This window comes from Rattus norvegicus, assembly GCF_036323735.1.
Source record: "Rattus norvegicus strain BN/NHsdMcwi chromosome Y unlocalized genomic scaffold, GRCr8 chrY_unlocalized_8, whole genome shotgun sequence".
In the NCBI taxonomy this organism is placed as follows: Eukaryota; Metazoa; Chordata; class Mammalia; order Rodentia; family Muridae; genus Rattus; species Rattus norvegicus.
This window is the reverse complement of record NW_026947411.1, coordinates 16,937-161,115: the sequence shown is the minus strand read 5'-3', so window position 1 is coordinate 161,115 and position 144,179 is coordinate 16,937. Positions and strand designations below refer to the sequence as shown.

At 37.2% G+C, this 144,179-nt stretch overlaps 2 long non-coding RNA genes across 11 annotated transcripts; both read right to left on the bottom strand.

The window, feature by feature from the left end:
• Window positions 1–56,644: 56,644 nt before the first annotated feature.
• LOC134484791 (uncharacterized) lies at window positions 56,645–141,333 on the bottom strand. Of its 10 annotated transcripts, XR_010062588.1 has the most exons (9): window positions 100,040–100,303; window positions 90,647–90,734; window positions 90,292–90,356; window positions 85,651–85,710; window positions 84,731–84,896; window positions 84,523–84,617; window positions 84,138–84,268; window positions 70,569–70,652; window positions 56,647–56,892 (listed from the first exon to the last, which is right to left on the bottom strand). It is a non-coding gene; the product is annotated as an uncharacterized LOC134484791 (long non-coding RNA). The 10 variants fall into 10 exon arrangements; XR_010062594.1 differs by lacking the exons at window positions 90,647–90,734; window positions 100,040–100,303 and adding an exon at window positions 106,364–106,407 and having other exon boundaries at window positions 56,645–56,892; window positions 84,731–85,131; XR_010062591.1 differs by lacking the exons at window positions 90,647–90,734; window positions 100,040–100,303 and adding an exon at window positions 141,245–141,333 and having other exon boundaries at window positions 56,646–56,892.
• LOC134484793 (uncharacterized) lies at window positions 128,273–136,741 on the bottom strand. The gene is made up of 4 exons (XR_010062598.1): window positions 136,039–136,741; window positions 132,733–132,846; window positions 129,060–129,175; window positions 128,273–128,940 (listed from the first exon to the last, which is right to left on the bottom strand). It is a non-coding gene; the product is annotated as an uncharacterized LOC134484793 (long non-coding RNA).
• Window positions 141,334–144,179: the final 2,846 nt, after the last annotated feature.

The following is a 144,179-nucleotide window of genomic DNA, read 5'->3' as shown; positions in this document are numbered from 1 at the left end:
TTAGTAAAAGATGTGTATGAGCAGAACCTCAAGTCTCTGAAGAAACTGAAGAAGATTTCAGAAGATGGAAAGATCTCCCATGCTCATGGACTGGCAAGATTAATACAGTAAAAATGGCCATTATACCAAAAACGGTCTACAGATTCTTTCCAATCCCCATAAAAATTCCAATCCAATTCTTCATGGAGTTATACTGATCAATTCATAAATTCATCTGGAATAACAAAAAATACAGAATAGCTAACACTGTCCTCAACAATAAAAGACTTCCTTGGGAATCACTATCCCTGAACTCAAGCAGTATTACAGAGTAACAGTGATAAAGACTGTATGGCATTGAGACAGAGCCAGGCAGATAGACCAGATGAATAGAACTGGAGACCCAGAAATGAACCCACACACCCATGGTCACTTAATTTTTGAGAAAGGAGGCAAAACCATCCAATGGAAAAAAAGATTGCATTTTTAGCAAATGGTGCTCGTCCAGCTGGGAGTCAATATGTAGAATGCAAATTGATCCACACTTACTGCCCTGTAGAAAGCTTAAGTCCAATTGGATCAAGGACCATCCCATCAAACCAGATACACTCAAACTAACAGAAAAAAAGTGGGGAAGCATCTCGAACACATGGGCACTGGAGAAAATTTCCTTAACAAAACACCAAAGGTTCATGCTCTAAGATCAAGAATAGACAAATGTGATCTCATAAAACTACAATGCTTCTGTGCGGAAGAGGACACTGTTGTTAGGACAAAATGGAAACCAACAGATTGGAAAAAGACCTTTACCAATCGTACAACAGAGAGAGTGCTAATATCCAAAATATACAAAGAAATCATGAAGTTAGACTAAAGGGAGACAAAAAACCCTATTGAAAAATGCGATTCAGAGCAAAACAAAGAAATCACAGCTGAAGAATTTAGAATGGCAGTGAAAAACTTAAAGAAATCTTCACCATCTTTAGTCAAAAGGGAAATGCATATCAAAACAACCCTGAGAATCCACCTTATACCAATCAGAATTGCTAAGATGAAAACCCAGGTGATAAAAGATGCTGGTGAGGAAGTAGAGAAAGAGGAACACTCCTCCATTGTTGGTGGGATTGCAGACTGGTACAACCATTCTGCAAATCAATCTGGAGGTTCCTCAGAAAATTGGACATTGAACTATCTGAGGACTCAGCTATACCTCTCTTGGGCATATACCCAAAAGGTGTCCCAACAAATAACGAAGACACATGCTCCACTATGTTCATAGCAGCCTTATTTATAATAGACAGAAGCAAGAAAGAACCCAGATTCCTTCAACAAAGTAATGGATACAGAAAATGTGGTACATCTACACAATGGAATATTATTCAGCTATCAAAAACAATGACTCTTCTAAATTTATAGGCAAATGGATGGAACTGGAAAATACCATCCTGAGTGAGGTAACCCAATCACATAAAAACACACATGGTATGTACTCATTGGTAAGTGCTATTAGCCCAAATGGTCGAATTACCCTAGACACACAGAACACATGAATGTCAAGAAGGATGACCAAAATGTAAATGCTTCACTCTCTTTCTTTAAAAATGAGACAAGAATACCCTTCTCAGGGAATAGGGTGGCACATTATAGAACAGAGGCAAAAGGAACATCCTCTCAGAGCCTGCCTCAAATGGGGCCCACACATATACAACCACCAAACGAGATAAGATGGATGAAGCAGGAAAGAAGTGCAGGCTCACAGAAACCAGATGTAGATCTCTACTGAGAGACAAATCCGGAATATGGGAAACACTTAGGCAAATGCCAGCAGCAAACCACTGAACTGAGAAAGGGATCCCAGGTGAAGGAATCAGAGAAAGGCCTGAAGGAGCTGAAGGGGCTTGAGACCCCATATAAACAAAAGTGCCATCCAAGCAGAACTTCCAGAAACTAAGCTAGTACCCAAAGACTATACATGAACTGACCCTGGACTCCAAATTCATACGTATCAATCAATGCCTATTAGGGGCACCATTGGAAGGGGAAGTCTTTGGTCCTCCCAAGACTGAACACCCCGTGAATGGCATTTTTGGGAGAAGGGCAGTAATGTGGGGAAGGATCGGGAGAGGAACACCCCTATAGAAGAGTAGGGGGAGGGACTAGAAAAATGTTAACGGGGAAACCTGGAAAGGGAATAACATTTGAAATGCCCCAAGTTAATAGTTCCCAAGTTAATAATGATTGAAAAAAAAACACTCCTTCTGGAAGAGGAGAATGTATGATTTTCCATTCAGGATGTATGGGAGGAATTTTGGACACCTTGACAAATGTGGAAAAAACCTATAGAACATTGGAAACATTTAGTTATTTCAGGAAAGTCTTGGGTGGGTAGGAACATCTTGGGGAAAAATGGGAGATCCAAGTTCTCCCTGTCTAGATAGGGAAGGATGTTGGGAACCTGTAATGTGTGGGGAAATTACCTGTGCCAGTTTTTCAGTAGAAGAGTCAGAAGATGGTGGCCCAGGCACAGTGTGATCTTCTTTGAGACTTTCACTGCTCTCTCCACTAGTGTGTTTTGTAGATGTTGCAGGCATTCTGGCTACCAACTGGTCATAGTCACATGTTCTTCAAACCCAGTAGACATAATCTGCCTTTTTTTTTTCATCTTCCCAAGAATGGGCACTAAAGATGAGGCCACCCTTTTTCTAGTAGCAGGATGTAAAGCAGATGTTCTGGTATCCCTGGCCATTGGTTTACTCAGTGATGTGCTATCCTTGGTCAGTGGATTACTCATGCCCTCAGGAACCGTCAAAGGAAGTGGAACTGTCCATTTCTTGTACTCCGTCAGTTCCCTTCTGGGGTCTAGGGCCCTCTTATTGACTGAAGCCTTTATATGATCTTTGAGTTTCTGTGGCTTTTCTGTAACACGAGCATCAGGTTTTTTTAATCTCTGGTCTTCATAAGGTTTTGTGCATCTGAACTTGTGCCGAGTCCATCTAAGATGTCCTGGAGGTGCAAAGTCCCTCGGTTTCTGCTGTTCAAGTGTTTCCCCAGTTGGGATAGGATGTTGCAATCTGGTTGGTGGACACTGAAGGGGGTCCAGGCGGCGGTGGCTGGGAACCCTTCAAGTGCTTCCACCATTGGAGTCCTATGTTATAATCATCTTGGAGGGCACTGAAGGGGTTCACAGGCTGTGGAGGCTGGGCTATAGGCGGTGCATGGTCTGAGGGTAAAGTCCGGTATGAGGCTCGCTGGCCCCTCTCCACACGTTTGCCCATTGAGTCATTAAGGAAATTGAACAAGAAATGTCAAATGGCCTACTACCCCGTGAAGGGGCAGTGAATGTGCTTTCCAATGGTGAGTCGTGGAGAACATCATTTAAGCTGTACTCTTTGAGTATGGCTCTCTCTCCCAAGAACCATGGACACTTCCTGAACTGGAAGCAGGCCGAACTCGTGTGTCCATTGATCTCGAGAAACAAGCAAAGCTCGAGAGGGACTGTTCTCGAGTCTGCACCGGCCGTCAGGGGCTGCCTCACTTGACAGTTCTGCTTATAGTAGCGGCGCGATCATCCAAGCTTTCTGAATAAGGGGGAACCCTGTCGACTATCTTCCTTTGAGTTCACCACAGGAGGGATACGGATCACCTCATTATTCTACAGCTGCCCTGGCAAGGGGACAAGCCTGCGCATGTGGGATAAACTGATTATTACCAGACAGGACTGGATGTGGGCACCATCTTTATTTTACCGAGCCGCTCCCTACCCTGAAGGGTGGTTGAATTTTGTCAAATGATTTCTCAGCATCTAATGAAATGACCATGTGTCCTTATCTTTGAGTTTGTTTACATGTTAGATAACATTGATGGTTTTCTGTATATTAAAACATCCCTGCATTCCTGATCAAGATGGATGATTGTTTTTTAGATTCGGTTCGCAAGAATTATATTGAGTATTTTTGCGTCAATATTCATAAAGGAAATTGGTCTGAAGTTATCTTTGTTGGGTCTTTGTGTGGTTTAGGTATAAGAGTAATTGTGGCTTCATAGAAGCAATTTGGTAGCGCTCCGTTACAATTGTGTGGACTAGTTTGCACAGTATTTGTATGAAGTCTTCTATGAATGTTTAATAAAATTCTGCCCGGAATCCTTCTGGAACTGGGTTTTTGTTTTTTTTTTTTTGTTTTGTTTTTTTGTTTTTTTGTTTTTTTTTTTTTTTGCTTGGGAGACCTTTAATAACTGCTTCTATTTCTTTAGGATTCATGGGGCGTTGAGATACTTTATTTGATCCTGATTTAACGTTGCTATCTGGTATCTGTCTAGAAAATTGTCCATTTCCTCCATATTTTTCAGTTTTCTTGTATATAGACTTTTATAGTGGAATCTCCTGATTTTGGGAATTTCTTCAGATTCTTTGTTCTGGATCCATTTCATTTCTGATTTAGTCAATTTGGATACATTCTATGTGACCACGGGTTAGTCTGTCTAAGGGTTTATATATCTCAAAGAAACAGCTTCTGGTGTTGTTGATTCTTTTAAAGTCCTTTTTGTTTCTACTTGGTTCATTTCAGCTCTGAGTTTGATTATTTCCTGCCTTCTACACATCTTGGGTTTACTTTTTTCTTTTTGTTCTAGAGCTTTTAGGGGTGTAGTCAACCTGCTGATATAGGCTCTCTCCTATTTCTTCTCCCAAGCATTCAGAGCTATAAGTTTTCCTCTTAGCACTGCTTTCATTGTGTTACTTATGTTTGGGACTGTTGTATCTTCATTTTCATTCAGTTCTAAGAAGTCTTTATATTCTTTCTTTATTTCTTCCTTGACCAAGTTGTCATAAAGTAGAGCATTGTTCAATTTCCACATATACGTGAGTTTTCTGACATTATTGTTATTGTTGAAGACCAGTTTTTGTGTGTGGTGATCTGATAGAATACATGTGATTATTTCTGTCTTCCTGCATATGTTGAGGCCTGTTTAGTGACTGATTATATGGTAAATTTTGGAGAAGGTTCAATGAGGTTCTGAAAATAATGTATATCCTTTTATTTTTAGGATGGAATGTTCTATAAATATCTGATAAATAAATTTGGTTCATAACTTCTGTTAATTTCTCTACATCTCTGTCCAATTTCTGTTTTCATGATCTCTCCAGTTATAAGAGTGGAGTGTTGAAATCTCCTACTGTTATCTATCATGAGAAGTCCAATGTATGCTTTGTACTTCAGTAAGGTTTCTTTTATGAATGCAGGTCACCTTTCATTTGGAGTATAGATACATACGGTTGAGAGTTCATCTTGGTGGATTTTTCCTTTGATGACTATGATGTCATAATCCTCCTTTTCCTCCTTAGAAAGCCATGTCCTTCCTTATCTTTTTCTTAAAGACTTTCAGTTGAAAGTCAATTTTAATTGATATTATAATCTAACTTCAGTTTGCTTATTCAGGCAATTTTCTTGAAATTTGTTTTCCAGTCATGTACTCTGAGGTAGTATCCGTCTTTGTCTCTGAGGTGTGTTTCCTGTCTACAGCAAAATGCTCGCTACTCTTTATGTATCCATTCTGTGAGTCTGTGTGTTTTCATTGGCGAATTGAGTTCATTGATGTTGAGAGATAGTTATTTTCCTAGTCAGAGGTAGAATTATGTTTCTTTGTCTCTCTTTTCATTTCATTGCAAGGAAATTATATTCTTGTTTTTGGTATGATGTATTTTCTCTCCTTGTGTTGGAGTTTTCCATGTATTTTCTTTTGTAGGCCTAGATTTGCTGAAAGAGATTTCATAAATTTGGTTTTGTCATGGAATATCTAGGTTTCTCTGTCTATGATCCTTGAAAGTTTTACTGGATACAGTAACCTGGTCTGGCAATTGTGCTCTCTTAGGGTCTATTTGAAATCCGTCCAGCATATTCTCACTTTCATTGTCACTAGTGAGAAGTCTGGTGTAAATCTTATAGATCTGACTATATATTTCACTTGGACCTATTTCCCTTACTGCTTTTAATATTCTTTCTTTGCTTTGCACATTTGGAGTTTTGACTATTATGTGATATGAGTAATTTCTCTTCTGCTCCAATATATTTGGAGTTCTGTGGGCTTCTTGTTTGTTTATGGGCATCACTTTCTTTAGGTTAGGGAACTTTTCTTTTTTAATTTGGTTGAATATATTTACTGGCCCTTCAAGTTGGGAGTCTTCTCTTTCTTCTATACCTATTAACCTCAGGTTTGAACTTTCATTTTATCCTAGATATCCTGTATGTTTTGGGCCAGGAACATTTGTTTTCCATTATCTTCATCAGTTGTGTGGATGATTTCTATGGAATCACCTGTCCATGAAATTCTCTTTTCTATATCTTGCATTCTTCTGGTGATTCTTGTATCTACGGTCCTTTGTCTCCTCCTTTGTTTTCCTATCTCCATCTTTGTCAACTTTTTACTTTCTCTATTATTTCTATATCTATTTTCAAGTCATCTTCCTGTTTGGTGATGTTTCCTGTAATTCTTTCATGGATTTTTTTTTTCCTCTTGAAGGGCTTCTACTTGTTCACTTGTGTTCTCCTGCATTTTTCTAAGGGGATTCTTTAGGTTCCCCACAAAGTCCTCCATCATTGTCAACAAATGTGACTGTAAATCTAAGTCTTGCTTTTCTGGTGTGTTTAAATATCCAGTATTTTCTTAGGTGGGATAACTGGGCTCTGCTGATGCCAAGTAGTATTGGTTTTTGTTAGTTAGGTTTCTTCGCCTGCCCCTAGTTATTGGGTTGTCTTTGGTGTTTACTTGCCTTACTGCTTCTGTGAGTGACTTGACCCTGCTGTAGCCCTCTGTGTCAGCACTGTGGTAGAACTCTTTTCTTGTTTTCTTTCAGCCTTTCCTGCGAACAGGTGTTCTGTTCCCATATGTGTAGGCACTCCTGGAGACCTTCTTCCAGCTCTAGGAACAGGCAGGAATCAAATGATCATGACCCTGACTGTTCCTGTATGTACTTACCCTCCATGGGCAAAGTTGGCACTGTGCAAAACCCTCTTGGGTCTTTATGGTGGGAAGCTGGGTATTCTCCTCTGACTTCTCAGGATTATCCACACTCCTGAGGGTCCAGCTCTCTCCACTAAGGGATTTGCGTACAGGGAACTGTTTGGCCATTCAGTGCAGGCCTTGGTACAGACCCGAATCGTGGGTACCGGTGGCTGACTGTTCCTGTATCCCAGTGTCCAGAAGTACTGCTCAATTTCTCCTTGCATCAGGGATGTGGGCTGAGGTTTGTTTTAATTTAATATTGAGAAATATTTACAGTACATCAAAAAAGGTGTGAAATGCATCACAATAGAATCCTCTGCATTCCAGCAATTTTTATACAAGACCAGAGTTTACTGAGAGGTCTGTACAACAGACCTCCTGCTTTATAATTGTCAGAGCTTTAAGTCTGTCTCGTTCTCTACACTTAGATTTTTATAACTTTTGCATGAATGGGTGCAGATCTAATCTAATAGATGTAATAAGCTAGTATACCTGACTAAGTCTCCAGCCCCCATGAGGGACTATGAATTGTTTTGCTTTTTTGTTGTTGTTGTTTGGAGAACTGTGTTTTTCAGTATCCCCAATAGAAAATTAATCTAGTGATGAATTAGTGAATAGAAACGAAAATTATGAATGATTATGAGGAATTCCCCAAAACAGAGTGAACACAAAGTTAAATCTGAAATGTGTGTGGGTAGACATGCACACATGCTCATGACCCATGTAGCTGACAAGCATTCAACACCAGACCAACTTGAGTGATTTGGGAAATTAACTTATTTCACACACAAGCAAACTCATTGGGAATACATTGTTTTCTCAGTCGCGTCTTTAAGTGACCAAATGGTGAAACAGTATGTAAACAAATACTGTTACCCTGCTTTGTTGTTTATACTAACATTTTAATTCATGTACAATCTTCATGTGCTCTTTCTCTATTGTGTTTCTCTGTGTCTGTGTTTCTGCATGAATATATAGGAACACATGTGTATGTGGCATACATGTGAGTGTTTGTGCATGTGTGTGTGTATATGTGTGTGCGTGTGTGTGTGTGTTTTATGGAATTTGTAAACATAGGTAACATGTGTATTTATAATTTGGAAATACTGAAACTCACATTTGATTTGTTGATCAACCATGCGACTGATCTACTCACATATCTCTGAAATTCCATTATATCAAGTGAATAGAGAGAGAACTTAATAGGCTTGTGGTATCTCCAATTCTACCCTTGTCAGGAAAAAAATATTTTTTGGCAACAAAACCCAAACTTCAACAAACACATATACACCCTACAAAACAGGAAAGGTTATGTCATTTAAAGGGAAAAGATATCAGACTGGGAGAAAAATGAGTAAGCCACATCTCCAATACTTGAGAGACATGAGATTGAACTTCAGAAGATATAACGGGAAGGGACAGGCAGAATCCCTAAGAAGCCAAAATAAGCTAAACACTGGAGCTTCTCATTACATGACAGCTCATGGGTTGGTAAGGATGGTAGACCATACTCAGTCTCCATATAAGACTACAATTTGAACAAGGTGAAAAGCCTACAAAGTGCTAACAGCTACTTTACAAGTTACAGTGTGAAAAACAGAATGTAACTGTAGAAAGAAGAGAAGGATGATATCTGAAAACAGACCAGGCTGTGCTGGAATTGAACAGCTTTCCATGTAAGTAACCAAGCAACACAGCAGCTGCCCTATGCAAAAGTGAGCAAAGAGGAATGAACAGTATAGATACTATGTGTATATAAATACAGGCAATTTGGTAGATTTTTAAGATGTTGAGATAAAAGAATAGGAAGAAATTTCTATCAAGCTCGGCACAATGTCTTGCTCTTAGAATACTCACATTTAAGAGACTGAGGGAGAGGAATAAGGAATTTCAGGTTACCCTGGAATACATATCAAGACAACACCTCTTTTTTTCTCTTTTTTTAAATTCAAATCACTAGTGTGATTGATAGAATATCATGAACAATTTTAAGAAAACAGAAATGTAATGTCTATGCAGTGATACTCTCACTAAGAAAACATGTTCTATAAAGAGACAGGTATTATTAAGTTACAGATAACAGCTGCATTATTGAAGGATGTAGCATGAAGGGTTATGATCCTGTTTGGTTGATCCTTCTTCTCTTTCATGGCTCAGCATCTCTGACCACGTCATTATTGTGCAGACATCTAGATGTTCCCTGGCTTTAAATTTATGTATGTAAACCAGTAATCATTTATATATCTAATGATTTTTTGATTTTACTTTATCTTCAAAAACGATGAGTCTTTAGGAAATGATACATTTATTGTGTGGGTTTGAATATACATAATTGCAATCAGAGAATAATCTGGGCTCCACACACACACACACACACACACACACACACACACACACAGGATGGTTGGAGATACTATACCTGTGGCATCAGGAAAGCATAGAGATGAGTGTTTTGATCAGGTTTTCTGTATAATATTGATGACAGGTTAATGATAAGACTGGGTAAAAAATTGAAATACAGTCAAGGTTTTTTTTCCTTCCTTTGATTGATAGCTTGTACAGCATGTGAAACTGAACTTAAACGCAAGGTAAATCTTGAGCCTGAGCTTCATTAGTGGCAGGACTCCATGTTTCCACCTTCTCTTGTAAATATATGGACACTTGGCTCAATGCTTAGCACACTTTAAAAAAATCCCCTGGTGTTAAGAGAGAAAGTATTAGATATGGAATTATGTGAGAAAAGATCTTTTCTAAGCTTTGATTTTTGTTACTGCAGAAGAAGACTTTGACTCTGATGTAGATGAGGCTCTAAAATACTAAAAAAATAGTATCTCTCATCTGCAAGAATCCTACTGATTTCTTACTGCTCTGTGTTTCCGGAGATGAGGGTCAATTGTGTCAATTGCTCTTTGTGGCAGGAAAAGGTATTGTCTTTCAAATGCTTTGCAAATGCCAAGTTCTCTGAGGTCCCTGGAGAATGTTTCCTCCTGTTCACCCTTATCCTGCTCTCATTGTCTTTGCTATCTGCACCAGTCCATCTCAACGCAACCCATGCACTTCTTTCTGCTCAACTTATGTAACCTGGAAATTGGCTACATGGGCTCTGTCATACCCAAGATATGGAGAGACTTGTCAGTGTGATCTGAGGGCTCTCTTAGGAGGGATGTACCACACAGATGTTTTTCTCCACACTTTTTAGTATAACTGAGTGCTGTCTATTGGCAGTCATGGCCTTTGGCTATGGTATTGGCAAGATTAACTATGCAATCCAAATGAGTCATGGGGTATGTGTCCATTTATCAATTATTTCATGGGAAATAGGTTCCATTGTAGGGTTTGGACAAAATTACTTGAGGCCCAAATATAACCACACATCAAGAGTTGATAAACTCTTGGTCTATACAGCAGTGACATCCATGCTGAACCTCATCATCTATAGCATAAGGAACCAAGAAATCAAGGAAGCACTAGGAAGAAATCTGGGTTTGAAGAAAATTGTGATAATAATTATGTGCATAGTCTGTGAAAGAAAGAAAACAAAACACTGTGATCTTTCTGGCTGTTTTGAAAGAAACTTTAAGAAACATAACTTTGTTTTAGAGTGTTCTCTATATTCACCACCATTCTTAATTGTAAAAATATTAATGTTTGCTTGCTATTAAATAACTTTAGTAGATTAGTCCAGTACTTAAAGATTTTGATATGGGCAGAGTTTAAACCACATGCTAATGTCTCAGGGGCCTTGAAAGTCCTCTGTATCCTTTCTTACATATTCGGAAATCTTCCAAGAAAATACTTCAGCACATTATGTTTCAATTCCAAACTCTTCAGTACATGTAAATTCAGTGCATTTGACTGGAACTGCTAAGTAGTTCTCAGGTCAGTAAATTGTTAGTCTCTGCTTTTTGTACTATTAGGTGAGTCCACATGTCAGATTTGGGCACGCAGGGCCTATATTTTGGAACAGGAGTAATCTTTCCTCCCTTTTATGATTTCTAAGAGGGCGGTGGAAGAGAATTTCAGCCAGGTGATTCTCAAAATCAACATCCGTGTTTCAGATAAACACACACACACACACACACACACACATACACTTGCATTTATCTGCACATTATACAGAAAATTAAGTGGGTTTACAAGTGACAGAAGACTAATATAAATGGTCAGCTTGTGTCAGATAATTAGATTCTGGTTGTTATTCCCAAATAAAATAAAATAAAATAAAATAAAATAAAATAAAATAAAATTAGAATAGTGTATAATGAAAGAAAAATAGAATTCTTTTCAAGTGTGCAGAAAATATGGAAGACTTTAAAATATAAATTACAATGACACTAAATCTAGAGTGTTATTTTAGGCATGAGTCACCTATACAGAAAGACAATGATTAGATTCTCCTCAGAATCATTGTTCTCAGTCTACTTACACGCAGTAAGGACCATTAAGGCCAGAGAGTTGGAAAAAAATGACGGAGAAGCTGAAAACAAAGCCTAAAGTTTTGAAGAGACACACAGTCTTTCCATAGTCTTCAAGTACTTCTCCTATAACTTCTATTACTTTAAAAGAAAATATAAAAGAAAAATACATTAAAATATTTTAAACTACAAAAGAAAAATAATTTAAAATAATTTCATTGCTCCTTAATTGGGTGTTATTAAGATGCCAGTCATCCACCTAATGCTGAACTGAGATAAACAAAGCAGGAAACACTTTTTGGCATCTCTGCCAAGTACATAGAATCTCGACCTAAAAGAGAAAAAACACTAGGCAAATCCAAATTCAGAGACATTCTAGCAAAGTAATTATTTCACTTCAAAGGTGTAGTCACAGAAGATAAAAATAGTAATGAATTATCAAAGAATAGAATAAACAAAGATATGTAATGATTAAGGGTCAACTGGATTTCTGGATTTTATACGGGCATAGAACATGTACAGTAGTAGAACCATTGCTTTTATGATTTGCTCAAATCACTGTGGTACTTGTAATATGTTAATGTTTTTCAATTATCTGATTTTTGAGAATTACTCATTAGATGGATTATGGAATATAAAATTGAGGAATTAGATTACGATAAAAAAGGAGTACTGTTTCCTATCAATTACATTTGATTTTCCTGTACATTTTGACTTCAGCTTTATTTTTGGTATTTATTCATTTTTTTAATTTATATCTCAAATGTTGCCCTCCTTCCTGTCTTCCCCCACAGAGTCCTTTACCTCAACCCCCATCCCTTTCTGATTTCTTCTTCTAAAATGACAGAACAACAGTAGACATAAGGCATGATTAGTTCCTGAATAGCTGTTTTACATGTATTTGAAAATCTACAACACCGATAGTACAGACATCAGGAAATAGTTTCAAAAATGATCTTCAAAAATTAAATATTCTCAAGTTATCAGCTATAAGCTATCAGCTTGACAATACTGGAAAGATCCAAGAACATAAGTATCTTTGTCACATACATAGTTAAAAATGATCAGACAAGAAGAAAAACATATTGCAACCTTCCTAGATTCAACATAAGAGAGCCTCAACAGAGATTATGGGATAATACCTGGAAATGAACTCCTACAAAAACCAAGAACAAACTAACCACAAACTGCAATATTTATAAAAGCCAAACAAATAGGTGGAAAGTATTATTTTCAGCTCTATATGAGAATATTAATGTTTATTAATTTGTATATTAATAAAATTTTAATTTCATGACTGCAAATTTTTATTGCAAATTTTTAAATCAATAGATTTTAAGTGACTCGTGATCATTAACTTTAGTGGCTTTGATTGCATTATAGATTACTAAAGTGTTTATTTGACTGTGATTATCACTATGAATATTCACAAAAATCAAATTATGTCAATCAGGAACTGCTCTTCTGTTTTTATACTTTTTGTTCTACATATGTAAGAGTTTTACCTGCTTGTTCACGTGTGCAACTCATCCATGCCTAGTGTCCAGGAGGTTGAAGAGCGTGTGAGATTCTGTGATGCTGAAATTACAGCCACTTGTGAGCTGTCACTTGGTAGTGTATATCGGCACTGGGTTCTCTGGAAGAACAGATAATGCTATTAATCACCGAATCATACCTTCATCTTCAGCAACGCCATTTTTTTCTTAATATAGTGCCTAAACTGTCCTGTCTTCTGCATAAACCACTATTTTCTCAATTGTGATAAGTTAATATTAAACACATAGCCACCTGCTTCTTGCCATCATATATATATATATATACATATATATATACATGTATATATGCATATAATATGTATATATGTATATATATATGTATATGTATATAATATATACACACAGACACACACACAGACACATGCACAACTGCTCTTACTTTCAAGTTTACTTACTTACACACATACACAGACACATGCACAACTGCTCTTACCTTCAAGTTTACTTACTTACTTACATACACACACACACACACACACACACACACACACACTGCTTCTTACCTTCAAGTATACTTAGGTATTTTCAAAGCTATTTGTTTACTTATTCACTTTACATACTGCACACTGCCACCCTCCCGTTCACCCCTCTCACAATCCTTCCTCTAGCCCTCTCTCCTCTGAGCAGGAGGGGACCTCACAGGTATCTCCTCTGCTCGCATATCTAGTCTCTGTGATCACATCCTCTGCTACAGAGGACAGACACAGCAGTCTACATGGATAAGGGTGGTAAGGTAGATGTCATATCCAGAAAGAGGCAAAGAGCTGGGGTAAGAGATGCCCTTGAATCAATGGGTGTTTCCTTAGCTGAGACTCACAGCCTCAGTGATATCTACATGAAGAAGACATCTCCTGTAGCCAGAGATCAAACCAAATGGAATGATAGAGACACCAACTTTTGACCCAAAATTTATTCTTACCACAAGAAATAAAAAGGCAGTGCATAGAGCAGAGAGAGTGGAATGATTAACCAATGGTTAGTGCAGATTGAAAACCACCCCATGGATGAGCCCCAATCCCTGATACTATTAATTACACTCTGTTATGCTTGGAGAAAGGAGTCTAGCATGGCTTCCCTCTGAGAGGCTCCACTAAGCTGCTGACTCAGTCAGTAGCAGACATCAACTAGCCAAACTATGGGTGGAGCTTGGAACTCTGATTGAAGAACAGAATGAAAAGGATTATGGCCTCTAAGGGTATAGGCTCTCCACAGGCTTTGTCTTCATGTGGGTACCGAACAACTAGAATTGGGCTTTCCCAAACAAGTTGTCTATAGATGAGACATCTGTGTCTTTAAAATTTATTTATTTATTTTCTCACTTTACATCCCATCCTCAGGGTACACCAACACCCATTGTCGGGGGAACCCATAAAAAGAAAAAAAGCTACACATTTCATCCTATGTCCTAAGGGCTCAGGTTCAGTACAAGTTCACTCTCTGGTTGGTGGTTCAGTGTTTGGCAAACCACAAGAGTCCCTGTGAGTTGACTTTATTGGTCTTCCTGTGGAGTCCCTCATAATATCTGGGCCTCGATTCTTCACCTGTTTTTTTAAAGACTCCCCAAGCTCCAGCTAATGTTTGGTGGTGAATCTTTACACTTCTTTCTCTCAGCTGTTGGGTGGAGTCACTTAGAGGACAGTTATGCTAGGATTCTGTATGCAAGCATGATAGAGTATCTGTAATAGTGTCAGCAATCGGTGATTGCCCACGGGGTAGATATCAATCTGTGCTAACCATTGGTTGGAAGTACCTACCATGTCTGCTCTATCTATCTTTGTCTCTGAAGGTCTTGTAGGTTGTGTTCATTTTGGACTGAAGGTTTTTTGGTTGTTGTTGTTTATTTTTTTTTCTTGTCACATTACTGGTAGTCATGTGTGGCAACAGAAGTGGCATTTTAAGAATCCTTATCCCCATTGCGAATGTCAACCCAATAGACACCCTGGGGATTTGCCTTTCCCAGGTCTCTGGCACTTCCTAGAGATGCACACCCCACACTTGTGATTTCCATTCCCTTTTCCCTTCATTCACTATACCTAGTTCCTCCAAACCCACTATATCCAATTTCTCCTACACATTCCCTTCTCTACCTCCCCTCCCATTCAGTTTCCTCCTTTCCTCCATCCGCCTCAATATCTATTCTGCTGAATGCATTTTAAAGTCAATATTTAGGAAAAATACTGAGTAAGTATAGGAAGAATTTCAGTAATTATGGTCGATGTTTAGGCAAGATATGAACATATTAAATTTTATAGAGGCCACAATTACTACATATATTGATATAAGAGTCACTGTCTTTATTACTTTCAACTTGAAGGAAAACCATTTATATATTCTATTAAGTTATACAAGGGAATCTGTTAAAAGAGTTACATACATCACACAACTTTATTACTTTGAATGCTCTCTTTATTGCAAATATTTACGAAATGAAAAGTACAACGGTTTAAACTCATGTAAGTGTACTTTGTTGTAAAGTTAAAGTTTATATATACAGGTTGATGACTACAGTCATCTCAGATTCACAGGAGATAAATACACCAGGGAGTCATCTATTACCTTACCTGTCTTCTTTCCTTTATTCCTGATGAAGACTCATCTCATTTGCAGCCCCTCATGTGAGAGATGGATCAGAAAATGCTGAGTGTCTACAACCCAGTATACAACGATAGAAAAGATAAAAAACAACATCTCCAAATAGTATACACAATCGAAACTTTCTTGTAGATCTTGAAACAAAATGCAAAGAACAAACCCACATCTTAGGATATTACCACATATAGGAAACGGTAGCTGGAGGAAGCATTCTCAGGGTATTTTAAACATTTGCACCTAGGAATGAAACTGGCTCCGTAAACATGAAGATTTACTCTTTTGGCAAGAAAGTCAGTCTGTCTCCTGATAGTCATGTCATCTGTCCATCACTAGAGCAACGGCCATGCTTTATGAATGTGTACAGATAAACACATACTGGTTTCCACGTTTTTCAAAGAATTACAAGAAGAACCTGAAAAAGAATACATAATTTTCCAGAGATGAAATATGGAATTTAAATTAGTCATCATACATATGTTGTTAAATTTTTCAGCCTACTATTATTTAATAATTATGACTATTCCTGCTATGAATGAAGAGATGGTTATTTAATGTCTACCAATCCTCAAAGCCTGAAACATTGTGAAAAATTGTATTATTTCTCCCTACCTTGTGTCTTTGGTCACCAACCTTTCCATTGCTCGTCCAAATACTCTTTCTCAAATAGATCAGAGGACTACGTGAGGGTGTCAGTCTCATGAAGAAGACCAAGGAACTTTCTGTACTTGCATGTATTTGCTCTACGGAACATGTAAATAAAACTTTCAGTTTCAAGAACTAAAACATGGCCGTCCATTGGGGCCCACATGAACCATAATCTTCCTGGCATCAGTGAATATTAGCAAACTAGTAACAGCGCAGACAATAATATAATGGAATAATTCTGGGATAATAATAATAATAATAATAATAATAATGATATATAATGATGATGACAATAATAATAATAATAATAATAATAATAATAATAATAATAATAATAATAATGGAATATTCCCCTCAAGGGATCACAGACTAAGGAAAGTAAATGTAGAGACGTTTTTTTCAAGGGTTATTGTATCAATTAAAGTAATTCTCACTAGGACAGACTCCTCATACATGAAAATCACTCAACCTGTCATGTCTTCACAGAGAGTTGAGAACCAGGGTGGTCTTTTCTTAGGACAAGAGAAAGATTTGCCAACCTTCCAAAAAGAAAAGCAAACCAGACAGTCTGTGTGTAAGGATGGTTAGCTTGTGCATGACTAACACACACACACACACACACACACGCATGCACACACACACACACACACACACGCATGCACACACACACACAGGCACACACACACACATGCACACAAACACAAACAGACACACACACGCATACACAAAGATACACAGAGAGACACAGACCGATAGACAGACAGAAACACACACACAGAGACACAGACACAGAGACAGACACACATACACACATATACAGACACACATAAACACAGAGAGACACACAAAGAAACACACACATACAAACTCTCCCACACATAAAAATACACACACAGACACACACACACAGACTCACAGAGAGACACACAGACACACAATCACACATAAACACTCACACACATAAAAATACACACACACAGAAACACACAGACACAGACACACACACACACACACACACACACACACACACACCTCTGATGTATGCTTACTAGAGTGTTTAGGTGCAAAAGGATGAAGTGGCCCCAGGAACTAGTCGGTCAACACAATATTGGTCAGCCTGCAAGTGAGTTGGGGGTTGCTCCAAGGTATTCAGTGTCACAACTCTCTTAGAAGGTATTCAGGGACACGCTGTGTGCATATATTTTACTCAGGTTGAACAAGGGCTACACAAATCTTGGAGAGGGGGAAGGGGTTTTCGGGTGCATTTACATCGATAAGAGGCTTAAGGTACCAGGAAGGCATCATTTGCTTGAGCTTTTATAATCTCTGTCCCAGCATCCGTCTGTTGTTCAGGGATCTCCATATGACTTCCTCAGAAACGGACTCGACTGAATGTGACCATCCCCAATCCTGAAGTCCTACTCCCTTGATTTCAAAGGATTGAAGGTTCGGACTCTGCGTTCTCTATCAGATTACATCCTCGGGAGGTTGCCCTCTAGATGCCGTGAATAAACCAGTTCATCCATCAAGTTTCTGCACTAACCCGTATGTCCCCTAACTCTGGCCGGTTCTCTTTGCACCGCGCTATCTCTCCTTCTTCCCCTCTGACCTTCTGCTCATGTCCTCAGTCGCCCTCACTCATCCACAGAATCTGTTCCAGTTTTCCTTTCAGAGAGGTCAATGCTTTCCCCTCACCGGCCTTCACCTTTCCTGTGACCTCTCTCCATTTGTGGATTGTAGATAGAATAAGATTTATCTCACAGCTGATACTATCCATAGGTAAACGTGCGCCATGTTTGTCTCCCTAGGTCTCAGTTCACTCTCGGGGTGTTTTTTTTTTCCTAATTTCAACTATTTTCCATGATGCTTCATGATATCATGCCCTCATCACGATGATATCATGCCCCCACCTCCATGATGTCATGTCCCACTCTCATGATGTCATGTCCCACCCACATGATGTCATGCCCAACACCCATGATTTCACGCCCCCATCCCAGTGATGTCATGCCTGCGCCCCTTGCTTGAATAGTTGCATATATTCAACAGGTAACATTCTGAATGCTGCCCTTTCACCACACTCCTCCAGGCTCCACCCATTTACAGCCCCTCCTTCTATTCACTCCCCTTCTTCTCTAACAGAGTGGAGGGCCCCTCTTGGTGCAACCTCTCCCCTGGCACATCAAGTCTCTGCAGAACTAGATTCATTGTCTCCCATCAGGTACTGAAAACGCAGCCCGAGTAAGAGAACAGGATCCACAGACAGGCGACAGGTTTAGTGAACACACGTGAAGACCATTGTGCTCCTCTACTTTGTCAGTCCTTCCTTCAGCTCTTCAGTGAGAATCACTGAGCTCCTTCCGGTATTTGGCCGTGCGCCTCTGCTTCTGTGTCTGTCGGCTGCTTGGTGGAGCCTGGCTGAGGACATAACGCTACCCTCCCGTCTGCAAACACAAGAAAGGACCATTAATAATGTCAGTGTTTGTCGTTTGCCATTAGGATAAGGCTCACATCCGGGCACTTATCCTTTGGCCATTCCCTCATTTCCTTCTCTATTTCTGTCCATGTGTTTCTTATGGTGGAGGCAATTTCTGAGTCAAAATTTTGGGGGTGGCTTTGAGTCCTTATCCTTCCACCTTGGGTCCTCTCTGGCTGAAGAAAGTGAACATTTCAGTATCTGTATCCCCGCTGTTAAGAGTCTCAGCTAAAGTCACTCTCATGGACGCAGGGGTAGTCTCACCCATCCCAGATTGCAGGGAAATCACAGAGATAGCACCCACCCTGCCCAGTCTTTGATTTCAGTTTATTCTCTTGGCCCTCTGTCCCACTTGCCCGTCTCTCCCAAGAAATGATTCTCAAACCCCATTTCCCTTCCCATCCCCTTAGGCACACAGTCTTTTCCTTCCATCTGCCTCTTCTCATTAGTTTATTCCTCCTTCTGAGTGAAATTAAAGAATTTTTCTTGGCCCTTTCTTCTTCTTTATCCTCTTTGGTTCTGTAGATCTTAGTGTGTGAATTCTGTAGTTTATGCCTAACACCCCCTTTAAGTGAATATGTACATGTTACTTTGGGTCTCAGTAACCTCATTCAGGATAATACTTTCTCATTCCATCTACTTGACTGCAGCTTCTCAATGTTCTTATTTTTAATATATGTGTAGTATTCCATTGTGTAAAGGAACCACATTATCTGTAGCCATTGTTTGGTTGAGGGGCATCTGGCTTATTTCTATTTTCTGTTCATTATGAAGAAATCCACTATGAACATAATGGAGTACATGTCCTTGCGGTATGGCAGAGGTCTTTTCAGATATAAGACAAGATGTAGTATAGCCGGTTCTTTAGGAAGAATATTCCCCATTTTATCAGAATCCACTGGATAGATATGGAAAGCATTATAAGTATTTGCTCTTCCCCCAGCAAAAGTAATTTGTATCCTGATATTTATCTGCTTCCTCAAAGGAGGTTTCCCCCCGACTGGCCCTCTGTCATGGACTTAGGAGATGGCATATGAACCTTCTTCCCATTATATCCGGTCAGTAAATGCTAGAGCCTATTACTGAGAGCCAGAGGGGAAAGTGGGTACTGGAGGTTTGGCTGCGGGGTTAGGTAGAGAGGCAGAAGAGGGTAAGAGGGAAAGGCAGAGGACTGAAGAAAAAGAGGAGGAAGTAATGATGGAAAGAATCCATATGTCCTTGAGAAAGCACATGTAGCAACGTGTTTTCTGGTTGGGGAATACATTATGATAGCGTTAGATCTGCCCAATACACACGTATAGATTGTAATTATAATAACCAGATTGTGTGTTTTCTTATGGGTTCATTGGGTTCAGAAATTCCAACAAGCTTTCCTCAACAGTATTTCTGGATTAAATTTTCTGTTAATAGAGATCTCCCCTTGTAGGGTCTCTAACCATTGCTCCATAGTCCAGTAGACAAAGTTGTTCCTTCTTCGGTCATGTCTCTTGTAATTTCTATGGAATTCTGTGTCTTCAGTGACCCAGGCCCAGTGTTCCCTTTTCTCGAGGTCTTCAATGATCTCACTCAGAGGTTTCAGGTTTCTCAACTCGTTCCATCTAGTTGACTGCAGCTTCACAATGTCCTTATTTTTCACAGCTGCATAGTATACCATTTCAAATATTTCCTGATAATAGTGAACCGTAGCAAGCAGCTAAAATTTCCCAAGAGAACATTAAACATTCAGTATCTAAATCTAGATCTCCTCATCCAATGATGCTTGGGCTGATTGAATGGTGTGGCATGAGCAGTTTGTTCTTACAGACGCCAAATCCATTTCCTTCTCCAGTAGTGGCTGCCATCCCTCTGTTAGAGATTTTTACCCTGGTTATTTTCGGTGACTTATGTGATTTAGAAATTGTGATACCATCTGCATGTTAGAAAGCTAGAGATGTTTCAGGTTGACCCTGCCTCCACAGCCAATGAGGTAACATGTGCTCATTGGGCAACCATGTCACACCCAAATAGCAAGATGTCGTCTTTGACTCCACACATGACTGCAAGATTGCGTGTTGTCGTGCATGCACTTTGGCAACCATGTCATACCTGACAGTGAGATAGCAACTTTGTATCTTCACCCAAAAGTAAGATGGCCTCTTTGAATCTCTTAATCCTACCTGTCCATGAGCATGGGAGGTCTTTTTGTCTTCTGCTACCTTCCTCAGTTTCTCTCTTCAGAGACTTGGAGTTCACACCAGACATGTTTCTGATGTGCTAGGTTAGAGTTATTTTATATTTCATATATATATATATATATATATATATATATATATATATATATATATATACATATGCCCATTGTGAATGGCATTGCTTCCCTAATTTCTTCTCAGCCTCTCTGTTATTTGCATGACAGATTATTTTCATTTTATTTTTCATCCGTCCACTCGGCTGAAGGTGTTATTCATATGTAGGTCATTTCTGGTAAATCTTTGGGATCACATATGTTCACTATTATATGATGTGTGAACGGTGATACACTGAGTTCTGATTTTCCAATATCATCCCCTCGACTTCCTTTGGTTGTCTTATTGCTCTAGCTGGGAATTTAAGGACTTTTCTGAAAGGATGCTGCGAAATGAGCAGTCTGTTCTCATTCTCCAATTTAGTCGAATTGCCTTTTGTTTCCCCCCCATATTTGGTATTAACTGGTGGACTGCTTTATTTCATTTTATGTAATATTTTTGTATTTATTTTAGTATTTTATTGCATTATGTATGTGCCTGTCATCCCTGGTCTCCCTGAGACCAAAAATAGCGAAGGACGATTTATTCTGTCAAAGGCTTTTTCAGCATCTAAAGAGATAGTCTTGCATTTTTTTCTTTGTTTCTTCAATTCTGCTCCTTCACACCATTGTGTAATAGTGCATATTAAAAATTCATATTAAATATATTAATAATTAATATATTAATTTTGAAATATTAATGTAATATTTCATTTAATTTATTATATCACTATTTATTAATTTAATATTGTAACATAACATATCAATATTAATTATATTTACCATATTAATATAATTTAATGTATAATACAAAATGTTAATATTAATATAATACATTAATATTAGTTATATATTATAATATTAAGATATAACAATTTAATATGTTACTATATATATATATATATATATATATATATATATATATATATATATATATATATATTGCATGATATGCAACTACCAAAAAGTAAAATCAAAGGAGAGCTCCCACGTTAATGGAAAGTGCTGAGGGCAGAATTTTTTTTTCAGTTCAGTTTGTTAATATGGTGGATTTCTTTGATCAGTTTTCATCGATTGATCCACTCCTGCATCCTCAGGAGCAAGCCTACTAAATGTCGCTGGATGGCGGATTGAAATGTCCTTGGATTTTGTTTTCAAGCATTTTACCTAGTCTTTTTTCCACCAATGTTCGTCAGGGAATTCGTCTGAAATTCTTTCTTTGTTGAGTTGATTTGTGATTTTGGTGTCAGGGCGACAATGCTGTCATGGAATTAGTTTGGTTATTTTCCTTCTGTTTCTGTGTTTAGGCGTAGGTTGAGATATCTTTGAAAATCTGGTAGAAGTCTGTGCTCAATCAATCTGGCCCTGGGAATTTTACAGTGGGGAAACTTTTAATTACTGTTTAAAGGTTAAATTACTCTTTAAGTGTTGTAGAGCTATTCACATAGTTTATCTGACCTCAGTTTACCTGTGGTCAGTGTTATCCTTCGATACAATCATCCATTTAATTCAGAGATTCTAATTTTGCAGACAGCAGGTTTTTGACACCTAATGATTCTGTGACTTTCATCAGTGTCCATCTATGCAGCTCCCTATTCATTTCTGATTTTGTTATTTGGATGCTGTCTTACCTCCTATTACATTATTTGTTTAGGGCTTTGTATGTCTGCTTGATTTTCCCAAGGAACTAGCTCTACTTTTTGTTAATTTTTGTATTCACTTTGTTTCTGATGGATCACTCTCACCCCGAGTTTGATCATTTCTTTCTGTCCCCTACTTTAATATGTATTTGGTTATTTTTATTTTAGAGATTTAGGGTATGCTGGGAAGTTGCTAGTGTGCGGTCATTCTGATTTCTTTATGAAAGCTCCCTGTGCTGCATATGCATGTTCCCCTTAACACTGCTTTCCTTACGTCCCTTAAGTTTGGGGAAGCTGTGCCTTCATTTTCATTAAATTCTAGGAATGCTTTTTCTTTTTCTTGTCTTCTCTGAACTTGTGGTTCTTCAGTTTGGAGCTATTGAATTTCAATGAGTTTATATATATATATATATATATATATATATATATATATATATATATATATATATATATATATTTTTTTTTTTTTCCGGAGCTGGGGATCAAACCCAGGGCCTTGCACTTGCTAAGCAAGCGCTCTACCACTGAGCTAAATCCCCAACCCCTATATAATTTTTCTTATTGTTGAAGTCCAGTTTTAATCCCTGGCGATCTGAGAAGATCCAATGCTTAGCATAGTCTTTCTGTATCCGTTGTGGCTTGTTTATAGTGGGAGAACAAGGTCAGTTTAGGATAAGGTTCCATGAGGTACTGAAAAGGGAGTGTATACTTTTGTGTTCATGTGAACTATTCTGTAGATATCAGTGTGGTCAATTTAATTGAACCCCGTGTTAGGGACATCATTTATTTATTTATTTATTTATTTATTTTAGTTTCTGTTTCAATGGTCTGCCCTTAGTGAGAGTGGGACATTGATGGACCCCACTATTAATGTTGAGCTTCGATGTGATATTTAAACTTCAGCAATATTTCTCTCACCAATATTGCTGATTTTGTCTTTGTCTTATAGACATCCAGAATTGAGATGCCATTTTGGTGGATATTTCCTCTGATGCATAATAAGTGTCATTCCCAGTCTCTTTTCATTACCTTTGGTAGAAAGTCTGATTTGCTGGATTTTAGAATGGTTACACCATCTTGTTTCTTGTGTCCATTTGCTTGGAAAAACTTTTCCAAACCCTTGGTCTGAGGTTGTGTCTAGCTCGGTACCTGGATTGTGTTTCTTGGGTGCAACAGAAGGATGTTTCCTCTTTTTAAATCCATTGTGTTATCCTGTGTCCTTTTACTGTTGAGTAGAGGACATTAATGCTTAAAGGTATTAATGAGATGTTGCGGAAGCATGGTTTTTTTGCTTGCATATTTTTGGTTTTTGTGTTTTCGATTGGGATGTTTGAGAAGGTATGTGAGTATTACTTCTCTTCAGTGGGGTGCATGTTTTTTTTGTTTGTATTTTTTGTTTTTGTTTTCTGGGGAGCTATTGGAGTATGCATGTAAATGTGAGATACTTTCTGTAGTTTATGCTGTGTAATTATTAATTTCTAGTGGGAGGCAGGGATGGTTCAATTTCTGAAAATCCATCGATATAATTCACTATAAAGTGAAACTGAAAGAGAAAAACTACATGATAATCTCATTATATGCTGAAAAAGCTTGCAAAAATATTCCAATCCCCATTCATGTTAAAAGCATGAGACCAATCAGGGATACGATTCCTATGCAGAAACATAATAGAGGCAATGGACAGCAGGCCGGTACCCAACATCAATCTAAAGGGAAAGAAACATAAAGCAATTCCATTAAATCAAGGACAATGTAAGGCTGCACACTCTCCCTATTCTTTGTAGTATTTGAAATTCTATCCAGGGAAAAGCATAGTTCAAAATTGATTCTGACATGGATTATGGCCAAGGCCTGTGATGGAGGCTTTACACACAGCTTTAGAACTCCTGGGGTATGGCCCACTCTTCAGCACAGTCTCCTTGGAACTTGGTGAGTCATGAACCCCACGAGAACTTCACACAGAGTGTCACTCAGTTATTGCAATCATTCTCTCTTAATCTAAGAAGTGCATGAAAATCCTCATGGAGCTTCCCACCACTCAGAGGGCAGAGCCATTGGCATTTGCAATAACCGTGGTCCATGTCTTTTAGCAATTGCCCCTGGGGTAGATCAGTGCTTCTATCGTTGACCAAGGAAATGTAGAATTGTCACAACCCTTAAAAAGGACCACAACCCTTAAAAAGCATTTGGAAAAATAAAATTGATTGTGAAGCTGGCTAAGATCTTTTCCATACTGACTCTGTTATAAAAAACAATGTATGGAACAATTGGTAGTTCAGAAAGGCTGGGATCTTTTAAGGTCAGGGATCAAGAACAATGGCGGCACAGACTTATGGTGTGACTGTCAAAAAGGCTGGAATGTTGATGACTGATTTCTGAACCAGTTTTACCCTCTGCTTCCTGATAGGATTTAATAATGATTCCCAATCACAGATGTGCATTCTGATAATTTGAAGCAGATGACATTTTTATACAGATGTTTATATTACTGTTTTTTTAAAGATTCTTATAAGAGTATTTTTGAAGATAAATAATACAATACTTAACCATTTCTCTGTAAAATCAAATTGCTTACTAATGAAGTTATGTTGGCCTTGGGAATAATTTGTTTTCTTTAGGTTACTATGTAATATTTGTTCTAATACTGTATTGGGTATCACTTTTTCAACACTATGCAAGAGAAGAAAACTAAAACATGATCACATTTTTTGTAATACAATATTCAATAAATTAATGGTCTATAGGGAAATACTGCCCATTGGGAAACAGAGAAAACCTAGAAAATTTAACTGTATGTCACTGGAATGAACCTGGGAATAAAAATGTTATGTAGAAGAATCTCCTATACTTTATGTTCCTAAGTGATTTCTACCCATGTCAAGTCCCTGACTAACTATCTTCATTCAGAGCATGTAACCACTAATGAGGCCAAGAGAAATCTATAGATTTAGAGAGATGTAGTATGTAATGGTTTCAACTGTTTCGCAAGACACTCTTCTGGAAAAGGCACTCTTGAACCTGGTCAATGTAAGGAAATCTGTTCAGCAGGTAGGCCATAGCAAGTCTCAGTGACATCATCATTAGGCCCTCCATTAAAAATCTCTTGTATCCTGGAGAGCCCTAGTTTCTTCTGTGATGTCACAAGTGTTGTGACATCATCTGCCTCTTAGATATTCCATCAGTGCCTCTAGAGTTTACTAATTGATCTGTAATTCAGAATAAACAGCCATTTGAGAGAGAAAAAAAAGAGGATGAAGAGATCAGAGATGGGGAGAAGGAACCTGGCCTTCTGTCTTGGTATAAAAAAGAAGAAATGTGTGGTCCATGGTAAAGTTACGTGAGACCTTTGTAGGGGTTGAGTGGGTTCTCTTAAGAGACAGCCTTGACCTGAGCCTTCCACATATGGGAATCAAGAGCTGGGAAACTCTCAGAAGCATCTGGACTTCCCTGAATATTATGGTTCCTTGAACTCAGAGAGTTTCTATCATTACTTTATTTCAAAAGTGTTGGGAAGGGCACAGTTTTCTTTCTGAGAGCTCATGGCTATTATTCTTTTTGACAAGAAGAAAAAGGACCTAAGGAAGAAGGGAAGAACAAGTATTTTGTCCCTAGCTCAAAGTAAACTCCTCCATGCTATTTATATCTATTGTTTAGTTTGTGTCTGACACTGATATCGGGAAAGAGAAGTGTTTCTAGTTGAGACTTCACCATCTCAGTCTTTCCAGTATTATTTCTCTGACTACCATTCCCTGAGAGTGACCCATTAGATTTCTGTGTCAATAGCTGTGTTTAGCTGTCAGTTTTCTTTTCTTTTATATCTTATTTTTTTTAATTTTTACAAATTTATTTGTCTTTTTAAATGTTTATTTCTCTATTTACAATTATAATATTATTCCCTTTAAGAGTTTCCTCCCATTAGATCCCTAACCGGTCCTTCTCAACTTCTTCTATAACCCCCCCCCCCCTTACTGTCCCTTCAAATTCTCTTTAACTGTGAATCAAACCAAGGGAAGACCAAGGGCTTCTTCTTCCACTGGTGCCCAACAAGGCCATTCTCTGGAGTTGGAGACATAGGTCTGTTCACGTAGAGTCTTTCAATATTAGTCTCGTACCAGAAAACTTTGTTTCATTAGCATTGTTGTTCTTATGGGGTTGAAGGTTCCTTCAGCTCATGTTAGTCTTTTTCAAATTCTACCAAAATGAGGTCCATTTTCAGTTCATTGGTTTGCCACTAGCATTCACTTCTTTATTTGACATGCTGTAGTTGTGTCTCTCAAAACATATCTAAATCCGTTTTCTGGCAGAATGCACTTCTTAGCTTCATAAATCTTATCTATTACTGGTGACTGATATACACACACATACACACACACACACACACACACACACACACACGCACACACACACACTTTTGGTGCCTCCTCCAGCTATTTGGTTAGGTGGAATGTTAACATGGATTCTGCACAACTAGGTCAAGAATGTACCATTTACAAATGACAATGTTATATAGACTCTTTCCTGTACTTGAAGTTGAGGTTTCACTGTTCCTCTAGCTTTCTTCACCCTGCCATCTTCCTGTTTCTTATATTGGCCTTAAGAAAGAATCATGGTAAAATATCTAAAACCTTCAAGTCTGGCAATCAGAATACAGGAGGTAGATTTTGTAGTACAGATATCAAATGTGACTAGAGAACTGAATTGTATAGTCCATGTGGTCCTTTGCTTTATTGATGTCTGGTAATATTAGGATCAAATAAGGATTTGGGAGTTGATCATTTGACGTATGTACACAACATTTCCACTGTTTAGTCACTCTATAGTTGGGCCAAGTTTGTTATCGAATTCATTGCAAAAAAAATGGAATTGTAAAAATGAAATTTTTGAGTACACATGCAGGAAAATATATGTCTCCTGTCAATTAATGTACAATCAGAAAATGTAAAACAATATTCACTCGGTTAAAGTTCTGTGGGGAAAATACTGGCATATGGAAAACTGACGAAACCTAGGGAATTGAACTATATGTCAAAAGATTGGACCTGGGGAAATAATTAATCTCCAGAAGAATCTCCTTCACTCCTTGTTCCTAGATCTTTTCTACCCATGCCAAGCCCCTAACAAACTATCTCTATTCAGAGCATGTACCCACTAATGAAGCAGAGAGACGTCTCTAGTTTTAGAGAGATGAATATGTAAAGGTTTCTACTGTGTCACAGGAGACACTCTTGGAAATGGCACCTCCAAATCTGGTCAATGTAAGGAAATCATTTAGCAGGTAGGCTATGGCAATTCTCAGTGACATCAACATTAAGCCCTCCATGTAAAATCTCTTGTATCCTGGAGAGCCCTAACTTCTTCTGTGATGTCACAAGTGTTGTGCTGACAGCAACAGACTCTTGGATATTCCTTCAGTACCTCCAGGGTTTCATAATTGGCCTTCAATTCAGAATAAAGAACCAATTGGGAGTGTATTTGTATAAAAAAATAAAAAAAAATACTTGGCCCAGAGGAAAGCTCAGTGAGCCCTGTTTATGGGTTGACTTGGTTTGCTGAAGAGATAGCCTTTATCTGAATCTTATCATAAGGGAACCAGGAACGAGGGCTTCCCAGAAGCATCTGGACATCCCTTCTTGTTATGTTTCCTTGATGTCAGAGGGTTTATATCATTCATTTCTTTATTCCAAAATCCAGGTGTTGGAAAGGGCCCAGTTGTTCTGTGAGAGCTCATGGCTTTTAGTTTTTCCCAGAAGAGAAATGTCCTAAGGAAGAAGGGAAAGACAAGTATTGTGTCCTCAGCTCAGAGTACAGTCCTCCTTGCTTTGGATTCCTATAGTGAAGTTTGGGTCTGACACTGATAACTGGGAGAGAGAAGTGCTTCTATTTGAGATTTCATCATCTCAGTCTATCCGCTAGTATTACTCTGCTTACCATTCCCTGACAGTTACCATTTAGATTTCTGAGTCAATAGGTATGATTAGCTGGCAGTTAACTTTTCTTTTTTTCTGTCATATTTTTTATTTTTTAAGCAATTTTTATTACTTTTCCTAATTGGATATTTTTATATTTACATTTCAAATGTTATTTTTTATCCCAGGTTCCTGTCCATGAGATCCCTAAACAGTCCCACTAACCTTCTTCTATAACCCCCCTTACTGTACCTTGACATTCCCTTGAATTGGGAGGCAAACCTAGGGAGGAGCAAGGGCTTCTCCTTCCATTGGGAAGGAGACAAGACCATACTCTGCTACCTATGCAGTTGGAGCCATAGGTCTGTCTATGCCCAGTCTTTGAATATTGGTTTAGTACCAGAAATCTCTACTTAGTTGAATTGTTGTTCTTATGGGGTTGAAAGTCCATTCAGTTGTAATCCTTTCTTATCATCTTAAAAAAAGAGGTCCATTTTCAGTTCTTTGGTTTGCCACTAACATTCACTTCTGTATTTGACATGCTCTAGCTGGTTCTCTCATGAATGATCTATATCCAGTTCCTGGCAGTATGATCTTCTTAGCTTCAATCATCGTATCTAGTTTTGGTGCCTGGTATATCTATATATCTATATCTATCTATATCTATCTATCTCTATCTTTATCTCTATCTCTATCTCTATCTATCTCTATCTCTATATCTAAATCTATATCATCTATATCTATACATATGTATATATATCATCTATATCTATAACTATATCTATATCATCTATATCTATATCTATACCTATTTCTATATATATCTATACCTATATCTATATCTATATCTATCTATCTATCATATATATACTTTATATATACTTTTATACTTATATATACTTTTGGTGGCTCCTACAACTACGATTTTTGATGGAATAGTTACATGGATTGTGCCTAACTAGGTCAAGAATATATGATCCACAAATGACAATGCCAAATAGACTCCCTCCTGTTCTCATAACCTACTGAAGTTGAGGTTTCACTGGACCTCAAGCCATTCCTCTTGCTGCCCATCACCCAGAAAATAATGTTTGGCCTGAAGAAAGAATTATGGTAAAACATCCAAAATTCTCAAGTCTTTCCCTGGACAAACAGGAAGGTTGATATTAGAGAAAGGATATATAATAGAACTACAGAACCAAATTCTATAGTCCATGCTGTCCTTTGCTTAACTGATGTCTGGTAATTTATAGATAAAATAAGGATTTGGGAGTTGATCATTTGAAGTAGGTACACTATATTTCCACTCTTATATTCACTCTACAAGTGGGCCCCATTTGTTGACAAATTCATTGCAAAAATGGAATTGGAAAAATGAAATTTTTGAATACACATGCAGGAACATAAATGATGCTCCCGGTCCATGAATTTCCAGTCAGAAAATGTAGCACAATATTCACTCAATTAAAGGTATGTAGGGAAAATAGTGGCAACGAGGAAACAGATTAAACCTAGGGAATTGAAATTTATGTCAGAAGGTTGGAAATTGGAGTAAATTAAATCTTGAGTAGAATCTCCTTCCTTCCTTGTTCCTAGATCTTTTCTACCCATGACAAACCCCTGAATAACTTTCTTCATTCAGAGCATGTGATCACTAATGAAGAAGAGAGAAGTCTCCAGCTTTAGAGAGATGTAGCATGTAAAGATTTCTACTGTGTCACAGGAAACACTCCTGGAGAGGGCACCTCCAAATCTGGTCAATGTAAGGAAAGCTGTTCAGCAGATAGGCCATGGCACTTCTCAGTGACATCATCATTAGGCCCTCCATGAAAAATCTCTTGCTTCCTGGAGAACACCTGCTTCCTCTGTGACATCACAAGGTTTATCTTGACAGAAACTACCTCCCAGATATTCCTCCTATATATCTATGGTTTACTATTTGGCCTCTAATTCGGAGTAAAGAGCCATTTGGAATGGAGAACAGATAGGATGAAGAGATCAGAGATGGGGAGAAGGAATCTGGCCGTCTGTCTTGATATAAAATAAAAGAAGAAATATGTGGTTCTTGGGAAAATACCCTGGGAAGATGACTCTAGTTATGTTGTTCTCTAGGTGCACCGAGCTCTTGGAGAAGTTGCTGAACATCCTAAAGACTTTTGGGCAGATGGTAAAGTTTCTAGATACCCCTTTTTAGATTTCAATTGTCCTGAGGATTGTATGGCTGGTGGTCAATGTTTTCCAGGAAGAGTGCTAGAGCCAGATTGATTTTTAGATGCATGGGCTAATGGCATAAGGTCCAAATGATTTTTTTTGATGTGGATATTCCTTCAGACCTTTGGAAATATAAAAGGATTTTGTATTTTTGAAGTCTAATTTGCACAATAACAAATCACTGTGAGCATCTTTGGACGACATGAGATGTCCAGCATTCCCTTGCAAGGATTGGTAACTTTCCACATTTCCTTCATCATTTTTTGAAAATTCCATGGCCCTTTGGACAGATGGAGAATGTGTGGGACTCACCTGAGGAGTAGTTGTAGCTTTTGGTGTCTCTTTTGCAGAAGAAGATAGCACAAGATTTCTTTTGGCAGAAGGGGGAAGGTTGAAACTGTCTTCCTTAGAGGAGAAATTTTTCAAGACTCCATCAGAAGGAACAAACCTTAAACCACTGTTTCTAGAAACTGGATGCCTGTCGTCCATTTTGGTAGAGGGAGAATGTCGAGTATTTCTGCCCAGAGTGGACATGTGAAAGAAATCTATTTGGGTAGATGGGGATAGTTGTAAAGCATGCTGTTCAGATGCAGTAGATCCTAAGACATCCTTCTCAGATGAGGAAGGTCTTAATGTACCTTGTACATGTTTAGAAATCCTGACTGACATCAAAATGGGGTGTAGGTATTAGAGCTACCTCTGAAGGTGAGACCTCTCCTACAGCATCATGGGCATATGTGAGAGGGCTGATAGACTCATGAGCAGATAAGGATGTTTCTACATATTGTTGACTAATTGAGGAAGTTCCAAGAAAAATTTCTTTTGCTAGAGAAGAGGAAACAGACTTTCGTATAGAAGAGTCAGTTTCCCTAGCCTGCTTGATAGGCAAAACAGGTTCCAAGGCCCCTTCAGAAGGTAAGGAAAAGTGCAGAGCCATTGAAGTATTTTACAGATGTTCTGGGTCTGCTTGTGGGTATAAAGAAGGACAGGCAACCCTTTCTGCATATTTGGAAGAGTGTGTAGCATCTTCTGTAGTTGGGGAAGATGGCTAATGTTGAGGAGATAAGGAAGTTCTATAGACTCCTGTGAAGTTTGCGGAGGTCATATGTATTCTTTTGCACTAATGGAATCCAAGGAATCCCTTTCCTCAGATATCGGGGATGCTACAGAACTGGTGTTTGCGTATCATGTTCCACCACTCCTGGTTCACATATGGTTCGATCCATAACCTTCTCTACAGATGGAATATGTCCTAGAACATCTTTTGCACATGTGTCCAATCCACAAGTCAATCCTAAAGATGTGGCTGTGGGTAGAACTTCTTTTGTAGATGTTTCTTGTCTCACAGAATCTTTATGAGATAGAGTACTACTCAGAGAATACTGCTCAGTTTTGGGAAATTCTAGCATCTCTGATTTATATGTGGAAAATTTTGGAACCTCTCCGTTCAGGACAAAATGACCTAGAGTCCCCTGAGGATGTAGGAGATGTTTTATCTTCTCTGCACATTGTATAAATATGGAGCCTGCATGGCTCATTGACTGTGTGTTGTGATAAACCTGGCTCTTTTGAGTCTAATGACAAGTTACGTGGGTCCTTTTCAGTGGTAGAAGATATTTGAATAATTCTCTGTTGTATAGGGACATTTGCAGTACAAGGGGAAATGGTGAGGGTGCTAGAACATATTTTTTATGTTCGGAAGGCGTAAGAGTTCCTTGGGTGGACTCAGAATTTTCTAACACATCTTACATGGGTTTGGAATTCTCAAGAGCCCCTTCTGAAACTGGCAGTGGTCCTTGAACTAATGGTGTAAATGCAGAAAATTTTGTCTCTGCTTGGGCTGGTATGTGTGTTATGAGGTTCACTTGGGGATTTTGTCCCCCTTGGACCATAAGTGATTATTTAAGCCCATTTTTAATAGTATAGGACATTGAAGGTCCTCTTGTTTTAATAGGGAAGTTCTGAAATTCCCTTTGTCAGCAGAATCAGGTTTCAAACTCATTTTACCCGAAGTAGATTGCATAAAGCACTTTGGTGGAGATGGGAGGCATCTTTGTCTGTCTTTGTGAGTGGACTTGGCTCTGTTCCCTGCTTTGGCAGCTGGCCAAGATAGTAAAGTCTCATGTGGAGACAGGGCAGGATTTAATCCATTTGTGGAATATGAGAAATCACAGAGATTACCTTTAAGAGAACTTTTGCAGCCCTCTTTGTCTGATGGGAACTGTTGTACTCCCCTTGAACAGAAGGGTCTTTTCCAATACACTTTGGAGGAGAATTGGAAAGACTGGAGACCTATAGAATAGGGAATGAACATTTGAAACTCCTTTGGAAACTCTGTGGGACAGAGAGCTGATCACCCAGAAGAGTGGGCAATACTGAGACCACAGTGAAGGAGAGATTGCCACTTCTGACCACCGGTGCACACATTCCTAGCCCAAGAGGAAACTGCAGAGTGCCACTGGACACATGAATATAGGAGTAGTCAAGCTTCAGGAGCCCTGCAGTCCAAACTGCACTTGTATCTGAACTGGTCCTAACATTATTCTACACCCTAATCTCGTGTGGGTTGAGGAAGTCTTAGACTGTCAGAGGGACAGAAACCCCTGAGAACTCTGCTCACAGTCCTGACTCAAGAAAAAAACACCTAGCTCCATCTGGGCCTTCTGTTAATAGGGACCTAGGGGCAGTAGGGGCAGAACAATTTTGGTTACAGCCTTCATGGAAAACTGCAAGTCAGCCCAACGAGCAACTTCAGGCATGAGACAAGAGGTGAATCAAACTTTTCTGCTCGAAGTGAGCTGAGTTGTGGTCTCAGGACACACAAAGGAAGAACTGCCCTGGGACCAGGCAGTTCCAGTTTCTTGCAGGCTCCTGAACTTCTGTGGTCCTGGCCCAGAACTCCCTGATTCTAGATGCTGTGGGAAAGAGAGCTGATCACTCAGGAGTATGGGCAATACCAAGCGTACAATGAACAGAGACTGCCACTTCTGCCCACCATTGCCCACACCTCTAGCCCAAGACAAAACTGCCTAGTGCCTCTGGACACAGGAATATAGGAGGAGTAAATCTAAAGGAGCACCATGTTCCAGACTGTGCCTGGATCTGAACTGAACTGGTCAAACTGCTCCTTGTACCAAAATCCTGAGTGTGGGGGAACTAGACCTTCAGAGAAGCAGACACTCCTGGGAAACCAGAGAGGACTACACTCTTCCAAGATTCCTGACTCAAGAGGAAAACATTTTGTGCCATCAGTGTCCCCAACCTACAGTGGGACCTATGAGAAGTATGGGAATTTTCTTCTTGTTCCCGCCCACAGGGAAAGATGAAAGGGAGTGGACAGGAGCAACTACATGCCTGAGAACAGAATACTTTGTTCCTATAACTGGGTAAAACAAAACAGGAAAACAGGTCTATAGCAATCCTGACACACAAGCCTACAGGGCGGTCAACCACCGCCAGAAAGACCAAGAGAAGCTAGCTCCAGAGACAACCTGATGGCTAGTCAGGAACACAAGCAACAGAAAACAAGACTACTTAGGCACAACAGAACCCAATTCTCCCATCAAAACAAACAGTGTATATCTAAACAAAAGCAAGATCTAGATTTAAATTCACATTTTATCATGATGGGGGCGTGTGTTAAGAAGGTCATAAATAACTCCTTTAAGAATATAAAGGACAATAGAAAATACAGAAGTAAACAAGTAGAATCCCTGAAAGAGTGAACTCAAAAGTACCTTAAAGAACTACTGGAAAAACTGAAAACAGGAGAAGGAAATATACAAAACCACCCTGGAGTTAAAAATAGAAATAAAAACAATAAAGAAAGCACAAGGAAGACAACCCTGAAAATGGAAAACCTAGGAAAGAGACCAGGAGTCACAGATGCGAGAATCACCAACAGGATAAAAGAGATTGAAGACATAATCTAAGGAGCACAAGATTCCATAGAAATCATTGACACAACTGTCAAAGATAATTTAAATGGAAAAGCAGCTAGCCCAACACATCAAGGATATGCGGGGCACAATGTGTAGATCAAACCTAAGCTTAACAGGTATAGAAGAGAGTGAAGACTGTCAACATCAAGGGACAGTAATATATTCAACAAAATTATAGAAAGAAACTTCCCTAATCTAAAGAAAGAGATGCCCATAAACATACACAAAGCCGACAAAACTCCAAATAGATTGGACCAGAAAAGGAAATCATCCCATCACATAATAGTCAAAACACCAAAATCGAAAAACAAATAAAAATATTAAGAGCAGTAACGGAAGAGGTCAAGTAACATATAAAGACAGACCTATCAGAATTAAAACAGAATTCTCAACAGATACTATGAAAGCCAGAAGATCCTGGATAGGTGTCATACAGACACTAAGAGAACAAAAACGCCATCCCAGGATACTGTATCCAGCAAAACTCCTAATTAACATAGATGGAGAAACCAAAATATTCCATGACAAAACCAAATTACAGAATATCTTTCTACATATCCAGTCCTACAAAGGACCCTAACTGGCAAACCCAAAAACAAGGAGGCAAGTAAAATCATAGATAAAGCAAGAAATTAATCTTTTCACAACAAAACAAAGATAAGAGAAGCACACAATCATTTTTTAATCTCCAATCATGAAAATAACAGAAAGTGACCATCACTATTCTTTAATATCTCTCATCATCAATGGACTCAATTACCCACTAAAAATACACAGATTGACACACTGGATATGTATTGAGGACACAGCGTGTTGCACTACAGGAAACACACTTCAGAGACAAAGACAGACACTACATCGGAGGAAAAGACTGGAAAAAAACTTTCCAAGGAAATGGTCTGAAGAAACAAGCTGGAGTAGCCATTCTAATATCATATAAAATCAACTTTCAACCGAAAGTCATCCAAAAGCATAAGGAAGGACACTTCATATTTATCAAAGGAAAAATCCACCAAGATGAACTCGAAATCATAAATATCTACGCTCCAAATACAAGGTCACCTATATACAAAGAAGAAACCTTACTAAAGTCAAAGAACATATGGTACTGCAAATAATATGAGTATGAGATTTCAACACCCCATTCTCACCACTGGACAGATCACGGAAAGAGAAATTAAACAGATACATAGAGAGACTAACAGAAGGTATAAACCAAATGGACTTAACAGATATTTAGAGAACATTCTATCCAAAACAAAAGGAAATACATTCTTCTCACCACCTCATGGCACTTTCTCCAACACTGATCATATAATCAGTCAAAAAGCAGGCCTCAAAGGATACAGAAATATAGCAATAATTCCATGCACTCTACCAGACTTCCATGAGCTAAGGCTGTTCTTCAAAAACAATCGGGAAAGAACACCCACATATACATGGAAGTTGAATAATGCACTACTCAATGATAACGTGGTCAAGGAAAAATTAAAGGACGAAATTAAAGACTTCTTATAATTCAATGAAAATGAAGGTACAATACACCCAAACTCTTGGGACACAATGAAAGCTGTTCTAAGAGGAAAACTCATATCTCTGAGTTCCTGCAGAAAGAAACAGGAGAGAGGATACATCAGCAGCTTGACAGCACACCTAAAACCTCTAGATTAAAAAGAAGCAAATACATCCAGGAGGAGTAGAAGTCAGGAAATAATAAAACACAGAGCTGATATCAACCAAGTAGAAAAAAAGGGACTATACAATGAATCAACAGAACCAATACCTGGCTCTCTGAGAAAATCAACAGTATATATTAACCCATAGCCAGACTAAACAGAGGATACAGAGAGTGTCCAAAATAACAAAATCAAATATTAAAAAGGGAGACTTAACAGCAGTATCAGAGGAAATTTAAAAAAAAAATCAATCTACTACAAAAGCCTATGTTCAACAAAACTTGAAAATCTGGAGAAAAAGAACAATTTCCTAGACAAATACTAGGTACCAAAGCTAAATCAGGAAAAGATAAACCATTTGAACAACTCATAACTCCCAAAGGAATACAAGCAATCATCAAAACTCTCCCAACCAAAAAGAGTCCAGGATCAGATAGGTTTAATGCAGAAATCCATCCAAAATTCACTGAAGTTTTCATAACAATACTGTCCAAACTATTCCATAAAATTGAAAAGATGGAGTACTACCGAATTGCTTTCATGAAGCCACAATTGCTGTAATAACTAAAACACAGAAAGACCCAACAAAGAAAGAGAACTTCAGACCAATTTCTCTTACCAATATCGACACAAAAATACTCAAAGAAATTCTTGCAAACCTAATCCTACATCACTTTAAACAATAATACACTATGATTAAGTAGGATTCATCCCAGACTTGCAGGGATGCTTTAATACAGAAAACCAACAATCTAATCCAGTGCATAAAGAAACTCAAAGATGAAAACCACATGATCCTTTCATTAGATGCTGAGAAAGATTTTGAAAAAATTCCACATCCCTTGATGATAAAAGTCCTGGAAAGAACAGATATTTAAGGCCCATACCTAAATATATACAGCAAATACATAGCTAACATTAAACTAAGTGGAGAGAAATTTAAAGCAATCACACTGAAATCAGGGACTAGACAAGGCTGCCCACTCTCTCACAACTTATTCAATACAGTTCTAGACGTCTTAGCAGAGCAAGCAGACACTAAAGTAGGTCAAAGGGATATAGTTTGGAAAGGAAAAAGTCAAAATAGCACTCTTTGTAGATGATATGATAGTATACTTAGTGACCTCAAAATTTCCACAAGAGAATTACTAAGCCTGATAAACAATTTCAGCAAAGGGCCTGGGTATAAAAATAACTCTGCACAAAAGCTAAACAAGCGGAGAAAGAAACTAGGGATATGACACCCTTCAAAATAGCCTCAAATAATATAAAATATCTCAGGGTGACTTTATCCAAGCAAGTAAAAAATATAAGCATATGAGCAGAACATCATGTCTCTGAAGTAAGTGAAGGAGATTTCAGAAAATGGAAAGATCTCCAATGCTCATGGACTGGCAGGATTAATATAGTAAAAATGGCCATTATACCAAAAGCAACCTACAGATTGATTCCAATCCCCATCAAAATTTCAGTCCAATTCTTCATGGAGTTAGACAGAACAATTCATAAATTCTTCTGGAAAAAAAAAACCCAGGATAGCTAAAACTGTCCTCAACAATAAAAGGACTTCCCTGGGAATCATTATCCCTGAACTCAAGGAGTATTACAGAGCAATAGTGATAAAAAACCGTATGGCATTAAGACAGAGTCAGGCATATAAACAAGTGGAATAGAATTGAAGACCCAAAAATGAACCCATGGTCACATAACTTTTGAGAATGGAACCAAATCCATCCAATGGAAAAAAAGATAGCATTTTCTGCAAATGGTGTTGGTTCAACTGGAGGTCAGCATGTAGAAGAAGGCAAATTGATCCATACTTACTGCCCTGTAGAAACCTTTAGTCCAACTAGATCAAGGACCTCCACATCACACTCAAGCTAAGGGAAGAAAATTGGGTAAGTATCTCAAACACATGGGCACTGGAGAAAATTTCCTGAATAATACAAAAATGGCTCATGTTCTAAGATCAAGAATTGACAAATGTGATCGCATAAAATTGCAAATCTTCTGTACGGCATAGGACATTGTTGTTAGGACAAAATGGCAACCAACAGATTGGAAAAAGATCTATACCAATCCTATAACAGATAGAGAGCGTATATCCAAAATATTCAAAGAACACATGAAGTTAGCCAGCAGGGAGACAAGGAACCCTATTGAAAAATGGGGTTCAGAGCAAAACAAAGAATTCACAGGTGAAGAATATCGATTGGCAGGGAAATACCTAAAGAAATGTTCAACATCTTTAGTCATAAGGTAAATGCAAATCAAAACAACCCTGATATTTCACCTCGCACCAGTCAGAATGGCTTAGATCAAAAACTCAGCTGATAGCAAATCCTGGCGAGGATGTGGAAAAAGAGGAACACCCCCCATTTTTGGTGGGATTGGAGACTGGAACAACAATTCTGGAAATCAGTCTAGAGGTTCCTCAGAAAATTGGACATTGAATTATCTGAAGACCCAACTACACCTCTCTTTGGCATATATCCAAAGATGCCCCAACATGTATCAAAGACACGTGCTCCACTATGTTCATAGCAGCCTTATTTATAATAGGAGAAGCTGGAAAGAACCTAGATGCTCATCAACAGAAGAATGGATACAGGAAATATGGCACATGTTCACAATGGAGTGTCATTAAGAGATACCAACTAAATAACGATGGAGAAACTTTACTGGCTCTTTATCTGATGTATGGATCATATCTATAAGACACAAAATACCTTATTCATCAGAAATAAAGTAATGCAATTAAATATGCAATATGGTTGATTAAATGCTTAAAATAATGGCACAGTAATTATCAAAAATTATATGAAAATTACTAAACCCACAAATCGTTGATGAAGTACAAATACAAATGACAGTGTTTGAATAGTGTTGCTGGAACAAAGAACCCTGGTATATGTTTGTTGGATCTAAAATTCAATATAGCTACTAAAGAAATTAATATAAAACTGAAAACTGAAATTATTTGTGATTCAATAGTAACACTGAAGGAATATGTACCTTGAGGAATATGTCTATTCCAGGTATAACTCCATGACTGTATTTACCTTCTCACTGTTCAAAATATCCATGTTACAAAATTGGAAAAATAATTTATATAGGCACCAGACCTTTTTTTAACCATCAAAAGAGCAAAATTATATCATTGGCATGGATATTGATGAAACTAGATATCATTGTGCCAGTTAAAAATCCAGAAATATGAAGACAATAATATAAATTTTATGAAAATGGCCAACTGCTGTTTGTTTGACTTTGAAGCCTCTACTATAGAAGGAAAGTCAGATGTCATGTTGTAAACACGGTCACATTTTCCCCATGGCTCACATGGCCATAGAGAGGATCCTACTATTCCTGTTTTGCTAAATGGCCATGTTGTTAAACTGCCTTCCAATACTAACTGTTTTTATCCATACATTACTACTTTTATGATCTGTGGTCAGAGAAATGTATAGGTGTACTGTGCAGTAATTACTGTTGATCTGTGTAACTTATATAAGTGCTAAGACCATGAGAAGAAGAAAGCTGAGCATAAGGATGGGGAAACAGCAGAAAAGGAGAAGGCCAAATTGGGGAGTGAGAGGATCCAACCGTGACATCTAGAGATGAAACAGTTGTCGGACCAATGGACTCACTGCATCTACAGTCGTATGCACAAGTCCTGTACACAGTTAAGACAATGAATTAGGGAAGATCCCAACAGGCAGTAATCAGTGAACCAATAGATTATAAAGAAAATAAAACAGGAAAATATAAAGAACATGAAGCTGGAAAAGGAATGAATCCAGAGAGAGTAGAACCAAGTTAAGGATCGGTGTGATCAAGGTACATTGTATTCGTGTGTGAAGAATAAATAAAATTCTAAAATAAGGAAAAAGTTCTGAAAATATATTAAGGATTTTTATATCCTATGGAAGTCATTTTTTCCCAAAAATAGAATGGAGAATCCTACCTTTTTGTAAGTTGCAGAAAATTCAGTGAAAATATGTAGTTACATTAGTTCAGTGCATGCTGTCTGCATTATGGAAATATCAAACTGAGACTCATTAATCTGTACAGTTAACTTATATCACTTCTTCAAATAAAATAAAATAAAACACTGTGTAATGATCCACCAAAACCAAACTGCACAATAGAGATTGAAATGCAAACCTAAAAATGCCCAGTTCTTAACCTCAACAATTTTACTCTTTGAAACTCCAAATACTTATGAATATAAAAGTTCTAACCTGATAATCAGCATATCTTATGGTGTCTCTGTGACTTATATAGTAAGACTTTTAGAGTTGCACATTGCCATCAATTATGTCATTCACTTTTAAAATCCTAGGACAACAAGATCTAAAATTCATGGGCTTTGGTCCTGACAGCCAGGGAGTGCACTCTGTACATGATCACTTTATATTAATTAGCTAAACTCTGAAAGGCAATTTGCTGCCTCACATAATTAAATTGATTCATTGCTATGGTTATGGTAAGGGTTTCATGTGAGTATATATATATATATATATATATATATATATATATATATATATATATATTTCTCAGGACAAATTTGCTTTCTCTTGTAATGGATAGTGGGCTATTGATGAGCTTAAACCTCTTCCTTCCCAACATAGCACTTACAATAGATTATTTTTCACTCTCGATCCTAGACACAATAAAGATAGGAAAAACACTGAATATAGTATGGGCTTTGTTCTCTGTCCCAAAAGATCGTTTTTGACTTCTTCATCATATTCACCACCACAACCAACACCACCACCAACACCACCACCCCCTCCACCACCATCATCAACATCAACATCATCATCTTCATCTAATTTACATGAAATTGAATTTGGAATCTTGTTACACCAAAGGATGAAATGAGAAGTATTTTGCTTGAAGAAGAGATGTTGATTAACACTAACTCCTGTACAGTTATTTTAATGTTATAAAGACATTATCAAGGTTTCTTCAGATGATTGATTGAAATGCTAGCATGCTGTACATCAGGGTTTGAAATTCCTGTTGAGAGAGAATGATCTTTTACAGCAAGGCCTTCATTATCAAACTTTAATTTAACCAACGAAGTGAAATTGTCCCAGAAATAAAGTAGTGCCTCTCCAGAAACAGCTTTTATCCACTGATACACATCTACTTCTATTTCTTAATTGTCATGCTGATGTGGGCTTAGGATACAATATATTCTGAATTATTAATGGTATTTTAGTATTATTTGGGTTAATTGTGAAAATTTCAAAGGATCATACCTCTTCCTTGATTGTATCCCATACATTTAATTTGATCTTGAAGAGTTGCATGAAAACTGAAGTATCGAAAATGTATATCTTCCCATTGAAAATTTCTAACATCCATCATGTGAAACTCCCACTGGACTTCCGTGGATTAATATCTCTGAAAGCATTTAAAGAATTTCCTATTGCAATATTGCAACTCTACAGAAGCTTCACTCCCATAGTTGCAGTTCCAGATTGGCTGTAAACAAATAATTTTCCTTGCCTTGGAAAGGGTTTAAAATATTTTTATTAACTTTTAATATAAAATTTGTTAAGCCTTTGAGAAAAGTGGGCAGACAGGCACTAGAAAGTATGTTTTTTAAAATTCTTTTCTTAAAATTTGACTTTTTCATGCAATGTATTTGAATTATGATTTCCCTTTCCTCTATTCCCTCCTTCTTCTATTCCTCTCCAGTCATCTGTATCTACATTCTTCTGACTCTCACTAGAAAACAAACAGTCATCTAAGGGATAAAAATAAAATGAAAGTTCATGAATTTGAATAGAACAAAACAACAGATAGAAAAGAGCCAATGCAGGCTACAAGAATCTGATACAGACACAGAGACACAGACTTCCATTCTCACAATCAGGTATTTCATGGAAACAGAAAACCAGGAAAAAATATATACACAAAACATACAGAGTAAAAATTAATAGATAAATAAATAAATAAATAAATAAATAACAAAAGGAAAAAGACATTCCGAATAAAAACTCCTGTCATATTATGAGACAAGGATCCCCCAAAGATGTTGTTCAGTTCCCTTATTTCTTTATACGAATTCTACCCTTAAAATTAGTTTGGTTACCCAGTGAGATTCCCTTGGAGAAAACTAAGTTTTCATTTTCAAATGATTATCCACCGGAGATAACTTCCAGTGTAGAGATAAGTTGATATGCAGGGCTTGGCCTCTTTCAAGGGCTAATTAATAGGTAAGGAAATCTGTTAGGTGCTGTCTTCTGAGCTTGATACAGTTGTGGCACTCAGGAACTCAGAATACTTACATCTATCTGAACAGACCCTATATAATATTGTCCCTGCCTTTTCAAAGGAACTAAGCGAAGTGTTGGAGAATAGAAAATGATGTAGCCACTGGTGTCTTACCAGTTGTTAAATGTATAGCTTCATGGTCTTTTTCACAGAAGTGACTCAGGTTAAATCCAGGGGGTCATGAAAGAAAAATAAAAGATATGCATGTGCTGAGGGGATTTGGTCTAAAGAGGATATGTTGGTTGGGGAAGATAAGATATTGGGAGTGTAGTGGGCTTCCATACATGTGTTGTGCATGTATGGAATTGTCAAAGAATAACTTGCTTTCTTAAAACTTCCAAATGTAACCACTAAGATCGGTTTGGCAGATATTCTTTCAAATCAGATCTATTTGTTTTTAAAATTGGATCTCATTCTGTAGCTCAAAATGACCTAGAACACCCAGTGTTCTGTCTACTGCCTCCCATGCTCTTGTATCAGGTTTACTCTACATTGACAAAATTATAGAATATATGTTAATCTTCTGTTTATAAAGTTTAATTACATAATGCAATATTCTCTCATTTGTTTTTCATTTAACAATATATCTTGAATACATGTGCATGAGGAATTTCTTCATGGAATATCATGCATTTAATAAATGGTAGATTACTCATTTGTTTAAATAATAACCTAATTGTGGCATTCAGATTATTTTCATTTTCATTAAGTAAGGTTCGCTACAGAAAATCAGCATGGACACTGACTTTGGCACTGTACTCAGTGGTGATTATTTACAATATATTTTGTTTAAATTACAAAACACATTGTTGGAATGATCTCAATGCTGTAAAGTAATGAAATACTTGTATAAATACTGCCAAATTTCCATCTCTGAAGACTATGATAAATACATAATGCTATCAATTTTTTGTGAAAGAACCCATAGTGTACCATTCAAAATTAAATGATACATATATTTTAAAACGGTATCAGTCTCTGATTTCTGTCAGTTGTTGGATTAGGGGAAGGATTGATGAAATTGAAGTGGGGGGCAACCTCTATAGGAAGACCAGCAGTCTCAACTATTCTGGACTGTTGATATCTCCCAGACACTGAGCCAACAACCAGGCAGCATACACTATCTGCTCTGATGCCCTGACACATGTATAGCTGACGACTGCCTGGTCTGACCTAATCCTTGAGAGTTTTGAGGCCCCAGGGATTATGTGGCCTGGCAGAATCTGGGGAATATCGTCTTGGAGTCAGGGAAGGAAGAGGTGGAATGGGATGAGTAACTGTGTGAGGGGACAAGGAGATTGTACAATGGAAGGAATGTATTTAAATAAAATAATTTATAAAATAGTTTTACTCATAAATTCAAATGTTAGATTTTTTTAACATCCACATTGCAATTCAATAGTGAAGTTTAACATTTTATCCTTACTGAACTGTGTAAGCTTTAATCCTTAATTTACTCTTCATACTATTTGCGAATTGTCTTCTTTCTTATTATATTGTAGCAATTGTGTTTGCATATGTAGAATGTTTACTATTCATAATATGTGCAGAAAATACATTCATGAATCTTTTTTATTTGAGTGATCTGTTATGTGTGAATGCGTATGAATAGATTTGTGCACATGGACACAGGCACCTGGGGAGACCAGGAGATGTCAGATCCCCTGGAGCTGCTTTTACAGCTGGTTGCAAGTGGCTTCGTGGATGTTGGAAAATGAATGTGTTTGCTCTTATGAGTATAAGTGCTCTTAACCACTAAGCTAATATTACAATACTTATTCCATAATAAATTCAACCTATTTATCATTTTCTCATGTATTTCTGGTGTCTTTGTATTTGAGACATCTTGGCACATTCTAGGTGCTGAGACTACACTCAGCCATCATTTTTTCCAGTTTTCTTTCCTTTATCATCGTAAGATGTGTTTGATTAAATATGTTAATATTATACTGTAGATCTTTCAAATTTTTCTTATAGAACCTTGGATAAGTGTCTGTTTCTGTCCTCTGCACAATCGATCTCATGTGTTTTTGCTTTCATATAGAATGAAGTAAAAGCCTGTTAGTTTTCCTTTGAATAGTTAGTGTACTAAGAAAAAGTGTTTAATTTCCTATTTTAAGACCAATACAATATATTATTTATTTAAAATGTTCCTATAGTTTTGTTTTTTTTCTTTTTCTTATCATTATTGTTCTCATTAGTCTCATTATTAATATTCTGTGTAGCCTTTATGTGTGCAGGTGTTGTGGTGAATATTGAAGTCTTCAAAACATATATGTGTAGGTATCAAATTTAGGTTCTTGGTTTTTCAAGGCATGAAATTTTATCTGCTGGGACACCTCACTGGAACACACTATAAAACTTTAAGGTGACATATAGCTCCAGGCTGCTTTTATGTAAACAATATTTTCATCATTTTGCTTTTAATAAATATTTTTGGTTATTCTAATATATTTTATTTTCCATTTATACTTGGTAACCCAAGTATGCTTATTTTAATATTTAATTAATAATTTAATCATGATTATTATGCACTTGAAACCTAGCTAATATGATATAATCTTATATACAATTGAATAAATGCAATTATTTACCTAAAGCATGAAGCTTGGTACGTAATTTTGTTCATTATTCCTTTGTATTTGCATAAAGCAGAGAATATTTCATCGTTATAATCCTGATGCCAATTTTAGAAAGTATGACAGCTACCAACTACATGTGACTTTCAATCACTTAAAAGGTGTTTGGATTATACTATTAAATTATATTTCCCCAACATCAAGTAAATATTTATTTTGCTTCAATTAAAAAACGCTCTATAGCAGGAAAAAGTTTAATTTCCTTTTGTTAGTTTAAGACTAAATTTAACTTTTACATTCTCCTGAGTATCAGAAAGTAACTATTAAAGAGAAAGGTGTGCCAGGCACAGGTCTAATTTCTAGTATAGCATGTAATTACAATCACCAGTCTTGTCAGTTTCAAGTGATTGTTCACATCATGCCTGTAAAACACAATGATCAACATGACAGGATAAACATAAGGGCAGTGCAGTGGCAGAAATAGCTTGCTGATAGCCAACAGCTCTCTAATTTTGCTTAAGTCCTGTTCAATGAACATGGATGGTACTGGTAATTTAGCCACATATATAAGGCTATTGCAGCTGTGACTATGGGGGAGTATATACAGTCCCTTACTTACTTAAGCCAGTATCATACCTAACATCAATCAAAGTCATGTGTCCTTATATACAGAATTAATTACAGTCTCTGCAACAAAGATCACAGTAAAAATCCCAGCCTTTCAAAATGCAGGACAGAAATTTCAGGTGCAGTCTCAATGCATCTATCTATAAAACGTCACTTGATTCAAGGCTGAGGAACATTACAGAAGAGGGGAAAGAAGATTGTAAGAGATTAAAGTATACTATGAGATGGTGTTCCAAAGTAACACCAGAAATTACACTTATAGCATCTCACTAACATGACTGCCTAAACAACAGCTGAGGAAGAGAGGAAATGGGGAAGTATGGAAGTTTATTTTTCTTTCTCTTTCAATTCCTTCTTCTTCTTCTTCTTCTTCTTCTTCTTCTTCTTCTTCTTCTTCTTCTTCTTCTTCTTCTTCTTCTTCTTCTTCTTCCTCTTCCTCTTCCTCTTCCTCTTCCTCTTCCTCTTCCTCTTCCTCTTCCTCTTCCTCTTCTTCTTCTTCTTCTTCTTCTTCTTCTTCTTCTTCTTCTTCTTCTTCTTCTTCTTCTTCTTCTTCTTCTTCCTCTTATTCTTCCTCTTATTCTTCCTCTTATTCTTCCTCCTCTCCCTCTCTCTCTCTCTCTCTCTCTCTGTCTCTCTCTCTCTCTCTCTCCCTCTCTCTCTCTCTCTCACTCTTTCTCTCTCTCAGTGTTGGATATTTCCTGTTTACATTTCGAATGTTATTCCCTTTTCCAGGTTTCCAGTCCACAAGCCCCTTAACCCTTCCCCCTACCCTTCTATAAGGGAGTTCACCTCTCACTCACAGCCTCCCTACACCTCCCCACATTCTCCTACACTGGGGGTACAACATTGTCCGAAAAAAAATTGTTTCTCATTCCATTGTTTCTCAACAAGACCATCCTTTGCCACATGCAGTTGGAACCATGGGTCAGGCCATGTATAGTCTTGCTGTTGGAAATTTGTTCCCTGGAAGCTCTGTTTGGTTGAGATTGTTATTATTAACTTCAGTTCTTTCAATCCTTTCCCTAATTCCTCCAACTGGGGTCTGATTTGGTTCAGTGGTTTGCTGATGGCGTTTGCCTCTGTATTTGACATTTTCTGGCTGTGTCTCTCAGGAGGGATCAATATCCAGTTATCGTCAGCCTGCACTTCTTAGCTTCATACATCTTATCTAGTTTTGGTGACTGTATATGTATGGGCTACATGTGAGCCAGGCTCTGAACGGCAGGTCCTTCAATATCAGTTATAAACTTTGCCTCCTTATCCCCTCCCATGGGTATTTTGTTTCCCCTTTTAAAAAGGAGTGAAGCATCTGAATTTTAATCATCCTTCTTGAGTTTCATGTGGTCTGTGTATTGCACGATGGGTAATTCAAGCTTTTTGGATAATATCTACTTACCAATGAATGCATACCAAGTACGTTTTTCTTTGATAGAATAACCTCATGTAGGATGATATTTTCTAGTTTATTCTATTTGCCTATGAATTTCATGAAGTCATTGTTTTGATAGCTGAGTAATAATCTACTGTGTAGATGTACCACATTTTCTGTATCCATTCCTCTCTTGAAGGGCATATGGGTTCTTTCCAGCTTCTGACTATTTTAAATAAGGCTGCTATGAACATATTCGACTATATTGCACTGTTGTATGTTGGAACATCTTTTGGTTATATGGCCAAGAGAGGTATTACTGGGTACTCAGGTAATGGAATGTCCAATTTTCTGAGGAAACTTCAGATGATTTTCAAAAGGGTTGTACCAGTCTGTAATCCCACAAACAATGGAGGAGTGTTCCTCTTTCTCCACATCCTTGCCAGCATCTGCTGTCACCTCAGATTTATATCTTACTCATTCTGACTGGTGTGAGGTGGAATCTCAGATTTGTTTTGATTGAATTTCCCTGATGACTAAGAATGTTGAAAATTTATTTAGGTGTTTTTTGGCCAGTTGAAAACCTTCAGCTGAGAATGTCTTGTAACTCACTCTACCCCATTTTTAATAGGGTATTTTTGCTTTCTAGAGTCTAACTTCTTAAGTTCTTTGTATATTTTGGATATTATCCACTGTCAGATATAGGATTGGCAAAAATCTTTTCCAATCCGTTGGTTGCAGTTTTATCCTAATGACATTGTCTTTTGCCTTACAGAAGCTTTGCTGTTTTATGATCTCCTATTTGTCAATTCTTGATCTTAAAGCATAAGTCACTAGTGTTTTACTCAGGAAATGGTCTCCAATGCCCATGTGTCCAAGATTCTTCCCCACCTTTTCTTCCATTAGTTTGAGTGTATCTGGTTTTATGTGTAAGTCCTTGATTAACTTGTACTTAAGATTTGTACATGGTCATAAAATTGGGATTATTTTCATTCTTCTACATGCTGACTTCCAGTTGAACCAGCACTATTTCTGGAAAATGCTATGTTTCTTCATTTGGATGGTTTTATCTCCTTTGCCAAATATCAAACGATAGGGTGTGTGGGTTCATTACTTGGTCTTCAATTCTATTCCACTGGTCTATCCATCTGTCTCTTTACCAATACCATGCAGTTTTTTTATCACTATTGCTCTGTAATACTGCTTGAGTTCAGGGGTGATGATTCCCCCAGAAGTTCTTTTTTTGTTTAGGATCGTTTTAGCTACATGGCTTTTTTCTTATTCGGAATGAATTTGCAAATTTCTCTTTCTAGCTTTATTAAAGAAGTGAGTAGGAATTTTGATGGAGATTACATTGAATCTGTACATTGCTTTTGGCAAAATAGTCATCTTTACTAAATTAATCCTGTCAATACATGAGCAAGAAATCTCTTTCTATGTTCTGAGATCTTCCTCAATTCCTTCCTTCAGATACTTGAACTTATTGTCATAGAGATCATTCATTTGCTTGTTTCAACTAACACCAAGTTATTTTATATTATTTGGGACTATTGTGGAGTGTGTGATTTCATTATTTTTCTCAGCGTGTTTATCCATTGAGGAGTGGAAGGATACTGGTATGTTTGAGGTAATTTTATACCCTGACACTTTGCTGTAGTTATTTATCAGGTTGAGAAATTCTCTGGTGGAACTTTTGGGGTCACTTAAGTATATACAATCATATCATCTGCAAATAGTGATATTTTGATATCTTCTCTTCCAATTTGTATCTGGTTGAACCCCTTATGCTGTCTGATTTCTCTGACTATGGCATGGAGTCTTGTTTAGAATGAGTAGGGGAGAGTTGGGCAGCCTTGTCTAGTTCCTGGTTTTAGTGTGAATGCTTCAAATTTCTTTCCATTTAGTTTGATGTTAGCAACAGGTATGCTGTATATTTCTTACACTATGTTTTTTTTTTTTTGGTTCTTTTTTTCAGAGCTGGGGAAAGAACCCCGGGCCTTGCACTTCCTAGGTAAGTGCTCTACCACTGAGCTAAATCCCCAGCCCCACACTATGTTTTCATATGAGCCTTCATTTCTTGATTTTTCCAGGATTTTTATCCACAAGGATTGTTGAATTTTGTCAAATGCTTTCACACCATCTAATGAAATGTTCGTGTGCTCTTTAATTTTGAGTTTGTTCTACATGATGGATTACATTCATGGATTTTACTATATTAAACCATGCTTCCATCCCTGGGTTCAAGTCTACTTGATCATGATGGATGATTTTTTTGATGTGTTCTTAGATTCGGTTTGCAAGAATGTTATACGTATTTTTCATCAATATTCATAAGGGATATTGGTCTGAAGTTCTCTTTCTGTGCTGAGTCTTTGTGTGGATTAAGTATAAGAGTAATTGTGGATTCATGTAAGGAATGTGGTAGTTCTCTGTCTGTTTCAATTTTGTGGAAGAGTTTGGATAATATTTGTATGAGGTCTTCTAAGAAGGTCTGATAAAATTCTGCACTGAACCATCTCTACTTGGGCTCTGTTTGGTTGGGAGAATTTCAATATCTGCTTCTATTTCTTTAGGAGTTATGGGGTTCTTTAGATAGTTTATTTGTTCCTGTTTTAACTTTGCTACCTGGTATCTGTCTACGAAATTGTCCATTCCTCCAGATTTTGTAGTTTTGTTGAATATAGGTTTTTATAGTAGAATCTGATGTTTTTTTTTTTTTTACTTTCTTCAGATTCCCTTGTTATGTCTCCCTTTTCTTTTCTGATTTTTTGAATTTCGATACAGTCTCTTTTACTTCTGGTTGGTTTAGCTAAGGGTTTATCTATCTTATTGTTTTTGTCAAAGAAACAGCTCCTGGTTTTGTTGATTCTTTGTATGGTCCTTTTCATTTCTGCTTCATTGATTTCATCTCTGAGTTTTATTTCCTGATTTCTACCCCCCTTGGGTTTATTTAGTTCTTTTTGTTCTAGAGCTTTTACATGTGCTATCAAGCTCCTGATATATGCTCTCTCCTGTTTCTTTTCGCAAGAACTCAGATCTATAAGTTTTTATTTTTAGTTCTGCTTTCATTGTGTCACATATGTTTGGGAATGTTGTGTCTTCATTTTCATTAAGTTCTAAGAAGTCTTTAATTTCTATCCTTATTTCTTCCTTGACCAATTTGTCATGGAGTAAAGCATTTTTCAACTTCCATGTATACGTGAGCATTCTGACATCATTGTTATTGTTGAAGACAAGTCTTAGTGTGTGGTGATCTTATAGAATGCATGGGATTATTTCTATCTTCCTGTATCAGTTGAGGTCTGCTGAGGGACCGATTGTGTGGTCAATTTTGAAGAAGGTTCCCTGACGTTATGAGAAGAATGTATATCCTTATATTTTAGGATGGAATGTTCTATAAATATCTGTTAAATCCATTTGGTTCATAACTTCTATTATGTTCTCTACATCTCTGTTTAATTTCTGTTTCCAAGATCTCTCCAGTGATGAGGATGGGGTGTTGAAATATCCTACTATTATCATGTCAGGTGCAATGTGTGCTTTTAGCTTTAGTAAGTTTTCTTTTATGAAACCTCAGGATTTCTCGTGAGTCATTTTTATTGCACAAATCCAAATGTAAATACAACATTCTAGTTCTTGAGTTAATATTCTGGAAATTTACCTGGGAGATGAAAGGCCTCACTCTCTAACTAGAGAGCTAACTATACAAATACAGAAATTACTAATGAAAAGTAAGTTGCTTTAAAAATATTTCATATTAAAAATATAGTCATTCTCTGTGTTCGCTGTGGGAAGGCTGTTTATTTGTTTTTGTTTTTTGTTTCTTTTATTTTAATATGGACAAATATTTACACTACATTAAAATAAGTGTGAAATGCATAACAATAGAATCCTATGCATTCCAGCATTTTTTTTCTACAAGAACAGAGTCCACTGAATGGTCAAGTATGTTCAACAGCACTCTCGCTTCATAACTGTCAGAGCTTTAAGTCTACCCTATGTTCTCTACACTTAGATTTTTATAACTTTTGTATGAATGGGTCAGATCAATCTAATAGATCTAATAAAGTATTATACCTGACTATGTCCCCTGCCCCCACAAGAAAATCGTGTATTGTTTTTCTTTTTTTGTTGTTTTTGTTGTTTTGGAGAGCTGTGTTTTTTCATTAACCCAAATAGAAAATTAATCTAGTGATCAATTATTGAACAAAACGAAAATTATGTATTGTGGTGAGAAATTCCCCAAAATAGCGTGTACCCAAATGTAAATCTAAAATGTTTGTGGCTAGACATGCACACAAGCTCATGACCCATGTAGCTGACAAGCATTCCACAACTGATCAACTTAAGTGATTTGGGAAATTAACTTATTCATACAGAAGTAAACTCATGGGGAATGCTTTTTTTCTTAGCCGTGTTTATAAGTTATCAAATGGTGAAGCAGGATGTAAACAAATACTGTTATCCTTCATTGTTGCTTATACTAACATTTTACTTCATGTACAACCTCTACGTGCTTTTTTCTATTGTGTTTTCTGTGTCTCTGTCTCTGCATGAATATATAGGCATACAAGTGTGTGTGTGAGTGTGTGTATGTGTGTGTGTGTGTGTGTGTCTTATATGGTATTTATAAACATAGATAACATATTTATTTATCTAAAATTTGGAAATACTGAAGATCACATTTGATTTGTGGATTAACCATGTGCTGATCTACTCACATACCTCTGACATTTCATTATATCAAGTGAATAGAGAGAGAACCTAAGAGGCTGGTGATATCTCCTACTCTACACTTGTCAGGAAAAAGTGGTATATTTTTTGTCAAGAAAACCCAAACATCAGCAAAGACATATACACTCCACAAAACAGGAAAGGACATCTCATTTGAAGGGAAAAGTTATCAGAGTGTGAGAAAAATGAGTTTGCCACATTCCAATATTTGAGGGACATGAGACTGAACTTCAGAAGATATAATGGGAAGGGACAGGCAGAATCCCCAAGGAACCAAAGTACGCTTAGCACTGGAGTTCCTCATTACATGAGAGCTCAGATATTGGTAAGGATGGTAAACATAATGATAAGAACTTTGCAGTCCATACTCAGTCTCAATATAAGGCAACAATGTGAACAAGATGAAAAGTAGTCACCACCACAGTGCTAACAGCTACTTTAGCAGTGACATTGTGAAAAACAGAGTGTAACTATAGAGAGAAGAAAAGGTAGATATTTGAAAACAGACTAGGCTCTGCTGGAACTGAACAATTTTCCATGAAAGTAACCAAGCAATCACACCACAGGTGCCATATGCAAAAATGAGCAAAGAGGGATGAACTGTATAAATACTATGTGTACAGAAATACAGGTAGTTTGTTGGAATTCTATGATGTTGAGATTAAAGAATAGGAAGGAATTTCTATCAAGTCAGGCACCATATCCTGTTCTTAGAATACTCACATTCAAGAGACTGAGACAGAGAAATTAGGAATTTCAGGTTAGCCCGGACTACATATCAAGACAATACATCTTTTATTCTTTTTTTTCTTTATTTAAATCAAAAGTCTGGTTGATAGAATATCACGAAAAATATTAAGAAAATAGAAATTTAACGCCTATGCAGTGATACTCCTGCTAAAAAACATGTTCTATAAAGAGACGTTAATTATTAAGTTACAAATACCATCTGTCATATTGAAGGTTGTGGCACGAAGGGGTATGGTGTTGTTTGGTTGATCATTCTTCACTTCCATGTCTCACTTTACACATCTTAAAAAGCTTCTCTGATGACCTCCTTACTGTGTAGATATCAATATGTGCCTTGCCTTTAATTCTATGTATTAAAACCAGTTATCATTTATTTATCAAATGATTATTTGATTTTGAATTATCTTCAAAAATAATGGGTCTTGAGGAATTTATACCTTTATTGTGTGGGTTTGAATATTCATAATAGCAATCAGAGAATAATTGGGGCCCAACACACACACAGGGTGGTTGGAGAGACTATACCTGTGGCAATACGAAAGCATAGAAATAAGTAGGTTGATCTATTTTTCTGCATAACATTTATAACTAGTTACTGATTAGAATGGGGAAAAAGTTGAGATACAGTCAAGGTTTTCTTTTCCTTAATTTCAATGATTGCTTATAGAGCATGTGAAACTGAACTCACCCATGGGAAAATTTCTGCCTGAACAGCATTAGTGCAAAGACTACAAGTTTGCACCAGCTTTGTAAATATTTGGACACTTGACTCAATGCTTAACACACTTTGGAAAATCTCCTGGTGTTAAGAGAGAAAGTATTAGATATGAAAATCTGTGAGAATAAATCACTTCTAAGCTTTGATCTTTGTGACTACAGAGAAAGACTTTGACTCTGATGTAACTGAGTGTCTAAAAGTATTAAAAAATCAATATCTCTTATCTGCAAGAATCCTTCTAATGGCTTAATGCTCTGTCTTCCAGGAGATGAGTGTTAATTGTGTCAATTGCTCTTTGTGGCAGGAAAAGGACTTGTCTGTCAAATTCTTTTCAATCGCCAAGAAGTTTGAGGTACCTGGAGAATGCTTCCTCCTGTCAACCCTCATCCTGCTCTCATTGCCTTTGTTATCTGCACCAGTCCATCTCTACACACCCCCATGTACATTTTTCTGATAAACTTATGTATCCTGAAAATTGGTTACACTAGTTCTGTCATACCCAATATATGGAGAGCCTTGAAAGTGAGATCTGAGGAATCTCTCAGGAGGGATGTGCCACACAGACGTTTTTCTTCACACCTTTTGTATAATTGAGTGCTGCCTATTGCCAGCCATGGCCTTTGTCCACTGTATGGCCCTGCTTCATTCTGCAGCCCAAATGAGTAGTGAAGTATGTTCCCACAAGGCAATTGTTTCATGGGGAATAGGTTGCCTTGTAGGGTTGGGAAAAAACTACTTGAGATCCAAATCTAACCACCCACAAGGAGTTGAAAAATTATTGGTCATCTTCCATACCACAGTGATATCCATGCTGAACCCATCATCTTTGCTTAAAGTACGAAGAAGTCAAGACAGGACTGAAAAGAACTCTGGGTCTGAAGAAAGTTCTGATAATAAATAGGTAATAAAGGATCCCAAAGTGCTCTTTCAAAAAGGTGCAAAGTCTGTGAAAGAAAGAAAAATAATAATAACTGTGCTTTTTCTTGCTGTCTTGAAACAAACTTTAAGAAACATACCTTTTTTTAAAGTGTTCTCTTTATTCACCACCATGCTTAATTGCAAACAATTGTAAAGTATGCTTGCTACTAAATTACTTTAGTAGATTAATCCTGTACTTAAGTGGTTTCCTCTGGACAGAGTTTAAACCACATGTTAATGTCTCAGGGTCTTGAAAATTCTCTGTATCCATTCTTAGCTATTTGGAAATCTTTCAGAAATTGTTTGTACATGATCTCACCTTGTTATGATACAATTCCATATTCCTCAGTACATGTAAATTCTTTGCATTGGACTGGAACTGCTAATTAGTTCTCAGGAGAGTGAATTGTTAACCTCTGCTTTGTGTACCATTTGATCAGTCCATACTTCAGTTCTGTTCACCCAGTGTCTATTATTTTGGAACAGGAGTAGTCTTTCCTCCACTTTTTGATTTCTAAAAGGGCTGTGGAAAAGAATTTCAGCCAGGTGATTCTCAACATCAATATCATAGTTTCAGATAAACACACACACATGTACACACACACACACACACACACACAGAGGCACACACACATACACACATGCACTTACACACACACATCCACACACACACAAATATGCATTCACATACAGGAACTGAAGTGGGTTTACAAGTGACCGAATACAAATATAAAAGTCAGCTAGAGTTATGTAATTAGATTCAGGTTGCTATTCAAAAGTAAAATAAAATAATATAAAATTAGAATCTTGAGTCTTTATGAATATAATGAAACAAAAATAAAATTCCATTTAAGTGTGCTGAAAATATTGAAGACATTGACAAATTACCATGACACCAAAACTACAGTATTGTTTTAGGCATGAGTCACCCATACAGAAAGACAGTAATTATATTCTCCTCAGACTCATTGTTCTGAGTCTACTTACATGGAGTAAGGACCATTCAGGTCAAAATGTTGGTAAAAAAATGACGAGATGTTGAAAGCAATGCATAAAGTATTGAAGAGACACACAGTCTTTCCATAGGCATTAAGTAATTCTCTTTTAACTTCTATTACTTTAAAAGGAAATACAAAAGAAAATACATTAAAATATTTTAAATATGAAAGGAAAATAATTTAAAATAATTTCATTGCTCCATATTTGGTTCTTGTTAAGATGACAGATATCCTCCTAATGCTTAACTGCGATAAGCGAAGCAAGAAACACTTTGTGGTATCGGTGTCAAGTACATATAATCTCAACCTAAAAGAGGAAAACCACTGGGCAAATCCAAATTCAGAGACATTCTTGCAAGGTAAGTAGTTATCTTCAAAGGTGTGGTCACAGAAGATAAAAATAGTAATGAATTATCACAAAACTGAATGACTTAAGATATGTAATAAGTAAATGTTAACTGGATTTCTGGATTAGATATGGGCATAGAAAGTGTACAGTTCTAGAAACATTGTTGTTATGATTTGGTAAACCTACTGTGTTACTTGTAACAATTTTTTTTCAATTTTCTGATTTTTGAGAATTAGTCATTAGATTGCTTAAAGTATAAAAATTCAGGAATTAGGACACGACATAAAACCATACTGTTTCCTAGCAATTAAATCGGTTTTTCCTGTATAGTTTGAATTCTTCTTTATTTTTTGTATTTATTTATTTTTTTAATTTATTTATGTCTCAAATGCTGTCCTCCTTCCTGTTTTCCCCCCAGAGTCCCTTAAAACAAACAGCATCCCTTTCCGATTACTTCTTTCAAAAAGACAAAGCAACACTAGTTAAAAGTCATGTTTAGTCCCTTGATAGCTGTTCCTTTGGCCACACATTTGAAAATCTATATCATTGATAGTGCAGACATTAGGAAATATCTTCAAAAATGATCTTCAAAAATTAAATATTCTCCAGTAATCAGCTATCAGCTATCAGCTTGACAAAAGTGGAAGAATCCATGAACAAAAATATCCTTGTAATGTACGTAGAGAAAATTGATCAGACAAGAAGGAAAACATGTAGCAACCATCCTGGATTCAACACAATAGAGCCTACGTTCCTGTACTGTATTCTTCATGAGTTTATAGAGTTTATGGGCTAATACCTGGAAAAGAACTCCTACAAAAACCAGCAGCAAATTAACCACAAACTGCAATATTTATACAAGCCAAAGAAATATGTGTAAAGTATTATTTTCAGCTCTATATGAGAATATTAATATTTTTAATTCGTATATTAATAAAATTTTAATTTCATTTCTGCAAATTTTTATTGCAATTTTTTAAATAAATAGATTTTAAGTGACTTATGTGATCATTACCTTTTAGTGGTTTTGATTGCACTATAGAACAATAAAGTGTTTATTTGACTGTGATCATTACTATGAATATTCACGAAAATCAAATTATGTCAAGCAGGAACTGCTCTTCTGTTTTTATACTTTTAGTTGTACATATGCTTGTTCACATGTGCAACACATGCATGCCTACTGTCCAGGAGGTTGAAGAAGGTGTGAGGTTCCGTGATGCTGAAATTACAGCCACTTGTGAGCTGTCAACGGGTTCTCTGGAAGAACAGGTAATGCTATTAATCACCGAATCATTCATTCATCTGCAGCAAACACCATTTTTTGTAAATATAGTGACTAAATTGTACTGTCTTCTGCATAGACTACTGTTTTCTCAAATGTGATAATTTAATATTAAACATACACCCACCTGTTCTTAACTTCATATATATATATATATGTATATATATGTATATATATGTATATATGTATTTGTATATATGTATATATATATATCATACACACACAAATACATACACAGCCACACACACTCACACTCACACACACACACACACACACACTGCTCTTACATTCAAGTTTACTTACTTATTTACACACACACACCTTCTTCTTACCTTCAAGTAGACTTAGTTATTTTCATAGTTATTTGTTTATTTATACACTTTACATGCTGCACACTGCCCCCTCCAGTTCACCCCTCTCACAATCCTTCTCCCAGCCTTTTCTCCTCTGAGCAGGAGGGGAACCCTCGGGTATCTCCTCACCTTGCATATCTAGTCTCTGTGATCACACCATCTGCTAGTGAGGACAGACACAGCAGCCTAGATGAATGGGTTGAGGAGGTAGAGGTCATATCCAGAAAGAGGCAGAGAGCTGGGGTAAAAGATGCCCATGAATCAATGGGTGTTTCCTTAGTTGAGACTCACAGCCTCAGTGATATGGACTTGAAGAAGCCATCTCCTGTAGCCAGAGAGCAACCCAAATGGAGTGATAAAGACACCTACTTTTGACCCAAAATTTATTCTGACCACAAGAAATGAAGGCGCCGTGCATAGAACAGAGAGTGAGGAAATATCAACCAATGGTTAGTGCAGATCGAGACCCATCCCAGGGATGAGCACCAATCCCTGACACTATTACTGACACTCTGTTATGCTTGGAGAAAGGAGTCTAACATGGCTTCCCTCTGAGACACTCCACTAAGCTGCTGACTCAGACAGAAGCAGACATAAATTAGCCATACCAGGGGTGGTGCTTGGGGACACAGATGGAAGAACAGAATGAAAAGGATTATGGCCTCTAAGGATATAGGCAATCCACAGGCTTTGTCTTCATGTGGGTACCGAACAACTAGAATTGGGTTTCCCCAAAACATGTTGTATGTAGATGGGACATCTGTTTCTTTAAAATTCATTCATTTATTTACTCACTTTACATCCCAAGATCGGTGCTCCATCTTCAAGGTACGCCAACACCCATTGTCAGGGGAACCCATAAAAAGACAAAGCTACACATTTCCTACCTATGTCCTGGTGGCTCAGGCTCAGTCCATATTCACTCTCTGGTTAGTGGTTCAGTCTTTGACAAACCCCAAGAGTGCCCATGAGTTGATTCTATTGGTCTTTCTGTGAAGTCCCTCATATTATCTGGGCCTCGATTCTTCACCTGTTTTTTTAAAGACTCCCCAAGCTCCAGCTAATGTTTGGTGGTGAATCTTTACACTTGTTTCTCTCAGCTATAGGGTGGAGTCACAGACAGGAAAGTTATACTAGGAATCTGTCTGCAAGCATGATAGAATATCTTTAATGTATCAGAAATAGGTGATTGCTCACGCGGTAGGTCTCAATCTGTAATAACCATTGGTTGGAAATTCCTTCCATGTCTACTGTTTCTGTCTTTGTCTCTGAAGATCTTGTAGGCTGTGTTCACTTTTGATTGAAGGTTTAATGGGTGGGTTTTTTTCCTTGTCACATCACTGTGAGTCATTCCTGGCTACAGAATTGGCAAATTAAGGATCTGTACCCTCATTGCTACAGTCACCCCAATAGACATCCTGGGGACTCGCCTTTCCCAGTTCTCTGGATCTTCCTTGAGATGTGCACCCCACACTTGTGATTTCCATTCTCTTTTCCCTGCTTTCCCTATAACTAATTCCTCCAAAGCCTACTCCCTTCCCTACCTCCCCTCCCATTCAGTTTCCTCCCTCCCTCCATCCTCCTCAATATTTATTATGCTAAATGCATTTTAAAGTCAATATTTAGGAAAAAACACTGAAAAGTGTAGGAAGTATCCCACTCACATGTTGCTAACAGTGGACTGTGCTAGTGGAAATTTGTCTCTACAACCTCTCAGTACTAGAAGTCGTCATAGGCTTCCTATGTGTATAGATATTTGGTCTTTCTCAGATTTCTGGCGCGTTTGGAGACTGATTATAGTCTCATTGCTTATCAGGCCGTATAAATCTGGATATAGATATTTTTTGGATAGTTATCAGATAGTATACAAGCTAGCCAAGACATAATATAGATTTTAAGCCTTTCTCAAGCTGAAATGAAGAACTAAATATTATTTCTAACTGATATAGTAACAGACTGGGTGTTGAATATATCAAATGCTTTATAAATTGTTGAATGGTAATAATCTTACTCAATTGATATATAAATGAAAAGTCTGTTTAACTGGACAAAAAGGGGGAAACATTGTTTACACTGAAGTTATCTGTATTTTGATGCTAATCCACTGCTCTAAGGACAGCTGCCTTGTCCTGTACTCAGAACTCAGGTGAATTCTGCAAAACCACTTTACCATTAAATTTGTGAAGTACAGGTGAGGGGCAGGTCCAGTATAGAAGGAGGCCTATCATTGGAGGAAGGAAGGATGGGCAGGAAAGAAGTTTGAAGGAAGTAGAAGAGACTAGAGGAAAAAGGAGAGACAGAAAGAGGAGAGGTGAGAAGCCACAACAGGTGAAGTTAAGATTCTGCTCTGTGTATTTACTGGTTGTTATTAATGTTCCAAAGGTATGGATGGTACCAGGCTTGGTATGCTTAAGTGGGCTATTATATCTTATCAATTGGGTCAAAGATTATTTTGTTGTGTGTTCTTTTATGTGAGGATTTGAGTGTAAGAATGTGTGTGGCAGTAAGAGACACTGGGCAGATGAGGTGTAGGGCTGTATTCAACCAAGATATCTAGCAGAGGCTTGGGAAACTACAGTGACAGTGTTAGCGGGGTAAAAGACTACTTTTATTTTTATATTTTTGCAACAGCACATTCACTTCTGTATTTGACGTGCTCTAGTTGTGTCCCAAGGAAAGATCTACATCTGGTTCCAGACAGAATGTGCTTCTTAGGTTTATCAATCTTATCTAGTTTTGGTGGCTGATTTTATATATATATATATATATATTTAACATGGATTCTGAGCAGCTACGTCAAGAATGTAGAATCCACAAATGCCAATGCCAAATAGAATCGCTCCTGTTTTTTGAGCCTATTAAATTTGAAGTTTCACTGGACCTCAAGTTCTTCCCTCCCTGTCAATCCTCCTTTATCTTATCTTTGGCCAGAAGAAAGAATCATTTTAAAACATCCAAAATGCTGAAATATCACCCTTTGGAACACAGGAAGGTAGATATTACAGAAATGATATCTAATGGGACTACAGAAACATTTTCAATTGTCCCTGCTCTCCTTTTATTTACTCAGGCAGCTATGTATATGCATAAAATAAAAATTTGATAGTTTATCATTTTAAGTAGATACACAATATTTACACTTGCAAATTCACTTTATAGCTTGGCCACCTTTGTTGCCAAAATCATTGCAAAAATCTAGAATTGGTAAACAGAATGTTTGAATACACATACAGGAATATCTATAAAGTCCCCTAACAAGGAATGAACAATTAGAAAATGAAATACAAAATTCACTCAGTTAAATGCCTGTAGAGAAAAAAAATGGCCTTTGAGAAAGAGGGAAAATCTAGAAAATTGAACAGTTTGTAACAGGAATGGACCCGGTAATAGAGTTATTATCCAGATGAATCTCCTACAACCCATGTTCCTAGATCTTTTCTACCTAATACAAGCCCCTAACGGACTTGGTCCATTAAGAGCCTGTAACCACTGATGAAGAAAAGAGAAGTTTCCAGCTGTAGAGAGATATAGTACAAAGGTTACCACTGTGTCACAGGAGACTCTCCTGGAATAGGCACCCTTGAATCTGGTCAATATAAGGAAAGCAGGTAGGCCATGGCAGTTCTCAGTGACATCATCATTTGGCCCTCCCTGAAAAATTTATTGTACCCTGGAGAGCAGTAGCTTTTGTGATGTCACAAGGAACTGCATCACAGATATTCCTGCAGTACACCTAGGGAATACTAAATGGCCTCTATTTCAGTACAAACAGTCATTTGGGAGGGAGAACAAAGAGTATGTACATAACAGAAATGAGTAGAAGAATGTTGGCCTTCTGTTTAGTTTAAAAAAATGAAATATGTGGTACATGGGAAAGCACAGTGAGTGCTGTGTAGGGGTTGTGAGGGTTCACTGAACACATAGCCTTGATCTGAGCCTTCCATATATGGGATTCAGGAAGTGCGAACCTCTCAGTAGCATCTGGTTTTCCTTGCTTGTTATGGTTCCTGGGAATCAGAGATTTTTTATCATTAATTTTATTATTCCAAAAGTCAGGTGTTGGGACAGGTATAGTGTTTTTTTTTTCTGAGAGCCCATGCCTTTTATTTTTTCCCCCAAAAGGAAAAAGACCTAAGGAGGAAGGGAAAGACAAGTATTGTATGCTCAGCTCAGAGTAATCTCCTCCAGCTTTGGATTCCTATAGTACAGTTTCTGTCTGACACTGACATCTGGGAGAGAGAAACGCTTCTATTTGAAACTTCATCACCTCATTCTTTCCACTAGTGTTATGCTGACTACCATTCCCTGACAGTGTCCCTCTAGATTTCTGAATCAATATGTCTGATTACCTTGCAGTTTTATTTACTTATATTTCTTTGATTTTTTTTAATTTTTAAGTTAATTTTAATACTTTTTGGATATTTCTATATCTACATTTTAAATGTTTTTTCCTCTCCCAGTATCCTCTCCATAAGAGACCTGAACGTTTCCCTTCCTTTACATTTAAACCCCCCTTACTGCCCCTCGACATTTCCTTGAACTGGGAGTCAAACCTAGGGAGAACCAAGGGCCTCTCCTTCCTTTGGTGTCCAACAATGCAATCCTCTGCTACATATGCAGTTGGACCCATAGGTCTGCCCATGTACAGTCTTTGAATACCTGTATAGTACCAGAATGTTCTTGTTCATTGTCATTGTTCTACTGATGGGGTAGAGCATCTTCAGCTCTAGTAAACCTTTCTCAAAATTTACCAAGAAGAGGTCCATTTACAAATCTCTGGTTTGCCACTGGCACTCACTTGTGTAAATAACATGCTCTAGCTGTGTCTCTCAGGAAATATATATAACCTGTCCCTGGAATCATGCACTTCTTAGCTTCATTAATCTTAATCATATCTAATTTTGGTGGCTGATCTATCTATCTATCTATCTATCTAGTTATCTATCTAGATATCTATCCTTGTCTCTGTCTCTGTCTCTGTCTCTCTCTCTACATATATATATATATATATATATATATATATATATATATATATATATATATTTGGTGACTTCTACATCTATGAAATTATGTGAAATTTTAATATGGATTCTGTGCTCCTAGGTGAAGAATGGAGTATCCACAAATGACAATACCAAATATACTCCCTCCTGTTCTTATGAGCCTATTGAGGTTGAGGTTTTACTGGAACTCAAGCCATTCTTCTCCCTTCTCATCATCCTGTATCTATTGTTTGGCTTGAAGAAAGTATCATTGTAAAACATCCAAAAGCCTGAAGTCTCACCCTTGGAACACAGGAAGGTAGATATTAAAGAAATAATATCTAATGTGACTACAGAACTGCATTCTATAGTCCATGCTGTCCTTTGATTCACTGATGTCAGGTAATTTCTGCATTAAATAAAAATTTGGGCGTTTATCATTTGAAGTAGGTACACAATATTTACACTATTAAATTTACTCTTTAGCTTGGCCAGCTTTGTTGCGAAAATCATTGCAAAAAACTAGATTTGGAAAACAGAATTATTGAGTACACATTCAGGAATATCTATAAAGTCCCCTATCAAGAAATTAACAATTAGAAAATTAAATACATAATCCACTCATTTTAATATCTGTAGGGAAACAATGCCCTTTGGGAAACAGATAGAACTTAGGAAATTGAACTGTTTGTCACAGGAATGGACCTGGTAATAAAATTATCCAGAAGGCTCTCCTACATCCCATGTTACTAGGTATTTTCTACACATGCCAAGACCCTGAATAACTTTGTCCATTCAGAGCAGGTAACCACTCATAAAGCAAAGGGAACTCTCTAGCATTAGAGAGATGTTCTGCATAAATGTTTCCACTGTGTCAAAGGAGACACTCCTGGAAAGGGCACCCTAGAATCTGGTCAATATTAAGAAAGATCTTTAGCAGGTAGGCCATGGCAATTCTCAGGGATAATGTCATTAGGCCGTATCTAAAAAATCTCTTGCAACCTAGAGAGCCCTAGCTTTTTCTGTGATATCAAAAGTAATGTCGTGACTGCAGCTGCCACTCAGACATTCCTTTAGTACCTCTAAGGTTTATTAATTGGCCTTTATTTTAGTTTAAACAGCTATTTAGGAGGGAGAACAAATAGGATGTAGATATCAGACATGGGGGGAAGGAAGTTGGCCTAATGTTTTAGTTTAAAAAACGAAGAAATACATGGTACATGGGAAAGCTCTGGGTACTGTGTAGGGGTTGTGAGGGTACACTGAACACATCGCCTTGATCTGAACCTTCAACATATTGGATTCAGGAGGTGAGAGCCTCTCAGTTGCATCTGCATTTCCTTGCTGGTTATGGCTCCTGGAAGTCAGAGATTTTTTATTATTAATTTCTTTATTCCAAAAGGCAGGGGTTCGGAAGGGTTCATTTGTTTTTCTGAGAGCTCATGACTTTCATTATTTTTCTCCATGAGAAAAAGTTCCTAAGGAAGGAGTGATGACAAGTATTGTATCCTCTGCTCAGTGTAAATTCCTCCTTGCTTTGGATTCCTATAGTGCACTTTGTTTCTGACACTGATATCTGTGACAGAGATGTGCATCTAGCTGCGACATCATCATCTCAGTCTTTCCACTAGTATTACTCTGATTACAATTCCCTGACAGGTACCCTTTAAATTTCTTGGTCGATACGTATGATTCCTTGACAATTTTCTTTTCTTTTACTTATATCATTTTTAAGCAATTTATTGCTTTTTTAATTGGATACTTCTATATTTTCTTTACAAATATAATTTCCTTTCCCAGTTTCCTCTCCAAAAGAGCCCTGACCTGTCCAATTCCCCTTTTTCTATAACCCCCTTACTGCCTCTTGACATTCCGTTGAACTGGGAATCAAACCTAGGGTGGACCAAGGGCCTCTTCTTCCATTGTTGCTCACCAAGACCATCTTCTGATACATATGGAATTGGAGCCATTGGTCTGTAATGTGCAGTCTTGAATGTTGATTTAGTACCAGAAAGGTTTCGTTCATTGGCATTGTTCTTATGGGGATTAAAGCCCCATTCAGATCTTGTAATCCTTTCTCAACATTTACCAACAAGAAGTCCATTTTCAGTTCAGGATTTGCCATTATCATTTAACACTGTATTTCACATACTCTAGCTGTGTCTCTCGGGAAAGATCTATATCTGTTCCTGGCATAATGCACTTCTTAGCTTCATCAATTTTATATCGTTTTGGTGGCAGATGTATATATATATTTTGGTGGCTCCTACAACTAGGTGGTTAGGTGGAATGTTAACATAGAATCTTCCCAACTAGGTAAAGAATGTAGAATTCAGAAATGACAATGTCAAATGGACTCCATCCTGTATTATGAACATATTGAATTTGAGGTTTGACTGGTGGTAATGCCATTCTTCTCCCTGCCTATCCTCCAGTATCTAAGGTTTTTACTTAAGAAAGAATAATATTAAAACATCCAAAACCCTCAAGTCTGGCCATGGGAACACAGGAAGATAGGTAGTACAGAATTAATATCAAATGGGACTAGAGAACCGAATTCTATAGTCCATGTGTTGCTGATGTCTGGTAATTTTTAGATAAAATAAGCATTTAGGAGTTTATCATTTGAAGTGAGTACACAGTATTTACACCATTATGCTCAGTCTATAGCTAGGCACAATTTGTTGCCAAATCATTGTAGAAAATGGAATTGGAAATCAATATATTTGAGTACACTTTCAGGAATATTTATGAAATGCCCTGTCAATGAAATTACAATAAGAAAGTAAAATACAATATTCATTTAATTACAGGACTGTAGGGAAAATACTGGCCTTTGTGATACATAGATAACCAAGAAAATTGAACTCTATGTCACTGGAATGAACCTGGGAATAAAAATATTATCTAGAAGAACCTCCTACACTAGATGTTCCTTAAACTTTTCTACCCATGCCAAGGCCCTTATTAACTTTTTCCATCCCAAGCATGTAACTGCTTAAAAAATCAAAGAGAAATCTCTAGCTTAAGAGAGATGGAGTATGTAAAGGTTTCCACTGTGTCACAGGAGACATACATGGAATGGGCACCCTCGAATCTGGTCTATGTAAGGAAAGCTGTTTAGCAGGTAAACCATAGCACTTCTCAATGACATAATCATTAGGCCCTCCCTGAAACATCTCTTGTAACCTGGAAAGCCCTAGCTTCTGTGATGTCACAAGTATTGTTGTGACTGAAACTCCCTATCAGATATCACTTCAGTACCTCTAGTGTTTACTAATTGAATTCTAATTCAGAGTAAACAGCCATTTTGGAGTGAAAGCAAAGAGGATGAAGAGATCAGAGATGGGGAGAAGGATGCTGGCCTTCTTTCTTGATATAAAAAAAGGAAGAAATACATGGTCCTTGGGAAAGCTCAGTGAGTCATTGGTACAGATTGAATGGGATGGCTGAAGAGACAGCCTTGATCTGAGCCTTCAATATAAGGGTAACAGAAGCTGGGAGCCTCCCAAAAACATCTGGAATTCCCTGTTATTATAGTTCTTGGAAGTCAGAGAATTTATATCATTTATTTCTTTATTTCAAATCCAAGTTTTGGGAAGGGCACAGTTGTTTTCCTGAGATCTCACAGCCTTTATTCTTTTTGTAAAAAAAAAAAAAAGTGTTCTAAGGAAGATAGGATTGACAAGTATTGTGTCCTCTTCTCAGAGTAAACTCCACCATGCTTTGGATACCTATGCTGCCATTTGTGTCTGACACTGATATCTGGGAGAGAGAAGTGCTTCTGTTTGAGACTTCATCATTTCAGTCTTTCCACTAGTTTTACTCTGAATACCACTTTGGATTTCCGAGTCAATATATGTGATTAATTGTCAGTTTTCTTTCTTATCTTTCATTATATTTACTCTTTAGCAAATTTTATTGTTTTTTTTAACTTGTTGTTTCTATATTTAAATTTAAAATATTATTTCCTTTCCCAGATTCCTGCCCTTAAGATCCATATCTGTTCCCTTTCCTTCTTTTCAAACCCCCTTTTCTGCCAATTGACATTCCCTTGAACTAGGAGACAAAGCTAGGGAGGACAAAAGGCTTCTACTCCCATAGTGCCCAACAATGATGGGGAGAAGGAACCTGGCCTTCTGCCGTGGTATTAAAATAAGAGAAAAATACGTCATCCTTAGGAATGCTAAGTGCATACTTCATAGCTGTTGACTGGAGTATCTAAAGAGATAGCCTTGATATGAGCCTTCACCATATGGGAATCAGGAGCTGAGAGCTCCACAGAAGCATCTGTAATTCCAAGTTCTTATGGTTCCTGGAAGTCAGAGTGTTTATATCATTCATTGATTTATTCCAAAAGCCAAGTTTTGGGAACAGTACAGTTGATTTGCTGTGACCTCATGGCCTTTATTTTTTTTTTTTTGTCCAAAAGAAAGACGTCCTAAGGAAGAAGGGAAAGACAAGTATTGTGTCCCTAGCTCAGAGTAAACACCTCGATGCTTTGGATTCCTATAGTGCAGTTTTTATCTGACTCTGATATTTGGGAGAGAGATGTGCTTCTAGTTGAGACTTCATCATCTCTGTCTTTCCACTAGTATTACTCTGAATACCACTTTAGATTTTCGAGTCAATGTGTTTGATTAGATGACTGTTTTCTTATCTTTTATATCTTGAGTTTATTTATTTTTTAGCAAATTTAATTGCTTTTTTTTAAACTAGATGTTTCTCTATTTACCTGTAAAATATTATTTTCTTTCTAATTTTCCTTCTTATAAAATCCCTACATATTCACTATCCCTTCTTTAATGACACTTTCTGCCCCTTGACAATCCCTTGAACTATAAGACAATTCTGGCTTGGTTCAAGGGCTTCTCCTTCCATTGGTGTCCATTAAGATCATCATCTGCCACATATCCATTTAGAGAAATTGGTCTGTCCATGTAAAGTCTTTTAATATTGGTCTAGTACCAGGAAGTTCTGGTTCATTGGTACCGTTGTTGTTATGGTGTTGAAAGCACCTTCAACTCTTGTAATCCTTTCTCAAAATCTACCAAAAAGAGGTCCGTTTTCAGTTCATTGGTTTGCCACTAGCATTCACTTCTGTAATTGACATTCTCTAGCTATGTCTCTCAGGAAATATCTACATCCAGGTCCTGGTACAATGCACTTCTTAGCTTCATCAATCTTATTTAATTTGGTGGCTGTTATATATACTTTTGGTGACTCCTACAATTATGAAGTTAGGTGGAATTTTAACATGGATTCTGTGCAAATAGGTCAAGAAGGTAGAATCCACAAATGGCATTGCCAAGTAGACTCTCTCCTGTTCTTATGAACCTATTGAAGTTGAGGTTTCACTGGTCCAGAAGCCATTCTTCTTTGTGATCATCCTCCTCTACCTTCTGCTTGGCCTTAAGAAAGAAACATGGTAAAACATCCTAAACAATTAAATCTGGGCCTGAGACACTAGAATGTAGATATTTTTGCAGATGATATCAAAAGTGACTAGAAAAGAAAATTCTATGCTCCATATGGTCCTTTTTTAACTGATATCTGGAAATTTTGGATAAAATATAATTTTGGAGTTTATCGTTTGATGTCGCTACACCATATTTACACTGTTATACTCAGTCTATTGCTGTGCGCCTTTGTTGAGAAATCATTGCAAAAAAATGAGTTGGAAATTAGAATGTTTGAGTACACATTCAGGAACATTTATAAAATCACCTATCAAGGAATATACAGTAAGAAGTGTAATACAATATTCATTAAAACTAAAGGTCTGTAGGGAAAATACTGGCCTTTGTGATACAGAGAAATCCTAGAATTTGAACTGTATTTCACAGTAATGTACCTAGGAATAAAATATTATCTAGAAGAATCTCCTACACTCCATGTTCCTAAATCTTTTCTACCCATGCCAGGTCCCTGACCAATTTCACCATTTAGAGCATGTAAACACTAAGGAAGCAAAGATAAGTTTGTAGATTTAGAGAGATGGAGTTCGTAAAGTTTTCCATTGTGTCACAAGAGACATACCAGGAAAGGGCACCCTTGTATCTGGTTCATGTAAGGAAGCTATTTAGCAGGTAGGCTTTTTCTGTGATGTCACAAGTGTTGTTGTGACTGCAACTCCCTTTCAAATATTCCTTCAGGACCTCTAGAGTTTACTAACTGGCCTGTAATTCAGAAAAACGAGCCATTGGGGAGTGAGAAGAAAGAGGATGAAGAGATCAGTGATGGGGAGAAGGAAGCTGGTCTTCTGACTTGGTGTCAAAAAAAAGGAAGAAATATGTGGTCCTTGGGAAATCTCAGTGAATCCTTGGTAGGGGTTGAGTAGGATCACTGAAGAGATAGATTGGATCTGAGCCTTACACATATGGGAATCAAGAGCTGTGAGCCTCTCCGAAACATCTGGACTTCACAGTTCTTATGCTGCTGGAAGTCAGAGATTTTATATCATTCATTTCCTTACTCCAAAAGCCCAGTATTTGGATGGTCACAGATGTTTTCCTGAGAGCTCATGGCATTAATTCTTTTCGTAAAATATAAAAAGGTCCTAAATAATAAGGGAGAGAAAAGTATTGTGTCCTCTGCTCAGAGCAAACTCCTCCATGCTTTGAATACCAATAGTGCAGTTTGTTTCTTACACTAATATCTGGGAGAGAGAAGTCCTTCTAGTTGAGACTTCATCATCTCAATCTTTCCACTAGTATTTCCACTGACTAACACTTAAGTTTTCTGAGTCAATTGGTGAGATAATCTTGCATTTTTCCTTTCTTTTCTTTCTTTCTTTTTTTTAAATTTTTTAGCAAAACTCTCAAATATCATCCTGGGTGACGATGTAGATTAGACCCATCAGATGAAATGAAGAATTGAAAAACTCTCCTGGGGATGAAAATGGTAAGGAAATCACATTGATGTATCATAAATGCAGTGCCAAGAGCAATATTAATACTAGTCTGGGGAGATGCTGCCTTTATCAGAGACCACAGACCTTTAGTTTAGAATGATTCAGTACTAAACTGGGAATGGAAAATGATGGTTGATATGGTTCTAACAGATCTCATAACATTAAAAAGGGTCTCTTCCAGATCAGAGAATGATTATTGTAAAGCAACTTCCAGAATAAACTTATGAGACCCACCATCAGCCTGTGAAATAATGTGCGAAAGAAGAAATTAGTGTCTCTTCAGGGACAAACTGTTGCTTTCAAACAAACAGTAAAGTGTCCATTCTATGAATGATACATAGATATATACACATTATAGCAGGATGAATACAGAGTTTCTTCAGGTCCATGAAAGAGGTATTCAGCAGTTGACCTGGCTCAGCAATAAAGTTATTTTTGCCAACTCATGAGACCTGAGCTCCTTCACTAGGAGATCCATGATTGAAGGAAAGAACAAACTTCAGACAACTTGTCTCAGATTTCTATGTAGTTCAGATTTCCTGGTCTTGGTCCTCAGAAGGAAGGACATCTTGTTTTTCAATTCTTGTTCATCCTATAATCCTTCTCTCTGATGCACTAATGCAAATAAATTAGGGTGCATTTCATTGATAGATTACAATTGATATTTTAATTCTGTTGCCAAGAACTATAGAAAATAAGAAGGGCTGTATCAAAGCATCCTTTGAAAGTCAGACTACGGGAATGTGTCCATTGGAAATTTGTAACTTAGCTGAAACTCTTACTAGAGACAAACAGCCATAAAAGGTCTTCTCTAGATACCTGGTGTAGTAGTTGGTGTTCCCAACAGATAGTAAAGGATGAATCTCGCTGTATAGAGGAATCTGATTGTTCAAAATGATCACAGACTATGGACCACATAATTTAACAATGGCTGACTATTTGTAAACTCCTAGAACCCATTAGATTATTAGTCCAACAGGCTTGGTGTCTCATCTGGTCATAAGTATATGGATAAATTTTCAGTATGCAGGTTCTAATGTATGTGAGGGTTTGGTAGCATTGTGAGTGCAAACATGAAAAAGTAAAAGCTTCATTCTTCCATGTTTTCTATGGGGATTCAAATAAAAGGCATAGTTAAGAATACACTGGGATTGCAATTCTCAAACAGACCAGTATCTTCAACTGAACATTCATTTCTGGGAAGCTGCACGCTGTCAGAATGGCTCAGGTGTATGTGAACTGCAAGATCTAGTCTGGGAAGGCATTCCTGTTCATCAATCACACCTGCCCCTACTACAGAAACACCCAAGACTTCCTCAATCAACTTTTTTGGACACATGGTCTTCTGGGATTCGAAGAGATTAGATCTACTAACAACAACAATGCGATTCAAGATTACTTACAACAGGTCACTGGAGTGAGAATAGTTCCTTGGATCTTTAAAGGTAGAGAAAGACTGCATAGGTAGTCACAGTGATCTAATCTCCCTGCAACAGAAAGAGAATATAATGATGTTGCTGAAGCAGTTTGGAGCTCTGCAGTTATAAAAGGGATGGCTGTAAAAGCCCATGCTGACAGCAGACATTCAACCATGCTGAGAGTTGAAGTGCGTCACAGATGACTTCAGTATTTTCATAGGACAGGGATTTAGAACAAATTGGCTTTTATTCTATTCCTCAGTGCAAAAAAATCTGTTGCTGTTTGCCTCAAACCATGGGGTAGGGAAACTTAAGAGGCAACAGAGGTTTGATTTTCCAGTCTTCATGTTCTGACATGTCTCTACTTCTAAGTCCATGTTTCACAAGCCAGATCATTTAAATCTCCAGGGAATCAGTTACTGTTTGCCTACCATGCTGGTCTTCTGAAGTCATTTTACAGAAGTCCACTTCCTAGTAATTATTAAAGCAATGAATATTATGAAGTTGTTTATGATCTACACACAGGCCTTTCATGCCCCAAGCATGTACCATCCCACGTCTGCCTTGGCAACTCTCAGCCTGTGTTTTAACCTATTCATCCAACAACCCACAGAAGTCCACACTTGTATGAGGATGTTGTTTGAGAAACAGATGAATAGCTTTAGCATGGTTGTTCTTCACTGTAGCCATATTAACACAGACGGCAGAGTATATGATGCATTCAGCTCTGTTTGTCGTGTTTAATTGCCCATAAAGTCCCAAACAGCTCTGAGTTGATTGTGTCAGAGTACGAGCAAAGTCAAATATAAAATGCAAAATTTAAGAACTCTCCTTCCAAGGCTGTTTGTGAAAGAAGTTGTTCGCAAAACACTGTCCTAATAAATTTATTCCATTCTCACTTTGATATTTTGATTTGATGTCTTGAAATGACATTTAATTATCATTGAAATGCAGGTTCTCTCTATGGTCTCTAGTGAGAAGGACTCATTATTCAAAGGGATGTATCTGCAGATGCCTGAAAAAATAAATATAAAGAATAGATCTTGATAAAATTCTAGGGTAAAGATGCAACATCCTACTCCAAAGATCCATATAAGAAGCACATTTGACATTGACCTTATATTATTAAGAAATTCTTCACATATTCCCTCTATCATTGGGGATTAAATAATCTCAGATGAATAGTTGACAAACAAGAATAGCCTTTAGAATCATTTTACCCTCTTCACTAATAGTTTTGAGCAAATAGAACACTAAAAGATCAGATAGAAGAAATGGTTATAATCAAAAGATACATGTGGGTCAGCTCTAACTCTCATGGTCAAGGTCAATTTGGACACGCTCATTGTGGTCATGGATTGCTCTCATAAGACTCTGCAGAAGGTTTTTCCTATTGCCTCAGTGTAAGCTCCAGGAAGACCAAGCTACCAGAGCTGATCAGGTTCCCTTAGAATGCACTTGAAAGCCACATACGCTGAGGAACTTTTGATGTGCTTTAGCTCTATTGTCAAGTTTTTTTAAGCCTCTAACAAATAGCAAGCTGTCCTTTTTACTCCCTCCTCAACACCTCTAAATGAGCCCTAGCTCAATGGCTCAGTTTCATTGGTCATAGCGCAGCACCCCAAATATGAGCTTATCTTACTGTGTTTCTAACATCCTGCCTGCTACACCAATGGCCACTCCATACTAGATCTCACATGACTGGTAGCTCTTACTCCACCCTTAAATCCTTTCTCCACCCTTGTGTCTACTAGCCTGTTTGCAGGAATACTAGATATCCTCACAACTGGTTGGCCAAGAGCATCTTTATTGAACTATAGAGAATCAATTTGGGAACAGGACCTTCAGTGTTTGCAGGAAGATTCCCGATCTAAGAATCAAAACGTGACCAAACAAGACTCAATCCATGTCTCTGGTTTTGTGTGGGAGATAGAGGAGTTAGAATTTCAGAGTTGAAATTCAAATAATTATAATATACATGTAGTATTAATTATGCCAGGATAAAAGGATCCAAAAAGTGGAAATGGGCAATATTAAAGGCAAGAGAAAAATCCCTAGTACAGCAAACAATGTGGACCTGTTAGAGAGACTGGTCTCTTTCCAGCCATCTGAATTTGTACTTGAAATTCTTCTGACCACTTCTTGATCTCTGCATGTAGAAAAGAAAAAAAAAGAAAAAGAAAACATAATAAAACAAAAAAAATCACCAAAATGAAACTAAAAGCAAAAGCAAAAGCGAATCAACCCCAATCCTAAAAGAAGAGGACCAAGTGAAGATTGCTTGAGGTCCTCATTTTTAACTACAACTACAAGCGCCCAATAGCTTTCAATTCAAATTTTTTTTCATTATTTTATTTGAAACTTCTCTGTGGGTCAAAGAAACAAGGTTTATAAGCTGCAAAAACAGGAAACAGAAACAAACCATACTGTAGAGCTCACCACTGGTATTACTATGGTGACTGTGGGCAATGCGGAGAATACTGCTGTTTGACAATGGGTCTTTTGGTTTTATATATGCTGGCAATATCTATGATTCTGAAATGAATTAGAGTCATCACCGAATCATGACTAAATCAACTGTTCCTTTTCTTTGGATATCAAGATATGGCAAACTGTTGACTGACTATCATTTGTATTTTGGACCTAGCCTCTGTGGTAAATCTAAGTTTTTTGATGGAAAATCCTCCACCAAAACACTGTTTTGTCAATGGTGCTGCCAGCCAAAAACCATTTCCTGAGGCTAATCTGCAATCTCCAGAAGAGGAGATTTTATTTCTAATAATAATCTTCTACCAGATAAGCTTTCTTCAAATCCCAGACATACAAGAGAGAAAAATTTAAAGCAGGTCCACTACAAGCAGCAAGAAGACAAGAATATACACTGGTTTCACAACTATGTATTACAGTATTTGGAATTTTAGCTAGAGGAATATGACAACCGAAGAAGATCCAGGAAATACAAATGAAAAATTAAGAAATCAAAATGTTCTCGTTTGCAGATGTCATGACACCATTTTAAAAACTCTAAAAATGTATCAGTCTCTTAAGACTGAAAAAATACGGTCATAAAATCAGAATATCATACGAACACACAAAATTCCTTAGCCTTCCTTTATTAATTAATCAAAAATTGACATTATTATACTATCTACTTATTCTTAAAACTATAAAAGTTTGATTTATTCAAGTTTTTAAGGTCCTTCAGAACATCAGCTGGAATGTTCTTATATGTTTTCTGGATGGATCATGGTTACTTCGTATGTCTTCTCATAGTATGCTTTATAACTATGCGAATTCAGGGTATTTTGTTATATATTTTAAGAGTGTTTCAAGTGGAATACTTCCCTGATTTCTCTCCCATGGTTTGAAATTGGAAAACAAAAACGATAACGTGTTTTGAGTTTTCACTTTGAATTGTGAATATATTTTCAGCTTTAAGAAACGTAAACTTTTAAAGAACAATTGTCTCTATTCAGGATCACGTCTAGCTAATTCATAGTGGTCTTTGCATTTTTAATATTTTCATCCACAATATTTTATTTTATATATTCAGATTATTGTGAGGGGAATTTGACCCATATTTCCTCAAAGTATGGTTTGGATTGCCATAAAGGAAGGCTAAGGAATTTTGTGTGTTCGTATGATATTCTGCTTTTATGACCGTATTTTTCAGTCTTAAGAGACTGATACATTTTTAGAGTTTTTAAAATGGTGTCATGACATCTGCAAACGAGAACATTTTGATTTCTTAATTTTTCATTTGTATTCCCTGGATCTTCTTCGGTTGTCATATTCCTCCAGCTAAAATTCCAAATACTGTAATACATAGTTGTGAAACCAGTGTATATCCTTGTCTTCTTGTTGCTTGTAGTGGACCTGTTTAAATTTTTCTCTCTTGTATGTGTGGGATTTGAAGAAAGCTTATCTGGTAGAAGATTATTTTTAATGTTGACTTGAATCTGTTCACAAGTATTTTATTGAGAATATGTGTGTATAGGTTTAAATTAGTGTGTAAAATACTCCCTCTTCCTCTCTTTGTGTCACTGGTCCGTACCTCTTTCTCCCTCTCTCATTACCTTCCCTTTTGCCAGATTGTCCCCCTGTCTCACTCTCTCTCCTTATTTTCTCTATCATTGTTAGATAATACCAGATTCAAAATAGAATTTTATTGTATTAAATCCTTTTGTCTACTTTATGAAATAGTCCTAAACACTTTAAATGCTATTTAAATGTATATTCATTTCTTTTCAACTGAATACATGTGAATCTATGATATTTGAGGTGGGAGAAATTAAATACCTGATTCTATGTAATTATTTAGTATAGAGCTGTTTTAATTATGCAAAGTGAGCTGATTTAATATTGCTATACCCAATACATCTAGTATATACTCTCACTTCCAACCCCGACCAGCAGGAAAGGAGCAACACCACACGTTCTTCTCAAAGCAGTTTATTCAGGAACCCTTTTGTCTGCAAGCAGGAACAATGCCTCCATCCAGCCCCCGAGGCCACTCCCTTATATCCTCCCTCAACCACCTCACCAGTCTGTGTAACCTCTGTTCATAGGTCCACGTCATATAATGTTATAGTGCGCCTGCGCAGTTCTCACAATGGGGCATGGGCTTAAGTTCAGGTGCTATTCGTGAGACGTGGCAGCAGTCCCGGACTCCATCTTGGGATTGCCACTACGCCAGCTCCCCACAGTAAATCACGAATGCTTTAAAATATTCTAGATTTGGGACTGTAAATCTAAATAATCTGTGTTTTCTCCATGTTTCCTATATTCTCTTTCATTTTATTCATTCAACCCTTTCATTACCTAACATGGCCAGAGGTTATGACGATCTTCTTAATACTTTCCAAGAGTGACCCCTTCCTTTCATTCATTATATAGTTGTCTACATTTTACTGATTTCAGCCATGATGAGTTGGATATACATGTTATACACCTTCCGCAAGGCCAAAAAGCCATTCTGAAACAAGGTGAAAAGAGACTTTAGGTGTAGAAAATTGTGGGAGGGATCAGACATAAAGCGTGTCTTCTGGATACAAGAAATATTGCCCTCATGTCACATAGCAGCTGTTGTTTCCTTTTTTTTTTTTTTTTTTTTTTTTTTTTTTTTTTTTTGAGCTGGGGACCGAACCCAGGGCCTTGTGCTTGCTAGGCAAGCGCTCTACCACTGAGCTAAATCCCCAACGCAGCTGTTGTTTCCTGCACAGCTTCAAACCAGTCAACAGGGAAGAATGCAGGGAAAAGGCCTGAAAACTGCTATACCTATCTGACATATTATGGACAGTTAGTATCTTCAGTTGGAGGATTGAAAATTATTTGTAAGGGTTTATCATAGAGTTATTAAACAGTACTTTAATGTAGAAGATATACACAGGAAGGATTCAAAGAAATAGAGTGATGTGGAAAAAATAAATGGAAAATTATCATCAACATTCATTGGTGGAAATTCTCAAAGAGTAAAATATATAAACTATATTCCTCAGTATAATGTATGTAGAAAATGTTTTATTATATAGGGATATTTTAAAGCGACCTTATGATTTCAGTTGGTTAAAACAGATCTGCCAATTCTGTGAGTTTAATGAGAGCATTATGTAATTTGATCTTAATGATTTTAAAGTGGCTATTTTCAAAAATAGTAAGCATTATTTCCATGTACATGTTCAAAAACGTGCTTCTATAAATAATATTAGAAAAACTAAAACACTATATATCAAGAAACTAAATTAAATTAGGCTACATATCTAAACAAAATATTCAAAAGTGAAGAAACTCAAGTGACTAAGAATCGAAAGTGAAATATTTATCATCCTTATACAATACAGAAATGCAAAACAAAATTATTCTGAGAATTTTTTCCTCCCTTTCAGAAATTTTAGTTTTATAACACATGAGTCAACTTATGTTTGCTGTGTTATGGAGAGAGGGGAACATTACTATTCTCCTGGTTGGAATGCAAACTTCTACAGCACCTTTGGAAATCAGTATGATGTTTCTTCAGGAATCCGGAAATGGATGCGCCTAAAGATATAACTCGAGGAAAATATATCCAAATTTTGATTCATCCTAGTATAGAGACCCTTGAATAATTAGAAATATTCAAGTTGTTCCTTTACAAATGAATGCATAAAGAAAATGTGGTTCTTTTACAGATTGAAAAAGGAAAGCATGTAATTTTCAGGACAATGAATGGATCTTGTGAAAGTCATCATAGATGAGATAATCCAGATCAAAAAAGAAAAATGGGAGACATTTTCACTTTAATCTGAATGTTAATTCTCCACACTATTTCGGTTTGATTAGTTTAGTGTAAATTCAAGGGGTGCGGTCCAGACTGTCCTCACTTTGGGACGTACAAATGAACTTATGGATTGCAGAGGAACACTGTCAAGAACAGGACTGTCAAACGTGAAGAAAGAGGGAAGAGGATGACAATGGAGGGAATATAGAGATGTACAGTTAAGTTGGGAAACATTTGAGGCATGTAAAGGAATCCCAATGCAACAGAAATAAAAAATATTTTTTTGTATTGGTAACTAAAGATTTATAGCTATAAGGACAGGAGATAAAACATTGATTGGGTGTATCTATGTGATTTTCAATAGTAAGAAACTCACGAAAATTATGGATTTCAACTCTCAACAAACCTATAGTACAGAAAATGAAATATATAGTCCTTAAGGAGACAGATGTGAATATCTCTGTTGTAAACATAAATGTGTTATATTATACACATTATATGTATAAAATAATATATTTATTTGTTTACATTTCAAATGTCATTTCCCAAACTGGTTTTTCTTTCTTAAATTCCCTAAGCTATTCCGATCCTCATTTTTCTAATATGGTGCTCCCAACTTCGACTTTTGCCCTCTAACATCCCCCTTCTCTTTGATATGACATCTCCACAGGACCAATTGCTTCCCTTCCCAGATATGGCAGTTGAGGCAGTTGTCTTCCCCATATGCTCTGGTATCTATGTAGCAGAAGTCTTGGACTGGCCAAAGCATATACTAGAAGGTGGAAAATTTCCTGAACCTCTGAAGGGTAAGCTTAATTGATACTGTTGTTCTTCATATTGGGTTCCAAATCCCTCCAGATCCTTAAGTCATTCCCCTATCTCTTCCTTTGTGGCTGTCAGGTGCTGTCAAATGCTTAGGTGTTTCTGCATCTGTCACGGTCAGGTGATGGCAGAGCCCCACGGAGGACAGACGTATTAGGCTCTTATCTGCGAGCACATCTTGACCTCAGGAACAGTCTGAGGATTTGGAGTCTCTGGATGAAATTGTTCTTCTGGTCGGGTGGTCTCTGGATTGCCTTTCCTTCAGTCTCTGCTCCATTTTTGTATTTACATTTTTTAGATTGGAGATTTATAGGTAAAAAAAAAATGTGAGCTGTGTGGGCAGCACCACCCCTTCACTGGAGGGCATGTCTAGCTACAGGAGGAAGTCTCTAGTTGTTCTATCTATTTTCCTGCTCGGTATTTAAACTACCACCATCACAGTAAGTTTCTGGGATACACTTGCATCCCTGGCATCTGGGATTTTCCTGGGGATACCCATGTTCACCACCCACCACTGACGCTTATTGTTATTTACTCCACGTTTCCTCTGAATTTCTCTCCTGTCTCTTTTAATTGGTGCAACTCCCACCACTTTATCCATCATTTTCCACATCTAGCTAGATTCTTCCACTCCACTGCATTCCATGATTATTTTGTTCTCCCTTCTAAGTGGGTTCCAAGTATCCGCCATTTGGCCTTCTCACATGTTACCCTTCATGTTATAAAAGATTTATATAGTGGGTATTCTGTTAGCAGGGCTAACATCTACTAGTCACTAAGTCCATCCCATGTTGTGTCCTTTTCGATTTCTGTTACTTCACTATTTTCATGTTCCATCATTTGTCTACAGAGTTCTTGGTGTCCTCATATTTAATACCTAAGTAATGTTCCATTGTTTACATATAGCACACTTTCTGTATTTATTCCTGAGTGGAGATGAGGTATATCATGGTTCTTTCCAGCATTCGACTGTTATAAGTAAGACTGCTGTGAATATCTTCAACCACATGTCCACGTTATGTGTGGATCAAGTTTGAGTATATGTGTTGAAGTGAGTGGTAAAGCTGGGTTTTCAAGTAAAGCTATTTGCAATTTTCTCTGGACCTCCACACTGATGATATCCAAAGTGGCTATCAGCTACTAATCCCGCAAGCAGTGGAGGAGTGTTCCACTTTCTCTACATCCTAGCCCACTCTGCTACTGCATTAGTTTTTTGTCTTAGCCAATCTGATTGTTTTAAGGAAGACTCTTATGTTCATTTTGATTTGCCTTTATGTGAACTAAGGATGTTAAACATTTCTCGATATGTTTTTCACCTATTGAGATACCTCAGTTGAGAATTCTTGGTTAGCTCTCTAATCCAGTTTAAAAGTTGGGTTCTTTGTTGTGTGGGAGTTTACCTTTCTGAGTTCTTATATTTTTAATTTTGGCACTCTCTTAAATGTAGGGTTCGTAAAACTCTTTTCCAAATGTGTAGGTTGTTGTTTTCCTATTGGTAGTGTACTTGGCTTTAAAGAAAGTTTTCAGAATGATGGGATTTTGTAAATTGACTGGTGATCTTAGAGCCTTTGGTGTACTGTTCTGAAAATTTTCTCCTGTGCAAATGTGTTCTAGGCACTTTCTGACACTGCCCCTTCTATTGGCTTCTGCATATGTGATTGTGTGTGGATTTCCTTGATGTGATTTGACTTGAACTTTGAAGAAGGAGATAGAAATGTTCAATTGGCACACAGCTATATACAGAACAACAGTTAGGGTAACATCATATCTTAGAACGATTTGGTTTATGTATAACCTACTTAGTCATAAAGGAAATGCAAATCAAAACAACCCTGTGATTCTATCTCACATCAGTCAGAATGGCTAAGATCAAAGACTCAGGTGACAGCAGATGCTGGAAAGGATGTGGAGAAAGAGGAACACTCCTCCATTGTTGTTGGGATTGCAAATTGGTAAAACCTCCCTGAAAATCAGACCTGAGTTTCCTCAAAAATTGGTCATTGCACTTGCTGAAGACCCAACTATACCTCCCCTGGGCATATACCCAAAAGATGCTCCAACATACAACAAAGACAAATGTTAAACTATGTTCATAGCAGCCTTATTCATAATATCCAGAAACTGGAATTAACCCAGATGTGCTACACGAGAAGAATGGATACAGAAAATGGCCTATATTTACACAATGGACTAGTACTCATTTATCAAAAATAATGAGTTCATGAAATTCATAGGCAAATGATGCACCTAGAAAATATCATCCAGAGGGTGGTTACTCAATTACAGAAAAACAAAGTATGCACTCATTTTTAATTGGATATCAGTGCAAATGCTCAAGTTAACTATGATACAAGGCACAGACCACATGAAACTCAAGAAGGAGGACCAAAATGCTGATGATTCACTCCTTCCTTGAAAGAGTAAATAAAATATCCATAGGAGGGGTAGGGAGATATTGTTCTTTGGAGACTGAAGGAATGACCATTCAGAGTCTGCTGGACATGTGACACACACACACACACACACACACACACACACATATGCACCAAAACTATTTTGGATAAAATAAGGCTTTCAGAGTTTATCATTTGAAGTAGGTACACAATATTTACACAGGGAACTAGGAGAATTCAGCTGAAGGACTTTTTTGTTTTCTGGCTGTACTGAGAGCTGAAAACCAGTTGGTAAGAGTGCCTACACACTTGAAGGCAGAGATAATACCATCTTTTCTGCTCCAAGTTACCTGTTGTTTGGACTCAAGGACACAATGAGAAGATCGAGTGTTAGAATAAGAAGTATAAAAGAGAGTGAAGAATCCCAACTTATAGGGCCAGTATATATCTTCAAAAAAATTTGAAGAAATCTTCTCCAACCTAAAGACAGAGATGCCGAAAAACATGCCAGAAGCCAAAAGAGCTCTAAGTAGATCTTACCAGAAAAGAAATTCCTCACATCGCATGATAGTCAAAACACTAAATGCACAAAATAAAGAAAGAAGTTTAAAGGCAATAAGGGAAAAAGGTCAAGTAACATATAAAGTCAGACCTATGAGAATTACACAATGTTTCTCACCAGATACTATGAAAGTCAGAAGATCCTGCAATGATATACTCTAGACAATAAAAGAACACAAAAGCCATTCCAGTCTACTATTGCCAGGAAAATTCTCAATTAACACATATGGAATAACGAAGATATTCCATGACAGAACGAAATTTATACAGTATCTTTCTACAAATCCAGCCCTACAAAAGATAAAAGGTAGAAAACTCTAACACAAGGAGGGAGACTACACACTATAAAAAGCAACAAACTAATCTTGCTATGAAACCAAAAGAAAAGAGACACACAAACATGATTCTACCTCTAACAACAAAAATGACAGAAGCAACAATCACTATTCCTTAATATATTTTAACAACAATGGAGTGAATTCCCCAATAGAAAGACATAGACTAAATGAATGGATACATAAAGAGTACCCAGCATTTTGTTGCATGTAAAAAACACAACTTAGAGACAAAGACAGACACTACCTGAGAGTATTAGGCTAGAAAACAAATTTTGAAGCAAATGGTCTGATAGACGGAAGCTGGATTTGCCATTCTACTATGGAATATAATCGATTATCAACCAAAAGTTTTCCAAACAGGTGAGGAAGGAAATTTCATATTTATCAAAAGATTATCACAGCAATAGGAACTCTCACTCCTAAATATTTTTGCTCCAAATACATGGGCAACTGCATTCCTAAAGGATACCTTACTAAAGCTCAAAGCACCCAATGTTCCTCACATAATAAGAGTGGGAGATTTCAACACCACGTTCTCTTCAATGGACAGATCATGGAAATAGAAATTAATAAAGATCTAGACAAACTAACAGAAGTTGTGAACAAAATGGACATTACATATATTTATAGAATATTTCATCCTAAAATAAAATACTATGCCTTCTTCCCAGCATCTCATAGTATTTTTTCCAAAACTAATCATATAACAAGTCACAAAACAGGCCTCAACAGATCTAAGAAAACTGAAATATGTCCATTTATCCAATCAAACCGTGACAAACAAAGGCTGATCTTCAATATCCACAAAACATCAGCGAGCCCACACATACCTGTAAGTTGAACAGTGCTCCACTCAAAGATAACTTGTCAAGCAAGAAATAAAGAAAGATTAAAGACTTTTTAGAATTTAATAAAAGTGATGGCACAACATACATATGCTGTACTCTACAATAAAAGAACCTCTGGGAGAATCACCATTCCTTACCTCAAGCAGTATTACAGGGCAATAGTGATTAAAAAAAAATCAATGACAAAAAAAAGTTGTATTTGTACAGATCTAGGAATGTTGATAAGTGGAATAGAATTGAAGACCCCAAAACAAACACACACATCAATGGTCACTTGATATTTGACAAAGAGGCCAAAACCATCCAATGAAAAAAAAAATTAGGATTTTCAACAAGTGGAGGGCAGCATGTAGAAGTATGCAAATCGATTCATTTTTATTGGTCTAATCAAACCTTAAGTCTGAGTGGATCAAAAACCTCTACATCAAACCCAATAAACTGAAACTATAAGTAGAGAAGAATCTTGATCACATGGGCACTGGGAAAAATTTCCTGAACTAAACACCACTGGTTTGTACTGTAAGATCAAGAATCAGAAATGAGACTTCATAAAACTGCAAAGATTCTGTAAGTCAAAGGACACTGTTATTAGGAGAAAACAGCAAACAAATGATTGGGAAAAGATCTTTATCAATCCTACACCTGAGACAGAGGTAATATCCAAAATATACAAATAACTCAAGAAGTTAGGCACCAGAGAGCCAAATAATCCTATGAAAAATGGGGTGCAGAGCTAAACAGAGAATTCTCAACTAAGGAATAACAAATAGCTGAGAAGTGTGTCAAGAAATGTTCAACATCCTTAGTCATCAAGCAAATAAAAATAAAAATAGTCCCGAGGTTCCACCTCACGGCAGTCAGAATGGCTAAGATCAAAAACTCAGGTGACAACAGATGTTGGTGAGGTTATGGAGAAAGAGGAACACTGCTCCATTATTGGAGGGATTGCAAACCTGTATGATAACTCTGGAAATCATTCTGAAGTTTCCTGAGAAAATTGGATAATGCACTAACTGAGGACCCAGCTCTACCTGTACTCTGCATAGACCCAAAAGAAGGTGCAACATTCAACAAAGACACATGCTCCACTATGCTCACAGCATTATTATTTATACTAGCCAGGAACTGGAAAGAATCAAGATGCTCTTCAACTGATGAATGGATACATAAAATGTGATACATCTGTACAATGTTCTACTACTCCACATTAAAATCAATGAATTCATGAAACTCATAAGAAAATGGATTGACCTAGAAAGCGTCACCCTTAGTGAGGTAACCCAATCACAGAAAAGGACACATAGTATGCACTCTCTGATAAGTGCATTTTAGCCCAAAAGTTCGAATTCGGCAAGATATAATCCACAGACCACATGATGTTCAAGAAGAATGATCAAATTATGCAAGCTTCACTCCTTCTTAAACGGCGGAACAAAAAACATTCACGGGAGTTTATGTGGAGGCAAAGGTAGAAGTAGAGACTGAAGGAATTCATGCCCCACCTGTGGCTCATATACATATATACAGTCACCAAATTATATAAGATTATTGACGCTAAGAAGTGCATGCTGACTGGAACTGGATATAGATGTCCCTGAGAGACACAGCCAGAGCAGGTCAAATTCATAGTTGAATGCTAGCAGCAAAACATTAATCTGAAAATGGAACACCAGTTGCAGGAATTAGAGAAGCGGTTGAAAGACCTGAAGGGGCTTGCAACCTCATAGGACAACAATGCCCAACAACGAAAGGCCCCAGGGAGTAAAGCATCACCCAAAGTATATACATGGATTGACTCATGGCTGTAGATGTATATGTAGCACAAGATGGCCTTTTTGGGCAACAAGGGGAGGAAAAGCTCTTAATCCTTCCAAATGTGGACTCTTAATATAAGGAAGGTTAGAAAGATTAGACGGGTGGATGATGTGGATGGGAACACCATAATCGAAGAAGGAGTGAGAGCAGATAGATGACGTATGAACAGGAAACAAGGAAATGGTATATTTGAAACTTAAATTAAAAAATCATATAAATGAAAAGAGGATCCTCAGATTCCTTTGAATAGGTGGAGGAATATCTAATTTCCCTGTGTGCAGAAGAGGAATTTTTGCTGTCCCTCCAGGAAAAGGTGATAGATTTTTGATGTTTTAAAGTATAAGGGTGAAATAGGATCTCCCCTGGACTGTATGGAATGTGCATAGCTTCTCTTCCTCTTATGTCTGGAGTACTATTGAGCAGAAGTTGAAGGTTGATTGATACCTTGGAAATTATAGAACATTCCAGCCACACACTACTTCAGCAACTCCAAACTGAAAATCACAGTAAAGAATACACACCTGAATATCCATGGTAGGCAGTCAACAGTCTTAGAATTCTTGTACGAGGCTCTAATGCAGTAGTCTTAGGTTCAGTATCTTATTCAAATATATGTCCATCTACACATTCCTCTGCATGTGAAAGGACACCTCTGTGTAAGGGAACACAATGAAGATAGTAGTCTGATTTGTGCTTGCTTTTAGACTCTTTTTTGAGAACTCAGTCCAGATTTCTCTGAGATCTCTTCGTCAGAACAGTGTTTCTCAGGACAATAAACTTAGAAATTTTAGAGAGGAAATGGATTTGGCATATGGCAATGTGTCGTAATTCCTTGGCGTTCTGGAGTCCTCTTAATTGTATAAGTCTAAATCTTACTCAGTAAGATGGTGGAGGTAGGGAACTTACACAGAAGTAGGACTGTTGTGTCAGTCATCAAAAAGGTAATATACCAGACTTCATGGGAAAAAGTTGTTATTGCACCGTGGACATCACTGGGAATTCTGAGAAAATGTGCAAAGGAGATATTGTATACCGGTTTGTTAGAAGTTTAAAATCTCTGGCTACTTCTAAAATTATAAGAAAAAACATTTTATTCTGGAGAAAATGTTAGTACCTCGTGGAGCAGAGGAAGATCCAGTATTGCTTGATCAGCTTCCTATTCTTTTTCAGTATTTAGAATGTCCATATATTTTCATGCCATTTGAAAGTCCAGGTAGCAATTCTTCCATCAGTCCTATAGGTTGCATTTCATTCCAGCAGTTGTCTTTGGGCTTTGAAGACTTTTGTCAGACAAGAAAAGATCAACACCCCTTTCTTCCATGGAGGAATGTCTCAGAATACATGTAGCAGAAATAAGTTTGTATGTAATCCTAAAGAGTTGGGATATAGCAGGCTCACAAAATCAAGAGAAGAAGTGCTAATGATGGCCACAAGAGAGTGCAGGCATGAGTACGCCTTGGGCAAAATAAGATATTTCAGGCCAATGTGGGCCTTTGGTGAAAGTGCTCTTGTCCACTATACAGAGAAAAAAGGTGAAATACTTGTGAGTAGATGTGGAGTGTTGATGCTCCCATAGGGAAAAGGAGAGACACTGAAGTTCTTCTATGAAACGGTGACATTACAGACCCCATGGACAGAAGATGTGAATTTGAGAACAACTGGAGCAAAAGGTATCATTCTGATGTCCCTCCTAGAGGAAGTTTTGAATGTGAGACACAGTTAAGTGTTAATTTTGTGACATCTTTCATCAAAAGTAGCATGGTTCAGAATCATTCTTTGTCAAATAGGTTAGCTGCTGAGGACCTTTTTGAGTGGAAGTGGAGTTTGAGACCTGGGTGCCAGAGATGACTTCAGGAATTGTAAGTCTTATAAGACAGATATCGGACACTCTTATATACAGAATGTACATTTGATATATACTGGACATAAATCGATGATCTAAAGTAATGACTTTTAAGAGTAGAATATTAAAGAAACGTAGAATCTGCTTAAAGTGACAAACCTATTTAAGGATAATGGAGTGTTCAAGCCTACCTTGAGCAGGCAAGCTAGGGCTACTTCACATATCGTATCTTCAGTTACACCATGGGAGGCCTGTCAGGGATCCAAGCATTAGTATTATTCAGCAGTCATGATTTTCAGTCTCTAAATCCTCTTGAAGCTAATCATCGACAATGGTTATAAGCATGAAGGATGGTATATAGGACAAATAATGAAAGTTTCACAATTTACTAACATAGATCATAATTAAGTGAAGTGCCTTTGGTCACATCTGTATTTTCTTAGTGGCCATAATTAGATGGACATGATCTAAAGCTCCCTATTAGAGGGTTACCTTTGATCTAAACATCCCTATTAGAAGGTTGAGTATGCTCTAAGGACTCTTTAATCTTGGTCCTCTTGGGCAAAAAAAAAAAATTCTGAGATCTCAATAGTAAACTATAGTCATTCTTATAACTGATCTTAGACAGAAGAGGATGGTGTAAGGTATTATTTGTCAAAGAATAAAAACCTGAAGGCTACCAATCAAAGTGAAGTGCTGATTTCCCTTCATCTAAAGGGGATGGTGTTGAGATGGCTTGGAAATAGGTGCAGCTTGTGTAACCTGTGTTCATAACTGCAACTTATGGGGTCATACTGAACTGTTTTGCTAAACAAGAAAGTGCCTGGCCATGTTTAACCAATTACCAAGATCCAGTCACCTAACTGTGAAGAATGAAAAATTCTAGCTCACCTTTGGTGGTGGGAAAACATATGGTATTGCATAATTTTCTTCCAATTATTCTTTCCAGCTTCCATTAGTCAGCATGCTCTTCTATCAGGGTGATTGTCTGAACTGTGATGCTCCATTGATACACACACACACACACACACACACACACAAACACACACACACACACACATATGTGTGTGTGTATGTGTATCTGTATGTGTACGTGTACGTATATGTATATGTATATGTATATATAAGATTTATACATGTATATATATCATATATGTATGTATATATGATGTATATATGTATACCTATGATGTATATATATATAATGTATATATACCTATATACATATATGTGATGTATATATGTATATATGATGTATATATTTATAAGTGTACATGTGTACACATCCATAAATGAGAGATGGAAAAATTGCATTTCTGACAACCTTCTGTAGTAAGGTTGCATATATTTTAATTTTAGCTATCTGTACTCTGCCCTCAGATCTACACCAAGAATCTTATGATGTCCCACTGGGAAATTGGAATTATGATTGCCTGGCAATCTTGGTCAAGTTTGGCAATTAAGAAAAATGAAGTTAAATCAGGTATAAGATGTCCTTGTAATTAAGTGATGCTCTTGGGGCATCCAGAGCTAGAGGCTACAACTGAAACTCCTCACAAATATAGATGGAATCAATGAGACTTGCCCATAGGAGCCAAACCTGAGATTTCTCTGTGAGCATCAATCCATACCAATACTCCCTTGGCCAGGAACAGGATGTCTATAGTTTTTGTGGATGAAGATCCCATTTTGTACTACATTGAACTGCATGTTATTGAATCTGATTCTGGCTTCTACAGAGGTATGCCATGAGACCATGGGGCCTCTTTCGTCAGAAGTGAAGTGAATTGAGCCCACTTTCAAATAATCAAAGTTTGGGGGTCTTTCCTTTATATGAGTACTTGAGAGGACATAAGGCAACCAGGGAATGTGTAGAGTAGGCTCAGTTGTAGGAGGGAGGTCTGACATTCTGTTCAATGACTTAGGTAATTGATGGAAAAAGGAAGATCTTGACGCCTTTAAGAAAGAGAAAACTTTGAGATCTGATTGTGCAAAGGTATGTGTTAGAAAACCCTTGGAGTTGGGGTTGGTAGTATGAAACATCCTGTGAAACATGAATGTCATTATTACCTGATTTGGTAAAGGATTTTCCCCAACAATGCCGTTCAATTTCTATACTTCTTTAGTTGGTAGGAATTTTACATCTTGTATTTAATATGGGGAAGTGCAGGTAACATCCCAGGCCTTTTTTAAACAGCCTGCATTACTGTCTCTGGATCTTTTGCTCATTCAGTTTGTCTTAATATGTCCATATATTGGCAGCAACAAAGGGTGCTCTTGATTTCTAGTGATTGGATTGATTCCATCAATCAATGATTCTATATATAGGAACTGGGACCTCAAACCCGAGTGGAAGAACATATTTCTCTATCCACCATGGTAATAGGTAAAAGCCTTGAATTTCTATTATTTAGAGTATATCCATGTGAGGTAATTCAAATTCATGAGGGACTTCTTTAGAATACAAGGTATGGCATACTATTTTTTGGAAAAGCATGTCTCATGTCACCTTGTGAATAAAGGAATGTGTGAATTTCCTTTGGTCAAAGGAAGTGTACTCCATCAAGAGGTGAGAAAGATCCAAGGCCACACTGATGGGGAAGGAGTCACATCATCATTCAGGGTGGTTCTCAGGGCCTCGTCAAAGAGGAATGAGTCTAGGACGTATATCAGAACAGTAGAGTTCTGAGAAGAGATTCACAGAATGGGAAGTTCTGAGAAGATCTTCAGCAAAAGTGAAGTCCTGAATGTATTGGTTCAGAATGTGGAGGTCCCTAGTCATATTTTGAAGAAAAGAAGTATCCACTTCACCCATGGTCAGCAGGGGAAGGTTATCGGCTACACTGGGTCTTGGAGAAATGTTCTGCCTCTATCTCAGTAACTTCTAAGTATGTTCTCTATATGTATACCCTATATATCTTTTAGTCCAGGCAATGGTCACAACAACAGTATAAGTGGTTCAGGAAGCGGTGATGTTTCTTCATGGATGTGTTCAGCTACACACATATGTGAATAAAATATAGGAATGGTGTATATTTTGATGACCTACTTTAAGGCACATAGTATAAGAGTCAATTTAGCTTTGTGTCTTCTGAACTAGGATTTAGAAGCAGAGAAATATAAGATACCATTGTTTGCATATGTGTTGTATGAATACCTTGAATAAAGAGGTTAGTTTTAAGCAAACTTTCTTAATAGCTGTGTTCTGTGGCATAGGACGAAGGGCAGCTCTAGTGATTCTTTAGTTCCACAGGTACTCCAAAATTCCCATAGTACACAGGGAGGAGGTCTGAGACAATTGATGTGCACTGGGAATAATTTTTAGAGCCCTTTCAATAGAATTTGATTTCCCAAGCCCCCATTTGCAGAAGCTGAGGGTCTAAAATCTACTGGGTGGATTGAAGTACAAAATTGACCCACAATCCTACTGGAAAGACAGGGAATGTTAGATGATCATTCATGTAGGATGCGTGGTATAACACTCCCTTGGTCTGGCAGCTCTTTAAGGAGAAAAGACAACACCACTTGATGGGAATAGGAATATAAAAGGGCCATGTAAGTCTTCAAGCAGGTTTTAAGCCTCTTTACCATAAAGGATCTAGGGCAATGCTGTACTTTGGCGAGTACTGACATGCTCTACAATATAAGAAGAAGGAGTAAGTTAACACTGGGTAAAGTGAACCCCATGTAAGAGAGGAAAACTCTAAAGCACTATTGAAAATGAAGAGAAATTTCTTCAGGCATAGTGTATATAGGTGCCATACACACTTCTGTCAACAGAAAAGGTCCCTGGTACCTTATGCCAGGATAAAGTTTCCAGCAGTAATCATAAGTTTCAAATTCTCATTCAGAGTTTTATATATTCATAATTTCTGTTAATGCAAGAGAAAAGACAGGAACATATTTCTTCTGCCAAAGGCTTTGGATAATTGTTTCTGGCTAGGTTAATCCTTCTGGTTCGTTCAGCTGTTAAGATCTAAGCATAAATGTTGAAATTATTACATTTCTATTGATTTGCCTGATTGCAGTTTGCAAGGGTTATATACTCTGATTCCAAACTTCGACTCTGGGACTTCAAACCGGAGTAGAGTCGAGTCCCTGGATTATAGAAGGAGTCACTTTTGAAAATATGTCTGATCAGTTAGGTATACAACTACTTTGTTGGAAATTCAAGGGCCCAATATTCAGAGAGAACATTTAGGAGGACTGGAAATAGCGAAAAGGTTACAGAATCCTTCAGGCAAAGGTTTACCTTGGGTACTGGAAGAAGAGAGTCAAGTGCAACTGTTTTCACAGTCCAGAATAACCATGTGTCTGGGGACTATGAGGCGTGCTTGCCAGAAATTAGGGAATTTGCTCTTACATATTGGGTGGTAATCTCTGGATTTATCTTTTACTCAAGCTGTTAAGCAGCAGGATAATCATGGACAACAAAGATGAAACTGCTCCATTTTATGTTACAAACCTTAAAGGCAGAACGTAGGTTAGGGCTCAGATTTGCACTGACATGTCTGAGGACATCATGTCCATGTGGTCTGCCATTCCTTCAAACATTTATGTATGCCTGGCCACCCAGGTCAGAAGGAAACATTAAGACCTCTTAGAAGAATAGAACTGATATTCTCTGGATAGAGGTGGATTCTCGGAAGAAACCATTGTCAGGGGATATTAATTTAAAGTTTCCTTAAGAAAAAATAAACATCTGTATGAGAATTCATTTCATTTGCTTCTCTGTATGTTCTTTATCAGAAGAATTTGTATTAAGCCACGTTCAACTTTAAGGGTATGTCTAGATTTTCTTATTCAAAGAAAGGGGAATATATTCATCTTACTTTGAAGAATATGCTTGTCAGGGGCTCTTCATTGCATCCCAAGTGAACCTCCAGTTTACCTTGAACTGACAGAGAAACCAGGGAAAAATTAGGAAACATATCTGTGGCACAGTCCATAATATCAAGAAATAGTGTGGGTTTCCTCACCCTAAATTAATATCTAAACTTCCTTTGGACAAACTAGAATGATATGAAGTAACCTTTCTTTCAGGGATAACATATGACACCTCCTTAATCAAAGAAAGAATAGATGAGTACCCCCGAGTAAAGAACAGTTGCTGATGTCCCTGTGACAGGAAATTGTTTTGAGTATTCAAAATCCCCTAGTATTTGAGAAAAAAATTAAATTGCTTACAATAGCTCAAGAGGTCCTACATTGCTTCATCTTCTAATGGTACTTCACAGTCTAGCATATACACATCTTTAGCTGAATCTGCAAGAGACTGAATATAGATTCCATGATTCAAGAAAAGTTGGGGGTGTCCTAAGCCTGATTGCCTCCTAAAAACTATATTCAACCAAAAAGAAATGAGCACCAGACTGATGACTTCACAACATATCATGTGACCTTACACAAGGAAGTAGCATGATATTCCAGGATTTGCTCCCTCCTTTTGGATTTCAGTGAACCTTCAACAGAGGGATCAATGCTCCATGGTCTGAGGTAAAATATTCCATGGGCCCCAAGCAAAAGGGATGGTTCTGAGAGACCATTTGGTCAAATGAGTAACTCTAAGTCCTAATCATCCTGAGCAGAAAAAAATACCAATGTTTTTGAAAGGAGAAAGGTCTTAAACCAGTTTGAAAGTAAGGGACTATTCCTGATTACCTTCTATAGAAGACTATGGTCCCAGCACTCCAGGGCTCCATATTTTCAGAGAACTCAAGAAAATTCTTATCTCCAAGGCCTCCACTACAGACTTGACAGCAATCTGAGATTTATTCTGAAATCTTGTGTCAAAGTCACTGGATCTAAACCCTATTTAAACTTACTATAAGCCGCACAGGTATGGGTGTGAGGGATATTGGCCTTTCTGGTGAGAATCTTAGATAAGTGGCCTTGGATCCAGGCTGGAATTTTTATTCATTGGTCAAGGGACCTCAATCCATTGTTCTTGGAGATTTTTTGGTGGTCAGAGTTGTATTGGCTATGCAATAAGGTTTGAGGAACAAGTTCTGGTCAGCCACAAACAAAGTGAGAATCTTCTATGGATTCTTGTTCACAAGGATTCAGTTTCAGGTACACTACAGCAGAGGCTGAATGTTTGAGACACTCCTCAGTCACAAGGTCAATTCTAGATTTTGGTCCATCAGATGGCCATGTCTCTGACCCCTCCATTGCAGACAGAGGAAGAATAAAGTGTTTTTATTCCAGGGCAGTTGACTTCTAGTGTTTGTCGTTTTATAGGTATTTGAGTCCTTTGATGTTTAATGATATCGGACAAATGATTGGTTTTGTCTATTATTTTTCTTGTTAAATGTCGAATTATGTTTCTGTGGCTACCTACTTTATCTCTTTTTTGTGTTTTTTAAAAGTAGATTGTGTTCTTTCTTTTTCTGGGTGTAGTTTCCTGCCTTGTACTGGAATTTTCCATCTATCATCTTTTGTAGGACTGGATTTGTGGAAAGATATTGTGTAAATTTGCTCATGACATGGCATATCTTGGAATCTCCATCTATGGTAGTTGAGAGGTTTTACAGTAGCCTGGGCTGACATTTTTTTTCATTTAGGATCTGTGTGATATATGCCCAGGATTGCTAGCTTTCACAGTCTATTTTAAGAAGTGTGGAATACTGATTGGTCTCCCTTTTTATGTTACTCGACCTTTTTCCCTTACTGCGTTTAACATTTTTTCTTTGTTTTGTGCACTTTATATTTTAACTATTATGTGATGGAAGAAATTTCTTTTCTGCTCCAATTTTTTTGGAATTCTTTTTGCTTTTTGTACGTGCAAGGTTGTCTCTTTCTTTAGGTTAGGGAAGATTTCTAGTATAATTTTGTAGAAGATATTTACTGACCCTTCAAAGTGGGAGTTTCATTCTCTTCTATACCTATTATCCTTAGGTTTTATCTTCTCATTTTGTCTATGATTTCCTGGATGTTTTGGGTTAGGAGTTTTTTGTTTTGTATTTTTGGACAATTGTGTAACTGTTTTCTATGGTATCTTCTGCCCCTGAGATTCTTTTCTATATTTTATATTCTGTTGGTTGATGCTTGCGTTTATGACTCCTAATATCTTTCCCAGGTTTTCTATATTCAGAGTGTTCATCTTTGTGTGGTTTGCTGTTGTTGTTGTTGTTGTTTTTGTTGTTGTTGTTGTTGTTGTTGTTTTCTGTTTCCATTTTTACTTCCTGATGGATTTTTCAATTCCTCCAGCAGCTTGTTATGTTGTAATGTAATTCGTTAAGGGATTTTTGGGTTTCCTCTATGAGGTCTTCTATCTCTTTACATCTGTTGTCTTGTATTTCTTTGATGGAGTTATTTATGTCCTTCTTAAAATCCTTTAACCTCATCATGTTCAGTGATTTGAACTACAAACTTTTCTATCTCTTTTCTGGTGTGTCAGGGGTATACTGGGCTAGCTTTGGTGGGAGAACTGGTTTCTGATGATGTCTAGTAACATCAGTTTATGTTCCTTAGGGAATTATACTTGCCCCTCACCATCTGGAGTTAGCTGGTTTTGCTGTCTCTGAAAGTGGCTTGAATTCTCTCTTAGCCTGTGTGTCAACAGTAATGGGACCGTTGTTCTCTCTTGAATTATCTTGTGTGCCAAAAACTGTGGATAAATTTCAGCTATATGGAATAGATAGAAACAAAAGTATGCTGTAACAGACTGCACCTCTTTTCGTGGGTTCTGAGCACTCCAGGAAGTTACCTCTGAGAAGAAAAAGTCTTTCCTGTGCTCTTGAGTGTGTCAGCACTCCTGGAAGTCCATCTATTTCCTCATTGGATCTGGGGACAGAGAGCTGAGGTACAGGTTCAGCTCTGGGAACACAGCTCTGGGTCCTCTTGGTTTTTAAACTTTCACTGGAACAGCTCACAAAAGAAATTTTACTCCCTGATAAGTAAGTGCCTAGGAATCATCATCTCTCTGTCTCTTCAGAGATGGGACCACAAACATATGGCAGCTGGCATTTTCACATGGATGCTGTGAATTAAACTTAGGAATCTCATTCTTTCATGTCAAATATATTCCCATCTGAGATAATTGTTCAGTGAACAAAGTATTGTTTTGAATATGACAGAGACTATCTGTGACAAATTAAAATGTTTAGGCAATGTCAACTAGGTCATTGAATTGAAGAACTCACATAATTACTACATGATGGTCTAACCAATGCACGGGATGCATATTCATTAAAATGAAGAATAGTATAAAGTTTATTTATGCAACTTACTGAATCATGTAATAAATAATAAGTCTCCACTAATGTACCATGTCCATAATAGTGTATAGATTAGGAATGAATAGAAAGTATTATGAACTTTCTTTTATAAAGATTGCATTATAGTACAAGAAAAAAGAAAAAAAATGAATGCATAAATCAGTGTGTTGGAGTTGATAGTATGCAAGTAGTTGAAGAATCTATTTTAGAAATAAGGTCATGGAGATTGTCATGAGGAAGTGACATTTAAGTTAAATTAGATGAAAAATAATTGATCTATATTTTGGGCAAAATTACAGTAAATATAAGGATGATAAGAGGACAAAGACCTTGACATATCCAAAAAAGTAAATATGAGAGTAGTTTGTATTGATTAAGAGATAGAAGAACGGTCCAAATAAAGCTGAATCTCAGGCAATGTCTCATATGGGAATATAGAAACAATGTTAGACATATAATTTTTATTTACTGAAAATGTCTTAGAAATCATTGAAAAGTTTTAAATAAGTTTGTTTAACTCACAATGTATATAGTAAGGGACTCTGGTTACTTATGAATTATGATATGATACAGAGAATGATTTTAAGGATGTTTTTGAAGTCTATCTGGAAGTAGTGTCAATGATAATGAAAAAGAGTCATATCAGAGAGCTATGATGGAAATTGTTGTGTTTGGTAGTAGAATGAGGGTGGGTTGAGTAGGAAGAAAAGAAACCCAATGACTTTTTTTTGAGAAAATGAAAAGATGTTGGTGTTATTTACTCTGATGTGGAATGTTTCATGATAAGTGGATTTAGGAGAATTATAAAGGAATTTATTTTAGACCCTTGAAGATGCTTGAAAGAACCTCTAACTCACTAGACATTCCTACTTACTGTTCATGGTTTGTTGATTTAAACCATTACTCATACCATTATTAGCTGTTATATAAAAAAAAAAACTTACATTACTATCTGTATTTTTTCAAGGTGTATCTGGGAGTACTTATTTAATTAAGAGCAAACCTATGATTATACTACATGCTTATTTAGTATATTCAGACAAATTATTTGCCCATTTACTTACTACAAACATTTTGTATTGCAATTAGAATTTAATCCAAGTTTATTGGTGCTGACACACTGTTTGATTAGAATATAATAGCTCATGAATGTGAATTTCACAGAAAGAAATCATTTGCTCAGATTTTGTAAACTTACAAACCCTAGAAGAGTAAAAACATGTAATAAATTCTATCTCTTCTACTTTTAATCTTTAGTATTTTAGTGTGTTATGATATACATGCAAAAATTCCTAACCCAGATGATTTTATCTATAATATCCAGTACTATTAAACATATCAATAGTATTTTACAAATATGAATAATCTATGCTTTCAGAAAATTTTCATCAAAGGAGCAAGAAATTCTTCATAACTTCAACACAACATGGCCTTTGGGAACAGAATAAAACACAAATAAGGAAAGGCGGAAAATGATTGACACATGCACTGTTCTTGGTTTGAAATTTAACAATCATGCTAGTTATAGGATACAGCTTTGAAATTCGAGTCAATGAGAGGATGAAAAATACTGAGGAAGAGTAGGTAAATTGAATTCTTGCTACATGAACAAAAACACTGGATCTGAAGGTAAGGTACATTTTATATAATGACCCTCGTCTTCTGTTTTCGTATTTGTTCAATGCTTTGGTATTTGTTCGTATATTATGTTCCAAAAACATATCAATGATTCTGGTTATTCTTAATTAATGAACATGCATTTCAGCTGATTTAATATTCCACATTATCTTAATATTCTTCTGTATTTTTCAGTATGAAAATATAGATAATTATTTTGATTAGAGTAAAATTTTATTTTTTTTATCTTATGAGAGAAGAAATTATTAATCAAGAATGGATATTTGATATTTTCTAAAAGATGTTAATAGAGGTTGAAACCGTATATATAAGATCAACCATTTATACCTTTTCCAAATGAAACTCATTGAAATGTCAGTACACATGTAGTACATAAATGGAATGATACATAGGAATAAAAACATCCCCTATGTATCCAGAATCATCTATTATCACCATGATGAAAGCCAATATTAGGAAGAGAAGATGGTACAGCCACTTTGCAGGAAAATCAGCTTCATTCAAAATGAAGATTGAGCTGGGAAGTGATTTGACTAAGTGTAGTTAAGAATAATGTAAATGCCCAAAAATTGCAATCTCACTAAGTGGTATTTCCTCGTTGCAGGAGGTATGTTGTTAGGGGTAGGCTTTGAGGTTTCAAAAGACTGAAGCTATTTCAATCTAGTTTTCTCCACCTTCTGCTTATGGTCTGAGATGTAATCTTTCAGCAACCTCTGCCTGTTTATCTTTACTCTGATATCATCCATCACTGACTCTGATATTCTGGATTATAAGCCCAAATAAAGTATTTCTTTTTTAAAGGAAAGAATAATATAAATGAGTTTAATGTTATGAGAAGCAGACCTTGTTTACCTGATATGGTTGCCTTTTCCTTTCTTAGCTTGGGCCATCAAACTTCTGCTATGTTGAATGAGAAATCTCCATATTCTCTACTCTCACATATTGCAGTTTGTCACTTGGCCCTCAGGACCCCCTTATACCTGGGGCTGTATTTTTGTTCTTGGAAGTTAGAAAGTTTGGACTTCCTGACTTTGGAGGCAGGGTTAAAAGTAAATGGGAAGTGAGTGATATACATACCACAACTCTTCTATTTTAGTATGTAAATGGGGGTTATTAGAGGATGGGATTACTGAGGTGAGCATAAAGGAAAGGTGCTGCTTTATTTGAAATGTTTTCTTACCTCATTCTGTGCCCTTGTAAAGGACCAGTCTTATCTCTCAGGCCTGGCCATGTTCCTGTCACTCCTCACCTGCCTATCTCCTGCAGCTCTTAATTCTAGTTCCTACTTCTCACTCTAGGTTTCATCTTGACCAGATTTAGTTCATTTTTCAGTGCTCCTGCTCTGAAACGTACACAAGTTCTTTTTCTTTTGTTTTATTTTCAAACTTTCAATGTTTATATTCGTTTTTGTTTTACCTCTTTTATGGAAGCCTTAGAGGAGAATCATTCATGGATGTCTCTTTTGATTGGAATGAGAAAATAATGAAAAAAATATTTTTTTTTAAATTACAGGACATTTTCATGTCTAAGTTTTTCTCTTACAAACACCTGCCATGCTAGTTTATCTCCCTGTCTTGTCCTTAGTCCTTTCCTCCCCTTGCTACTTGGATACTGCCTCTTAGGACTTACTGCAGAACCATAAATGCTGGCATACACAAGGGAGGTGTTGATTCTTCATCACTTTTCTAACTTTTTTTCTACCTTCTCTCTTGATCTGTTTGAATAAATTTGGATCTCTGTACTCAATAGTATATTGCTATAGTGCTTGGGCCATGAAAATATCTGTTATTGTTGCCTTGTCATAGTTTTACAGCTCAGGTTTGGCCTAGTTACACTTTGGGATCTAAGTCCAAGAAGTTTGAGGACTTTAATAAAAACTTGTCAGGAGCTAAAAATACTTTTAAATGATTTCTTAATACATGACGCCTAGAAAACCCTTTCATAAATCATGGATAAAGCAATCTGAGATTCTTGTTTCTGTAAAGTACTTAAAAATATGAAAGGGAGAAAGGCCATGGCTTGCTCACTCTTGTCATTAAATAGGGCGCTCAGATATGAGTTTTCCTGCGATTTCTGGTTAGAACATAAAGATGTCTTTGGTAGTTTGCATTACCAGATTGCTTATATTAATTCCCCCTTTTGCTATTGTTTTCGTTTTCTGTCTTCATTGTTTCCAATAGGACCATTGCTCCCCACTCTGTGTAGATAAAAGGTGGGTCCAGTACAGCTGTTATTGTTCTGGCACACAAACTACTTTTTGGGAACAAATGTTCACCATTGTATAGTTGACAGTGGTTTGAAATTCTTTCCTTGTCCTCAGTTTCTTGTAACAACATATTCTTTACATCTTCTTTAATTAATTGTATTGACCTCCCTGTAATCGTATTATGTATCTGTGTGTATGGAAGAAAGATTTTCTTTAAATATTCTGTGGTTTGTGGGTTTATTCTTCCATAAAGTATTTCCCAACACCACATGACCTCAGGCCATTACTAGGAATTACTGTATGCTGGGAACATTGGGGGAGGATAGTGTGAAATTAATCACTGTCCTTTGTTTCAGAGATTTTTATTTTTTAATAAGTAACCAATACTATACAAATAGCTAACTAACTCTTGTGTTCCCCTTCCTGTATGGCTGCTGGTGTAAATAAAATGCATTTTTTCATTTATAAACAATAATAAAATCTCATAAAGGCACAAACATATTTAAAGACAGAAAATATTCACAAAGGAAAATCCATTTAAAATGGAGATAAAATATAAACAAAATGAGAACAAAAGACCCATTCAGAAACATGATATTAAAAATGTCATTGTCAAGTTACAAATTTTTAAGATGAGATAATAATAATATATACTTAAGAAGAGATGAAAACCATTAAATGCACTGTGTGCCCAAAATGTTCACTCAAAATATAGTATATACCAAAGAATGGAATGGAGCTCTCATTCTTGCTACTATAGAGGCAAAATGGAAGAATTACTATTAGGCTAAACCCAACCTAGATTTCATAGTGCCAAACTATCAAGAAAGCTAGTGTTTCAAAAATACCACATTAAGCAAATATCGATAATAAAAACAAATATAAAAACAAGAAAGTATTGAAGACCAGCACTAGTCCATGATAATCTGATAGGGTGCATGGGATTATTTCAATATTCTTGTATCTATATGGACCTGTTTAATGACACAGTATATGGTAAGTTTGGAGAAGTTACTTTTAGGTGCAAAGAAAAAAGGTATATTATCTAGTTTTAGGATGAAATGTTATTTAAATATCTGCTAAATCCATTTGGATGATTATTTCTGTTATTTTTAATGTATCAGTTTAGTTTCAGTTGCCACAAACGGTCAACTGATGAACTTGGGTATTGAAATCTCCTACTATTATCGTGTTGGCACCAATATATTCTTTGAGGCTTAGTGATTTTCTTTTGGTGAATTTAGGTGCCCTAGCATTTGAAACATAGTTGTTCATAATTGATAGTTCATCTTAGTATTATTTTTTCTTTGACAATTATTTTGTCCTTCCTTATCATTTTTGATATCTTTGGTTGAAAGTCAATTTTATTCAATGTAAGAAAGGCTATTTCCGTTTTATTTCTTGGGACCATTTGCTTGGAATTTCTCTCCAGCCTTTTACCTTGAGATAGTGACTGTCTATATAATTAAGGTATATTTCCTGTATGCAGCAAAATGTTCGGTCCACTTTATTTATTCAATCCCTTAGTTTATATATTCTTATTGGAGAATTAAGTCCATTGATGATAAGAGATATTAAATAAAATTTATTGTTCTTTCCTGCTATTTTTATTGTTAGAAATGGAATTACTTTTGTGTGGCTATCATCTTTTGGGTTTGTTGAAAGATTAATTCCCAAATTTTTCCAAGGGTGTAGTTCCTTTCTTGTGTTGGAAGTGTCCATCTACTATCCCATGTAGGGCTAGATTTGTTGAAAGATGTTTTGTAAATTTGGCTTTGTCATGGAGTATCTTGGTTTCTGCATTCATGGTAAGTGAAAATTTTACCAGATATCCAAGACTGGAGATCCAGAAATAAATGCAAACACCTACGGTCACTTTATCTTTGACAAATGTTCTAAAACCATTTAATGGAAAAAAGACAGAATTTTCAAAAAATGGTGATGGTTCAACGTGAGGTCAGCATATAGAAAAATCAATTATTTAAACAAACTCACAGGGTGGGGGAACAAATGATCACATTGTTAGATGGTGACAAAAAATGAAAACAATCAATACCTCTTCATGTTAAGAGATTTGGTACATATTATAAATTCAAGGTCCATACATAAACTTAGTAAAAACAATATTACAAAAAGAGTACCCAACATCAACATAAATGGAGAGAACCTTGAAGCAATTCAACAAATATCTGGGAATAGAAAAGGTTGCCCAATCTCCACTTACTTCTTTAATATAGCACTAGAAATCTTATTCACAGAAATTAGACAACCAAAGGAGATAAAGGGAATTCAAGAAGTCAAAATATCATGATTTGTATATGATATGATAGTATATTTTAGTGACCCCAAAAATTCAACCAGAGAACTCCTTCAGCCAATAAACAACTTCTGTAAAATGGCTGGATATAAAATTAACTCAAACAAATCATTACGCTTCCTCTATTTCAAGGATAAACAGGTTGAGAAGAAATTAGGGATATGACAATTTTCACATTAGTCACAAATAATAAAAAATACCTCAGTGTGACTCTAACCAAGCAAGTAAAAGGTCTTTATGACAAGAACTTCAACTCTGTGAAGAAAAAAAAATGAAGAAAATCTCAGATGGAAAGATTTTCCATGCTTATGGATTGGTAGAGTTAATATTACAAAAATGGCAAACTTGGCAAAAGCAATCAACATATTCAAGGCAATCGCTATCACAATTCCAACTCACTGCTTCATAGAGTTAGAAAGAGCAATTTGAAAATTCATTTGAAATAACAAAAACCCCATGACAGAGAAAACTCTCCTCAACAAGTAAAGAACATCTTTACTTTTTCTTTTTTTTTCTGCTTGTAAAGTTTATTCACCACAAGGGCACCCCTAAAGGAAGAAGCAGGAGCTGATATCTGATCTGTGTTCTTCTTGAAAGCCTTGCATCGTAACACAGCATAAGGTTAGCAAAAGGATGGGAAGGTTTGCTTTTCATTTGTGGAACATTCTGTGGCTTCGGGTACCCATCTTTTTATGAGATTTCACTTTGTAGTGTTGGAAGAATTGTTCTGTGATATCATGAGATTGTGCAGTAAACAGTCCTTTTCTTTATTCCTGTAATGAAAGCAAACATTTATTGTTTTCAGTTCCTTCAGAGAGCTTGCTAGGAGACTAGATCAAGGAGGAACTTGGGAAGAGGGACTTAGATATGCAAAATATATTTTTGGTATTGGATTTCTTCTAGGTACTTTAGGGAACTAACTTCATAAGATTTGGAATATAATCAGAAAAGAGCTTGTTAAAGATGTAGAAAAGCACGTGGTGTGGTTGCACAGGCCTTTAATCTTAGTACTAGGGAGCAGAAGCAGGCAGAACTCTAAGTTCAAGGCCAGCTTGGTCTACAGAGAGAGAAAGAGAGAAAAGGTGAGAGAGAGAGAGAGAGAGAGAGAGAGAGAGAGAGTTTTCTGGTACTGCCAGGGATATAAAAGAAACACTGTCAAAAAAATGTTCAAGAATAAGTTCCGTATTATACAAAGAAAAAAATTCTCATTTTATTTTAGTAAGATGTTAATAATTTTTTCTTCATTCTAATGAAATGACTTAGCTATAAAATAATCTGAAGGCACCGAAAATGTAAGAAAAGGTGCTTTACATCACTATTCCCCTTAAACTATAAGTTGAATTTTTATTAAATAAACCTATGTAAATACACTTTGAAGGCTTTTCTGTGATTAGCTAAAGGGCTTTTACATTGTGAATTAAGAATGGTGAATTTCAGGCCAATCTTGAAAGGTCATCACTAAGGTGTAGAAGCATATTAAGCATACAAAATCAAATATAAAATTTTGCACAATAAAGAATGAGAACCTTTAATTGGTTTTCCTCTAATGTAAACACTTTCTTTTTGTTGAGTGAAGATTTTATGATTTGAACTAATTTTATGAGAAATACCACCTGCTTTCAGAAGATAAGAAACAGAGAAAGATGAGGAAAAACATATGCTAAGGAACAATGAACTGGGATAGAGTATTCTAGGTAATATATAGATCAATAAATTTGACACGTCTGTTACTGGTAAGGTGGGGACTTCATTACGCATATTTATGTACTTAAAAATGTTTTCTTTTCTTCTTAAGTTTGTATGGTTGCTCTGAAAACACTGGGTTTTGTGTTAAGATCTTTGCATATTTAATGATAGTTTTGAAATATTATGTTATAATCAAAAGCCGTGCTTTGTACAAACTTTTTAAGCAACAAAAAAGAGAATTGTCCGCTTGAGTTTTATGAAGAAAGTTAGTATGTTAAACATGAATAAATTTTTCTGATATATGCCTTCTCTTCATATACCATGCTTATTGATGAATCCTTAGCACATAGGAATGAATAGTAACCATCTTAGTATAGTTTCAGGATTTTATAGTATATTGTTTGACACGTGCATTTCTATTAAAATGCTATCAATTTTCTAATTCTCTTAATTTAACTGAAGAGGTTTTCCATAACTTCTAGTCCGTTTTCAATTAATTTAACAGGTCTTTGGTGTTATTATTGAATTTTATGACAGTATCTTCTTAATGTTCTTTATTTTTAAGGTAAATAGGTAAATATATATATATATATATATATACACATATATATATATAACAAAAATATTTTATAAAAAATTAAATTATTAGTGGAAAATCACTTAGTGATGGACAATTTTATAAACATTCTCTAAAGTATGAATATTCTACAATTTTAATTAGTATTAAAACATTATATATACCACAACCTTTATTAACCTTAGCATACACTGATCTAGTTAACATAACCACAAATTTTTATCTGTAAAATTTTTTTCTTAGTTTGTCAGTAATTAATCTTGACTTCTCTATCTGAGCTTTCTCATCATTATTCACAAAAAAATCTATTGTTGTTTTATTGAGAATAGTAAGGAATGTTCGTTGATATGTAGATACATAAGAATATGACAATATACGAAATGGTATTTCATTAAGCCCTAGGAAAACTAAACTATCATGGTTTCAGGAAAATAAACGTAACTAGAAAATATACCGAGTAAGGTAGCAAAGACTCAGAAAGGCAAATACCATGTGTTCTTCCTCATATAGATCATAGAATCTCCTTCTAATATACTTGTATTTATGTGAAGCTGTGGATGGTTTGAGTTTATTTAACTGATATAGGTCGCAGACATTAGAAAGTTGGGTTTTAAACAGTGTGCCATGGAAGATATTGAACATGTGGGATATGGATGTAGATGTAAGAATAATGAAGTGAGACTAGTATAAGTGGTGAGGGACATAGGACAGGAAGGAATAAAGAACTGAAAAAGCGAGGATGAGGTTGAATGTCAACAAGAATAAAATAAGACAACCTGTTACTTTATAGGTTAGGTTAAAATAAATATTAAAATTTAAATCTAATACCATTATGTTTAATGCTATATACATCCTGTTTGAGGAAAAGTGCCAGCAAGTGATATCAAAATGGAAATAATATATTTATCTTATGTGATCTTAGTCAAATTATCCATAATTATTTGGTAAAAACATCATTTGTCTGCCAAATTTATTGTACCACTTAAAAAATTGCCTGTGATATAATCAAACTTTATGATAGTAGACAATTTTATTATTAGGTCAACTTTTAAAATCTGTGATTTGATCTATGTTTTAAGTTTTTTTTTTTACTTAAATTTGTTCCTCCAGACATTCACACATATTAAATTATCATTTTCAAAGTTGAATACTAATATAAAAAGATGATCCAGCAGGGTTTTTGAAATTGCTCAATTATAAGTAATATTATCCGTAAACTACAGGACATTCTCCACTAAGCTCATAGATACAAAGAAGATACACAAGAAGAATGCCCCAAGTGCATATGATTGAGTCTCATGTAGAATGGGCATAAAATTGTCTAGGAGGCCGATTGAGGGAAGGAACTAGATGGGAGATGGAAGGAAGAGGAAAATGGATCCTGTGTGGGAAGGGAGAGGAGATATGACCCGATAGTCAGGAGAAGGAAAGGATATCTTGAACTTTTAGAGATGAGGAGGTAGGGGAAATCTCCAGGATGAGAAAGAGTCCGGGATAATGAAGGTACGCACGAATCAATGGGGTTTACCGAAGCTGTGACTTACATTGGTGATATGGAACATTAAGAGGCCAACTCCTGTAGCCCGGAAGGACACCAGTGGAGGGATAAAGACACAAATACAACTACAAAACTTTCTAGGCAAAATTTTTCAAGCCTAAAAGAAATTTAGAACCGTATTCTAGGGTCTATGTTCTCCTTTGCTTTATTGATGGCTGGTAATTTTTGTATAAAATAAGGATTTGGGACATTATCATTAGAAGTAGGTATACAATATTTATATTGTTATATTCATGCTTTAGCTGGGCCCACATTGTTGCCAATATCATTACAAAAATATAAAATTATAATTAATAATTTTTATAATTATAATTTTATAATTATAATTATAAAATTAGAAAACAGAATTTTTGAGTACACATTCAGGAATATATATAAAGTCCTCTTTCAAAGAATGTACAATAAGAAAATGTAATACAGTATTCATTCAATTTAACGTCTGGAGGGAAAATATTGGACTTTAGGAAACAGAGAAAACCTAGGAACTTGAATTGTATGTCACAGGAATGGACGTGGAAGTGAAATTATTATCCAGAATATTCTCCTCCACACCATGTTCCTAGATCTTTTTTACCCATGCCAAGCCCCTGACCAACATTCTCTATTCCGAACATGTAAGTACTAATGAAGCAAAGAGAAATCTCTAGCTTTAAAGATATATAATATGTAAAGGTTTCCAGTATGTCACAGGAGACACTCATGGAAAGGGCACCCTCAAATCTGGTCCATGGGAAAGTTCAGTGAGTCTTGGGTACGTATTGAGTGGGATTGCAGAAGTAGTAGCCTTTATCTGAGCCTTCCACACATGGGAATCAGGTGCTGCGATCTTCTTAGAATCATCTGGACTTCCCTGCTTGATATGGTTCCTGGAAGTCAGAGCATTTATGTAATCAATTTCTTCAATACAAAAGCCAGTTGTTGGGAAGGGCACATTTGTTCTTCTCAGAGCTCGTGGCTTTTACTCTTTTTGCTCTGAAGAAAAAGGTTCAAAGAAACAAAGGAAAGAAAAGTATGGTCTACTCAGCAGTGTAAACACCTCCATGCTTTGGATTCCTATTGTGTAATTTGTTTATAACACTGATATCTGGAGGAGAAGAGCTTCTAGTTGAGACTTCATCATCTCAGTCTTTCCACTTGTATTACTCTGAATACCATTCTCTGACAGTGACTCTTTAGATTTCTGAGTCAATAGGTTTGATTAGCTGGCAGATTTCTTTTCTTTCTTTCATTGTTTTTATTTTTTATAAAATTTTATTGCTTTTTTAACTGGATATTTCTACATTTGAATTTCAAATGTTATTTCCTTTCCCAGTTTCTTTTCCATAATTAGCCTATACAATTCTGCTCCCCTTCTTCTATAACCCACCTTACTGCCCCCTGACATTGCCTTGAACTTGGAGTCAAACCCAATGACTTCTCCTTCCATTGGTGACCCCAAGGCCATCCTTTGCTACATATGCAGTTGGAGCCATAGTTCTTTCCATGTACAGTCTTTGAATATTGGTTTATTACCAGAAATCTCTGTTGCATTTGCATTGTTGTTCTTATGGTGTTGAAAGCACCTTTAGCTCTTTTAATCCTTTTTCAAACCCTACCAACAAGATGTCAATTTTCAGTTCACTGGCAGCATAGACTCCTTAGCTTCATCACTCTTATCTACATCTGGTTGCTGAATGTGTGTGTGTGTGTGTGTGTGTGTGTGTGTGTGTGTGTGTGTGTGTGCGTGTGTGTGTGTGTGTGTTTCTGTGTCTGTAGAGCTAAACAATGAATTCTCAAATGAGGAATATCAACATCCTTTGCCATCAGGTAAATGGAAATAAAGAAAAAAAATCCTGAGTTTCCACAGCACACCAATCAGAATGACGAGGATATATTTGGTCCCTTGTACAGCTATGGTGTTTGGTGGATTTTTAACATGGATTCTGCACTACTAGGTTAAGATTTTAGAATCCACAAATGACAAAGCCATATAGACTCCTTCCTATTCTTATGAACCTACTGAAGTAGAAGATTCACTGGACTTCAAGCCACTCCTCTCCCAGCCCATGTCATGAACTTTATGTTTGGACTGAATAAATAATCATGGTAAAACATCCAAAACCCTCAAATCTGGCCATCGAAACACTGGAAGGTAGATATTAGAGAACTGCTATCTAATGCCACTGCAGAACCACATTATATAGTCTATGTCGTCCTTTCCTTTACTAATGTCAGGTAATTTTTGGATAAAATAAGGATTTAGGAGTTTATCATTTAAGTAGATACAGAATATTTACACTATTATATTCACTGTAGAACTGGGCCCCCTTTTTTCCAAAATCAGAGCAAATAAATGGAATAGGATAATAGAACATTGGAGTACACATTCAGCAATATATATAAAGTCCACTATCAAGGAATGTACAATAATAAAATGTAATAAAATATTCACTCAATTAAAAGTCTGTTGGGAAAATATTGGCCTTTAGAAAAGAGAGATATCTGAGGAAATTGAACTATAGGCCAGAGGAATGGAACTGGGAATAAAACTATTATCCAGTAGAATCTCCTGCACTCCATATTCCTAGATCTTAGAGACCCAAGCCATGCCTCTGGCTAACTTTCTCCATTCAGAGCATGTGACCACTAGTGAAGCAGAGATAAGTCTCTACCTTAAGAGAGATTGAGTACATAAAGGTTTCCAGTGTGTCACAGGAGACATACCTGGAAAGGACACCTTCGAATCTGGTAAATGTAAGGAAAGCTGTTTAGCAGGTAGGAGATGGCAGATATCAGTGACATCATAAATAGGACCTCCATGACAAATTTGTTGTAACTAGGAGAGCCCTAGCTTCTTCTGTGATGTAACAATTATTGTCCTGACAGGAACTGCCTCTCACATATTCCCTCAGTAACTCTCCGGTTTGCTAATTGGCCACTAATTCAGAGTAAACAGCCATTTGGGAGTGAGAACAAAAAGGATAAAGAGATCAGAGATGAGGAGAAAGAAGCTGACCTGTCTTTGTATGAAAAAAAAATGAAAAATAAGTGGTACTTTGAAAAGTTCAGAGAGCCCTGGGAAGGGTTGGAGTGGTATCGCTGAAGAGTTAGACTTGATCTGAGACTTACACATATGGAAATCAAGAGCTGGAAGCTTCACAGAAGCATCTGGACTTCCCTGTTCTTATGGTTCCTGGATGTCAAAGGTTTTATATCATTCATTTCCTAATTACAAAGCCAAGATTTTGAGAGGGCACAGTTGTTTTTCTGAGATCTATGGCCTTTTTTCTTTTTGCCCAGGAGAAAAAGTCCTAAGGAAGGAGGTAAAGACAAGTATTGGGTCCTCAGGTCAGAGTAAACTCCTCCAAGCTTTGGATACCTATAGTGCATTTTGTGTCTGACACGGATATCTCGGAGAAAGAAGTGCTTCTAGTTGAGACTTCATCATCTTTTTCTTACCACAAGTATTACTCTGAATACCAATTTAGATTTCTGAGTAAATAACTGTGATTAGTTGGAAGTTTTCTTTACTTTTATTTCTTTCTTTTTTTTAATTTTTTATCAATTTAAGTGTTTTTAAACTGGAATAGTCTATATTTACGTTTAAAATATTATTTCCTTTCTCAGTTTCTTGCCCATAAGATCACAACCTGTTCACAATCCCTTCTTCTCTAACCATAATTCTGCCCCTTGACATTCCTTTAAACTGGGAGACAAACCAAGGTAGGACCAAGGGCTTCTCCTTCCATTGGTGCCAACAAAGCAATCCTCTGCCACATATGCATTTGGAGCCATATTTCTGTCTATGTTCATTCTTTGAATATTGGTTTAGTACCAGAAAGCTCTGGGTCATTGAGAATGGTGTTCTTTTGTAGTTAACAGCACCTTCAACAACTGTAATACTGTCTCAAAATCTACCAACATGATGTCCGTTTTCAGTTCACTGGTTTGCCACTAACATTCAGTTCTGTATTAGACATGCTCTAACTGTGCCTCTCAGGAAATATCTATATCCAGTTCCAGGTAGAATGCACTTCTTAGCTTCATAAATCTTATCTAGTTTTGGTGGCTGATATATATATATATATATATATATATATATATATATATATATATATATATATGTATATATATATATATATATATGTAAATATATATATATATATGTGTGTGTGTGTGATATATGTATGATATATATATATAATGATATATATGTATATATATATATATAATGATATATATGAATATACTTTTGGTGGCTCCAACAGTTATGAAGTTAGGGGGAATGTTAACATGGATTCAGTGCAACTAGGTCAAGAATGTAGAATCCACAAATTGCATTGGCAAATAGATTCCCTCCTGTTCTTATGAAACTATTGAAGATGAGGTCTCCCTGGTCCTGAAGCCATTCTTATCACTTCCTATCTTTCTCTATCTTATGTTTCGCCTCAAGAAAGAATCATGGTAAAACATCCAAAAACCTCAAATCTAGCCCTGAGACACTGGAACAGAACAACCGAGATCAAAAGGGACCTGAGAACCAAATTCTATACTACATGTGGTCCTATGCTTTACTTATATGTGGAAATGTTAGGATGAAATAGTAATTTGGTGTTTACCACTTGAAGTAGGTACACCCAATTTACAGTGTTATAATCACTCTAGAGCTGGGCGCCTTTGTTGCGAAATTCATTGAAGAAAATAGAAGTGGAAAAGAGAATTTTCAGTACACATTCAGGAATATGTATAAAGTCACCTATCAAGGAATATACAATAAAAATTGAAATACACATGCATTCAATTAAAGGTCTGTAGGGAATAACTGGCCTTTGGGAAAATAGAAAACGAAGAAAATTGAACTGTGTCACAGGAATGAACCTGAGAATGAAAATATTATCTAGAAGAATCTTCTACACTCCTGTCCCTAAATCTCATCGACTCATGCCAAGACCCTGAATAACTTTGTCCATTCAGAGCATGTAACCACTAATGAAGCAAAGACAAGTCACTAGCTTTAGAGAGATGGAGTATGTAAACATTTCCACTGTGTCACAGAAGGCATACCTGGAAAGGGCACTCTCAAATCTAGTCAATGTAAGGAAAGCTCTTTAGCAGATAGGCCATGGCAAGTCTTAGAGACATCATCATTAGTTCATTCATGAAAAATCTCTGGTATCCTTGAGAGCCAAAGCTTCTTCTGTGATGTCACAAGTATTGCTGTGACTGCAACTGATCTTCAAATGTTCCTTCATTACCTCTAGGGTTTACTAATTGGTCTCTAATTCAGAGTAAACAGTCATTTGGGAGTGAGAAAAAAGAAGATGAAGAGATATGAGAAGGGGATTAAGCTGGCTTTCTGTCTTGTTTCAAAAAAAAAAAAAGAAAGGCATATGTGGTCCTTGGAAAGCTCAGTGAGTCCAAGGTAGGATTTGTGTGGGATCGCTAAAGAGATAGCCTTTTTCTGAGCCTTCCACATATGGGAATCATGAGCTGCAAGTCTCTTAGAAGCATCTGAACTTCCCTGTTCTTATGGTTCCTAAAATTCAAATAGTTTATATCATTCATTTCTTTATTACAAAACCCAAGTATTTTGAAGAGCACAATTGTTTTCCTGAGCTCATGACCTTTACTGTTTTTGTCAAGAAGAAAGGTACTAACGAAGAGGGGAAGTACAAATATTGTGTTGCTATCTCAGAGTAAACAACATGCTTTGGATACCTATAGTGATTTTTTTGTCTGACACTAATATTAACGTGACAGAAGTGCTTCTAGTTGTGACTTCATCATCTCAGTCTTTCCACTAGTATTACTCTGCCACTTCAGATTTACGAGTCAATATGAGTGATTACTTGACAGATTTTACTTTCTTTTATATCTTTCTATTTTATTTTTTAGAAAATTTTATTGTTTTTTTAACTGGATGTTTCTATATTTAAATTTCAATTATTATTTCCTTTCCGAGTTTCCTGAGCATAAGATCCCTACACATTCCCATTTCCTTTTTCTCTAACCAGCCTTTCTCCCGCGTGACATTCCCTTCAATTGAAAGATGTACAAGGGAGGACAAGGGCTTCCCTTTCCAATGTTGATCAAAAATTACATCCATTACCACATATGAATTTGGAGCCATTCCTCAGTCCATGTACTTTCTTTGTGTTTTCGTACAGTAAGAAAAGCCCTGGTTCATTCACATTGTTGTTCTTATGGGGTTGAAAGTACCTTAAGCTCTTCTAATCCTTTTTTAAGTTTACCAATAACAGGTCCGTTTTTTGTTCACTGGTATTTACTAGCATTCACTTCTGTATTTCACATGCTGTATCATTGTCTCTCAGGAAATATCTTTTTCCGATTCCTGGCAGAATGCAATTCTTACCTTCACCTATCTTATCTAGTTAGGTTGGCTGATGTGTATATATATATATATATATATATATATATATATATATATATATATATATATATATATATATATATATAATGATTTTGGTGGCTCCTACACCTATGTGGTTAAGGGGAAAGTTAACATGGGTTCTTCCCAACTTTGTCAAGAATCTAGAATTCACAAATGACAGTTTCAAATAGTCCTCTTTGTGTTTACCTATTGTAGTAGATAATTTACTGTTCCTCAAGCCATGTTTCTCCCTTCACATCATCCAATATCTTAGGATTGGCCTGAAGAAAGAATTGTGGTGAAACATCCTAAACCCTCAAGCCTGCCCATGGAAAAACTGGAAGCTATGTAATCTAGTACTGATATCAAATGGGACTAGAGAACTGAATTCAACAGTGAAAGATGTGCTTTGCTTTCCTGATGTCTGGAAATTTTTTGATAAAATAAGGATTTGGGAGTTTATCATTTGTAGTAGGTTTACAGTATTTACACTTTTATAATCACTGTATAGCTGGAGTCACTTGTGACCAAATTCATTGAAGAAAATGGAATTGGCCAACAAAATTTTTGAGTACACATTGAAGAATATTTACAAAGTCCCTTATAAAGCAATATACAGTAAGAAATTGAAATACAATATTCATTCTATTCAAGGTCTGTAGGTAAATACTGACCTTTGAGAAACGGAGAAACCCTCGAATATTGAACTGTATGTCACAAGAATGAACCTGTGACATATAGAATAAAAATATTATCTAGAAGAATCTCCTACACTCCATTTTCCTAAATCTTTTTTACCCATGCCATGCCCCTTAATAACTTTCTGCATTCAGAACATGTAACCACTAGTGAAGCAGAGAGAAATCTCTACCTTTAGAGAGATGGAGTACATAAAGGTTCCACTGTGTCAGAGGAAACATACCTGGAAAGTGCAAACTCGAATCTGGTCAGTATAAGGAAGGGTCTTCAGCAGGTAGGCCATGGCAGTTCTCAGTGACATCATCATTAGGCCTCCCTGAAAACTCTCTTCTAACCTGTAGAACATTATCTTCTTCTATGATGTCACAAGTGTTGTCCTGACTGCAACTGCCTCTTAGATATTCCTTTAGTAACTCTAGGGTTTACTAATTGGCCTCTAACTCAGAGCAAATTGGGGAGTGATAACAAAGAGGATGAAGAGATCAGAATTAGGGAGAAAGAAGCTGGCCCTCTGTCTTGGTATAAAAAACAAGGAATAAATATATGGTCCTATGGAAAGCTCAGTGAGACATTTATAGGTAGGGGTTGAGTGCTATCGATGAAGGGATAGCCTTGATCTGAACCTACCACATAAGGGAATCAGAAGTTGGGAGACTCTCAGAAGCATCTGGACTTCCCTGTTCTTATGGTTCCTGGAGAATTCATATCATTCATTTCTTACTTCCAAAAGCCAAGTGTTGTGAAGGACACAGTTGTTTTCCTGAGAGGTCATGACCTTTACTCTTTTTGTCAAGAAGAAAAAGTCCTAAGGAAGAAGTAAAAAACAACTATTGTGTCCCTAGCTCCGAGTAAACTCCTCCATGCTTTGGATATCTATAGTGCAGTTTGTGTCTGACACTGATATTTGGGAGAAACAAGTGCTTCTAGTTGAAACTTCATCATCTCAGACTTTCCACTAGTATTACTCTATCACTTCAGATTTCTGAGTCAATATGTGAGATTGCTTGGCAGCTTTCTTTTCTTTTATATCATTCATTTTTTTATATTTTAGCAATTTTTTCTTCTTTAAGTAGATGTTTCTACATATACATTTAAAATTTTTCCTTTCTCAATTTCCTGTCCATAAGATCCCTACCCATTCCATTACCTTCTTCTCTAACCAACCTTTCTGTCGCATGAAATTCCTTTGAACTGGGAGACACACTGTGGAGGACAAGGCCTCTCTTTCCAATGTTGCCCAAAAAGGCCATCCTCAGCCACATATGCATTTGGAGCCATAGGTCAGTTCTTATACTTTTTTTGTATGTTGGGCTAGTACGAGAAAGCTCTGGTCATTGGCATTGTTGTTAGTATGGGTTTGAAAACACCCTCAGCTCCTCTATCTTTATTCAAAATTTACCAAAAAGAGGTCCATATTCAGTTCACTGGTTTACTACTAGCATTCACTTATGTATTTGACATGCTATATCTGTGTCTCAAGAAATATTTATATCTGGTTCCTGGAAGAATGCACTTCTTACTTTCGTCAATCATATCTAGTTTTTTTTGACTGATGTGTACATATATATTTTTGATGGCTCCAACACCTAAGTGTTTAAGTGGAATGTTAACATGGATTCTGCTCACCTATGTCAAGAACATAGAATTCACAAATGACCATTTCAAAAATATTCCTTCCTGTTTTTATAAACCTATTTAAGTAAATGTTTAACTGTTCCTCAAGCCATTCTTCTCCCTGCCCATCATCTGGTATCTTATGTTTTGCCTTAAGATAGAATCATGTTAAAACATCCTAAAACCTCAAGTCTGGCCATAGGAATTCTGGAAGCTCAATAGTGTAGTACTGATATCAAATGGGACAAGAAGCCAAATTCATTAGTCCATGTTGTCCTTTGCTTTCCTGATGTCTGGTAATTTTTTTATAAAATAAGTATTTGGGAATTCATCATTTGAAATAGGTAGACCATATTTACAATGTTATACTCACTCATTACCTGGGTCCCCTTTGTGACCAAAATCATTGCAGAGAATGGAATTTGAAAACAATATTTTTGAGTACACATGGAGGAATATTTACAAATTCCCTTATCATGCCCAACCTCGACTAACAAGGAAGACATGACCAATGAAGATCTTCTTCAAGCAGTTTTACTCAGGAACCTTGATACAATTTTCAGACACCAGGGAATCCCCGGAGCACACTTAAATAGCTAGTGCTGGCCAGTCCCAGCAAGCAACGTGGGCCATGCAGGTAGGCTGTCACTATGCAGAAGCTAGCAAACCAGGCAGGCATAGACAAATAAGGACCTGCTTACTACAAGGAGAGCGCACCATTGGGAGGGTGGAAGGTAGAAACCAGTGCCATGTTTGAGGTGGACCAAACACCGCTGCCTATAGTTCCCCCTTTTATTTAATTAACCGAGCAGGCAAAGGCACCACTGAGCATGGTGACCCACCCCAACCACGTGTCTTAGGATCATCTCTTCATTAAACCAGTCTTAGGACAACTCGTCTCCCACAAGTTTCCCTGCCATAGATAGAAGTTAGGTTGCCCATCACTGTGCACAGTCACTCACACATACTCAGGCGTGAGGTACAACAAGGTCTCTGAATGACCCTAAGACAGGCTTGAGGGGACTGTCCTGCTTCAATGGCTGCAAACTGTGTGCCACCTCTGAACAAACCTCATTCTAAAATAGACACCACAGGCACACTAGGGAGACCAGCAGCAAGAGTCCAGCTAGGGTTTCCATACCCACCCATACCCTCAGATGATTCATAGCATTAGCAATCCAAGATGACAATCTTGTAGCCAGTCTAGCATCTGCATGTGTGGAGTTCATCTTCAGGATGGCTACATGTAGCTGATCCATTTAGGAGTCGAATTCTCCTGCCCAATTGCCTTGAAGATAACGTGACAACTGTTTACCCAAATTAGAGGAGTGGGCTTAAAAGTCATGACGTATCGGCATGAGTCTTGGGAACTCCGGTAGTATCCCCCACCAGGGCTCTGTTTGAACCAGCATTTGGGTCACACCGAGGAGTGTCAGCAACAGCAGGATCATCATTCTTGTAGCATCTCCTGGTCAATCTTTCAGGGACCTACAAAGGATCTTGCAGATCCGGAGGAAACACACAAACAGACCCTCTTGCACATGCCAACATGGGATCTGGTCCATGCTATAAGCCAGTGATCACATCTTTCCCTTTCACATAACTTTCAATGTGCCCGCCCGACACTGATGTCTGTCAGCAGCAGAAAGGCCATCATCATTCAAAATTAAAAAAAAAAATTAAGAATAAAAGGGGCTAAGGATATCTGTTCCTTGGGGCTTCTACCATGGCCTATTCCCCTTTTTTGTTTAATTATGCATTCCTTCAAGGTACGATGTGCTTGCTCAACAACACATTGATGTTGGGGATTATAAGGCAGGTCATGGCACATTCATCTGTTTATAAAAGGATTTGAAAGATTTGGCAGTTTATGCTGGGCCACGATCAGTTTTTAAGTGTTGAGGGTTTCCCCAAGCAGCCCAGGCTTAGAGGCAGTGTCCAACAACATTGGGTGCATTTTCTCCACTCGTAGGGGTAGCATGAATGACACCTCAACAAGTATCCACAGAAACATGAATGTATTTTAGGCTCCCAAATCCAGATATGTGAGTTACATCCATTTACCAAACCTTTAGGGGCAAAAGTCCTCTAGGATTAACCCCTACACTATGGGGATGGTGAAAAGTGATACACTGTTGACATCCTAAAACTATCTGTCAAGCATCTGCTCAAGACAAGTGAAACTTCTGCTCTAAGGTCTTAGTAAGCACATTAAATTGTTTATGAAACTGTTGGGCTTCATCCAATGATGAGCTTAGGAATATGAACTCCATTCGGGTACATCTATCCACAAGATCATTTCACTCACTGAGAGGAGCAGGCAAACCTTTATGTGCTCTAATATTTTGGACAAAAAACTTGTGACCTCTTTCTCAGATCAATTCCTGAAGTTCTCTCAGCAGCTGGCATACCGTGCTGCTAATTTTAATAGGGCCAGCCACTTCTAATATCTTAACTGCATTAATATATATGACGAATCAGAGAGCAAATTAAAGCAAAGGAACAATTTTGTACACTTCCTGCACAATCTTGAATTCAATTATTTGTGGAGAGCCGGGTTGATATTGGCACAAAATTGTCTCTTGATGGTTAATCACATAAGCTCCACAGCCATTTTTGGATCCATCTGTAAAAATGTTTGGCGCCCCCTATATAGGAACACTGAAAGATCACGGGATGTTCTTTAAAGAAGGATAGCAAAGAGTGTTTTGGATAATGATTATCTATCTCTCCATGGAATCCACAGCATGATATAGCCCAATCATCCACAGTGCCACACAAGATCTTCATCTGCTGACCTGTATAGGGCACGATGATTGAGGTTGGGGAAACAACAAATTATTGTACGCACTGTTGGATCGCATTCAGGGCTAATCATGCAACTGCTGTATGGTAATACTCTACTGATCTAGCTGGAGAAGCCTTGGGATAAACCCAAAGCAGAGGACCATCTTGCCACAACAATACTGTGTGCTGCCTGTGGGTGGCTAGACTGCATAGCACCCTCCTTCCATCGATGTAAAATTGTGCCTTGTAATCCTTTTTCAACCTTCTCTAAAGCTTCCTTTGCTTCATCAGTCAATTGTCTTGGAGATTACAAGGCCGAATCCACAACTAAATATTATACAATGGTTTTAATTCATAATTTGGTAATTTTAAATGACATCTGACCCAATTAATATCTCCTAGTAATTTTTCAAAATCATTAAGAGTCTTAAGATTATCTTACCTCAATTCAACCTTCTGGGGGATAAAGGTATAAGGACTTAGTTTTGTTCTTAAATAATTTACAAAATTGCCCTTTTGTGCCTTTTCTGGGGCAGTAATCAAATCCCCTACCTTCTAGCAATTTAACTAAATTTCCATATACTAAATCTAAAATCTCTTCATACTTTGCACTTAAAAGTATATCATCTGTAAAATTGGGTGCAGGAAACTTCTGTCTTATTGGGGCAATGGCATTGCCCACAAAAAGTTGACACACAGAAGGGCTATTGGCCATACCCTGTGGTAAAACTACCCATTGTAGTCGTTGATCAAGTTCTTCATGATTGCATGATGGAACAGTAAAAGCAAATCTTTCACTATCTCTTGGACAAAGAGGTATGGAGAAAAAGCAATCTTTTATATCAATCACTACAACAGGCCAACAGTCTGGCAGAGAGGATAAAAGAGGAAGCCCGAGTTGCACTGGGGCCCATGATTTGCATCTGTTCATTAATAACTCGTAAATCATGCAACAGTCTCCATTTCCCTGACTTCTTTTTAAACACAAAAATTGGGGTATTCCAAGGTAATACTGATGGTTTTATAAGCTTGGCACCCAGCTTTAGTTGTAGCAAACTTCTCAGAAGAAAGCAGCCACTGAGGAACCCAAACCGGCTCCTCTGTTTTCCAGGTAATGGGAACCCTTCTTCAGTGGCCCCATGGAAAAACCCAGGACCTGATTCCTTTCCCTCTGTTGGGCAGTTATAGGGTTAGTCGTACCCTGCAGGTGTTTCCCTATTCCAATACCAGGAAAATAGCCAATATGTTTCATAATCTTTAGTGAAGTTTCAGAATACTCAGTGGTCAATTTGAAACCCATATCTTTCAGCAAATATCTCCCCCAAAGGGAAATGGGCAAATCCAACCCATAGGGTTGCATAACTCCTGAATGCCCTTCCTGATCTCTCCAACTCAGTTGTCTTGCCCTCATATCAGGAGCTTTTGTCTAATGGAGACCTTGTAATGTTTGAGATGAGGCCTGTACTGGTCTTCCAGAGGGCCAATCTTTCTTAGCTATTATACTTCTATCGGCCCCTTTATCCAACACTCCTAGGATCCTTTTACCATCTACCCTTAGCTCCATTACTGGGCGTTGGTTTAAACCCAAGGCTAAAAATGTAAGGTCGGGGACTGTGGAACGGAAACCATTCTCTCCTCTCCCTCTAGAGTGGGCTACAAATCTTTCATGAAGTCTAGGCAAAAGTAATATTTGGGGTATTCTGTCCCCAGGGGAAATGGTACCAATACCTTTCAGTGATTCTACCATGATCTTGACTACCCCAGTTTAATCTGGGTAAATAACTCCTGGATGGACATGTAGTCCTTTTAAATATGTAGATGATCTCCCTATAAGTAACCCTACTGGCCCAGGTTCAAGGGGTCCTTTAAAATCAGATTCTATCAACTAGACCCCCATTCAAGGCGTTAGTACAGGTCTGCTGGTGGAGCAGAGGTCCAGTCCTGTGGAGCACTTAGTGGCTCACCTTGTCCTCTCGGATGGCGAAGGGACGGCCATATCTCGTGTCTCTGTTATACGTCCTGATTCTCCACTGGCCCATATATTTGTAGGTCCTGGTGTCCTGGAACCGGCTGTCCATTTTTTGGACCTGCTCCACCAAAACCCGAGCTAAGAGGCTGCCCATTGATGTCTTTTACCGAGTGGCACTCATGAGCCCAATGGTTCCCCTTTTTGGACTTGTGGCACAGAACTTGTTGCCTTGGGCGTTGGCCAATTCCTGTACTGAATAGACTTCTCCTTTCTCAACATTGCCTTTTTAGGTGCACCTGTTGATCACACTTAACACACACTCCTGAACTTCCTCCTTTTCTCTGCGTCTTCTGCATAACAGCATCCACAAGTCCAGCATTAGACAAAGGTCCCCCTATTTCTCTACAGACCTTCATCCAAGCTTCAAGTCCCTTATTCTTGTAAGGAATGATAGCAGCTCGACATTCCTTTGTGCACTGTTCATAGGCCAACTGTTTAATCAACGCCATAGCCGTATCGGGGTCGCCAAAGACTCTCCCCGCTGCTTCCACTAATCAGGCTACAAAGTCAGAGAATGGCTCCATAGGTCGTTGAAGGATCTTGATTAGGTTTCCACTCACTTCTCCCTTATTAGGTAAGGATTTCCATGCCTTTGTTGCAACTTCTTAATCTGCTGGTAAACCTGTCCTGGATACCCTGTCTGAGCATTGGCAAAGCGTCCCTGACCCAGCAGCATATCTCTATCCCAGACAGACTGGCTGCCCCTCGCCCTGCTGCCAAGTTAGAGTCAGCGTGTTCATTGGGAAACTCAATAAGACAAGTTCTCCAATACAAATACTGTCCCAGTCTAAGACAGGCCCTAGTAAGTTTAATCCAATCACTAGGAGTCATGCAAAATCTGTGTCAGACCTCAACCTAAGCTATGGTAAATGAGGCCATAATGCCATAAGTGTTACTGATTCCTTCAGGGACTTGATCACCTTAAAGTCTAAAGGCTCATGATACCTTTGTTGATTAGCATCCACATAAACAGGATAGGCCAGATTCACTTCTGTGCGGACTGGCTCCCACACTTCTGGGCAGAATGGACTACCTGTTTGTTGCATGCCCAATGTCTCGCAAGAAGAAGCCGTGGCAACAGGATTCCTCTGCGAACAAGCCTTTATTGTACAGCTCTCTTGAACAGGGACAGTGGGACCTCAAGCAGCAAGAGTGCTCACCTTATATAGACAGCAGCAGAGGCTATGCTAATTGTCCTTCAGGGATTGGTGGAGCATGAATTACCTCATTAGCATTGTGCTGCTCCCTCATTAGCATATTACTAGCCAATTGATGCCGGGTGAAAACCCTGCACATGTACAGTGCCGTTGTTAACCACAGGAGGACCCCCTGCACCTGAAACTTTATTTTCTCCCTCTACAACTTTGCAGGGAGGAGGAGCTGAGGGGACCCTCCTACGGAGTTCGTCCACCATTTTAGACTTTTTCCTTTTCTTCTTCTTAATCTGTTTCGTCTGTTTCTTCCTCTATATCTGTCTTTTCTGAGTCTGTCTCCTTTGTACTTCCCTGGTTTTCTGTTCTTTCCTCTTGAAGCATTTCATGGGCAGCTTTCCCCTTCTCTATAGTTGCCTGACAACATTTTTGATCCTCAGGACAACTATGCAGTAAATGCCACACTGGATGGACCCCAGGTCTTAGAGTCCCCTGTTCCAATGCAAAATCAAGGTCTTTCCCTATTTTTTCCCAACTTGCCACAGTAAGGTTACCAGAGTCTGAGAACCAGGGAGCAAAGACATGGCATTCACACAAAAATCTCTCTATGGTGCTCCTTTTTATTTTTAGTTTCTTATGCTCAAACAGCTCTTGAAGAGCCAGAAAAATTGGATGAGACTGTGAGGTCCTCAGGATCAAAACTTTCTAGGCTGCTGTGACTAAATTTACCAAGCGTCTTCCTAATTTCAGTTTGTTTCTACCGAGAACTTACTTTTTAACTACCCTGAGAATTTAAAACCACTTATTTCCCACGGTCCTTATGGTCCCACCTTACCTTGGGAAATTTCCAGCGATGCCCCGACTGCAAGAAGTTCTGATATCAGGAGGTCCCTTTACGGGTCACCACTTGCCGTGTCCACCCTCGACCAGCATGGAAGACACGAATAGTGAAGATCTTCTTCGACGAGTTTTACTCAGGAACGTTGATACAATTTTCTGACCACAGGGAACCCCCAAACCAAACTTAAATAGATAGTGCTGGCCAATCCTAGCAAGCCAAATGGGTCATGCAGATAGGCTTTCAAAATGCAGAATCTGGCAGGCCAGGTGCATAGCCAAATAAGGAATAGTTTACTAAAAGGAGAGCTCAACATTGGGAGGGTGGAAGGCAGAAACTAGCACCAACTTAGAGTCCTGGCACGTCGCAGCTGCCTACAGTTGCTTTTCAAGGAATTTACAATAAGAAATTCAAATACAATATTCATTCAATAAAAGGTCTGTAGGGAAAATACTAGACTTTGGGAAACAGAGAAAACCTAGAAAATTGAACTGTATGTCACAGGAAAAAATCTGTGACATACAGAATAAAAATATTCTCTAGAAGAATCTCCAACACTCCATGTTCCTACATCTTTATTACCCATGCCAAGCCCCTGAACAAGTTTCTCCATTCAGAACATGAAACCACTAGTGAAGCAGAGAGAAATCTCTAGAATTAGACAGATGGAGTACATAAAGTTTTCCACTGTGTCACAGGAGACATACTTTGAAAGTGGTTACTGTTTGACATGTAATTCAGAGAAATTGGGGAGTGATAATAAAGAGGATGAAGAGATTGGAAATGGGTAGAAGGATGCTGGCCTTCTATCTTGGTATAAAAAAACAAGGAAGAAATATGTGGTCCTTTGGAAAACTCAGAGAGCCCTTGGTAGGGGTTGAGTGGGATGGCTGAAGAGATAGCCTTGATCTGAGCTTATATATAAGGGAATAAGGAACTGTGAGGCTCTTAGAAGCTTGTAGACTTCCCTGTTCTTATGGTTCCTGGAAGTCAAAGGGTTTATATCATTTATTTCTTTATTCCAAAAGCCAAGTGTTGTGAAGGGCACGGTTGTTTTCCTGAGAACTCATGACCTTTACACTTTTTCACAAGAAGAAAAGGTCCTAAGGAAGAAGGGAAAAACAAGTATTGTGTCACTAACTAAAGGTAAACACATACATGCTTTGTATACCTATCATGCACTTTGTGTCAGACACTGATATTTGGGAGAGAGAAGTGCTTCTAGTTGGGACTTCAATAACTCAGTCATTCCACTAGTACTACTCTACCACTTCAGATTTCTAAGTCAATATTTGTGATGGCTTTGCAGCTTTCTTTTCTTTTATATCATTCATTTTTTTATATTTAAACAAAATTTATTGCTTTTTAATTAGATGTTTCTATATATACATTTAAAATATTATTTCCTTTCCCAGTTTCCTGTGCATAAGATCCCTACCTGTTCCATATCCTTCTTCTCTAACCAAACTTTCTGCCACATGACATTGCCTTGAACAGGGAGACAAATTAGAGGGGACAAGGGCTTCTCTTTTCAATGTTGCCCAAAAAGGCCATCCTCTGCAGCATATGCATTTGTAGCCATAGACTACTCCATGTACTTTCTGTGATTATTGGTCTAGTTATAAAAATCTCTGGTTCATTGGCATCATTGTTCTTATGTGGTTTAAAGCACGTTCAGTTCTTCTAATCCTTTTTTTTTTAATTTAACCACATGTCTGTTTTCAGTTCACTGGTTTGCTACTAGCATTCACTTCTGTATTTGACATGCTGTATCTGTGTCTCCAGTAAATATCTATATCCAGTTCCTTGCAGAATGCACTTCCTACCTTCATCAATCTTATCTAGTTTTTTTTTTTTTTTTTGGTCTGATGTATACATATATACTTTTGGTGGCTCTTACACCTATGAAGTTAATTGGAAAGTTAACATGGATTCTGACCAACTAGGTCAAGAATATAGAATTCAAAAATGACAATTTCAAAGAGACTCCCCCTGTTTTTATGAACCTATTGAAGTAGACTTTATTTTTTCTCTTTTATTCAGAGCTGGGGAAGGAACCGAGGGTCTTGCGCTTGCTAGGCAAGCGCTCTCCATTGAGGTAAATCCCAAACCTGAAGTAGACGTTTAACTGGTCCTCAGGTCATTCTTTTCCCTGCACATCATCCAGTATCTTACGTTTGGCCTGAAGAAAGAATCATGGTAAATCATCCTAAACCCTCAATTCTGGCCATGGGAACACTGGACGCTAGAGAGCGTAGTACTGATATCAAATGGGACAAGAAACAGAATTCAATAGTCAATGTTTTCTTTGTTCTCCGGATGTCTGGTAATTTTTTGATAAAATAAGAATTTGGGAGATTACATTTGAAGTAGGTACACAGAATTTACACTATTATACTTACTCTATATCAGGGCCCCATATGTGACAATATCATTGCAGAAAATGGTACTTGAAAACAGAATTTTTGAGATCAATTTCTGAGAAAAATTTATAAAGTCACCTAACAAGGAATTTACAATAAGAAATTGAAATACAATATTCGTTCAATTATACATCTGTAGGGAAAATACTGGTCATTGTGATACAGAGAAAACCTAGAAAATTTAACTGTGTGTCACAGGAATGAACCGGGGATAAAAATATTATCTAGGAACATCTCCTACACTCCATGTTCCTAAATCGTTTTCACCCATGCCAAGCCCCACAGCATGTAACCACTAGTCAAGCACAGAGAATTCTCTAGCTTTAGAGAGAAGGTGTATATAAAGGTTTCCACTGTGTCATAGGAGACATACCTATAAAGTGCAAACTTGAATCTGGTCAATGTAAGGAAAGGTGTTCATCAGGTAGGCCATGACAGTTTTCAGTGACATCATTGTTAGGCATTCCCTGAAAACTCTCTTCTAACCTGGAGAGCACTAGATTCTTCTGTGATGTCACAAGTGTTGTTGTGACTGCAACTTCCTCTGAGATATTCTTTCAGTACTTCTAGGGTTTACTAATAGGCCTCTACTTCAGAGCACATTTGGGAGTGATAACAAAGACGATGAAGAGAATAGAAGTAGGGAGAAAAAAGCTGATCTTCTTTCCTGGTATAAAAAACAAGGAAGAAATATGTGGTCCTTTGGAAAGTTCAGTGAGTCCTTTGTAGGGTTTGAGTGATATCGCTGAAGAGATAGCATTGATCTGAGTCTTCCACATAAGGGAATCAGGAGCTGGGAGACTCTCAGAAGCATTTGCACGTCTCTGTTCTTATCTGGACTTCTCTGTTCTTATGGTTCCTTGAAATAAGAGAGTTTATATCATTAATTTCTTTATACCAAAAGCCAAGTGTTGTGAAGGGCACAGTTGTTTTCCTGAGAACTCATGACCCTTACTCTTTTTTTCAAGAAGAAAAGGTCCTAAGGAAGAAGGGAAAAACAAGTATTGTATCCCTAGTTCTGAATAAACTCCTCCACACTTTGGATACCTATAGTACAGTTTGTCTCTCACACTGATATCTGGGGTAGAGAAGTATTTGTAGTTGAGACTTCATCATCTCAGTCTTTCCACTAGTATTACTCTGAATAACACTTCAGATTTCTGTGTCAAGATGTCTTTTTACTTGGCAGCTTTCTTTCTTTCATATCATTCTTTTTTTTATTTTTTACCAAAATTTATTGTTTTATAACTGGATGTTTCTATATTTACTTTTAAAATATTATTTCCTTTCCCAGTTTCCTGCCCATAAGGTTCCTACCCGTTCCATTTCCTTCTTTTCAAACCAGCCTTTCTGCCGCAATGCATTCCCTTGAACTGGGAGACAAAGTAGGGAATACAAGAGCTTCTCTTTCCAATGTTGCCCAAAAAGGCCATTTTCTGCCACATATGCATTTGGAGCCATAGGTTAGTCCATGTACTTTCTTTGTAAATCTGTCTATTATAAGAAAGCGCTGGTCACTGGCATTGTTATTCTTCTCGGGTTGAAAGCACCTTCAGCTCTTTGAATCCTTTTTCAAAATTTACCAACAAGAGGTCTGTTTTCAGTTAACTGGTATGTCCCAGCATTCACTTTTGTATTTGACAGGCTGTATCTGTATCTCTCAGTAAATATTTATACCTGGTTCCTTGCAGAATGAACTTCTTACCTTCATCAATCTTATCTAGTTTGGTTGGCTGATGAGTACAAATATAATTTTGGTGGCTCTTACACCTATTTTGTCAAGTGGAATGTTTACATGGATTTTGCTGAACTATGTGAAGAATGTAGAATTAAGGAATGACAATGCAAATAGATTCCGTCCTGTTTTTATGAACCTATTGAAGTAGACGTATAACTGGTCCTCAAGCCATTCTTCTTCCTGCCCATCATCTGGTATCTTACATTTGCTTTTAAGAAAGAATCTTGGTAAAACATCCTAAACCCTCAGTTCTGGCTATGGGAAAACTGGAAGCTAGATAGTGTAGTACTGATATCAAATGGGATTAGATAACCAAATACAATAGTCCATGTTGTTTTTGATTTCCTGATGTCTGGTAATTTTTTTGTTAAAATAAGTATTTGTGAGTTTATCATTTGAAGTAGTTTTACAGTATTTATGCTGTTATACTCACTATATAGCTGGGCCCACTTTGTGACAAAAATCATTGCAGAAAATGGAATTAGAAAACAGAATTATTGAGTACACATTGAGGAAAATTTACAAAACCCCCTATCAAGGAATTAACCATAAGGAATTGAAATACAATATTCATTAAATTAAAGGTCTGTAGGGAAAATACTGGCCTTTGGGAAACAGAGAAAACACAGAAAATTGAACTTTATATCAACGGAATGAAACTGGGAATAAAAATATTATCTAGAGGGGCTGAGGATTTAGCTCAGTGGTAGAGCGCTTACCTAGGAAGCGCAAGGCCCTGGGTTCGATCCCCAGCTCCGAAAAAAAGAACCAAAAAAAAATATTATCTAGAATTATCTCCTACACTCCATGTTCCTAAATCTTTTCTACCCTGTCTAATTTTCTCCATTCAGAGCATGTAACCACTTGTGAAGCAGAGAGAAGTCTCTAGCTTTAGAGAGATGTGTTAGGTATAGGTTTCAACTGTGTAACGGGAGACATACTTGGAAAGTGAAAATTCGAATCTAGTCAATGTAAGTAAAGGTGTTCAGCAGGTAGTCCACAGCAGTTCTCAGTGCCATAATCATTAGGACCTCCCTGAAAACTCTCTTGTAACCTTGAGCGTCCTAGCTTCTGTGATGTCACAACTATTGTCGTGACTGCAACTGCCTCTCAGTTATTCCTTCACCAATAGGTTTTACTAATATTCTCTAATTCAGAGCAAATTGTGGTGTGGTAACAAAGAAGAAGAAGTGTTTGGAAATGGGGAGAAGGAAGCGGGCCTTCTGTCTTGGTATAAAAAATAAGGAAGAAAAATGTGGTCCTTTGGAAAGTTCAGTGAGTCCTTTGTAGGGCTTGAGTGATATCGCTGAAAAGATAGCCTTAATCTGAGCCTTATAAATAAGGGAATCATGAGCTTGGAGACTCTCAGAAACAACAGGACTTTCCTGTTCTTATGGTTCCTGAGGGATTATATCGTTCATTTCTTTATTCCAAAAACCAAGTGTTGTGAAAGGCACAGTTGTTTTAATGAGAGCTAAGGACCTTTACTCTTTTTGTCAAGAAGAAAAGGTCCTAAGGAGAAGGGAAAAACAAATATTCTGTCCCTAACTCAAGTTAATCATCTCCTCTGTGCTTTGGACACCTATAGTGCAGTTTGTGTCTGACACTGATTATTGGGAGAGAATATTCTTCTAGTTGAGACTTCATCATCTCAGTCTTTCCACTAGTATTACAATGACTATGACTTTAAATTTCTGAGCCAATAATTGTTATGACTTTGCACATTTATTTTCTTTTATATCATTCATTTTTTTTATATTTTAGCAAAATTAATCCCTTTTAACTAGATTTTTAAGTAGATATAAACATTTAAAATACTATTTCAATTTCCAGTTTCCTGATCATATGTTCCCTACGCATTCCATTTCCTTCTTCTTTTTTTTTTTTTTGTTCTTTTTTTCTGAGCTGGGGACCGAACCCAGGGCCTTGCGCTTCCTAGGCAAGCGCTCTACCATTGAGCTAAATCCCCAACCCCTTCCTTCTTCTCTAAACAGCCTTTCTGGCTCGTGACATTCCCTTGAATTGGAAGAAAAACTAGGAAGGACAAGTGCCTCTCTTTTCAATGTTGCCCAAAAATGACATCCTCAGCCACTTATTCATGTGGAGCCATAGGTCAGTACATGTACTTTCTTTTTATATTTGTCTAGTACAATAAAGCTCTGTATCATTGGCATAGTTGTTCTTATGGTGTTGAAAGCACCCTCAACTCTTCTAATCCTTTTTTAAGATTTAGCAACAATATGTCCGTGTTCAGTGCACTGGTTTACTACCACAATTCACTTCTGTATTTGACATGCTGTATCTGTGCCTCTCAGTAAATATCTATATCTGGTGCCTGGCAGAAAGCACTTCTTACCTTCATCAATCTTACCTAGTTTTGTTGGCTGATGTATACATATATACTTTTGGTGGCTCCTACACCTAAATGTTTAAGTGGAAAATTATCATGGATTCTGGCCAAATATGTCAATAGTGTAAAATTCACAAATGACAATTTCAAATAGACTCTCTCCTGTTTTTATTAACCTATTGAAGAATATGTTTAACTGGTCCTCAAGACATTTTTCTCCCTGTCCTTAGTCCAGTATCTTACTTTTGGCCTTAAGAAAGAATGATGATAAATCATCCTACCCTTATGTCTGGGCATGCAAACACTGGAAACTAGATAGAGTATACAGGAATGACCTGTGAATAAAAATATTGTCTATAAGAACTTCCTACACTCTGGACTTTTCTGTTCTTATGGTTCCTGGAAGACAGTGGGTTTATATCATTCATTTCTTTATTCCAAAAGCCAAGTGTTTGAAGGGCATATTTGTTTTCCTGATAAGTCATGACCTTTATACTTTGTCAAGAAGAAAAGGTCCTAAGGAAGAAGGGAAAAACAAGTATTGTATGCTTAGCTCCAAGTAAACTCATGCTTTGGATATTTATAGAGCACTTTGTGTCTGACACTGATATTTGGGAGAGAGAAGTGCTTCTAGTTTAGACTTGATCATCTCAGTCTGTCCACTAGTATTACTCAGACTACCACTTCAATTTCCTAGGAAATACATGTGATTACTTGGCATATTTCTTTTCTTTTATGTCATTCATATTTTTTAAAGAATTTTATTGCTTTTTTTAAACTGGTTGTTTTCTATATTTACATTTAAAATATTAATTCCTTTCCCAGTTTATTCCCTTAAGATCCCTACATGTTCCCTTTTCTTACTTCTATAACCAGACTTTCTGTCCATTGACACTCCCTTGAACTGGGAGACAAATTAGGGAGGACCAAGGGCATCATCACCATTTTTGCCCAAAAAGGCCATCCTCTGCCACATATGAATTTGGAGCCATAGATCAGTCCATGTACGTTCTTTGTTTATTGGTCTGGTATCCGAAGGCTCTGGTTTATTGGCATTGTTGTTCTTATGGGGTTGAAATCACCTTCAGCTCTTCTAACCTTTTTCAATATTTACCTACAAGAGGTCTGTTTTCAGTTCACTGGTTTGCTACTAGCATTCACTTCTGTATTTGACATGCTGTATCTGTGTCTCTCAGTAAATATCTTTATCCAGTTCCTGGAAGAATGCACTTATTAGCTTTATCAATCTTATCTAGTTTTGGTGGCTGATGTATATAAATAATTTTGGAGGCTTCTACACTTACGTTGTTAGGCGGAATGTTAACAAGGATTCTCCCCAACTATGTCAAGAATGTAGAATTCACAGATGACAATGTAAATAGACTCCCTCCGGTTTTTATGAACCTATTGAAGTAGACATTTAACTGGTCCTCAAGCCATTCTTCTCCCCTGCCCATCATCTGGTAGATTACATTTGGCCTTAAGAAAGAATCATGGTAAAACATCCTAAACACTCAAGTCTGGCCATGGGAACACTAGAAGAGAGATAGGGTAGTACTGATATCAAATGGGAGTAGAGAACCGAATTAAAAAATCCATGTTATACTTTGCTTTCCTGATGTCTGGTAATTTTTTTGGTAAAAAAAAAGGATTTGGGAATTCATCATTTGAAATAGGTACACAGTAGTTACAGTGTTGTACTCATTCTATAGCTGGGCCCCCTTTGTGACCAAAATCATTGCAGAAAATTTAATTGGAAAACAGAATTTTTGATTACACAATGAGGAACATTTACAAAGTCCCCTATCAAGGAATTTACAGTAAGAAATTGAAATACAATATTCATTCAATTAAAGGTTGTAGAGAAAATACTGGCATTTGGGAAAGAAAGAAAACACAGAAAATTGAACTTTATGTCACAGGAATGAACCTGGGAATAAAAATATTATCTAGAAGTATTTCCTACACTCCATGTTCCTAAATCGTTTCTACCCATGCTAAGCCCCTGGCTAACTTTCTACATTCAGAGCATGTAACGACTAGAGAAGCAGAAAGAAGTCTCTACTTTAGAGTGATGTAGTACATATAGGTTTCCACTGTGTTTCCTGAGACATACCTGGGAAAGGCACTCTTGAATCTGGTCAATGTAAGGAAGTGTTCAGCATGTAGATCACGGTAGTGCTCAGTGACATTATCATTAGAACCTGCCTGAAAACTCTCTTATAATCTGGTGACCCCTAGCTCCTTCTGTTGTCATGACTGCAACTGCCTCTCAGATTTTCCATCAATACCTCTAAGGTTTACTATTTGGCCTAATTCAGAGACAATTTGGAAGTGAGAAAAAAGAGGATGAAGGATATGAAATGGAGAGAAGGAAGCTGGCCTTCTGTCTTGGTATAAAAAAAACAGGGAAAATTATGTGGTGCTTGGGAAAGTTTAGTATGTCCTTGTTAGGTGTTGAGGGGTAACTCTGAAGAGATAGCCTTTATCTTCGCCTTCCACATAAGGGAATTAGGAGCCGGGAGCCTCTCAGAAGCATCTGGACTTCCCTTTTCTTTTGCTTTCTGGAAGACAGAGAGTTTATATCATTCATTCCTTTATTCCAAAGTCAAGTGTTGTGAATGGCACAGTTGTATCCCTGACAGGTCATGGACTTTATACTTTTTCTCAAAAAGAGAAAGTTACTTAGGAAGATGGGAAGGACAAGCATTATGTCCGCAGCTCAGAGTAAACTCTTCAATGTCTTGGATACCTATAGTGCAGTTTCTGTCTGATACTTCTATCTGGGAGAGAGAAGTGCTCTAGTTCAGATATCATCATCTTAGTCTTACCACTTGTATTACTCTGACTATCATTGTAGATTTCCAAGTCAACAGGTATAATTAGTTGGCAGTTTACTTTTATTTTATGTCTTTCATTTTTTAGCAAATTTTATTGCTTTTTTTAACTGGATGTTTCTATATTTTCATTTAAAATGTTATTTCCTTTCCCAGTTTCCTGCCTAAAAGATCATTTACTCGTTACCCTGCCCTTCTGCTATAACCCTCCTTATTACCCCTTGACATTACCTTGAACTTGGAGTCAAACCTAGGGAGGACCAAGGACTTCTCCTTCCATTGGTGCCCACCAAGTCTATTCTCTTCCACATATGCAGTTGGAGCCATAGCTCTGTCCATGTACATTCTTTGAATATTGTTCTAGTATCAGAAAGCTCTGGTTCATTGGCATTGTTGTTCTTGTAGTGTTAAAGCCCTTCAGCTCTTGTAATCTTTTTTTAAAATCTAAAAACAAGAAGTCCATTTCCAGTTTACTGGTATGCCACTAGCATTCACTTCTGTATTTGTATAATCTAGCTGTGTCTCTCAGGAAATATCTATATCTGACAGAATGCATTTCTTACCTCCATCAATCTTGTGTAGTTTCGGTGGCTGATGTATATATATGTACTTTTGTTGGCTCCTACAGCTATAATTTTAGCTGGAATTTTAACATGAATTCTGCGCATCTAGGTCAAGACTGTAGAATCAACAAATGGCAACACCAATTAGACTCCATCCTGTTCTTTTGAAACTACTTATATTGAGGCTTCACTGGTCCTCAAGTCATTCCTCTCGCTTTCCATCCTCCTATATCTTATGTTTGACTTTAATAATGAATCATGGTAAAATATCCAAAACCCTCAAGTATGGCAATGAAACACAGGAAGGTAGATATTGCGGAACTGATATCAAGTGGGACTAGAGAAACGAATTAAATAGTCCATGTGGTACTTTCCTTTATTGATGTCTGGTAATTTTTGGATAAAATAAGGATTTGGGAGTGTGTCATTGAAGTATGTATACAGTATTTACACTGTTATGCTCATTCTATAATTGGGCCACCTCTGTTGCCAAAAATCATTGCAGAAATGGAATTGGAAAAAAGAATTTTTGAGTACACATTCAGGAATATTATAAAGTCCCCTATCATGGAATGTACAATAAGAAAATATAATATAATATTCATTCCATTACAGGACTATAGGGAAAATCCTAGTGTTTGGGAAACAGATAAATCTGAGAAAATTGAACTAGACCTGGGAATAAAATTATTATCCACATTCATTTCCTCCACTCTAGGTTCCTAAATCTTTTCTACCCATGCCAAGTCCCTAGCTATCTTTCACCATTCAGAGCATGTAATCATTAAGGAAGCCAAGAGAATTCCCTAGCTTTAGAGATCAAGTATGTAAAGTTTTCCACTGTGTCACAGGAGACACTCCTGTGAAGTGCACCCTTGAATCTACTCAATGTTAGTAAAGCAGTTCAGCAGGTAGTCCATGGCAATTCTCAGTGATATCATCATTAGGCCCTCCCTGAAAAATCTCTTACATCCTGGAGAGCCCTAGCTTCTTCTGTGATGTCACAAGTATTGTCGTGTCTTCAACTGCACCTCAGAAATTCCTTCAGTACCTCTAGGATTTAGCAATTAGCCTTCTGTTCAGAGTAAACAGCCATTTGGGAGGGAGAACAAAGAGGATGAAGATATCAGAGATGGGGAGAAGGAAGCTGGCCTTCTGTCTTGGTATAAAAGTAAAGAAGAAATATGTGGATCTTGGGAAAAACCCCTGGGAAGATGGTTTAATTCTTTTGTTCTATGGGTTCACCAAGCTCATGGAGAAGATGCTGAACATCCTAAAGACCTTTTGCCAGATGGCAAAGTTTCTAGATACCCCTTATTAGATTTTGATGGTCCTGGGGATTGTATGGCTGATGGTAAATGTTTACCAGAATGAGTGCTAGAGCCAGATTGATGTTAAGATGCTTTAGAAGACATGGAAATTTTTTTATATACTTGGGCTAATGGCACAAGGTCTACATGATTTTTTTTCGATGTGGACTGCCCTTCAGACCTTTGTAAATATAAAAAAAAGGTTTTGTATCTTTGAAGTCTAATTTGCACAGTGACAAATCACTTTGAGCATGGAGAACAATTTCTGGAGCACTAGAGAGGGGTGAAGAAATTCCCTGAAACCTAGGGCAGATGGTGAACATGCCTTTTCAGTTGAAGGAAGAGTTACTTGAGCATCTTGGGACAATATGGAATGTCCGTCATGCCCTTGTAAGGATTGGCAACTTTCCACAATTCCTTAGTCTTTTTTGAAAATTCCATGTCCCTTTGGGCAGATGGAGAAGGTGTGAGATGCACCTGAGTAGTAGTTCTAGCTTTTGGTGTCTCTTCGGCAGCAGAAGATGGCACAAGATCCCTTTTGGCAGAAGGGGGAAGGTTGAAACTGTCTCCCTTAGAGGAGAAATTTCTAAAGACTCCATCAAAAGGATAAAATCTTAACCCTTTGTTTCTAGAAACTCGATGCCTGTGGTCCAATTTGGTATACGGAGAATGTCAAGTATTTCTCCACAGAGTGGACATGTGAAATAAATCTAATTGGGTAGATGGGGATAGTTGTAAAGCATGCTGTTCAGATACAGTAGATCCTACGACATCCTTCTCACATGAGGAAGGTCTTAATGTATCGTGTATATATGTGGAAATCCTGACTGTGATGTCAGAATGGGGGGAATGTATTAGAGCTACCTCTGAGATGTGACCTCTCCTACAGAAACAGGGGCATATGTGAGAGGTCTGAGACTCTCCTGAGCAGATAAGGAGGTTCTAGACATCGTTGTGTAACTGTGTAAGTTCCAAGAAAAATTCCCTCTGCAGGAAAAATGGAAAGAGACTTTCATATTGAAGTATTGAAGTGTCAGGTTCCCTACCCTGCTTGATAGGCAAAACAGGTTCCAAGGCCCCTTCAGGAGATAAGGTAAAATTGAAAGGCTTTTAGGTATTTGGCAGGTGTTCTGGGTCAGTTTGTGGGTATAAAGAAGGACTGGAAACCCTTTGTGCATATTTGGAAGAGTGTGTAGCATCTTCTGTAGTTGGGGAAGATGGCTGATCTTGAGGAGATTAAGAAGTTCCTATAGTCATCTGTGAAGTTTGCGGAGGTCATATCCATTCTTTCCACAAATGGAATCCAAGGAATCCCTTTCCTCAGATTTCAAGGATGCTACAGACACTGGTGTTTGCATATCATGTTCCCCTACTGCTCGTTCATATATGGTTGGATCCATAACCTTCTCTACATATGCAATGTGTCCTAGAAAATCTTTTGTACACGTGTTGCGTCCACAAGCTATTTCTAAATATGTGGCTGTGGGTAGAACTCCTTTTGTAGATGTTTCTTGTCCTGCAGTCTCTTTTTGAGATAGAGTACTACTCAGAGAATCATGCTCAGTTTTGGGAAATTCTAGCATCTCTGATGTACATGTGGAAAATTTTGGAGCCCCTCTTTTCAGGACAGAATGACATAGAGTCCCCTGAGGAGGAAGGGTATGTTTTATCTTCTCTGTACATTGTATCAATATGGAGTCTGCATGACTCATTGACAATGTGTTATGATAAACTTGTCTTTTTTGGTCCTGATGACAAGTCAGGAGGGTCCTTTTTGGTGGTAGAGGATATTTGAATATTTCTCTGTTTTATAGGGACATTGGAAGTACTGGGGGTGATGGTGAGGGTGCTAGATCATATTTTTTATGTGAAGAAGGCACAAGAGTTCCTTAGGTGGACTCACAATTTTCTAACATATCTTGTGTGGGTGTGGAACTCTCAAGAGCCCCTTCAAAAACTGGCAGTCATTCTTGATCTAATGGTGTACATGCAGAAAGTTTTGTCACTCCTCTTCTGTTGTGTGTGTTATGAGGTTGGCTTGAGAATTTGTGACTGTATTTTGCCCCCCTTGGATCATAAGTGATGATTTAAGTCCTTTTTTAATAGTAGAGGTCTTTGAAGTTCCTCTTGGATTAATAGTGATTTCAGAAATCCCCGTTGTCAGCAGAATCAATTTTCAACTCATTTTACCCGAAGCAGATTGCAAAAGGCACTTTGGTGGAGATGGGGGACATCTTTGAGTGTCTTTGTGAGTGGACAAAGCTCTCTGCCAAGTTTTGGCAGTTGGCGAAGGTATTAAAGTCTCATGCAGAGAGTGGGCAGGACTTAATCCATCTGTGGAATATGGAAATCATTGAGATTACCTTTAAGAGAAGAAGATGTGGAGACCATTTTGTTTGATGGGGCTTGTTGTACCTCCCCTCGACCAGAGGGGTCTTCTCCAACACATTTGGAGGAGAATTGGAAAGACTGGAGACCTGCAGGATAGGGAATGAACATTTGAAACTCCTTTGGAAACTCTGTGAGACAGAAGAGTGGACAATACTGAGACCTCATGGAAGGAGAGACTGCCACCTCCGCCCACTTGTTCCCACAGGCCTAGCCCAAGAGGAAAGTGCATAGTGCATCTGGACACATGTATATAGGAGCAGTCAAGCTGCAGGAGCCCTGCAGTCCAAACTGCAACTGGATCTGAACTGGTCCTAACAGCATCCTACTCCCAAATCTCGTGTGGTGTGGTCAGACTGAGACCATCAGAGGGACAGAAACCCCTGAGAATTCTGCTCACATTCCTGACTTAAAAAAAATAACAACACCCAGCTCCATCTGGGCCTCCTGTGCATAGGGACATAGGAGCAGTAGGGGCTGGACATTTCTTCGTGCCTCTCATAAAGAACTGAAAGTCAGCCTGATTCAGATTGGCTGTAAGCAAATAATTTTCTGTGCCTTGGAAAGGGTTTAAAATATTTTCATTAACTTTTGATATGAAATTAGTTAGGACTTTGAGAAAAGGGGGCAGAGAGGCCCTAGAACGTATGTATTTAATTTTTTTTTGTTTTTTGCTTTCTAGAGTCTAACTTCTTAAGTTGTTTGTACATTTTGAATATTACCCACTATCAGATAAAGGATTGGTAAAAATATTTTCCCAATCTGTTGGTTACAGCTTTGCCCAAATGATGGTGTCTTTTACCTTACAGAAGCTTTCGTGTTTTATTAGGTCCTATTTGTCAATTTGTGATCTTAGAGCCTACATCATTGGTGTTTTGTTCAGGAAACTTTCCCTGTGCCCATGTGTTCAAGACTCATCCCAACCTTTTCTTCTATTAGTTTGAGTGATTCTGGTTTGATGTGTAGGTCCTTGATTCACTTGTACTGAAGCTTTGTACATGGTCATAAAAATGGTATAATTTGCATTCTTGTACAAGCTGACTTTTAGTTGAACCAGCACTAATTGGAAAATGCTATGTATCTTCCTTTGGAAGGTTCTATCTCCTTTGCCAAATATCAAATTATAGGTGTGTGGGTTCATTTCTGGGTCTTCAATTCTATTCCACTAGTCCATCCATCTGTCTCTTTACAAATACCAAGCAGTTTTTATCACTATTGCTCTGTAAAACTGCTTGAGTTAAGGAGTGATGATTCCTCCAGAAGTTCTTTTATTGTTGAGGATAGTTATAGCTGTCCTGGCATTTTCTTATTCCAAATGAATTTGCAAATTGCTATTTCTATCTTTATTAAAGAATTCAGTTGGATTTTTGATGGATATTGCATTGCATTGAATGTGTACATTGCTATTGGGAAAATAGTCATCTTCCCTATATTAATCTTGTCAATCTATGAGCAAGGAAGCTCTTTCTATCTTCTGAGATCTTTCTCAATTTCTTTCTTCAGATACTTGAACTTCTTGTCATACAGATAATTCACCTGCTTGGTTAATCTCACACCAAGATATTTTACATTATTTGGGACTATTGTGAAGTGTGTGGTTTCATTATTTTCTTTCTTAGCCTGTTTATCCATTGAGGAGAGGAAGGGTCCTGGTATGTTTGAGTTAATTTTATACCCTGACACATTATTGAAGTTGTTTATCAGGTTAAGAAGTTCTCTGGTAAACTTTTGGGGTCAATAAGTGTATACACCTCATCTGGCAAGGAAGACACAACATTGTCGGATTCTTCTCTACAGCCTTTATGGCAATACCACCTCTTTGGTGATACAGGGACCTCTAACGGCAAAAGCACTTGCCTTCTATACACAACAGGCTCTGGCTATGCTAATTGTCCTTCAGGGATTGGCGGAGAATGAATCACCCCACTATCACCCCTGCTACTTTTCCTTCAGGTATTGGCGGCGCATGAATTCCTCATTAGCTTATTACCATCCCGTCAAACTGATGCCAGGGGCAAAACCCGCACATGTGCAGTATCTTTGGTCACAAGAGGAGGGCACCGGATCACCTAATTACCCTACAGCCACCCTGGCAAGGAGACAAGCCTGTGCATATGCAATAAATCGTTTACTTCCAGACGGGACTGGATTTCGGCACCATTTATGCTTTACCTCAACGCTCCCTACACTGAAGTGTTGTTGAATTTTGTCAAATGCTTTCTCAGCATCTAATGAAATGACCATGTGTCCTTATCTTTGAGTTTGTTTATATGTCACATAGCATTGACGGTTTTCTGTATATGGAAACATCTCTGCATCCCTGATCATGATGGATGATTGTTTTTTAGATTCGGTTCACAAGAATTATATTGAGTATTTTTGTGTCAATATTCATAGAGGAAATTGGTCTGAAGTTCTTTTTCTTTGTTGGATCTTTGTGTGGTTTAGGCAGTTAACATGATCTACCTGTGTCTCTCAGGAAATATCTATATCTGGTTGCTTGCAGAATTTACTTTTTAGATACATCACTCTTATCTAGTTTTGGTGGCAGAGGTATATATATACATATATATATATATACATACATATATATATATATATATATATATATATATATATATATATATATATGTATATACTTTTGATGGCTCCTACAGCTATGTGGTTAGATGGAAGTGTAACATGGATTCTGCGCAACTAGTTCAAGAATGTAGAGTTGAGAATTGACACAAATAGAATCCCTCTTGTCTTATGTTTCTACTGAAATTGAGGTTATACTGGTCCTCAAGCCATTCTTATTTCTACCCATCTTCTCTTATCTTATGTTTGGCCTTCAGAGACAATGATGGTAAAACATCCGACCCTCCAGTCTAGCAATGGGGACACAGGAAGATAGATAGTGTAGTACTGATTCCAAATAGTGCTAAAAACGTGATTTCTATAGTCATTTTGTCCTTTGCTTTGATGAAAATGGAATTAGAAACAATTTTTGAGTACACATACAGGAATATTAAAGTCTCTTTTCAAGGAATGTACAATGAGAAAGTGAAATACAATATTCATTCAATTAAGGTCTGTAGGCAAAATACTGGACTTTGGGAAATAGAGAAAACCTGGGATACTGAACTGTAAGTCGCAGGAATGTACCTGGGAATAAAATATTATCTGGAAGAGTTTCCTCCACTCTATGTTCCTAAATCTTTTCTTGCCATGCTAAGCACCTGATTAACTTTGTTCATTCAGAGCATGTACCCACTAATGAAGCAAAGGGAAGTCTCTACCTTTAGAGAGATTAGTATGTAAAGGTTTCCACTGTGTCACAGGAGAAACTTCTGGAAATGGCACCCTCAAATATGGTCATTGCAAGGGAAGCTGTTTAGTAGGTAGGCTATGGCAATTCTCAGTGACATCATCATTAGTCCTCCCTGAAAAATCTCTTGTATCCTGGAGAGCCCAAGCTTCTTCTGTGATGTCACAAGTGTTGTCATGACTGCAACTGCCTCTCAGATTCTCCTTCAGTACCTCTAGGGTTTACAAATTGGCAACTAATCGGGGGTAAACAGCCATTTGGGAGGGAGAACACAAAGGATGAAGTGACCAGACATGGGGAGTAGGAAGCTAGCCTTCTGTCTTGGTATAAAAAAAGGAAGGAATACGTGGTCAATGGGTAAGCTCTTTAAGTATTGTGTAGGGGTTGAGTAGGTTCACTGAAGAGATAACATTTATCTGAGCTTCACACTTATGGGAATCAGGAGCTGGGAGCCTCTCAGAAGCATCTGGACTTTCCTGCTTGTTATTTTTCTTGGGAGTCAGACAGTTTATGTATTTCATTTCTTTATCCCAAATGTCAGATTTTGGTAGGGCACTCTAGTTTTTCCAAGGAGCTCATAGCTTGTATCCTTTTGCTAAGAAGGAAAGGTCCTAAAGAAGAAAGTAAAGCAAGTATTGTGTCCTCAGCACAGAGTAAACTGCTGCATGCATTGGATTCTAATAATGCAGTTCGTGTCTGACACGGAGATGTGGGAAGGAGAAGTGCTTTTAGATGAAACTTAATCATATCAGTCTTTCCACTTGTATTACTCTGAATACCATTCCATGACAGTGACCCCTTAAAATACTGAATCAATTGGTGTGATTAGCTGGCAGATTTATTTTCTTTTATTTCTATCATTTTTTTTTTAGTTTTTAAACAAATTTTATTGCTTTTTTAATTGGATATTTCTAAATTTACATTTAAAATATTATTTCTTTTCCCAGTTTTCAGACTATATGATTCCTTACCGGTCCCCTTACCCTTTTCCTATAACCACCCTTACTGCCCCTGGACATTTACTTTACCGGGAGCCAAACCTAGGCAGGACCAAGGGTTCTCCTTCCATTGTTGTCCAACAAGGTCATCCTCTACAACATACGTAGTTGGAGACATAAATATGTTCATGTACATTTTTTGAACATTGGTCTACTACCAGAAAGCTCTGCTTCATTAGCATTCTTGTTCTTAAGGGGTGGAAAGCACCTTCACCTCTTCTAATCCTTTCTCAAAATCTACCAACAAGAAGTCCATTTTCAGATCACTTTTTGTCCAATAGAGTTCATGTTGTGGTTTGCCCTGAAGTTATCTGTGTTTGATACTAATTCCAATGCCCCAAGGTCAGCTGCATAGTCCTGTACTCAGGACTCAGGTTACTTCACCAGAACCACCTGCCTATTGAATTTGTGAAGTATATGTGAGTGGCAGGAACAGGATAGAAGGAGGGTTGTCATGGGAGGAGAAGGAAGAATGGGCGGGAGAGAAGTTTGAAAGAAGAGAAGACTAGAGGAAAAAGGAGAGAAAGGAAGATGACAGAGTGAGAAGCCATGGTAAGTGAATCTAAGATTTTGCTCTGTGTATTTACATGTTATTATTAATGTTCCTACGGGATGGATGGTACGCAGATTTGTATGTTTAAGTGGGCAATTATATCTATTCTACTAGATCAAAGATTATTGTGTTGTGTGTTTTTTATGTGAGGGTTTGTGTATAGGAAAGTGTGTGGTGGCAAAAAACACTGTGCAGCCGAGGAGTGGGAATGTGTTTCCTCCAAGATATCTAGCAGAGAATTTCAGACATATTGGTGCCAGAGTTAGCAGGGTAACAGGAAATTTTACTTTGTTATTTTCATATTTTTACAAAACACATTCTTTTCTGTATATCATATGCTCTAGCTGTGTCTCTTTAGAAATATTGGGGTTGGGGATTTAGCTCAGTGGTAGAGAGCTTGCCTAGGAAGCGCAAGGCCCTGGGTTCGGTCCCCAGCTCCAAAAAAAAAAAAATATCTATATCTGTTGCCTGGCAGAATGCACTTCTTAGCGTCATCAATCTTATCTAATCTTATCTTATATATATATTTCCTTTGCGTGGCTCCTGCCGCTACGTGGATAAGTAGAATTTTCACATGGATTGTGCTTAACTAAGTCAAGAATGTAGAATCCACAAAGGACAATGTCAAATAGACTCCCTCCTTTTCTTATGAACATATTGAAGTTGAGGTTTCCCTGGACCTCAAGCAATTCCTCTCCCTGTCCTTCTTGTATCTTATTATTCCAGAAGAATGAATAATTGTAGAACAACCGCAAACCTCAAGTCTGGCCACGGGAACACAGTAAGGTAGATAATGCAGAACTGATATCAAATGGGACTAGAGAATCGAATTCTATAGTCCATGTTGTCCTTTGCTTGACTGATCCCTGATAATTTTGGGATAAATTAAGGATTTGGGAGTTTATCATTTCAAGTAGGTACACAATATTTACACTCTTATACTCATTCTATAGCTAGGCCACATTTGTTGCCAAAATCATTCCAGAAAATGGAATTGGAAAAAAAAAGTTTTGAGTACACATTCAGCAATATTTATAAAGTCCCATATCGAGGAATGTACAATACGAAAGTGAAATAAAATATACATTCAATTGAAGGTCTGTAGGGAAAATACTGGCCTTTGGGAAACGGAGAAAACCTACAAAATTGAACTGTATTTCACAAAATGTACCTGGTTATAAAATTAATATCCAGAAGAATCTCCTCCACTCCATGTTACAAGATCTTTTCTACCAATTCCAGGACCTTGACTAAATTTTCCCGTTCAGAGCATGTATCCACTAATAATGCAAAGGGAAATCTCTAGCTTTAGAGAGATGGAGTAAATGTTTCCACTGAATCATAGGAGACAAACCAGGAAAGGGCACCCTCAACTCTGGTCAATGTAAAGAAAACTATTTAGCAGGAAGACAATGGCAGTTTTCAGTGACATCATCATTAGGCCCTGCCTGAAAAATCTCTTGTAACCTGGAGAGCTTTGTCTTCTTCTGTGATGTCACAAGTGTTGTCATGACTGCATCTGCTTCTCAGGTATTCCTTCAGTACCTCTAGAGTTTAGTAAATGGCATCCATTTCAGAGTAAACAGCCATTTGGGAGTGAGAACAAAGGATGAAGAGAACAGATATGGAGATAAGGAAGCTTCCCTTCTGTTTTGCTCTAAAAAAAGGAAGAAATATGTGTGCTTCTGAAAGCTCAGTGACTCCTTGGTACGGGTTGAGTGATATTTCTGAACAGATAGCACTGATCTGAGTCTTCCACAAATGGGAATCAGGATTTGGGGTCCTCTCAGAAGCATCTGGACTTCCCTGTAATTATGGGTCCTGGAAATCAGAGAGTTTATATCATTCATATATATCAAAAGCCAAGTGATGGGAAGGGCACAGTTGTTTTCCTGAGAGCATATGGCCTTAATTCTTTTTGACAAGAAGAGAAAGGACCTAAGGAAGAAAGGAAGGACAAGTATTGTGTCCCTAGCTCAGAGTAAACTCCTCCATGCTTTAGATATCTATTGTGCAGTTTGTGTCTGATACAGATATCTGGGAGAGAGAACTGTTTCTAGTTGAGTCTTCACCATCCTAGTCTTTCCACTATTATATCTGTAACTACCATACCCTGACAGTGATCCATTAGATTTCTGAGTCAACATCTGTGTTTGTGTTTAGCTGTCAGTTTTCTTTTCATTTATTTCTTATATTTTTTTTATTTTTACAAATTTTATTTGTTTTTTTAAACAAATAAATATGTACATTTACATTTAAAATATTATTTCTTTCAAGAGTTTACTACCATAAGATACCTAACTGGTCCCTCTCCTGTTCTTCTATAAACTACCTTACTGTCCTTTCACATTTATTTTAACTGTGAGTCAAACCAAGGGAAGGACCAAGGCCTTCTACTTCCATTGGTGCCCAAAAAGCCATCCTCTGCTACATATGCAGTTGGATTCATAGGTCTGTCCAAGTACAGATTTTGAATATTGGTTTAGTACCAGAAAGCTCTGGTTCATTAGCATTTTTTTTCTTTCGGTGTTGAAAGCTCCTTCAGCTCTTGTTATTCTTTCTCAGAATCTACCAACAAGTGGTCCGTTTCAGTTCACCTGTTTGCCACTAGCATTCTATTCTTTATTTGAAATGCTCTAGCTGTTTCTCTCAGGACATATGTATATCAGTTTCCTGGCCAATAGCAATAGCACTACTTAGCTTCATCACTCTTATCTAGTTTTGGTGTCTGAAAAGAAAAAAAAAAAAATATATATATATATATATATATATATATATATATATATATATATATATATATATATATGGTGGTTAGGTGGAATGTCAACATGGATTCTGTGCAACTATGTAAAGAATGTAGAAATTGTAGAAATTACTAATGTCAATGTCTAATAGACTCACTCCTATACTTATGAAGGTATTGAAGTTGAGGTTTCACTGTCCCTCAGGCCTTCCTTTTCCTGCCCATACCCCTGTTTCTTTTATTTGGCCTTTAAAAGAATCATGGTAACACATCTGAAACTTTCAAGGCTGGCCATGGGACCACAGGAAGGTACATAATGTAGTACAGTTATCAAATTTGATTAGAGAACCGAAATGTATAGTCCATGTGGTCCTTTGCTTTATTGATGTATAGATATCTTTGGATAAAATAAGGATTTGGGAGTTTATCATTTGAAGTAAGTACACAGTATTCACACTATTATACTCACTCTATAGCCGGGCCACATTTGTTTCCAATATCATAGCAGAAAATGGAATTGGAAAACAGTAATTTAGAGTACACATTCAGAAATATTTATAAAGTCCCCTATCAAGGAATGTACAATAAGAAAGTGAAATACAATATTCATTCACCTAAAGGTCTATAGCGAAAATACTGGCCATTATAAAACAGAGAAAACCTAGAAAATGGAACTGTATGTCACAGGAATGGACATGGGAATAAAAATATTATCCAGAAGAATCTCCTACACTCCCAAGTTCCTACATCATTACTACCCATGTCAGGACCCTGACTAACTTTCTCCATTCAGAGCATGTAACCACTGTCGAAGCAAAGAGAAGACCCTAGCTTTAGAGAGATGGAGTACATAAAGGTTTCCCCTATGTCACGGGAGACATACCTGGAAAGGCACTCTTGAAACTGGTCAATGTAAAGAAAGCTGTTTACAGGTAGGCCAGGGCAGTTCTCAGAGACATTCATCATTAGGCCCTCCATGAAAAATCTCTTGTATCCTGGAGAGCCCTAGCTTCTCCTGTGATGTCACAAGTGTCTGCAAATGCCTCTTGGATATTCCTTCAGTGCCTATAAGGTTTACTAATAACCTCCTGTAGTTCAGAGGAAATATCAATTTGGGAGTGAGAACAAAGAATATGAAAAGCTCAGAGATGGGGAGAACAAAGATGGTCTTCTTTCTTGGTATAAAACAAAGGAAGAAATATGTTGACCCCGGGAAATCTCACTGACTCTTTTCTAGGAGTTGAGTAGGTACGTTGAAGAAATACAATTGATCTGACCCTTCCACACATGGGTTCAGGGGCTCGGAACCTGTCAAAACTAACTGGACTTCTCTCCTTCTAATGGTTCCTTTAAGTCAGAGAGTTTATATCATTAATATATTTATCAAAAAAGCCAGGTGTAGGGGAGGGCACTGTCCTTTTCCTTACAGCTCATGCCTTTTATTTTTTTGCCCAAAAGAAAAGGGCCCTAAGGAAGAAGTGAAAGACAATTAATGTGTCCTCAGCTCAGAGGAATCTCCTTGATTATTTGAATACCTATAGAGCAGTTTGTGTTTGATACTGGGATTTGGGAGTGAGATGTGTTTATAGTTCATCATATCAGTCTTTTTGCTAGGATTACTCTGACAGCCATTGCCTGATTGTGACCCTTTAGATTTCTCATTCAATATGTATGATTCGATGGCAGTTTTCTTATTTTTAACTTAGTTAATATTTATTATTTTTAGCAAGATTTTTTTTGCTTTTTTAATTTGATTTTCCATATTTACATTTCAAATATTTTCCTTTCCCAGATTGCTTTCCATGAGATCCCTAACCGGTCCCCATGCCCTTCTTGTATAATCACTCTTATTGCTCTTTGACATTCCATTGAATTGGTAATAATACCTAGTTTAGACCAAGGGCATCTCATTCCATTGGTGACCAACAAGACCATTCTCTGCTACATATGAAGTGGGAGCCATAGGTCTATCCATGTACAATCTTTGAATATTTGTATACTACCAGAAAACTCTGGTTTGATGGCATGTTTTTTCTTATAGGATTAAAAGCTCCTTCAGCTCTTGTAACCCTTCTCAAAGTCTACCAACAAGAGATCGGTTTTCAGTTCACTGGTTGGCCACTACCATTCACTTCTGTATTTGACATGCTCTAACTGTGTCTCTCAGGATAGACCTATATCCGTTTCTTCTAATCATGCAATAATAAGATTCATCCATCTTATCTAGTTTTGCTGGCTAATATATCTATCTCTATCTCTATCTATATCCATATCTATAATCTGTATATCTATATATCTGTATATCTATATATCTATATATCTGTATATCTATATATCTATAAATCTATATCCGTATATCTATATATCTATATATCTATATGTCTATAAATCATATATATATCATCTATATACACACACATACACACACACACACACACACATATATATATATATATATATATATATATATATATATATATATATATCATATAGCTATGAATTTAGATGGCATTTTAACATGGATTCTGGGATACAAGATCAAGAAGATAGAATCCACAAATGACAGTGCCAAATAGATTCTCTCCTGTTCTTATGAACCTAATGAAGCTGAGGTTTCACTGGACCACACTCTATTCCTCATCCTGCACATCCTCCTGAATCTTATGTTTGGCCTGAGGAAAGAATCAGGGTAAAACATCCAAAACCCTCAAGTCTCGTCATGGGAATCCAGTAAGGTAAATAATGCAGAACTGATATCAAATGGGACAAGAGAACCGAATATTATAGTCCATGCTGTCCTTTGCTTTAATGATGTCTGGTAATGTTTGGATAAAATAAGGATTTGGGAGTTTATCATTTGAGGAAGGTACACAGTATTTACACTGTTATACTCACTCTATTGCTGTGCCCCCTTTGTAGACAAAATCATTGCAAAAAATTTAATTGGAAAACTGAATTTTTGAGTACACATTCAGGAATATATATAACGTCCCCTCTCAAGGAATGCAGACAAAATAATTAATACAATATTTATTCATTTGAAGGTCTGTAGGGAAAATACTTGCTTGGAGATACAGAGAAAACCTAGGGAATTGAAGTGTATGTCACAGGAATGGACCTGGGAATAAAATTATTATCCAGAAGAATCTCCTCCACTCCATATTCCTAGATCTTTTCTTCCCATGCTAAGCCCCTAACTAAATTTCTCCATTCAGAGAATGTAACCACTAATGAAACAATCGAAGTACTTAGCATTGGAGAGATGTAGTATGTAAAGGTTTCCACTGTGTCACAGGAGACACTCATGGAAAGGACACCCTACAAATTGGTCAATGTAAGGAAAGCTGTTTAGCATGTAGGCCATGGAAGTTCTCAGTGACATCATCATTCGGTCCTGCCTGAAATATTCTTGTATCCTGGATAGCCCTAGCAGGTTCTGTGATGTTTGTAGAGTTGTCCTCAAAGAGACTGCCTCTCAGATATTCCTTCAGTAACTATAGGGTTTACTAATTGGCCTCTAATTCAGAGTAAACAGCCATTTGGGAGGGAGAAGAAAGAGGGTCAAGAGAATAGAGATGGGGAGAAGGAAGCTGGCATTATATCTTGGCATAATGAAAAGAAAAACTATGTGGTTCTTGGGAAAACACACTGGGAAGATGGCTTTTGTTCTTTTGTTCTATGGGTTAACCAAGCTAATGGAGAAGTTGCTGAACATCTTAAAGACCTTTGGGCAGATGATAAATATTCTAGATACTCCTTTTTTAGATTTTAATGATCCTGGGGATTCTATGGCTGATGGTATATGTTTCCCAGGAAGA